Below are 138,176 nucleotides of genomic sequence, written 5' to 3'. Positions count from 1 at the left end.
TGAGGTCAGGAGTTCAAGACCATCCTGGCCAACATGGTGAAACCCCCATCTCTGCAAAAAGACAAAAATTAGGCCAGGCACGGTGGCTTACGCCTGTAATCCCAGCACTTTGGGAAGCCGAGGTGGGCGGATCACGAGGTTAGGAGATCGAGATGATCCTGGCTAACACAGTGAAACTCCATCTGTACTAAAAATACAAAAAATTAGCCGGGCGTGGTGGTGGGCGCCTGTAGTCCCAACTACTTGGGAGGCTGAGGCAGGAGAATGGCATGAACCCAGGAGGCAGAGCTTGCAGTGAGCTGAGATTGTACCAGTGCACTCCAGCCTGGGCGACAGGAGCAAGACTCCGTCTCAAAAAAACAAAACAAAACAAAACAAAATAAAAATTAGCCGAACATGATGGCAGGTGCCTGTAGTCCCAGCTACTCGGGAGGTTGAGGCAGGAGAATTGCTTGAACCTGGGAGAGGCAGAGGTTGCAGTGAGCCGAGATCGTGCCATTGTACTCCACCCTTGGTGACAGAGTGAGACTCCGTCTCAAAAACAAACAAACAAACAAACAAAAAAACCACAAAGATATCGATTATCTGCCTTCACCCCAGGACAATTAAGCTGGGTCTGGGGCTTAGTCATTTATTCATGAGCATTTAAAAAGTATTTCTCAGGTTATTTAAATGCGTATCTGGTGTTGAGGATGGCTAGTTTAGAACATATATTACCAATAAGCCTTTGACAAAGTGTTCAGAGCAGTGAGAAAGGTAAGATATAAAGCTTTTACCATCTTAAAGTCAACCAGCTTATTGGAGATGGGTTGATCAGGCACGTTTGGAAGACCCTGCTTGAGATAAATAAAATATAAGCAAAACAGTAGTAGATGTTGAAGCAGAGACAGCTAAAGGGACATTAGAGCTGCAATTTAGGGCCTTTCAGGGTTCCCCCAGATGACTAAAACTAACCAGAGGCCATGACAATCATCTTTTCTAAGACTATAGAAAGAATAGAAGCAGAAGGAAAGGGATAAAAAAACCATAACTATTTTTTAAACCTTTCCTAAACCTTTAGCATATTTTGTAGTCCTTACTATATCACCTGAACTAGTCTATTTTATAAAGTGGCCTGGATAACCTTTAAAGTCCTCTATGTGGGGCTCTGTCAGCATTTGCCAGTCGTAACTAATGGACTGAGATAGAAGACACTGAAGCTGTGTCTGTAGAAGAACATAAAACAATGACAAGAGACCAAAAGCAGGTCCATTTTGTACAGCTGCCTGGGGGTGTACATTTAGGAGGGCTGCAAAAGTTAGAAGACATACTTATTAAAAGTGGTGACTAGAAAATGTACCCCTAAGGAAAATCAGTATTTTTTTAAAGTATACCATTCAGTAATTTTTAGTATATTCACAAAAGTTGTGCAACCATCAGTGCTAATTCCAGAACATTTTCATCACCCCTAAAAGAAACTCTATTTTCTGTCTTTATGGATTTTCCTATTCTGGACATTTCATGTAAATGGAATTATACAATATGTAGCCTTTTGTGTCTAGCTTCTTTCACTTTGTATAATGTTTTCAAGGTTCAACCACGTTGTACCATGTATTAGTATTTCATTGTTTATTATCGCTGAATAATATTCTATTGATATACCACATTTTGTTTACCAATTCATCAGCTGATGGACATTTAAGGTCTTTCTACTTTTTTGGCCACTGTATATAATGTTGCTGTGTATATTTGTGTGCAGGTTTTTCTGTGGACATATGTTTTCATTTCTCTTGGGTATACAGCTAGGAGTGGAATTGTTGGATCATAGAGTAATTCTATGTTTAACTTAAAGTGCCAAACTATTTTCTACAGTAGCTTCCCCATTTTACATTCCCACGAGCAATGTATGAAGGTTCTTCTTTCTCTACCTCCTCAGCAACACTTGTTATTTTCCATCTTTTTGATTATAGCCATTCTAGTGGGTTTGAAGTAGTATCACATTGTGATTTTGATTTGCATTTACCCAATAACGAACAATGTCAAGCTTCTTTTCCTGTGATTGCTGACCATTTGTATATCTTCTTTGGAGAAATGTCTATTCAGGTCCTTTGCCCAACCATCACCTCTGCTGCAACCTTTATAGCAGGTTAAACTACCACCTCTGCAACAGCTATCTTGGGAATGCAAACCACAATCTCCGCAGCAGCTGGCCCAGAACAGTCAGATCTTCATCAACAACTGCCCTATATTTTTGCCCCAGCTTCCAACTTACATCTGACTGGAGAAAGCCAAATCTGCTCCCCAGACCAATCACATAACATATCCAACTCCTCGTTAGCCCACCAATAGCCTCCAACCGGGGCATACCTGAAGCTCTTTCCCACTCCCCTGCCTGCCTTTGAATCTCTGCCAACCACAAATGATGGTGGCTGACTTTCTTTCTGTAGCAAGCTCTGAATAAATAGCCTCTGTTTGTTCTCATTTGGGTGGTCTTCATTTATTTCCACAGTAAGGTTGCCAGATAAAGGATAGGAGACCCAGTTAAATTAGAATTTTAGATAAACAGCAAACAATTCTTTAACATAACTATAGTCTCATGTGGAATTGTAATCCCCATGTGTTGGAGGAGGGGCCTGGTGGGAGGCGATTGAATCACAGGAGCAGATTTCCCCCTTGCTATTCTTGTAACAGTGAGTGAGTTCTCACGAGATCTGATGGTTTAAAAGTGTGTTGCACTTCCTGCTTTGCTCTCTCTCTCTCTCTCCTGCCACCACATGAAGGAGATGCTTGCTTCCCCTTCACCTTCTGCCATGATTGTAAGTTTCCTGAGGCCTCCCACTCATGCTTCCTGTATAGCCTGCAGAACTGTGAGTCAATTAAACCTTTTTTTTTTTTTTGAGACGGAGTCTTGCTCTGTTGCCCAGGCTGGAGTGCAGTGGCGCAATCTCGGCTCGCTGCAACCTCTGCCTCCCAGGTTCAAGCGATTCTCCTGCCTCAGCCTCCTGGGTAGCTGGGTTTACAGTGAGAATGGACTTCATCATTGTGTGAACATCATGGAGTGTACTTATACAAACCTAGGTGGTATAGCCTACTACACACCTATAGGCTATATGGTATAGCCTATTGCTCCTAGGCTACAAACCTGTACAGTATGTTACTGTACTCAGTACTGTAGGCATTTGTCCCACAATGCTAAGTACTTGTGTATCTAAACATATCCAAACATAGACAAGGTAATGAGTTGTACTATGATGTCATTATGGCTATGACATCACTGGGCGATAGGAATTTCCATAATGATGTCACTAGGTTATAGGAATTTTTAGCTCTATTATCATCTTATGGGACTGCTGTCATATATGTGGTGCATTGTTGACTGAAATGTCCTTATAAGATGCATGACTGTATGTTTCAAATATTGCACAATTGTGATTTGCTATACCTGGAACTGTATGCATATATAAAAATGCCAGCTCACACAGAATTCTGAGAGGTATACTGCTTTCTTAACAAAAGGCAGCTGGATAGTTCTGATCAGTTGAGCTCTGTGGTTTAAGTGACAATTAAATGACATTTCTGTTTTGTCGTGTTGTGTTTCTGTACCAGGCCAGAGCTTATCTGCCAATCAATACATACTGTGATGTACCTTTATCAAGCTGGGGGACTTTCACATTATTGTCTCGGCTTTAGCTCCAATACAAGACATTTCATTTTAAAAGCCCTTTGCTCCCTGTGTGTTAATTAAAGTCATTTCAGTGGTCTCTGCTGCCAGTTTCCTCTGCTCTTCAATCTGAATAATGTTAATTCAGTCCCAGAGTCCCCTGGAGATTCATTCAAGCTTCATTCCTGATTTATTTCTGTCCTGACCAGATGGCTCCAGGTTCCTGTGACTGCATGGGCATCTTTTGGATTATTCTGTTTATCTTTCCCAGTGCCCAAGATAAGGGTAGAGTCTAATGGAGTGCATTTGTCAGCAGGATAAGCCATTCACCACCACTGTTGCTTGAACACCATAACCAAAGTTATTAGATTTAATATATGCTTTTGTAAACTCCATAGCAAGAGCTGGTGAGGGGTTGTTGATTTGTTTTTTGATCTTTTAGAAGATGCAGCCAATGGCGGGGCAGTAGCTGGCAGGATTGAGCAGAGAGGAAGGGGGACTCTACGGGGAGCTCTGAAGGCTCCTGAGTCCTTCTCTGCCTTTAAGGATGTGGAAAAGATAGACATGTCATGAAAAAGAGAGACAGAATACCTTTAATGAAGCTAATAAACATGCAAAAGAAGATGTGATATTTAAAGAAACAGTACATCAAAACTGACAAATGCAATCTTTCACTGTGAGATCGAATTCAATTCACCCAAAGGGCACACTTGACTTTTGTTAAAAAATACTTGCCTTAGATTTCAACACAGTGAAAGCTCTCATATAAGCCAAGGCTAAAGCTGAATATGCTCTGGTTAGTGGGTTTTGTAACCCTGAAAAACATGCAGGAAGCCACACAATACAGAGATTTGGCATTTGGACTTGCACACATGTGTGCATGCATGGACACACACCGGCACACATACAATCCAGTAATTATGAATTATCATCATTAGGGATTTCAGCCACCAAAAGTGTTTGCTGTTCAAAATGCCGTAAGGATGCACAATTCACACATATTTTCAGATTGTTGGTTCTGATTCCTGGATTAGTTCCTCTTATGGCCTACCCATGCATACAATGCATAATCCTGGTGGGCTCTAGAAGCAGGGGTTGCTAATTGCCCTTTATCCTGGAGAACTCAAATGAAGAATTTCTGGCTTTTGGTTCTAACTAGCCTACTATGTACCTTTTTTAGGCTGGCTGTAGGGAAAGCAAAGGTTAATAAAGCAGTATGCTTGCCTCAGAAGCCAATTAGAGGCTTTTGCCTACAAAAGCAATTATAATGCAATGCTGTCTGTGAAGAGTGCTATAAAAGGTAAAAACCTTGCAATTGAGTGGTGAGCAAATTAATCTGGGAAGTCTTTGCAGATTTAATCTAGACCTTGAAAACTGGAAACGGCAGTGGCAGGTTGATGTGTTCTGTGTGGGTTTGGAGGGTAAAGGTGGAGGGAATGAGCTGTAGTACATTCAGCATAAACAAAGGTAGAAGCCAGAAAGAGCAAGGAATCTGTGAAACTGGGAGTAAAGTGGTATTTTCTAACATGGTTGGAAGAGAGGATGTGAGAGAACAGAGACTAGAAAGACAATGCCAATAACAAATAACTGAAATAATAATATTATATATTGCCTGCTTTGTATTGGCACTGTGCTAAGTGCTTTTCACCCATTATCACATTTAAAGCACACAACTCTTGGAAGTAGGTATTGTTATTTCTATTTTATAGATGAGGAAACTGAGGAACAGATAATTTATATAACTCAAGATTTCAATCTGGGGCAGGGGTGAGGGTGTCCAATCTTTTGGCTTCCCTGGGCCACACTGGAAGAAGAAGAATTGTCTTGGGCCACACCTAAAATACACTAACACTAACGATAGCTGATGAGCTAGAAAAAAATTGAAAAAAAATCTCATAATGTTTTAAGAAAGTTTACGAATTTGTGTTGGGCCGAATTCAAAGCCATCCTGGGCCACAGGTGGCATGAGGGCCATAGGTTGAACAAGCTTGCTGTACGGTATTGCCTATAACATGTGCTGAAGAACTCTGTTGGGGCACCAGAAGGGAGTTGAGATGGAGGGTTCTGATTATCTGCTCCTCCTTACCTTCATGCACTCTTACATTAACTGTCCTCGCCCTCCTTTGTCCTTCTGCAGTTTATTCAAATTGTGAAGTCCCACCATAGCCATGTTCTTGATGTATTGCGCCATGCGTGTATTTTATATCATATCTTCCCCAGGGCGAGGAACTGAAAACACATATGATGGTTAATTGATTGATTTGGATTTCACTAAGCATTTCACTTAGGCACTTACCTACCTGTAATGCTTGTTGACTGCGCGATTGAACACCTTCCTCATTAACTCCATCTGGGCAGGCAAATTTTCTGCATATGTGCCAGATCCGGTGCTAGGCACTGTCATTCATGATTTCACTTAATTCTCTCTAGATGTGTACTGTGCGTTCCCATTTCACAAGATGAGTAAATTGAGGCTCATTGAGGTTAGGTGGCATGTATCAAGAATAACTCAAAGGCATATTGTTAGTTATTATCATGCTAACTTACTTGAATACAAAATACTAATGAAAGATTGATTTCATCTAACAAACAATTTATCTACAAGGAAGAAGACAGAGGTAAGAAGGAAAATCACAGGCATATTTGAAAATGGCGAACCCTGCTTTCCTCTTGCTGGGCGAACTGGTGACCAGCAAGGGGCCAAGTGGGCTGTTCTGCCCTTGGACAGCAGACTACGTCCTCAAAGAAAACAAATTTGGTTGTTTATAGGTTCCCCATAAGGCCTCGGAAGTTTAGCTCTGAGCAATGTGTGACAGGCTGTCTCTGTGTTTTGGCTGTCACTGTCTTTAGTTAACACCTCCATCTCAGCTATGTCATTTGGGCACCAGCTCCCTTCCAGAATTTCTCAACTACTGCCTCAGTCACTCAGCAACAAAGCTGGGCTGACTACGAAGGTTTCAGGTTCCTTTTGACTCTGATCATAGGTTAACTGTTGTTTTGAGATCCTGGCTGTGCAGCCACATTTAGGCAGTTGGAGTTAGACGGTGGAGGAGGGCAAAAAACCTAAGGTCAATCATAATAATAAATATCGAAACTCACTTCATGTCCAATGTTTTAATTTCCCAAAGCCCAACCAGGAGAGCAATTTGGGCTTTGTCCAACTTGCCAAAGGATTAGTTTGGCCAATATTAGATAAGCAAGTGGCTTTTTCATTCATTCATTGATTTATTGCCCCATTTCTCCTGAAGTATTTATCCAGACATAATAAAATGTGTCACCCATTGCCCTGACTTCACCTTGGCTTGTGAGCAAATAAAAATTCTAAGACTCTAGCTTGGCTGGTGAGCAAATAAAAATTCTATCTGATAGATTTACGCTTAAATGTTCTGCTTTTAATGCTTGAGCTATTTCATTTCCTATTTGAGCCAAAGTCTGATATAAATTGTGGATAACATGATCTATTTCAGGAACTCATGTTCAGAGTATAAATCCTTGCACAAATCAGTAAAATACAGCATCATGGATACCTCCTGGTAAGGTAACATGTCAAAATATTAATAAAATAAGATCACTGGGAGGTTCTGTTTTGAATGCTTGGAAAGGCTGAATGAATATACCGAAAGTGTACAGCATATTTTAATGCAGCAAGCATAGAAAATCCATTTTATTACACCCAAAGAAAGTCCCAGAAGTGCACATTGAGAAGGCATATATGTGTTGTTTATGGTAGGTACCACTTATTGTCTGAATTTAGTAGATCTGATTGTTGATGAAAACACTCTAGAGTTAAATAAATCATTTATATAATTTTTGTTTAGATTTGTGGTAAAATAATTGGACTATAGTTTGCATCATTAGTCTCATGCCTATCCTATTCTCGATATTTCCCCAGTTTCTTTGAAAGTTCTTGGAAATATCAGAAACAACAGTTAATTGTTAATGACCTAGTGTCAAGTTAAGGCATATAGATGCCTCAAGGTTAATATTTCTGAATTGAAGATAGAAGGGAATGACATGGTCAGTCTTAGGGTGAAATCTGGTACCATTTAGTCCTATAGGCATGGGTATAAGGGTCTTACTAGAACATCTGGGGCTGGATGAGAAATCCAGCAGCTGAAAAGATTGGCTGTTGTTGCAGTTGTTTGAGAAAGGCAAATTCACAGTTTCTGGAAAATGAAAGTGTTAAAAAAATGGAAAAAAAAAAGAGTAGGGTGACCATTTTAACAATCTAGTATCTTGAGATACCACAAAATAAAAACAATAAAGGAAAAAAGAGGAGTCAAATAATAAAATGAGGGTCTGTTGCCCTGATTCTGGATCTTAACTAGAAGGTCTTGGGAGAGGGCTGTCCACTTCAGGAAGTCTTTGCTTATGCAGTCCTTTTTGATGACTCTCAGAGTTAAGTCTCTAGTGGGACTGGATATATGTCTCAGTGGTAGGATACTTAACACACTGACACTGGCTTGCATGTACCCGTGGCTACACACCCTGCAGTTAAAATGTAGTGCTTGTAGTTAAAAGGACCTGAAATGGTCTTTTCTAGTCGTCTTCCTCTTCTTCTTCTTCTTCCTCTTCCTCTTCTTCTTCCTCTTCTTCTTCTTTCTTCTTCTTCTTCTTCCTCTTCCTCTTCTTCTCCTTCTCCTTCTCCTTCTTCTTTTTTTCAGAGACAGGGTCTCATTCTGTTGCACAGGGTGGAGTGCAGTGGTGTGATCATAGCTCACTACAGTCTTGAACTCCTGGGCTCTAGCAATCCTCTGCCTCAGCCTCCTGAGTAGCTGAGACTACAGTACCCACCATCATGCCCAGCTAATTTGTAAAGTTTTTTGCTATGTTGTCCAGGCTGATCTCAAACTCTTGGCCTCAAGTGATCCTCCCACCTTGGCCTGCCCGTCTAGTGCAACCAACTTTCATTGGTTTCTCTTCCAGCATCTCCAGTCTCCTGACTACAAATCATGTAAGGGTATAGCTGGTAATATTCTCTTTGAAAATGCAGCTTGAACCTGTTGGGCATATGATGTCGTTTTTGACAATATGTGACAAGTTTGAAGTGTTTACAAGGTAGAATCCGATAGAAGAGGAGTCATCACAGTCTCATGGGTCTTCCTGGAATTGTTTCAAGGGGAGAGCCTGTTAAGATTTTGAGATGAGATGACTATTGTCTATCGTTACAGCTGATGGTTAGAGTTTAGATCAGGGGAGATTAAACTCTTCTGAGTATTATGAGAGATCATTGGCCCATTCTATTTTGCAAAAACTTAGTGAGTGGATCAATGTGAGCAAGGAAGTTTTTGTTTTAATGGGAGTACTTTACACAGTTTCTTAAGTATTTCCACCTGTAAAGTGAAATTTTCTATCACTAGAGAGTAATATATGTACTCTCTCTATCACTAGAGAGTAATGCAGGTGGGAAAAAACAATATCTATCAATCTATTTTCTATCTATCTATCTATCTATCTATCTATCTATCTATCTATCATCTATCTATTTTTCACCTTTTAGCAAGGGAAAACTTTAATCCAAGTATAAACCTAACACACCATTATAACTGAATGAAATCCATTTGGAAATGTTCAAATGGTTTTTGAGGCAAAGGTTCTGAAGTTTGCCTTTTTCTGCAGCTTTTCCTGGGTCATGATAACAACAGAGAAGGCAAGATTTGGCCACCTGTCTTGAGGAAGATTTTTCTCAGCGAGATTTTTGAAAAATTTGAGCAATTCGTCATTGTGAATAATTTCACAGAGAAAGCACTAAAGGTCTGGAGATGGCCTCTGGTGACATTAAGCACTCATCCTGGCAATGCCAATGCCCATTATTGCACATGTGACAGTTTGGAGAAGGCCACTATTTCTTTTCTTCTGAGGTGGCAGATTATCATATTTGAATAAGTCATTCAGGATTCATTAAGTCAGATTGAGTAAGTGTCTTTAGAATACCTACTGTAGCAAGAACAGAAAGGACTGCTTGTTTTACATAATAGTCAGAAATTCCCTTTTGCTTTAAAAGTATTACCTTTAGAATGAGTTTCTCCTTTTCTAATCTATACTTCATTTGGATGTTATATTGCCTCTAATAAATTACTTTTTTTCCACTTTAGTTGGGGTGCCTGGTGAGATTAGAAAACTTCTTTGTTTCATAATGTACTAGAAAAACATGAGCAACTCCAAAGATACATCTCTTTGTATAGATGTGTACTCAAGTGTTTAGAGAGGTGACATGCTGGTGATGTAACTGTCATTCAGCTATTTGAGTGGAGTGAGCTATTGATAAAGAACAGCTATAATAGCAGAATAGTCAGAACTTATGGCATAGCCAGCACAAAATATGCTTTGCTTGTTCTCAAGATACAAGCCATCAACAAACATCATATCAGAGTTTTCTAGCCAGTGGTTCTCAGGGTTCTCAACCTTTAGCATGCGTCAGAATCACCTGGACGGCTTGTTGAACTACACAATGCTGGTTTCCACACCCAGAGTTTTGAATTCAGAAGATCTGGAGTGGGGCCCAACAATGTGGATCCCAGAAAAAGAGCCAGATGATGCTGAGGCTGCTGGTCTGGGGACCATAATTTGAGAGGCATTGCTGTAGAAGAGTATCAAGTGTCATGTTGAAGAATACTGAGAGTTTAAATAGCTGCTAGACATTCCTGACATTCAGTCATTCAAAAGAGGAAGTAGGATGTCAGCACTTAGATTAGAACAACATTTAACAGTTTTGGGTGAAGCAGAACATAACAGAACTTCATAGAAGGCAATGAGACTGGCTGACAACAATTGAGTGTTATTCTGAAGTAATAAGATTTCTACTCCTCAGGAATCTCTAGGGTGAGGGAGAGGCAAAGAAGATATCTGCTGGAGCTTCCACCAATCTAGCTGCTGCCCCATGGCATATAAACAGAGGGGACGAGCCTCGGCCCCACGGCCAAGGATGTAAGTGATGATCTTACGATAAGCTCCTGATTTTTGAGTAAGCTCATCAAAACGCAGTCTTGCCTTTCGTAGGAAGAGCTTAGCACAGTTGAGAATGCTCAAAATTGGGTTTGTTGCAAGGCTTGCTTAAGGGACAAAAAGCCCTGCTGTGATCTGAATCCCAAAGCAGGTTCTCTAGAATACTGGATTTGTAGGGGAGGAAAACTAATTTTCTCTCTACCCTTTGCTGACAAAAAGAGTCAAACTCTGTAAAATATTTGAAGAGATTTATTCTGAGCCAAATATGAGTGACCGTGACCTGTGACACAGCCCTCAGGAGGTCCGAGAACATGTGCCCAAGGTGATAGTGGTACAGTTTGGTTTTATATATTTTAGGAAGGCATGAGACATCAATCAAATACATTTAAGAAATACATTGGTTTGGTTCAGATAGGCGGGACAACTCAAAGCGTGGGGGGTGGGGGAGGGGAGGGGGAGGGGAGGGGGAAGGGAGGGGGGTAATGGGGTGGGTGGGGATTCCAGGCTATAGATAAATTTAAACATTTTCTGATTGACAGTTGGTTGAGTTTGTCTAAAGACCTGGGAACCTGGGATCAATAGAAAGGAAAAAATTTTATAGTGGCTGCCCTTAGAGACAATAGATGACAAATAATTCCTATTCAGATCTTTAAAAGGTGGTAGACTTTAGTTCATCTCTTTAGGATTGGGAAGGCCTGGAAGAAAAAGATCTAGCTATGTTAATAGAGATTCTTTACAGATGCAGATTTTCCCCCACAAAGGACGGCTATGCAAGGCCATTTCAAGATATGGCAGAGAAACATATTTTGGGGTAAAATATTTTGATTTTCTTCCTTGTCTTGTAATGTTACGCCAGAGTTAGGTTGGAAAGTAAGCCATGATATATAGGGTCAAATAAAACCCATCTGATGAGAATTTATGGTTTGTAGGGCATGATTGCCCAGGCCCCTTGGATAGGAATTTGGGCAAGATGAAAAAAAAAAATCAGAGCTTAGTCTTCACCTTCATAATTCTCAATTGGGATGGACCCCTGTAACAAAAGAGAGATGAACAAGAGAAAAACAAACAGAAGTTTATTCACATGTAAACCTCATGTATACATGAGAGATACACACAGAAATGAATAATCTCCAAGAGGTGGTTTAGAGTTTAATCTTAAATGCCATCTTCAATTAAAACAAAGAAAGAATGGTGTTGGGGAGGCCAGTTACCGGGAGATGACTAGGAAAAGCAAGGAAAACAAGTGCAAGGGTTGTTATACAGATTTAAGTCCATGCCTTCCCCATTCATAAGAATCTCTAGTGAGTTACGGAAATCATTTTCTTCCTGGTACTGAGAGACAGACACCCTTACAAATTGAGATTTCATTTATACATGTAAATTTCCCTTATAAAATAGTAACTTCTACTCTGTTTTCAGAGCTTTTCCTGTGTCTGCAGTTTCTCAAAATAATCAGCTCAAAATAATCATTATGCTAAAGAGGTATATTCTGTAGTACCTGACTATAAGATGTGTCTCCAGCAGCTGTTTTTTAAATGATGATCAGTGTTTTTTTCCAGTATTCTGATCATTAGACTCTAATGTAAGTGCCTTAGCAGGTACTGATATCACAATATTAACCAAACAATAATGAGGATGTATTCTCTGTCTTTCAGTATACCAAATATAATATACTTGTGAATGGAGGCATGTCATATATATGAATCCTTCACTTATGTGAAGTGCATCTTCCAACAATACATTATATTTTGCTCTACATTAGCAGAAGATATTATTCACAGTTCCAAGCCCTTTTCTATAGACATCCATTGCTTTTAAAGTAGCCAGCAATATAATCACTAATTTTATTTGGTTTACTTAAAAAAATCCTTTCCCTCAGCTACTCAACAGCTATTCCTTACTCTTCTGTCAACATACCTATTTCTAAGAGCCTACTTCATGTAATTGCTTCTAATTTGCTATAGGAGGAGACCAGACAAGCTTGTTAGTGAGTGTTGTGTAAGGGGAGGAATTCCAAAGTCTGAATGAGGGCTCAGGGCAATGAAATAGGTCAGCTTTAGAGCATTGGCTTTGTTAATGGCTGTTTTCTGCACTCCACTGCCTTTTTTGCATGATTCCTGCCTTCTGCCTCTGCCTTTGTGGAGGTGGCGGTCAGGCTGACACCTTAGAAGGATGTTACTGCAAACATAAATTCCACACAGAGTCTTATGCAAGATCCTTGTTTGGATATATGAAAGAAACACGTGACTTAATTCTTGGGAACTTGATCTAATTTTAGATAGTAAATCCTCATAAATGAACAAAGCAACAACATCACAGATTTATCACACATAAAGTGGTTAAGCACTAAAGGAATACATCATGAAGATTTTCTGGAAGAGATATGTATTAAATCAATTTTTCTTTGAAAAAGTGAGAGATATGCTTCGGTGAGAGTCAGAGAAGGCTGTAAAAAGATAATTTTCAGAAAAAGGTACAATCATGACTCTCATAAAGATAGAAAAATGAACTCATGTTAAATAATTTATTTTACTCCTGTCAAAGAGAACCAGAGCCTTGCAGACTGGCACTTTGACATGCCAAGAGGTCTTAGGGGCTGCTTCAGAATTAAGGTTCCTCTAACCTTGTCCTGTCTCCCTGTTACCAGAAAGGAGTCCCGATTCAGATCCCAAGAGAGGGTTCTTGGATCTTGCACACGAAATAATTTGAAGCAAATTCATAAAGTGAAAGCAAGTTTATTAAGAAAGTAAAGGAATAGGGCTGGGCACGGTGGCTCACGCCTGTAATCCCAGCACTTTGGGAGGCTGAGGCAGGTGGATCATGAGGTCAGGAGTTCAAGAGCACCCTGACCAAGGTGGTGAAACCCTGTCTCTTCCACTTAATAAGGAGATTGCATCATTGCACTCCAGCCTGGGCTACAAGAGTGAGACTCTGTCTCAAAAAAAAAAAAAAAAAAAAGACAGAAGGGAGGGAAGGAGAGGCAAAAATGAGATACTGGCTTAATGGGATCCTTTACCACTCAGCTATTGACTCGATTTTCCTCTCCACAGCCACCAACTCAGCTTTTAACGTATGAAACTTCTAGGGTAGTTTCAGACAGGGGAATGTTAAGGCTCAAAAGGAAATATCCCAAAGACTGGTGCTTTGACATGCTGAGAGGCCTTAGAAGCTGCCTTAGAATCAAGGTCCCTCCAACCTTGTCTTGTTCCCTCATCCTCAAGCACAAGAAGTAACTCTCTCTAGAATTTTTTTTTTTTTACTTAACCAAGAAAGGCTTCTTTGCAAAAGAAACACAATTGCCTTCTTCCCCTCCCTGAAATCTCATTATCTATCATGCAACCACATCTGGATGGACTTTTCCACAAAATAATGCCTGCCTCTTGGGCTTATTTAAATTTTGAATAAAATAATTTACAAGTTAATTTCTATTTATTCATTCTCCCTAATAATCATATGCTGCCCCTCAAAAGAATTCTCTACATTCCTTATCTGCTTTCTCCCTCTATGAAAAAGGGTATATAAGCTTCTGTACCCTGTTGGGTTATTGGGTAGTCCGTCTCCTGCAGTTCCTCTGTGCTAGGCTTGTTAAAATAAAATTTTGTATGTTTTTTGGCCTATTGATCTGCTTTTGTCAGTTTATTTTCAGCAAACCTTCAGAGGGCAAAGGGGAAGTTTTCCCTTGGCCCCTATAGAACTTTTGCAGTAGGACAAAAGAGACCTTGGCATAGAAGTGTGCTCAATTCCAAATACTGTACAGCAAAGACAGCTGGGGATTTATAGTCAGGGGAAGAATGAGAGGGAGCAGTGGATGAAAAATTACTAAGACGATACAGAAGGTAGAGGATTCTTCCTAAACTAACTGAGCAGGAGTCTGACTATAGCTGGGCTATGAAGACTCAGGAATAAGGGGGTTGAAAGTGGGAGATAGGGGGTGGCAAGGCTGGGAAGAGGGCTCAGAGGAGCCTGAGGGTAGAGTGTTTGTCAGTCCTATGATATGAGAAAACCAGCCAATGTTATAACCAGTTCAAAGGAAAAGTCAAAACAGCACTGATTTATGTGAAATGAAAGAATGCTGAAATGAATTGCAAATGTCCACAAAACTGGTTTTTCCACAAGAAAGAGGAAGTTAATGAAAACTACCTCTAGACAGAACAAAATTTACATATCTATCAGTTACCTACAGTGTACAAAGAGTTGCAAAATAGCTCAAAGAGAATGCATAGGGCAAGACTCTGATAACCCTGAAAGGCAGAGTTTTCCACTGAAAAACAAGTATTTCTCTTTAAGGCACCTCAGAAGAGGCTAAAGACTGGGAAGCTAGAGTAGAAATTTAGGAAGAGTAAGGAAGTCAGGAAAGATAAACCCATTGGACTGGACTTGCAATTAGATCAGCATGAGATAGTGATTTTTTTTTTTTTTATTTCAGGTTCAAAGAAAAGGTTTGATTTCAGAGTCTCTAAATGTTTCATGCATAGAGTTCCAGGGTGTGCATTGACAGGGTTCAGTACATGCTGCTCCAAAATATGTCACTTTGGCATATTGAATATTTTAAGCTGAAGGAATTTGAGAAATGGCAGGTGCAGGAATGACTCTCTGAACTTTTCTTGAAGCAGATCATAAGGCCTTTATGTGAGAGGTGTCCTCCCTATACCTGGAGGATAGGAGCATTTTTATCAAGGGACCCAGAGAACAATTTTAATGAACAGACTTACTAAGTCTGTTCATTAAAATACTTACAATACTCCTTATTGTCCTATCAACATTTTCCCATAACTCTCTACACTTCATCAAATGTAGCATAAAAACATTCAGGTTTAACTGTTTCTTCCAGTCCTCATTTTCTTATGAAGGCTCCAGTGTTACATAAAACTTATATCAAATACATTTGTATGGTTTTCTCTTGTCAATCTGTCTTTTGTTACAGAGACCCAGCCGAGAATCTGGAAGCATATTTGATCTAAATGGCTTTGGGGTTTATAAACAAAATTATGGGAAGCCATTGTTTCAGATTGAGCTCCTGCACTAGGCCCCAACAGAACAGACCAAACCAAAATGGAGTCACTTATGCTAAATGCCAGATTACCAAGTTGAAACTTTAAAGAAGTAGATAGATCCCCAAGCAGACCAGTTTTTTTTTTTAAGACAAAACAAAACAAAACAAAACAAAACAGGAGATTCCAGTCTACCCGAGTCAGCATACTAAGGAAGTCCCTTCTGTTTTAACCCTAAAAACCAAAATAACTTGAAGTAACCTAATGTTAATCAATAGTTTTTTTTTCTATTCTTTTGTTACCTTGTTCCTGCCTTACACTACTCTGCCATTGCCCAGTGGGAGCTCTCATTCTATTTGTAGAATAGAGACTTTCCAGAGTCGTGAATTGTGAATAAAAGCCAATTAGATCTATAACTAAATTTGTTGTAATTTCGTCCTTTAACAGATTCCTGTCACCTGATTCTAGCTCCTTCTAGTTCCTGCAGCTACAGACCTTTTCACTGAGCCAGGTACTCTCTGAAGTTGTTCCTTAAGAGGCTTTTTGAAAATATTGGAAAGCTTAGAACTGTAGGGGGAGATGGAGAGAGAAAGAAAGAGACAAGAGAAATTAGATACATTTTATCTTTCTGTAGTTAGCTTTTATTTTTAAAATGACCCTGTGCCCCTTATCAGTTTTCCCTCAGAACAGTTTTTCCTCCACATATTCTCTTTTCCTTCATCATTTTAATGGCTACAGTCTTGCTCTGGTGAGTCAAAGGGCTTCACAAACTGCCTGCTGGAGCAGAGAGACTAAGTCAGATAGGAGTGGCCCCAAGCGGGGATAATTAGGTGAGAGAAGGAATGGGGATACAGATAAGCATGACATGGGGCAGGGTGTGTGTGGCGGGGGAGATATAAAAGACAAGAACTAGAATGACTCATCACAACAAATGGTTTAGTCAGGAAATGGCACCAAAATTACACTCCTGCTAGAATGTGCCCATATTAATTTTGCTCAAAAGCTTCCTGAATGCAGCCAAGAATCTTTGCTACCCCTTTTATTAAAAAATAACTTTGTAATTAAAAAATAAATATTTTCTTCTATGGTAGAATTCCCAGGAGAACCTTCAGTTTTATAGGATTTGGGGGGAGATTTATGAAAAACCACTGGATCATTTTTAGTTAGGTGACATTTGTCCTTTCATTTTTTGTGAATAGTGTAGTAAAAGCAACATGAAACTAAGATACAAAGCCAGAAGGCTCAAATGCCACATGTGTGTCTTTGGTTCCATTTAGACCATAGTCACAGAGTGCCCTTGGAGTTTAGATGACGCCCTATAAATAGTGTGGTCAGCTACAGTTTGAGCTCAGACCTGACAAAGACTCATTCCTTGGCCAAACTTTAGACAGGCTCCTTTGAGTGTTTTTTGCCTACTAGGCCTTGGGTCTTGTCTACAGCCTGCCTAGGCTGTGTAGGGGAGGAAAACTAAACTTTTTCCTCTACACATCTTAGATTCATTGTCTGGGGCCCCATAACTTTGACCATCAAAAAACAGATTAACAAGAGAAAAACAAGCAGAAATTTGTTAAAATGTACATCTTGTATACACAGGGGAGCACGCAGCGATGAGTAACTCAAAGGGGTGTCTAGAAGTTAGGGACCATATGCCCAACTTAGTAGGAGAAAGGGAGGAGGGAGAAAGCGTGCTTATAGAAAAGCAAATAACTTTTTGGAAATATAAATGGACCCTTAGGAGAATAGATGGGAGATATGATAGTCTTGTGATGGTGTGTGTTTGAGTGTGGTGCTGACTTCTTACTTCTGAGAAGATTGAAGTTGCTTTTGGGCAGGGGATTTATGACAATTGAATTTTGTTGAGTTTTTTTTTTCTTTCTTTTTTTTTTTTGGAGACTCTGCTTTTAGGCATACAAGGGATTTCAGAAACTCAAATATCTTCAACTCAAAATAATTTGTGTGCCAAAGTGGAATGTTTTGAGGTGGCATATACTGATCCACTTCATCTAGTTGTAGCAAGAATGCTACTAAGTCAGTTTAGTGAGAATTCTCCCAACCTTGATACTGATCAACCTGGCCTGCCTTTAGCAAGATTCTTGTTCAATTGGTTTATCAAGAATTCTCCCTACCTTTGAGATCTCCTCTTAGTAATTTTCTACCCACTGACCCCCTCACTCTGCTCAGTGGCTATAACTCCCCAGCTATCTTTGCAGTATTTATAGTTCAGCCCAATCTCTCTCCCCTATTAAGATAGTGCTGACTCTATCACAATAGTCCTGAATAAAGTCTTCCTTACCATTTAGAAAAATGTCAGAATAATTTTTTCTTTAACAGAAAGGATGTTAACGACTATAAGTTACCTATTGCTTCAGCATCTTCCTTTTCATTAAAAAAAATCCTGGCGGGGCGCGGTGGCTCACGCCTGTAATCCCAGCACTTTGGGAAGCCGAGGTGGGCGGATCACGAGGTCAGGAGATCGAGACCATCCTGGCTAACACGGTGAAACCCCGTCTCTACTAAAAATACAGAAAATTAGCCGGGCGTGGTGGCGGGCACCTGTAGTCCCAGCTACTTGGGAGGCTGAGGCAGGGGAATGGCGTGAACCCGGGAGGCGGAGCTTGTAGTGAGCCGAGATCGCTCCACTGCACTCTAGCCTGGGCGACAGAGCAAGACTCCATCTCAAAAAAACAAAAATCCTTTTATTAAAAAAGCCTATTTTCATACAGTGTGGTTCAGGACATGCTACCCCAAAATATGGCACATTAGCATATTAAATATTTTAAGATAGAGGAATTTCAGAAATCCACAGAACCAGGAAGTTCACACTGACCTCCCCCACACTCCTGCTCTTCTCTCCTGAAGCAAGGCATAAAACCTAGCAAGGACTATCTTTAGTAAAACGGGGTTTCACCATGTTAGCCAGGTTGGTTTCGATCTCCTGACCTTGCAATCCACCCGCCTTGGCCTCCCAAAGTGCTGGGATTACAGGTGTAAGCCACCATGCCTGGCCAGTTCTTTTTTAAATGGTTGGTAAAATTCAGCAATGAAGCCATTGGATCCTGGCCTTTTCTTTGCTGGGAGACTTTTTATTACAGCTTTGATCTCATTACTTGCTATTGGTCTATTCAGGTTTTGCATTTCTTCATGGTTCAAGTTGAGTAGGTTGTGTGTATTTTTATCAATTTTTTCGAGGTTTTCCAATTTATTGGCATATAGTTGCTCATAGTAGCTTCTAATGATTAGAATTTCTGTGGTATCATTTGTAATGGCTCCCTTTTCATCTCTGATTTTGTTTATATGGGTCTTCTCTCTTTTTCTTAGTTGGTCTGATTAAAGTTTTGTTGATTTCATTTATCTTTTCAGAAAACCAGCTTTTAGTTTTGTTGATCTTTCATATTGTTCTTTTCATTTTAAGTTCATTTATTTCTGCTTGATCTTTCTCATTTCTTCTACTAATTTTGGATTGGTTTGCTACTGCTTTTCTAGTTCTTTAAGATATATCATTAGGTTGTTTGTTTGAAGATTTTCTACTTTTTCGATGTAGGTTCTTATTGTTAAAACTTTCCTCTTAGTACTGCTTTCACTGTATCCCATAAGTTTTGGTATGTTGTGTTTCTGTTTTCATTTGTTTCAAGAATTTTTTTCAATTTTCTTCTTAATTTCTTCACTGACCTGCTGGTTTTTTTGGGAGCATATCGTTTAACTTCCATGTGCTTATATAGTTTCAAAATTCTTCTTGTTATTGATTTCCAGTTTTAGCTCCTTTTTGTGTTATTTGCTTCTTTTGTCTTGCTGCTTTTAGGATCCTTTCTTTATTCTTGACCTTTGGGATTTTGATTATTAAATGCCTCGAAATAGTCTTCTTTGGGTTAAATTGGCTTGGTGTTTTATAATCTTCTTGTGCTTGAATATTGATATCTTTCTCTAGGTTTGGTAAGTGATCTGTTATTATCCCTTTGAATAAGCTTTCTACCCAAATCTCTCTCTCTCTACCTCCTTTTTAGGCCAATAATTCAGATTAGCCCTTTTGAGGCTATTTTCTAGATTTTCTAGGTGTGCTTCATTCTCTTTTATTCTTTTTTCTTTTGTCTTCTCTGTGTTTTTCTTTTATTTCCTTTCCTTTTTTTGGATGGAGTCTTCATTCTGTTGCCCAGGCTGGAGTGCAGTGGCACAATCTTGGTTCACTGCAACCTCCACCTCCTGGGTTCGTGTGATTCTCCTGCCTCAGCCTTTGGAGTAGCTGAAATTACAGGCGCCCTGCCACCACATCCAGCTAAATTTTTTTTGTATATTTAGTAGAGTTGGGATTTCACCATATTGGCCAGGCTGGTCTTGAGCCCCTGACCTCAAGTGATCTGCCTGCCTCGGCTTCCCAAAGTGCTGGGATTATAGGCATGAGCCACCGCGCCCAGCCTGACTGTGTATTTTCAATTAGCCTGTCTTCAAGCTCACTAATTCTTTCTGCTGCTTGATCAAGTCTGCTGTTAAGAGACTGAAGCATTCTTCAGTATGTTGATTGCGTTTTTTTCAGCTCCAGAATTTCTTCTTGATTCTTTTAAATTATTTCAATGTCTTTGTAAATTTATTAGATAGAATTCTGAATTCCTTCTGTTACCTTGAATTTCTTTGAGTTTCCTCAACACAGCTATTTTGAATTCTCTGTTTGAAAGGTCAGATATCTGTTTCTCCAGGATTGGTCCCTGATGCCTTATTTAGTTCACTTGGTGAGGTCATGTTTTCTTGGATAGCCTTGATACTTGTTGATGTTCGTCAGTATCTGGGAGTTGAAGAATTAGGTACTTATTGTAGTCTTTGCAGTCTGGGCTTCTTTATACCTGTCCTTCTTGGGAAGGTTTTTCAAGTATTTGAAGGGACTTGAATATTGTGGTCTAAGTCTCTGGTCACTGCAACCATAGCTGCATTTGTGGTCCCCTAAGCGCAGTAACGCTGTGGCTTTTGAAGACTCACAGAGGTACCATCTTGGTGCGCTTGAGTAAGATTTGGTAGAATTATTTGCATTACATGGCAGAGACTCTTGTTCTCTTCCCTTCCTTTCTCTCAAATAAATGGAGTCTCTCTGTCTGTGCTGAGCTGTCTGGAGCTGGGAGAGGGGTAACACAAGCATCTCTGTTGAGAGACAGGAATAGCTGGATTTCCTAGGCCGACTAAGAATCCCTAAGCCTAGCTGGGAAGGTGACTGCATCCACCTTTAAACATGGGGCTTGCAATGTAGCTCACATCCGACCAATCAGGTAGTAAAGAGAGCTCACTAAAATGTGAATTAGGCAAAAACAGGAGGTAAAGAAATAGCCAATCATCTATTGCCTGAGAGCACAGGAGGAGGGACAATGATCGGGATATAAACTCAGAGATTCAAGCTGGCAACGGCAACCCCCTTTGGGTCCCCTCCCATTTTATGGGAGCTCTGTTTTCACTTTATTAAATCTTGCAACTGCACACTCTTCTGGTCTGTCTTTGTTATGGCTCGAGCTGAGCTTTCGCTCGCTGTCCACCACTGTGTTTGCCGCCGTCGCAGACCCACCACTGACTTCCACCCCTCTGGATCTGGCAGGGTGTCCACTGCACTTCTGATCCAGTGAGGCAGCTCTCATTGCCACTCCCAATCGGGCTGGAGGCTCGCCATTGTTCCTGCGTGGGCTAAGTGCTCAGGGTTCGTCCTAACTGAGCTGAATGGAGCTATAACACTAACCGCATGGCCCAAGATTCCATTCCTTGGAATCTGTGAGGCCAAGAACCCCAGGTCAAAGAACAAGAGGCTTGTCGCCACCATCTTGGGAGCTCTAAGAACAAGGACCCCTCCCCCCTGGTAACACTGTGGCTACCACCACTGGGACAGCATTGGGTCAGACCCAAAGCCAGCACAGCACTGGGTCTTGTGCAAGGCCCATAGTGACCACTCCCTGGTTACCACCTATGTTCACCCTAGGCCCAAGGGCTCTACAATCAGCAGGTTGTGAATCCAGCCAAGCTTGTGTCCTTTCCTTCAGGGTGGTGAGTTCCCTCTAGCCTTGGGTGGGCCAGAAGATGCCATCTGGGAGCCAAGGACTGGAATTTGGAAACTTAAGAATATACTTAGTGCTCTATTCTACTGTGGCTGAGCTGGCACCCAAGATGCCAGACAAAAATAAATGGGACTTAATTAAACAAAAGCTTCTGCATAGCAAAAGAAATAATTAGCAGAGTAAACAGACAACCCACAGAGTGGGAGAAAATATTCACAAACTATGCATCCAACAAAGAATTAATACCCAGAATCTTTATGGGACTCAGATTGGCAAAATAATAATAATAATAATCCCATAAAAAAGTGGGCAAAGGAAATGAATAGAATATTCTCAAAAGAGGATATACAAACAGCCAACAAGCATATGAAAAAAAATGCTCAACATCACTAATTATCAGGGAAATGCAAATTAAAAACACAATGAGATACCACCTTATTGCTACAAGAATGGCCATAATTAAAAAGTCAAAAAATAATAGGTGCTGGTGTGGATGTGGAGAACACTGCTGGTGGGAATGTAAACTAGTACAACCAATGGGAAAACAGTATGGAGATTCCTTAAAGAACTAAAAATAGAACTAACATTTAATCCAGCAATCCCACCACTGGGTATCTACCCAAAGGAAAAGAAGTCATTATATGAAAAAGACACACACATGCATGTTTATAGAAGCACAATTCACAGTTGCAAAAATATGGAACCAACTTAAGTGCCCATCAACCAACAAGTAGATAAAGAAAATGTGGCATATAGAATCATACTCAGACATAAAAAGGAATGAAATAGTGTCTTTGGCAGCAACTTGAATGGAGGCCATTATTCTAAGTGAAGTAACTCAGGAATGGAAAATCAAATATCATATGTTCTTACTTATAAGTAGGAACTAAGCTATGAGGACACAAAGGCATAAGAATGATATAATGGACATTGGGGACTGGGTTGGGGGGCAGGTGGGGAGGGCATGAGGGATAAAAGACTACATGTTGTGCACAGTGTACACTGCTTGTGTGACAGGTGCATCAAAATCTCAGAACTCACCACTAAAGAACTTTTCCATGTAACCGAAAACCACCTGTACCCCCAAAACTTTTTTTAAAAACCCCAACAGAGCATTTCTGTGTTGGTCAGTTCTTGCATTGTTATAAAGAAATACCTGAGACTGGGTAATTTATAAAGAAAAGAGGTTTAATTGGCTTATGTTTCCACAGGCTGTAAAGAAAGCGTGATAGCTTCTGGGGAGTCTCAGGAAACGTATGATCATGGCAGAAGGCAAAAGAGAAGCAGGCACGTCTTACATGACTAGAGCAGGAGGATGAGACAGACAAGGGGGAGGTGCTACACACTTTTAAACAACCACCTCTCCTAAGAACTCACTAACTATCATAAGAACAGCAAGGGGAAAATCTGCCCCCATGATCCAATCCCCTCCCACCAGTCCCCTCCTCCAACATTGGGGATTACAATTCCACATGAGATTTGGGCAGGGGCACAGATCCAAATCATATCAATTTTCAACTGAAGCAAAAAGACTATCTTTCCTACCCTCTTCAGTGCCTCTTTCCATGATATGATGTTAAAACCAGGCACTGTGATCACTCATCTTATTTTTGGTTCTTATGAAGGTCCTTTTTTGTGTGTGGATAGTTGTTCAATTTGGTGTTCCTACAGGATGGACAATAATTGGAAGCTTCTACTCAGCCATCTTGCCCTACCTCCCCTCCTCAAGGGCTGTTTTTGAGCACCTGCTTGCCAGTCCTTGTATGAGGCATTGGGGTTAGAGTTGTGAATGAGACTAAAATGGTCCCTGTCCTTCATAGTCCTTACAGTCTAGACTCCAGACAAATAAAAGCCTGGGCCTCCGTTCAGGCCATCTCTATGGGCAGGTGCTGTGTGTTGAGATAAAAACATGAATGAAAGCTTTTCCTAGCCTTTTAGGAGCTTCCCCTGTAGGGAGGTGATAAAGAGTCTCTCTTCTTGACCAAACTCTACTCAGGCTACTTTGAACTTTCTTCTCATTGAGGCCCTGACTGTTAGGCTTCTGTGTTTGTCTCTGCATAGTCTAATTTTGTCCAGGATCATGGTAAGTAAATTTAGCCAGAATTACCCATTCTTGATATCCAATCATCCTTGCTATCTGATCGGGTTCCTCATTCTCCACCATCCCCCAGGCGATGTCTGATCCCCCTGGCCTGTCTTCAGCAAGAATCCTGTTAGGTCGGTTTAATCAGAATCTTCCCTTACCCTTGATATCTCCTTTTAGTAATTTTTCATTTACTGGCCCCCCACGCCACCCCTTGGGTACAAATTCTGACTTTTCCTTGTTGTATTCAGAGTTACATCCAACCCCTCTCCCCTACTGCAAAACTCCATTGTAGTGGTCCCCCTGGATAAAGTCTGTCTTACCATCTTTAACAAGTGTCATGAATAATTTTTTGTTTAACAGGAGGCAGACCCAGACTGACAGATGGTTTTATTATATTAGGATAACATATTAAAGAAATATATAAGAAACAGATATATATCTATATCTAGATACAGATATATATAATTTTTGGACCCAACTCATAAAGGAGGTGATGCTTAAGATTGATAAGTGGAAAAGTAAAAAAAGAATGGAAAGCATATTCTAAAGGGCAAGTCATAAAAATACTTGGAGGAAAGAAACAGCGGAGTGTGTGGGGAGAAATATAAAAACTCCAGGATAATCATTAAAATAAATCACACAGCAGGAATTGTCTGGAGATGGTACTGAGAAGCAGGGAATGCAAAGCCCTGGCAGTTCTTGTGTGCCAGGCTAAGGCTTTCACTTGTAGGCAATGAAGAGTTCTCATCACAGGAGTGACCAGGTTCCAGGTTAGCATGGTGGATGAGTTATTCTGGCTATACTGTTGTCGACAAAAAGAGTCAAACTCTGTAAAATATTTGAAGGGATTTATTCAGAGCCAAATATGAGTGACCATGGCCCATGACACAGCCCTCAGGAGGTCCTGAGAACATGTGCCCAAGGTGGTCGGGGTGCAGCTTGGTTTTATACATTTTAGGGAGGCATGAGACAGCAATCAAATACATTTAAGAAATACACTGGTTTGGTCCAGAAAGGCAGGACAACTCAAAGTGGAGGGGCTTCCAGGCTATGGGTAAATTTAAACATTTTCTGGTTGACAATTGATTGAGTTTGTCTAAAGACCTGGGATCTATAGAAAGGAAATGTTCAGGTTAAGATAAAAGATTGTGGAGACCAAGGTTCTTTTGAAGTCTTAATGAGGCTGCCCTTAGAGACAACAGATGACAAAATTTTCCTATTCAGATCTTTAAAAGGTGCTAAACTTTTAGTTAATCTCTTCAGGATTGGGAGGGCCTGGAAGAAAAAGAGCTAGCTATGTTAATAGAGATTCTTTACAGATGCAAATTTTCTGCCACAAAGGACAGCTTTGCAGGGCCATTTCAAGACATGGAAAAGAAACGTTTTGTGGTAAAATTTTGTATTTTCTTCCTTGTCTCATAATGTTATGCCAGAGTCAGGTTGGAAAGTAAGTCATGATATGTAGGGTTAAATAAAACCCATCTGATGAGAATTTATGGTTTGTAGGGCATGACTCCCCAGGGCCCTTAGATAGGTATTTGGGCAAGATAAAAAAATCAGAGCTTAGTCCTCACTGTGCAGGAGGAATTTAAAGGAAATGTGTTGGTTATCCTTTCTGTACTCCCCCAGACCAATTTTCTGCTCTTTCTTTGCCTTGCTCCCTGCCCAAAAGGCTAACCCCCTAACAGGCTGCATCATGTGGGCTTTCAGATTTCTGGTTGTCTACGGTTGTATAACAAACCACCTCAAACTTAATGACATAAAGCAACATAACTGAAACTGCCTTTGCAAAATTACGAATGAGACAATGAAAGAGATTTAACTTAACTGACTCCATCTAGCTTCTAACCTCCAAACCGTCCTTGTTCATTCCTAGGTGTAGGCAGGACTAACTTTGGGAGGAACTTGTTTATAGTTTATAGCTTAAACAAAGACAGTAACAGCCCTTTCCCAAAGCAGACCTCCTTCTTGCCTGGGGACTAGATTGCCTCTGTAGGACTAACATTAGCCACAAGATTATAAATTATGGTTTAGGAGTCATGCAGCTGGAGGCTACAAGATTCTGACCCTCCCTAAACTGCTCCTAAGATCAGTGCTGGAGATATTTTGTAGACCCTGCACTTGATGGATCAACTGGTGCCACCCAGATCAATAAACTGGCTCATCTGATCTTGTGGCCCGCACCCAGGAACTGACTGAGCACAAGAAGACAGCTTCAATTCCCTATGATTTCATCTCTGACCAATCAGCACTCCTGGCTCACTGGCTTCCCCCCACCCACCAAGTTGTCCTTAAAAACTCTGCTCCCTGAATGCTTGGAGAGACTGATTTGGGTAATAATAAAACTATGGTTTGCCACACAGCTGGCTCTGCATGAATTACTCTTTCTCTATTGCAATTCCCTTGTCTTGGTGAATCAGCTCTGTCTAGGCAGTGGGCTAGGTGAACCCCTTGGGCAGTTACATAACCATTTATTATTATGACCTCTCACAGATCTGGGGGTTGACTGGGCTTAGCTAGGCAGTTCTCCATTGAGAGTCTCTCATGAGGTTACAGTCAGACAGCAGCTGGGGCTGGCGTCATCCTGAAGGTATTCTCACTCACTTGTCTGGTGTTTAATGCTGGCTGTCAGCAGTCACCTGAAGGATACTAGAATATGCCACCCCAAAATATGCCTCTTTGGCACATGAATTATTTTGAGCTAAAGGCCATTGAGAGCTAACAGATGCAAGAAAATCTCTAGAAATGGCACAAGTTTTTCTTTTGTAAAGGCAATTTACATTTATAAGGGAAGTTTCTATTTGTGAAAGGTGCCTCCCTCTTCCATACCAGGAAGAGGAGGATTCTTAACCCTTATCAATGGAGAATGTAGACTTAAATCTACATTACTAACCTTACTGAACAATCCTTGTTTACTCTACTTTTCCTGGTCATCTTTCCATAACTTGCCTCCCTTGCCCAGAAGCCCCAAACCCCTTTTCCTTTGTTTTAGCCTAAGATGGTATATAAATCCAGGTTCTAACCACCAGTTTGGGTTACTCATTGCTGGGTAGTCCCATGTGTACATGTGCAATGCATATGTTAATAAAAACTTCTATTTGTTTTTCTCTTGTCAGTCTATTATTGACAAATGTAATTTATAGGGCCCCATCTGGAGAACCTAAGATGCATAGAGGAAAAGATTATTTTTCTCCCCTACAGACCTCTGCAGGGGCTTTTGGCCAGAATACTTACTTACACATGTCCTCTCCAAGTGGCTTAGGCTTCCTCATGGCTGTGTTCCAAAGGCAAGCATCCCAAAAGTGAGAGCCAGGCAGAAGCTGTATTGTCTTTTATGGATTAACCTCAAAATTCATGTAGCATTACTTCCACTACATTCTATTTGTTAGAGATGAGTCCTTAATTCTGGCCTATATTTAAGTGGGGGAGAATTAGACTGCACCCCTTGATGAAAGCAATGTAAAAGAATTTGAAGACACGTTTTAAAACCACTATTCCTCTAATTTCAGGTTGAATTTGGACAATGTGTGTGTGTGGTGAGGGGAAGGGTGGGGTGGGAGGAAGTGGGCCCCAGCAAATCAGAGTGTGGTTAGCAAGAAATTTTGTGGATATTTATCCATCCCTCCCTCCTTCTCCGCCTGGCTGTGGTTCCATCAGTGGCTGTAGTTCCTTATAGCCCACGGCTCCCATCTGGTGGCCCCTCTTCTACTGTTCCAGTTGTAATCCCTGGGTTCTACTAATACAACTTCCTCCCCTTGCCCCTCACATCTAGGGATGGTAATGGCTTCTTCATGTTGCTATTCCCCAAGTGTCTTATCATCGGTTTCTTTAACTCTGCCAAAACCTTTGGGAATGGCTCATTAATTCAGCTCTTTAAATTTGAACACATTAACCATCTTTTTTTATTGCCATGAAGCTGACTAAATCAAGGGACCAAAACAGAGGCAGAGAAACTAGTTGGGGGTGAGTTGTTGTTAAAGAAGACAGAATCTTTGCTAACCCAAACTCACTATGCCAAAGCGAAAGTTAAGCTTGGGAACTGAGTCACACAATACTGCCTTCTTCTCGCTCTGTCACCCAGGCTGGAGTGCAGTGATGCGACCTCGGCTCACTGAAACCTCTGCCTCCCAGGTTTAAGTGATTCTCCTGCCTCAGCCTCCCAAGTAGCTGGGACTACAGCTGGGACTACAGCTGGGACTACAGGTGCGTGCCACCATGCTTGGCTAATTTTTTTGTGTTCTTATTAGAGACAGGGTTTCACTATGATGGCCAGGATGATCTTGAACCCCTGACCTCAGGTGATCTTCCCACTTCAGCCTCCCACAGTGTTGAGATTACAGGCGTGAGCCACCGCACCCGGCCAATACTGCCTTCCTTTTGTTCCCAAACAGATAGCTGTAATTTTACAATCCTGTGTCATAGTGTAACTGCCCAGTGGGTTCACCTTGCCTGCTGCCTAGACAGAACCGATTTATCAAGAGAGGGGAATTGCAATAAAGAAAAAGTAATTCACACAGAGCTGGCTGTACAGGAGATTGGAGTTTTATTATTACTCGAATCAGTCTCCCCAAACATTTGGGGAGCAGAGGTGTTTTTTTTTTTTTTCTTTTGAGACGGGATCTCTATCACCCAGGCTGGAGCGCAGTGGCACAATCTCGGCTCACTTCAACCTCTGCCTCCTGGGTTCAAGGAATTCTCCTGCCTCAGCCTCCCAAGTAGCTGGGATTATAGGTGCCTGCCACCACGCCTGGCTAATTTTTGTATTTTTAGTAGAGATGGGGTTTCACCATGTTGGCCAGGCTGGTCTTGAACTCTTGACCTCAAGTAATCCACCCACCTCAGCCTCCCAAAGGGCTGGAATTGCAGGAGTGAGTCACCGTGCCCAGCCTGGGGAGCAGTTTTTTGTTTTTTGAGACAGAGTCTCGCTCTGTCACCCAGGCTGGAGTGCAGTGGCACGATCTTGGCTCACTGCAAGCTCCACCTCCCGGGTTCACGCCATTCTCCTGCCTCAGTCTCCCCAGTAGCTGAGACTACAGGCACCCGCCACCACGCCCAGCTAATTTTTTTTGTATTTTTAGTAGAGACGGGGTTTCACCGTGTTAGCCAGGATGGTCTCGATCTCCTGACCTCGTGATCCACCCGCCTCGGCCTCCCAAAGTGCTGGGATTACAGGCGTGAGCCACCGCACCCGGCCCCTTGGGAGCAGTTTTTAAGGAAAACTTGGTGGGTCGGGGGAAGCCAGTGAGCTAAGAGTACTGATTGGTCAGAGATGAAATCATATGGAGTCAGAACTGTCTTCTTGCACAGAGTCAGTTCCTAGTTGGGGGCCACAAGATCACATGAGCCTCTTTATCAATCTGGGTGGTGCCAGCTGATCCATCAAGTGCAGGGTCTCCAGCACTGATCTTAGGAGCAGTTTGGGAAAGGTCAGAATCTTGTAGCCTCCAGCTGCATGACTCCTAAACCATAACTTCCAATCTTGTCGCTAATTTGTTAGTCCTGCAAAGGCAGTCTAGTCCCCAGGCAAGAAGGAGGTTTCTTTTGGGAAAAGACTTTGTTTTAAACTATAAACTAAGTTCCTCCCAAAGTTAGTTCAGCGTATGCCCAGGAAGCAACAAGGAGAGCTTAAGGGTTAGAAGCAAGATGGAGTCGGTTAGGTTAGATCTCTTTCAGTGTCTCAGTCATAATTTTGCAAAGGTGGTTTCAATAGCTTCATCTATAAGGCAGGTTCCCACAGTGACAGAAGGCCACATATCCTCCCAAATGGCCTCCCTCACAAATTGCTCACAAGGAATTTCCTTGTGAGCTCTTAAATCTTTCAGGATACCTATCTCCCTTATAAACTAGCCCTTAAACTAAGTTGTGTTGTATTTCACCTTGACAATGTCAATTACCAGCTTATCTTAACAAGTACAGGACAAGGACAAGACCAGAAATCATCCCTCCACCTACCCTGAGACAAATGCGTAATTGACTTTTTCCTCTACTCCCTCTTTTTGCATGTCAAATGTAGATTTACTGAGTGCTAATCAGAGCCTCACAAGCATATAACTGTTTCCCTCGCTGCCTAACTTCCCTCTCTTTTCCTCCCTCTTGCTTGCTCTTTCCTCTTCAAATACTGAATTTCTCAAAACCCTCTTTGGAAAAGCACAGGTCACAGATGCTCCTGTGTCCTGTGTATTGCCCAGGCATACCCTCAAACTTTGGTTAAATAACACCTCTATTGATTGAGACACCTGTCTCAGTAAGTTTTTGGTTAATGTCTTAAAAGTATAAGAGAGAGATGATAAGGGCCTGAGAATAGTAGATGGATTCTAGATGGATTATTAAGAGAAAATTTGCAAAACTTTTTGGCAGATCATAGATTATGGGAGTAGGTACCATAGATCAAATCTACAAGAAGTCAATTTCAGGAGGAGCAGATAGAAGATTTGGACAGACCAGGCAGTTACCAGAGATCCAGTGGGGTACAGGTCAATCTTTTGTAGGTCACAGGGCAGAGCTAATGTCCCCAGGAGCTAGGAATGCCCACATGAGCACTGATCCTAAGACAGAAGTTGTTTAGCTCAGTCTTGTCTACTTGTTAGAGTTGAATGAATTCAACTAAATCACACAAAAATGCTCTGAATATTATAAAGCACTATACATGTATGAAAGTCAATGGGAGTTAGTGTTATAACTATAATAATTATACTTTTCGCTGGGTATTTGTATACCTAGATTAGTACATTTGATCATATGCAGAAGAGAATCTGAGCTCAATTGAAGAAGTGATAGAAATGGTATTTCCCCATGTTTTACAGTTGGGATGTGGTTTGTTTGTCCCCAGAAAATCTCATATTGAAATGTGATCCCTAGTGTGGCAGTGTTGGGAGGTGGGGCCTAGTGGGAGGTATTTGGGTCATGGGGGTGGATCCCTCATGAGTGGCTTGGTGCCATTTTCGAGGTAGTGAGTGAATTCTCATTCTTGTGAGACTGGATTGACTTTTGTGGAGAATGGGTTATTATAAAGCCGGAACACTTCTTGGGTTTGGTCACCCCTCTTCACATGTGCCCACTTCTCCTTCGACCTTCTCTGCCGTGTTTTGATGCAGCGGAAAAGCCCTCACCAGAAGTTAAGCAAATGCTGACACCACACTTCCTGTACAGCTTGCGGAACCATGAGCTAAGTAAAACCTCTTTCTTTATAAATTACCCAGCCTCAGGTATTTTGCTATAGTAACACAAAATGGATTAAGACATCATGACTCTTCTGGTTAAACTGGAGAGACTCTAATTAAGCTCCTCTCTTTCTCATAAATGCTCATTATTGTGCCTCTGTCTACACATTGTCACTACTTAGTGTTCTTTACCTTTAAAAAAGTTTACAATAACACAGATGATCCTCTACAGTCATGTTAGTGCCCTTGCAATTTCCAAATCTCATTCTATGGGGTGGATGCTGCCTCTAAATGATGGTGACTAAGCAACTTGACAGGGTGCTGTCAAAGGCAAACCACAACTGGACAGTAGTTAAAGTGACAAAAACAAATTTTATTCAGGACTATTGCAATAGGAGACCTCAGTATAGAACTGAGCTCAACTTTGAATACATTTATCAGTTCTAAGAGCCTTTTAGAGGAGTCTTACGGTTTTCTAGGTATATGATCATATAATTGATAGCAGTCACAGGCTGTTCAAAGCAGCCACTGCCATCACTCCAGCTGCAGTGGGGTGGTGGGGGTGGTGGCAGTGGGAGTGGCTGCGGGAGCAGCAGTGGTGGTGATGGGACCCCTGCGTCCCATGTCCTCTGTGCCCCATGTCCCCGAGGCAGCTGGCTACACTGCCCTTACCCTCACACAGCCAGGAGGGGCCCACTCCCAGGCCCAGAGCCTCCTCTGCTCTGGACCCTGGCCCCATGTCACTGCTCTTGCCCACCACCACTGTGGGGAGGGTGTAGCAGGGAGGCCGACAGTACCTGGAACCCACCCCTGGGAGCCCCTGGAACCCACCACCCTAGGGGCCACTGTGATGGTGCTCAGCCAAGCTGCCTGCCAGCCGCAGAACAGTGTGGTCGGACATGGAGGAGCGGCCAGAGAGGGGCCCACTGAGGACCTGGAGCACCTCCCCACCACAGCTGCAAGGAGGCATGGCCGGGGCTGCATGCTCCTTGGAGCTGGTGGGAGCCAGGGACAAGCAGGAACCCTGCTCTTTCTGAGTTGGCAGGGTGGGAACTCCCTGGTGCAGCTGCAGCTGCCCTGCCACGGCTGCGGATGCAGGCATCTATGCATTCTTAGGAGCCTGGGAAGACCCTCTGCCACACTGCAGGCTCAGAAGTGCCTGCTCCTGCTGCCTGGCTTCTCCCCACTGTCAGTGCCAGCTCCAATTCAGAGCAAAGTCAGGGCCAAGCCTGGGTGCTGTTGTAGCCCAGCTGGGTGTGTACACAGCCAGGGGCAGCACTGACATGCCAGCCCCCTGCTGCCTCTGCCCCTCCAAACTTTGGGTGCTGACAAGCATGGGAGGGAGGCTGAGGGGGTGCTGAGGACAGTCCAGTGCTGGTCTGCAGGTGTCCCTTGGCATGAACAGTCTGGGTGCCTGAACAGTGGCAGGAGGCAGACAGACTTTTGGGTGGAAGGGGTTGGGCCCTGGTGAAGCCCCACCTTCAATCCAGGGAAGTCCTGAAGCCTGGGGACCGGGCTGCCAGTCCCTCCGACTGGAGGGAGAACTTGTGGTGCTTTTCCCTGGGGCCACCCATGGCTGCCCATGGACCAATCAGCATGCACATCCTCCTCTCTGAGGCACACAAAAACCCTGGACTCAGCCATACTCAAGCAGAGGACAGAAGACAGAGAAATGATGGGGAGATGACAGGATGACCAGCTGCAAAGAGGAGCTACCCCCTCTGCTGAGAGCTGAGCACTTGTTGGGGCACCCTAGCTATGGAGAGGAACTGCTTACTATGGAGAAGAACTGCCCACTATGGGTCTTCTCTGAGCTGTTCTATTGCTCAATAAAGTGTCTCTTCGTCTTGCTCACCCTCCACTTGTCTGCATACCTCATTCTTCCTGGACACAGGACAAGAACTCAGGACCCAGCAAATGGCAGGGCTGAAAGAGCTGTAATACAAACAAGGCTGAAACACATCCCTTGCTCACCACATTGTGGGTGACAAGGAGGAGAGAAGAGAGGAGCGAAGGGGAGAAGACCTGTAGCCCTCTGGGGAACCCAGACTTTGGAGCTCCCTGAGTCAGGGCTGTGACTCTCCTTTGGGGCCCTGTGGTTCCCGGAGTCTCCAAGCATCTGAGTACCACTCCATTCCCCGGTGCCAGCTGTGGAAGCTGCTTGCAATGTGCCTTGTCCAGTTGCAGCCTCACAGTGAGCCAGTACCCATGCTGGCACCTAGAGCTGCCTGCCCTGCTGCAGCAGCTGACGTGCCTCACTGTGCACAGTGGCTGGACCCCACGATTGGCTCGCTGGCTCACATACCCCTCACCGCTCTGCTTCCGTCTTTTTGGAGGTGTGGGATCCAGGCCAGTAGCATGAGCTGAGCACAGCCTGCCAGGCTGAGTGGGGCCAGCAGGCCCAAGCAAAACTCATGCAAAGGTGCCACAAGCTACAGAGCTTTCTGGCCAGAAAAACAATACCCCCAAGGAGCCCATGACATTATCAGCAAACAGTGACAGTTTGACTTCCCCTTTACTGATTTGGATGCCCTTTATTTCATTCACTTGTCTGATTGCTCTGGCTAAGACTTCCAGTACTATATTGAAGAGGAATGATGAGAGTGGGCATCCTTGTCTTGTTCCAGTTCTCAGGGAACAACTTTCAACTTTTCTCTGTTTGGTATAATGTTGGCTGTGGGTTTGTCATAGATGGCTTTTATTACATTGAGGTATGTCCCTTGTATGACAGTTTTGGTGAGGGTTTTAATCATAAAGGGATGCTGGATTTTGTCAAATGCTTTTGCTGTATCTATTGAGATGATCATGTGATTTTTGTTTTTCATTCCATTTATGTGGTGTATCATATTTATTGACTTGTGTATGTTAAACCATCCCTGCATCCCTGGTATGAAACCCACTTGATCACTGTGGAGTATCTTTTTGATATGCTGTTGGATTTCTTTAGCTAGTATTTTGTTAAGGATTTTTGCATCTATGTTCATCAGAGATATTGGTCTGTAGTTTTCTTTTTTTTTTTGTCTTTCAAGTTATTTTTTCTTTCATTTCAGTTATTGTATTTTTTAACTCTCGAATTTCCTTTTGGTCCTTTTTTATAATTAATATTTATTGATGTTCTCTATTTGATAGGTCATTGTCATAAAACTTTAATTATTTAAACATGGTTTCCTTTTAATTATTTGAACAAATTTATAATAGCTCCTTTGAAATCTTTGTCTGCTAAGTTCTACACATATGCTCCCCACTTTTTTTTTTTTTTTTTTGAGGCATGGTCTTGCTCTGTTGCCTAGGCTGGAGTGCAGTGGCATGATTATGGCTCACTGCAGCCTCAACTTCCTGGGCTCAAGCAATCCTCTTGCCTCAGCCTTCAGAGTATCTGAGACTACAGGTGCATACCACCATGCCCAGTTAATTATTTTATTTTATTTTTGTAGAGATGAGGTCTTGCTTTGTTGTCCAGACTGGCCTCAAACTCCTGGGCTCAAGATATCCTTCCACCTCAGCCTTCCAAAGTGCTAGGATTATAGGCATGAGCTACTGCACCTGGTCAGCACATGGGCCCCTTGAAAGCAATTTCTGTTTTGTGTTTTCTTTTTTGAATGATACAAGAATCATTATCCCATTTCTTCCCAAGACTCATAACTTTTTGTTGAGCACTAGATATTTCAGATAATATAGCAACTCTGGATTCTTATTTATTCTGTACTCCCTCTGAGGCTTAGTGATATCACAGATTTGTGTTAGCTTATTTGTTTAATGTCTTGCCTAGATCAATTCTATGAAGTATATTTCCCTCTCAGTGTGCAGTCCCTGATAACACTACTCAGCTTGTTTTTTCTCCTTGGTTTTATTTTTTAAGGCTAATTTCCTAGGAGTTACCCCTGGGTCAGTTTGGCTTAGTGTTCAATCAATGATTATTCCAAGGTTGTGCTTATGCTCTGTTATGATCCGCATAAGTTTTTCCAAATTCATTTGTTGAAACTTAATTGCCAATGTGATAGTATTAAGAGGTAAGGCCTTTAGGAGGTGGTTAAATCATGAGTGCAGAGCCCTCATGAATGGGATTGGCAACCTTATATAAAAGGGCTGGAGGGAACTTGTGTTCATTCCTTCTGCCCTTCCCTCGCTTCCACCATGTGAGGACATGGAGTCATCCCTTCTGGAGGATGCAGCAACAAGGCACCATCTTGGAAGCAGAGAACATTCCTTGCCAGACACCGAATCTGCTGGTGCCTTGACCTTGGGCTTCCCAGCCACCAGAACTGCAGGAAATAAAATTTCTGTTCTTTATGAATCACCTATTCTCAGGCATTTTGTTTTGCTTTGTTTTGTCTTGTTTTGAGACAGAGTCTCGCTCTATTGCTCAGGCTGGAGTGCAGTGGCACCATCTAGGCTCACTGCAACCTCTGCCTCCAGGGTTCAAGCCATTCTCCAGCCTCAGCCTCCTGAGTACCCGGGATTACAGGCATGTGCCACCATGCTTAGCTAATTTTTGTATTTTTAGTAGAGACAGGGTTTCGTCATGTTGTCCAGGCTGGTCTTGAACTCCTGGCCTCAAGTGATGCACCTGCCTCAGCCTCCCAAAGTGCTGGGATTATACGCATGAGCCACCGTGCCCGGCCCAAGCATTTTGTTATAGCAGCACAAGTGGACTAAGATATGCTCCTTGAGCCAATAAGGGTTCAAGACTTAGCTGATGGATCTGAGTAGCTTTGGGGATGCCTTCAATTCTGCCACATGTTCTAGTAGGGACCAGTAGCTTTCAAATGCCTGCTTCAGTTGCTCATAGACTGGAGGGCTTATCCCTTAGGATCAGGGAGGCTGTGTATATATGCCAGGCTGCTTATATATGCCAGGCTGCACCTAAGTGCAGCCTGGCATATATACACAGCCTCCCTGATCCTAAGGGATAAATATGATTTTAACAGGGTACTTTTTCCCTGTCCATTCCACTGGTTCCCTTTGTGAGAATTCTGGCTGATTTGCTGTTTTGTCTGTTGGTATTGGTTTCGTGGAAATATTAGTCTTCTCTTAATTGCCTAACATGAAAGTTGTTCTTGTTTTTCACTACACCTTAAGGCATGGGTTCCTCCATACTCTGTTCCAAATAAAACCAGCCCCTTATTAGAGCTGTGGAGCTATGAGTCCTCCAGTCTTGCCCCTCCCCTTGGGCAGAACCTCTGTGCATTGCACTAGAGATAGGGCTGGGGCAGGGATGGTGGCCTACATCTCCCAAAATGATGCCTCTACTCTGCAAATTGGAGCTGAAAGGGACTGTAGCTCCTATCTTGTCTAGTTGCCCTTCCCTATATGGAACCTCTTTCCTATGAGTGGGATCTGGAGTGGTATTGCTACTGGGGTATTGCTACTGGGTATTGCTACTGGGGCCACAGAATTGCCTTGCCTGGGGTACAACCTCTACTCTGTGAATGGGAGCTGGGTGAGGGGAAGGGAGCCCCCATCTTCTTTGTAGTGGAATAGATCTTGTGTAACACAGAGCTGGTGGTAGGGGGTAGGGGGATGAGAGATGCTTGTGACCTTTCCCTCCACAGGTGAAGCTGTAGTCCCAAAACTGGGATCTGTGGGTGAAGGGAGCCCTCATCTTCTTGGCCACACTCTCCTGAGGTTACAGCTTCTGTAACATGGAGTTGGGAGGGTTGAGGGGGAGGGGTGAAAGCAGGTTCTAGTTCAGGTGCCATAGACTTGTGCTGTTCTTACCAAGATGTATTAGGTTTTCCTAAATAAATGCCTTTTGATTTTCTGTATGACCTTAGATTGACCTCCGAAAACTTTAAATGGCTGCGTTTAATACTTTTCACCAGTTAAATGACTGGTTTACTGCAGAGAGGTCCACCAAGCTCCTCACACTGTTTTAGAAGTCTCATTCTGTCTCACTATTCTTGATGAAAGTACCATGATCCATCAAAATGACTTAACAGAAAAAATGCAGCAAATGTAATGTTCAGAAAGCCCATTTTCTACAATTGTGTCCATGCCTCAGCTGTGCCTGCCAATGCAGGTCTGTGTTCCATTGGTGACTCATGCTCTCTTTCATCCTTGGAGGCTTGAAAGCCTTAGTTTAAGACCAGAGCAACCTAAGAGGAGTTGTCCTGAAACTGCCTATACGTGCACTCTTGCCTCTACAGCAACAGCCCCTTGCTTGCTCATGGATAAAACTGTCATAAGCTATAGTTACTGGTCGAGGACAAAACACCATGGCCACCTTAAAGGCTTTCACATAGGACAGAGCTGAATATTCTCCTCCAGGTTTCAAGGCTAGAAGGCTTTAGCTACTCACTGATGGTCCAGCCCAAAGCCTATAGGTTCCGGCTTCAACAAAAGTCTCAGTCTGCTATAGTTTGAATGCTTTTGTACCCTCCAAAACTCATGTGTTGGAAACTTTTTTTTTTTTTTTTTTTTTGTGAGACGGAGGCTTGCTCTGTCACCAGACCAGAGTGCAGTGGTGCAATCTTGGCTCACTGCAACCTCCACCTCCCAGGTTCAAGCGATTCTCCTGCCTCAGCCTCTCGAGTAGCTGGGACTACAGGCATGTGCCACCACACCCAGCTGATTTTTGTATTTTTAGTAGAGACAGGGTTTCACCATGTTGGCTAGGATGGTCTTGATCTCTTGACTTCGTGATCTGCCCACCTCTGCCTCCCAAAGTGCTGGGATAACAGGCATGAGCTACTGTGCCCGGGCATGTGTTGGAAACTTAATCCTCACTACAACAGTATTGAGATGTGAGACCTAACTGGCAGTGTTTAGGTCACGAGGGCACCATCCTCATGAATGGATTAATGCTGCTATAAAAACAGGAGCTTGCAGGAGCTGGTTTTCTCGCTCTTGCTCTTCTGCCGTGTGAGAAACAGCAATTCTCCCCACCGGAGGATGCAGCATTAAACATGCCATCTCAGAATCAGAGAGGCCAGGCCCTCACCAGACACCAGACTTCTCAGGCTCTAGAACTATGAGAAAATAAAATTTTGTTCTTTATAAATTATCCAGTCTCAGATATTTTGCTATAGCAGCACAAAATGGACTAAGTCACAGTTACTTTATGAATTTTTACTTCTCCAAATTCTGGTATTTAAAATTTTTATATTAATGTTCCCAGATGATATATAAAAACCATTGAGATCCTAAGCTACTTTTACTGAAATACAGCTCTTCCCCACCTCAATTGCTCTGTGATTTTTAAGGCAAGCAAACCCTGTCAGAGAGCTGGCCGGGGTTTCCCTCTGTCTTCTTTTAGGTATATTCCCATTAGTGTTATTGATACCATTTGCTTGATCCTGAGGCCACAGTGTTTATCATCCCTGCAATGAAACAAACAGATCTCAGGAAGGATGTTGAAAAGATTATGCATTTCTATGGGTTATAAAAAGCCTGTGAGCATTTCTATTCACAAGGGTCTCTCCCAGTAAATTCTGCAGTTAAAGACGCTTCTGACTGTATGAATTACATTTAAAAAATTGCTGGCCGGGCATGGTGGCTGATGCCTGTAATCCCAGCACTTTGAGAGGCTGAGGCAGGAGGATCACTTGAGTCCAGGAGTTTGAGACCAGCTCGGGTAACATGGTAAAGCCCTGTCTCTACTAAAAATACAAAAAATTAGCTGGATGTGGTGGCACATGCCTGTAGTCCCAGCTACTTGGGAGGCTGAGATGAGGGAATCACCTGAGCCTGGGAACTCAAGGCTGCAGTGAGCTGTGATTGTACCAGTACACTCCAGCCTGGGTGACAGGAGTGAGACCCTGTCTCAAAAAACAAAAAATATATAAAAAAATAAAAATTTGCTGGTGATTAGATGGGAAATAAAAGATTCATTAGAAATTTTTAATATTGCCCCTTGACTCTTGCTGAGAAATATTTGTCACAAGGCAGTTTTGTAATTGATAAAGTTAAAACGATTTTCAGAGGTAGTTTTAGGCCTTTATTTCTTTGTTGACTTTTCTAAACAGTGGTGCTGTGATCATGTTTTCACTTATTCCTTCCCCACAGGTGAGGGTCACAACCTCTTGTGCCCAGAGCATGCTGCCAGCACACATTACTACTGCTTCCCCTTATTCTGATGGAAATGATTCCTTCTTTGCCTGCAATGTTGGTATTGACTATTTTCATAACTTCTGTGTTGATTACTTTTGTGTCAACTAGACTGGGCTAAGGGGTTCTCAGATAGCTGGTAAAACATTATTTCTGGGTGCCATGGTTTAAATGTGTCCTCTCCAAAATTCAGGTGCTACCCATGTGATAGTATTAACAGGTGACTAGGTCATGAGAGTTCCTCCCTCATGAATGGGGTTAAGGTCCTCATAAAAGAGCTTCAAGCAGTGTTTGGTTACTTGCCCTCCCCCCTTCCACCATGTGAGGACACAGCGTCCCTCCCCTCCAGAGGATGCAACTCTCACTAGACAACCAAACCTACTGGCACCTTGATCTTGGATTTCTCAAACTTCAGAACTGTGAGTCAATAAATTTCTGAGCTTTCTAAATGATCCAGTCTGTGGTATTATGTTATAGCAGCAAAAACAGACTAAGACACTGGGTGTGTCTGTGAAGGTGTTTCTGGAAGAGATTTACATTTGAATTGCAGACTGAGTAAAGAAAAATGCCCTCCCCACTGTGGGCAGGCATCATCCAATCTATTAATGGCCTGAATAAAACACAAAGGTAGAGGAAGAGAGAATTTACTCTCTGCTTGAACTGGGACATCCATCTTCTCCTGTCCTCCTGCTTCTCAGGCCTTTGAGTTTAGATTGAATTACACCACCAACTTTTTTGAGCCTCCACCTTGAAGATGGCAGATCATGGGACTTCTTAGCCTCCATAGTTGCATGAGCCAATTTCTCACAATAAATCTCTTTCTATATATTTATATATATCTTATTGATTCTGTTTCTCTGCAGAATGCTGACTAATACATTTTCTCATTGGAGGTAAGGGAGAAATGGTAACTGAAGTTCTTGATTGAAATCCTCCAGATTGAAGCCTTATACTTCTACCCAAACAGCCGGCAGGCATAGAAGTATTTATTCCCTAGGCTGAACATCTTAGTGGTCACTATTGTTTTGGGAAGGCCTGAGGCAGGGTTTGCCGATTCTGCGTTCAGAACAGTAAGGCTTCTTAGAGGCAACTCGAGTTTATATTAGAACACTAAATATAGATGTTCAACCACATAGCAGAAGAGAACACTGCCATGAAATAATCAGCATTTTATAGCAGTATTTATTATTGTACAGATTCAGTATTGCCTGTTCACAAAGTCATTCTTAACCACCTACAATCTGGTAAGACTGCCAGGCATACAAGAGAAGCAGAGACAGAAGTGTTTAAAATCTGAAGTAGAGAAAAAATGGATACATATAAAACACATTATGATGAAAGACTATGTATAATTATTAAATTATGAAGTTTCCTTCAAATGCAACAATACTGTGTAATAAATGATTTCTCATGTACCAAAGTTGCTAGAGGGAGTGATAGTTCAGGGTAGCTCGTGGATTCCCAGAAGCTCATCTAAGAGTTCTTTGCCTGCCTGGGAGTCCATCCACCCCAGATTAAGAAACTTTAAATTAGCTAGTATCTAGGACCCTTTGTAGCTCCAAAATACTCGGAGCTTGGGCTCCTAGGCTTAGTATCAACTTCAGCTCCTTCCTATTTTTGCAAGCATGTTCTCCACTTGCCTGCCTCGTGGATCTCCTTCTTTTGTCAGGAAGACAATCAGTGTGTTCAGTTTCACCCCTCCCTTGCTCATATCATATTTCATCTGTTCAGTGGCTCAGAAAATACCTGTGGTGCAACCACGAAGCATGGGCTCCATGACACAGCAGGGAGGCTCCCAGACAAAGCCCCGCTCCTGTGGATTGACACTCCATCTCCTAACAGAAATGGCTTTTCCTTTACTTCTTGGCTTCTCACTTAGCTAGCTGAGTCAACCTAGCTGACCATCTTCCCTGCTTCTAAAATTCTGCATTTCCTCAGATGACGACTGAATGTTCAGCCTTCATTACGAGATGTTTCTGCAGTGGGTGAGCTTACCTGGACTCAGTCATTGCTTCTCTACAGCTTGATGCCTGTCCTTCAGTGAAGGGATCCTTTCACGCCTTTCACGTTTCTTTTTTTTTTTTTTTCTTTTCTTTTCTTTTTTTTTTTTTGAGACAGAGTCTCGCTCTATTATCCAGCCTGGAGTGCAGTGGCGTGATCTCAGCTCACTGTAACCTCTGCTTCCCGGGTTCAAGAGCTTCTCCTGCCTCAGCCTCCTGTGTAGCTGGGACTACAGGTGTGTGCCACCATGCCCAGCTAATTTTTGTTGTTTTAGTAGAGACAGGGTTTTGTCATGTTGGCCAAGCTGGTCTCAAACTCCTGGCTTCAAGCAATCCACCCACCTCGGCCTCCCAAAGTGCTGAGATTACAGGTGTGAGCCACCCTGCCCAGCCCTGTCACGTTTCTTTACCATCTCTAGGCACCTGTTAGATTTTGGTTTTGAAATTCTGTTTAACTGATCATCATATGTGTTATTCTGCCCTAAAACAGTGACTCCAGACAGAACCTTAAGAAAATACTTTGCATTTGTATGGCTCTTTAATAATTTGTGTTAAGATATTATTCTGAGACATTCTCACTATAGCCCCAGGATTTGATGAGCTAACTAGATATGGACATTATTTCCCATTTTACATAAGGGAGGGTTGATCCCACAATAGGTAATTTCAAGGATTTGTTCTGAGTCACAGATCACAGAAGTCACAAAGTAAGAACGGATCTGAGATTTACTGGGTCCTAGCCCTAGTGCCTAGTTCCTTCAACGGGACTCTAGGATTAGGAAACACCCTCCCATCAAAAGCAATCAACATCTCAGGTTAGAACAGAGTTTGGTGTGCTGGGAATTCTATCACTTCGGATGGAGTGAGAGACATTCAGACATTGTTGACTGGACTCTACAGGTGACTTGAAGACTTCCGTTTAATTTCAGTATCCTCCTCAAAATCAGTGGCTAGATGCACAAATAGGGATTCTCTTTAATCCTCAATTTATAATTGCTGACAGACATTCCAGCTCCACTGCCAAGTTGTGTGGATTCCCACTTTTGGGGCCAGCTTTCTTTGTGACTTCGAGGAAGTCACCAAATTGACTTTTTAGACCTAGACTTTCCTATGTGTAAAATGGGGGATAATTCCACTCTCTCTACTTAATGCTTTAATAAATCATAGCTTCTAATATAGATGTGCTGGAATAATACACATTGATCCAAAAGGTTAAAAGATCTCACTATATCCCCAGCTCTGACAAGGTCATTCCACCAAGGTGTGGAGTGATTTTTTTGCTCTATAGTCTTATGGAGGATTTCTGTCTCATCTGTAAATTTGGTGCATATCATTTATAGCCTTGTGCTGATCACAGCCTTGTTTCTCTTTCCTTATTGGATTATAATAATATATTTGCATAGTCCACTGTTTTCAAAGTAGCATCTTCCACATTGTTTCACAGAATTCCTAAAATAACTCTTGTGACTTAGGCAGGTCAGGTGTCCAAATTTCCATTTTTCTCCCCAACTTCTTCACCCCATCAGTACCAGCCCCCTCATGGAGCCTCACTTTACCACTTCCTTCAGGAAGTCTGCCCTGATTGGAGCCTGAGAGAGCACAACACTCTGCACAAAGGAAAGGCCTGAGAAACACTTGAATAAATACATGAATTTGTGAGCCCCCAGTAGCATCACTCTAACTTGGCAATGAAAAATAAAGGTTCTGACCTTTTTTGTTTTTCTGCTTTACCTGAGTGCAAAACGCTAAAATTTAGAAATGCGAGCAGAGCTGACATTTGGGGAATGGGCACCATAAAAACTCTTACTGTGTTATAACCTCATTATTATATCAGCATCATTTTTTTTTTACGCAAAAGGGAAATAATGCACAACTGAAAAGCTTTTTATTTTTATTTAAAGCATAGATGCTTTTAAGCAGCACTCACTACATTTTTTAAATGTGTTGAGAGGATGGAAAGTTTGGAGAGCTGGAGACTATTTTTCAGCTTTGATATGGATGGACTATGTGGTACTCTCTGAGATTTTCTATGTTTTTTTTTTTTCCCCAGGAGGTTAAAATGATACCTTTTTGTATAACGTGAAAGGTGTGTTTGAAGGAACTTGGGGAGCAAAGGTAATTATTCCGATGATTCAATCCAAAACCCATTCTGTCATGAAGGAGGAAAACAAAGTGTATAGTTGGACCTGAGCTGTCCAGATTGCCAGTTGACATAACTCACATTCACAGAATGCATTATTCCTTTGCTTGTTTTGCTGGAGTACCTTTCAGGTGCGCCTATTAGTCTGTTAAGACTGATAAGTAAATCAGTGTCTTATAACCAAAGAATAGCAGAGATCTGAGAAGCTCTGACTCCCTGGAGTTGCTGGGTTTATAAAGCATTTCCACCTTCCAAGGGCATGCCCTAAACTAGCACTCAAGAGGAAGGGAGAAGAAAAGGAGCACTTGTGTGCTAAACATTGTGTTGGGTGTTTTACAGGACTTCTTCCCTCTTTTAATTCTCACAACACCACTCTGAGATCAGAATTTACAGATGACAAGACTAAAGTTCTAATAGATTAAGGTGCCCACAAAGAGTGGGCCGACCTGAGATGAGAACCTCAGAAACTGCAAATTCCCGATGTCCTTGAGCCATCGACTACAATTCCACCTGCTTCTGGAGCATTCTAGGTGTGATTCAAGTTAGTGCATTATTAGTCAGATTCATTATTGAGCACCCACAAAGTGCAGGCATAATACCAGGAGCTGAAGACTGTAAGATGAATAAGGCAAGACCTCACCTGTTGAGGAATCGAGTATAGTACTAGGTGAGCCTGAAACACATCTTCATGACAGTGGCATTGCTGTGGGACTGCAAAGGAGGAGCTGATCAGTAGTTTCCTAGAAAAGTTCTTAAGGGCCACAGTAGGAGGGAGAAATCTGAAACCCTGGGGTCACCTGGACAAGAGTCTCTTCTCTTCTGCACTAGATCACATGGTTATATGGAGAACCTCACCAGAAAGACCCTGGCATTCGATCACAGGAAGACTGGGCCCAAATCCTAGCTGTGGTATTTATAATGTGTGCTGCATGGCACAGGTTACTTAACCTCTCTGAGTCTTGGGGCTTGCCTTTGTAAAAATATTAGGATAAAAATGCCAGCTTTATGGAATTGTTGTGAAGCAGAAATCTCAAGATGCTTTTTGTATTTTAGTCCTTGTCTATCTTCTTTCCAGTCTACAATATTGCTTCTTGCTGTGCACTAACCATTGTGAGGTTCTCTGTATAACTATGTAGCCTAGTGCAGAAGAGAAGAGACTCTGATCCAGGTGACCCTGGAGTTTTAGATGAAAATGTGCCAATTTGCATCTAAGGTCCTCCAGAGAGAGCACCCTCTGAGGACATAATCTATGGGAAAGCAGGCCAATAATACTCACTACTTCAGGTGAAAAGAGACCAGGCCCAGGAGGCAGACAGGCTGGGCACTATAAAATAAACTGGAGAAAGATCAGCACCAGGTTTTTGCCAGGATACTCAGGTGTAACACCTCAGTGACTTGGTGGAAAACAAATTGGGAATCACACTTGTCGACGATAATATTTGGGTGCCAATAAAGAGGGGCAGATGATTAATATTAACATGCTGGGGCTGAGAAGACAGACATAATATCTAACCTCCCCAGGAGGAAGACTGGCCTTGGAATGGGTTACATTCCCCAAAAGCCCCAGGCCGCTAATGAGATAGATTACTCAGCTGCAGCTAATGAGAAAGGGGCTAATGAGTCTGCAGATCACCTGTCTACTGGCCAGCCTTAGCCATAGGTCACCAAGCAGGGAGACTACTGCCCTTTTTAATAGAACCATTCATTTGAAATAATAGGCGTGATGTGGTGTTTGCTTCTTGGCTCCTTAATAGTGACACTGTTTCTTTATCCTGGCCAGGATGCCACAGGGAACAGTTCCGTAATTAACTGATTGGAAGGAGATGCCTCCTGGGAAGGCCACAGATGATTTGTGGGTGGGACAGGGAGACACGGACAGAATGGGGCCCATTGAGAATACAGATATTCTCTAGGCTCTGCAGTGTGAACCCTGGGTGAAGGGCACATCTTAGATTCCCAGATTTAGACAGATAGTGGGAGCAGGAGTGTATGAATATCTGAATTTTTGCCATGCAAACAACAGTCTGGCTTTATAAGTGACCTTGACCACAATCACGGTTTTGTTTGGGGGTCCCCAATACCACCCTCAGGTTCAATTATTTGCTAGAAGCACTCACAGAGCTAAGCAAAGCTATTGTACTCATGGTTATTGTTTATTACAGTGAAAGGATACAGATTAAAATCAGCAATGGAAAAAGGTGCATAGGGAAGAGCCCAGGAGAGACCAGGTACCAGTTTCCTGTTGTGGTCTCCCAATCAAATTTTATGAACAGCACTTAATTCTCCCAGCAATGATGTGTGAATATATATGGAGTATTGTTAACTGGTGAAGCTCACTTGAACCTTGGTGTCCAAGGTTTTTACTGGGAGTTGGTCATATAGGCATGGAATGTTCATGTGACTGATCTTACCTTAATCTCCAGCCCCTAGAGTTCAAACTGATACGCAAGCGATCCTCCAACCTCAGCCCCCCAAGTGGCTGAGAGTACAGGCACGTGCCACCATGCCCAGCTAATGAGTCACATGGCCCAAGGCAATAAGTCACACTGTTAGCATAAACTATCTCATCTGACCTCTCAGATGAACAAAGACACTTTCAATAGGCAGGATATTCCAAGGGTTTAGAAGTCCCAGGAGCCTGGGTCAAAGGATCAAATATTTCTCGGGAGCTTACAGAGTTTGCACAACTCAGACCTTCGGAGTTAATTCTTTACTGCATGATGGAAGAAACAGAAGAATGGGAGTCCCTCTCCTTTCTAGAGAACAGGATTGGTTTGGCATGTGGTTTGAAATTTTAAACATGTGTATGCCACTTTTCTATTGGACTGAAATCTCATTGGCATGCCATATTTGACAGGGCCTAAAGGTAGTGTTGTGAAGAGGCAAATGCATTGGAGTAGGAAGGAGAAATGTGAGTCACCTTGGAGCTCTATCTCAGCTGACTGTAGAACCACAGACAAGTCTCTCAGCCTCCTTGGTTCCAGTTTTATCCCATCATACACGACTGGCAACATTTAATCTACTTCCTATGAGCAACATCTACCCTTTTGGGGAGTATCAAATTAAATAATAAATATGAAATCAACTTGAAATTTGGTCACAATACACAAATGAGATATTAAAATAGCAGTTTGCTGTTCAATAGCTTTTACGGGAAGAAATACCACACGATGCCTGACTGAGAATATTGGCTGTGGGCAGTGGTAATTTTTAATTTGTCTTTTTAGGTGCAGTGTTATCACTATTCTTGAAATATTGATTTGAAAACCTCAAAGAAGATTAAAAATGCTGTTAAAATCCCTAAAGGTTGGAGACAGAGGGCCTATTAATGCTACCCATCATATTCATTGGTTATATGACAAGTCCCCTTATCTAGCAGGCACCTGCATCTGCACTGGTTCGAACAGTTCTCTTTTGAAATTGTTATAGCAAGTTGGCCAGCATTATTCTTCCACCTGAGAGGTCTGAAAGGGGCTGCTGCATGTGGCCATGCCTGTTGTGAACTGCACTATTCATATAGACTATGACATGAATCACACTCCTTAGAGCTGTGTAATGTGGAAACCCTCATTCTGGGAAAGATCAAAAAGAATATATGTAGAATTTTATAATGTTTAACCAAGCCTTGCTAAAATCAGATTTTTGTAGTTAAGGTCATTTTTGGATTCCCCTATGTCCAATGAGTGTGAAAAGCAGTTGACTACAAATCATTTGCTTGCTTTATTTATTTATTTATTTTGAGACAGGGTCTCACTTTGTCATTCAGGCTGGAGTGCAGTGGTGCGATCTCGGCTCCCTGCAGCATCAACCTCCTGGTCTCAAGTGATCCTCCGACCTCAGCCCCACAAGTAGCTGGGAGTACAGGCACGCACCATCATGCCCAGCTAATTTTTGCATTTTTATTAGAGACAGGGTTTCACCATGTTGCCCAGCCTGGTCTGGAACTCCTGTGCTCAAACGATCCACCCCACTTGGCCTCCCAAAGTGCTGGGATTACAGGTGTGAGCCACCGCGCCTGGCCCAAGTCATTTGCTTTCGATAAAAGTTACTGATCATCTTCCTGTGGAATTATTTTCTGTATCAGTAATAGCCTCTTTGACATAGATGGGTGGAAAGACTGTGATGCTTGATGTTTAGAACTTCAAACACAATGGCCTCAAATGAAAGATATGCTTAAGTAGGTGGCTGTTAGGCCTCAAATTGTACTGTCATGACTGGCCACCTATTTCTCCTTCCAGAATTTTTCTTCTGCAGGGTTGACCTAGAGTGAAAAAAGGACAATGCTTTCTGTTTTCAGATATGAATATGCCTTAGAGTATGTGGGAATGTTTCATTTTCGTAATCCCCTTAACTCCCCATTGCCACCTAGCTGATGATGACATTTTTTTTTTTTTTTTTTTTTTTTTTTTTTTGAGACGGAGTCTCGCTCTGTCGCCCAGGCTGGAGTGCAGTGGCGCGATCTCGGCTCACTGCAAGCTCCGCCTCCCGGGTTCACGCCATTCTCCTGCCTCAGCCTCTCCGAGTAGCTGGGACTACAGGCGCCCGCCACTACGCCCGGCTAATTTTTTGTATTTTTAGTAGAGACGGGGTTTCACCGTGGTCTCGATCTCCTGACCTCGTGATCCACCCGCCTCGGCCTCCCAAAGTGCTGGGATTACAAGCGTGAGCCACCGCGCCCGGCCTGATGATGACATTGAAAATATTATGCTACCAAATTGAAGGCTGACACTCATTGTGTCATTAAGTAAACTGCACTTATTTAACTGATTAGGCAAAATACAAATGTGTAAAAATGCTTTAATTTTTTTTCCTTGTTTATACCTGCTAGTAAAGATTCTTAAGGCTTTACTTCAGTGGAAAGCATTCCATAAGCTGGGCTCTTCCTTCATCCTAAATACCTACTATGTCAAAAGCCCTTTTCACTCCAAAGTTAGGAGGAGGTGGCGACTATCTGATCATTTTAATCTTGTCTATACAGTCTTCATTTTTAGTTAACTGCCATTGCTTTTATCTGTGCTTCATACATAGTTCTTGCCATGTTTTACTTTAGCTAGATTAAAGGTAAAGAGACCAACAAAAGTGGCAACTTTTATTTTTCTCCTTCGAGAATGCATCAATATATTCCACAAAATGGAAACCAACAATGAGCAAAAGTAGCTATATTTATATCAGATAAAATAGACTAAGTCAAAACTGTAAAGAGAGACAAATAAGGTCACTAAATAATAAAAACAGGATCAATTTAGCTAGAGAATGTAACAATTGTAAATATATATGCATCCAACACTGGAGCACCCAGACATACAAGGCAGTGATAACACTGCACCTAATATTGGGATAAAACCCAATACAGTAATGGTTGTGGACTTTAACACCTCACTCTCAGCAGTGGCTGAATCATCTAGACAGAAAATCACAAAGAAAGATCAGATTTAAATTGCACTACCGATCAAATGGAATTAATAGACATTTATAGAACATTTCATAAAACAATGACAGAATACACATTCTTCTTTTTTCTTTACCTTTTTGTCTTTTTTTAGTCAGAGTCTTGTTCTGTCTCCCAGGCTGGAGTGCAATGGCATGATCTCGGCTAACTGCAACCTCCACCTCCTGGTTCAAGCAATTCTCGTGCCTCAGCCTCCTGAGTAGCTGGGATTACAGGCACATGCCACCACACCTGGTTAATTTTTGTATTTTTAGTGGAGACAGGGTTTTGCCATGTTGGCCAGGCTGGTCTCAAACTCCTGACCTCAAGTGATCCACCTGCCTCAGCCTCCCAGAGTGTTGGGATTACAGGCGTGTGCCACCACACCCAGCCCACATTCTTCTCATCAGCACTTGGAACATTCTCCATGATAGACCATATGTGAGGCCACAAAACAAGCTTCAACATGTTAAAAAATCTAAATCATATCAAGTATTTTTTCTGACTACAATGTAATAAAACTATAAATCAATCAGAAGAAGAACTTTGGAAACTGTACAAATACAACGAAATTAAATAACATGTATATGAATGACCAATGGGTCATGGAAGAAATTTAAAAGAAAATTTAAAAAAGTATTGAAACAAATGAAAATAGAAACACAATATACCAAAACCTATAGGATATAGCTAAAATAGCACTAAGGGAAATTTATAGCAATAAACACCAACATCAAAAAAAGTAGAAGGTTAGAAGGAACAAGATTACATAAAAAAAGAAAAGAAAGCAGAAAAATTTCAAATAAACAACCTAACTATGTGCCTTAAGGAATTAGAAAAGCAAGAACAAACAAGACCCAAATTTGTAGAAAGAAAGAAAGAAAGATCAGAGCAGAAATAAATGAAATAGAGACTAAAAAAATACAAAAGATCAACAAATGAAAAGTTGGTCTTTTGAAAAGATAAACTAAATTGACAAACCATTAGCTAGACTAACAAAGGAAAAAGAAAGAAGAGCCAAATAAATAAAATCAGAAAAAAAAAGGAGACATTACAACTGCTACCACAGAAATACAAAGGATCATTAGAGACTATTATGAACAACTCTTTGCCAACAAATTGGAAAACGTAGAGGAAATGGATAAGTTCCTGGACACGTTCAACCTACCAAGATTAAACCAGGAAGAAATAGAAAATCTGAACAGACCAATAACAAATAGTGAAATTGAATCGGTAATAAAAAGTTTCCGAACAAAGAAAGGCGCAGGACTAGATGGCTTCACCTCTGAATTCCACCAAACTTTCAAAGAAGAATTAACACCAATTCTTCACAAACTATTCCAAAAAATCGAAGAGTAGGGAATTCTTCCAAACTTATTCTGAGGCTAGCATTACCCTGACACCAAAACCAGACAAAGACACAACAACAACAACAACAAAATAAAACTACAGGACAATATCCCTGATGAACATAGATGCAAAAATCCTTAACAGAATCTTAGCAAACTGAATCCAATAGCACATCAAAAAGATTATATATCATGATCATGTGGGATTTATTCCAGGGATGCCAGGATGGTTTAACATATGCAACTCTATAAACATGAACAGAATAAAGGACAAAAACCATATTAATACATGCAGGAAAAGCATCTGATAAGATTCAACATCCATTCATGATAAAAATTCTCAACAAATTAGGTACAGAAGGAATGTACCTAAACATTCAATAAATTAAGTACAGAAGGAATGTACCTAAACACAATACCCCACAGCCAACATTATACTGAATGTGGAAAAGTTGAAAGTTTTCTCTCTAAGAACTGGTACAGGACAAGAATGCCCACTTTTCCCACTCTTATTCAGCATAGCACTTTAGGAAGCCCTAGCCAGAACAATTATGCAAGAAAAAGAAATAAAAAGGCATCCAAAGTGTAAAGGAGGAAATAAAATTGTCCCTGTTAGCAGACAGTGTGATCTTATATATTGAAAAACTAAAGATTCCACCAAAAGACTCTTAGAACTGATGAATGAATTCAGTAAAGTTGCAGGATTAAAAAACCAACATACAAAAATCAGCAGCATTTCTGTACACCAATAACAAACTAGCTGAAAGAGAAATCAGGAAAGCAATTCCATTTACAATAGATACAAAAAAAATTGCCTAGGAATAACTTTAACCAAGGAGGTGAAGGATCTCTACAATGTAAACTGTAAAACACAGACAAAAAAAAAAAAAAAAGGAATCCAGCACCACTGGACATGAGGAACAAAAATAAATAAATAAATAAATAAATTAATTAATTAAACTGAAGAAGACACACACAAAAAAGGAAAAACATTCTATGTTCATAGATTGGAAGAATAAATATTGTTAAAATGACTATACTACTCAATGCCATCTACAGATTCAATGCAATCTCTATTAAAATACCAATGACATTCTTCAGAGAAATAGAAAGAGCAATCCTAAAATTTATATGGAACCACAAAGACCTCAGATAGCTAAAGCAAGCTTGGTCAAAAAGTACAAAGCTGGAGGCATCACACCACCTGACTTCAAAACATACTACAAGCCATAGTAACCAAAACAGCATGGTATTGGCATAAAAATGGACACACAGACCCATGGAACAGAGTAGGGAACCTAGAAAATCCATACATCTACAGTGAATTTATTTTTGACAAAGGTGCCAAGAACATACATTGGGGAAAGAACAGTCTCTTTGATAAATGGTGCTGGGAAAAGTGGATATCCATGTGCAAAGGAATGAAACTAGACCCCTATTTCTCACCATACACAAAATAAATTAGAGAATTAAATACGAGATCTGAAACTATAAAATTACTAGAAAAAAATAGAGGAAATGTTTCAGGATATTAGTTTGGACAAAGATTTTATGGTTAAGACCTCAAAAGCACAGGCAACAAAAGCAAAAATAGACAAATGGGATTATATCAAACCAAAAAGCTTCTGCACAGCAAAGGAAACCATGAACAGAGTTAAGAGACAACTTGAAAAATGGGAGAAAATATTTGCAACCTATTTATCTGATAAGGGATCAATATCCAGAATATATAAAGAACTCAAATAACAGCAAAACCCAAATAATCCAATTAAAAAATGGACAAAGGATCTGAATAGACATTCCTCAAAAGAAGACGAACAAATAGCCAACACATATGTGAAAAAAAGCTCAACCCCACTATTCATCAGGGAAATGCAAATTAAAATCACAATGAAATATCACTTTACCCCAGTTAGAATGGCTATTACAAAAAAGAGAAAAAAATAACAAATACTGGCGAGGATGTGGAGAAAAGGGAACCCTCATACACTGTGGGTGGGAATGTAAATTAGTACAATCTCTATGGAGAACAGCTTGGAGGTTCCTCAAAAAGCTAAAAATAGACCTACCATATGATCTAGCAATCCCACTACTGGGTATATATCCATAGGAAGTGAAATAAGTATGTTGAAGAGATATCTGCACTTCCATGTTCATTGTAGCACTATTCACAATAGCTAAGATATGGAATCAACTTAAGTGTCCATCAATGGATGAATGGATAAAGAAAATGTGGTATATATATTCAATAGAATATTATTCAGCCATAAAAAATAATGAAATCCTGTCATATGCAGCAACATGGATTAACCTGGAGGACATCATGTTAAGTAAAATAAGTCAGGCACAGAAAGATAAATACCACATGTTCTCACTCATATGTGGGAGCTAAAAAAGTTAGCTCATAGGAGTTGAATTGAGAGATTGAGAACAGAAGTAGAAGTAGAGAGTAGAATTGTGAGTATTAGAGGCTGGGAAGGGTAAGGGTAAGGGGATGTTGGGGAGAGGCTGGTTAATGGATACAAAATTATAGCTAGATAGGAGAAATAAGTTCTAGTGTTCTATAGCCCTGTAGGGTGACTACCGTAAAATACTGTATTTTTCCTTATAGCTAGAAGAGACAATTTTTGTTTGTTTGTTTTTGTTTGTTCTTTGTCTTTTTTGAGACGAAGTCTCACTCTGTCGCCCAGGCTGGAGTGCAGTGGTGCCATCTCAGCTCACTGCAACCTCCGCCTCCCAAGTTCCAGTGATTCTCCTGCCTCAGCCTCCCGAGTAGCTGGGACTAGGGGCATATGCCACCATTCCCAGCTAATTTTTGTATTTTTTAGTAGAGACGGGGTTTCACCATATTGGCCAGGCTGGTCTCGAACTCCTGACCTCGTGATCCACCCACCTCGGCCTCCCAAAGTGCTGGGATTACAGGAGTGAGCCACCACGCCCGGCAAAGAGATGATTTTGAATGTTACCACAAGAAGAAATAATAAAGGTTTGGGTGATGAATATGCTATTACCCTGATTTGATCGTTATGCATTGTATACATGTATCAAAATTTCATGTTGTACTGCACAAATATGTACAATTATTATGTGTCAATTAAAAATATATATTAAAAAATTTGAAAAAAAATTTCTGTCTCTAAGCCTGTGGTTGTAGTTGTGGTAAAAATTCACAAGCACAAATATGCTAGACAATAAAACATAGCCTAAAATGAAAAACATAAAGTTGTCAGAAAGGAATTTTTTAAAATGAAAATCTGCTTATATGCTGTTTAATAAAAAAGGATGCATTATTAAGAGAATAACATTTTCCCACATAATTAGCCTAAGAGGCAATGGGTTTGTTTGTGTTACTTGAAGAACTAGCAAGACCTTCAGAACACCTCAGTCATTCAGTTTAGTAAATAAGTTTGGTCACCTAACATTTTGTTTATTTTGTATATAGTATTTCAATTTTTAAAAATCATTGCTAATTCCTGGAAATCTGTTCTCCTCCTCATGCTTTTGCTGTTGTATTTGCAGTTACCCCCTCCCCTATTGCTGGATCTTCTCTTCTTCCTGTTCTATTCACCTTGCTAATTTCTAAAGTCCCAGAGCTTCTAATGCAGGTCAGGGAGCGCGACACAGGGAACCACTGAGGGTCAGGATCAGACCAATGAACATACAAAGTTCTTTAGAGGGGGCGTGTGGACAGCTATGCTGAACTCTCAGTCATCTGCGTCCACAGAACCTCTTTACACACACAAAGACAGGCAATTGCAGTATCTAAATGACCATATAAATTGCCACTTCTTTTCTTAAAGACACATCCTGAGACACTTATGAAATCAAAGTGGAACATATGGTTTTTTTCCCTTTAAAAGCACTGTTTGTCCTCTGTCCCTCTCTGCCAAGTCTCTTACATTCCCAACAACATTATCTAACAGTCTTTAAAGGACAAATGCTCACCTCCCCTCTCCACTCAGGGAACAGGAAGAGCCAGAGAAAAACAACTGATGGAGAAGATGCCCTAAGGTTGAATATTTCTTCCCTTGGGGGAGCTGAATGTCCAGAGAAAACAAGTTAAATTATCCTCCTTATCCTTGGGCTGTGACATGAAAGTGGACATTATGTACCAATACCCCCTTGCTTTGTTTCATAACCTCAAATCAAAATTAATCTGTTGTCACATTTGTTTATGGTGACTAACCAAAAGCCTGAATTATTCAAGCAAAGCAGTTTGGGACACAAGAACAGGAAGAACGACCTAGCAACCACAGATCATTCTTTTCCTCCTTTCAAAGGAGTAACATTTCCCATCCTCTATTTCTGGAAGCCCTAGTAAGGCCTTCCACTCTGCTGTCTGAAGTCAAGTTTGAGTGCCTAGAGAGAAGAGAATCCTTGTGTTGCAGGTCAGTTAATCTGGAGCAGGTCCTACACAGTCTCTCCTATGCATTTATTTAGCCAGGGAGCAGTTATTAAGCACTGATTTTGAGTCCAGACCTTACCATACATTGTTTTTTCATTCATACAGTTATTGGGAACTTGACTTTTGAATTGCTGGGAAGTCATTTATGAAAAGGTCATGGTCACTGCTTTTGAATAGCTTTTAGTCCTGTCATGGAGGAAACAAATCAACAGCTATATATGTGACACAGTTTGGTGAGCACTATAAGGGACCTGCATAGGGTGCTATAGGAGTATACAGAAGGAGTCTCAAGGGCAGCCATAGGCAATCAAGGAGGAGGAGAAGGTGGCATCTAAACTGAAACCGGGGGAACTGCATACAACAGGTAGGGGTTAGCCTGGTGAAGCTGGTGGGCAATGTCCTTCCTGGCAGGACAGCAGAGCAAAAGTTGGGAACTGTATTATGAGTGTAGAGAGCATTGGGAGGTGTCTTAGTCACCTTGGGCTGTTATAAGAGAATATCATAGTGTGGGTGGCTTTTAAACAACATAATTTTTTTCTTACAGCTCTGGAGACTGGAAATCTGAAATCAGGGTGTCAGCATGGTTTTGGTGAGGACCTTTTTCCGATTGCAGACTGCTGACTTCTTTTTGCATCCTTACACGGTGGAAAGGGCATGAGAGAGCTCTCTGGGGTCCCTTTTATAAGGACATTAATCCCATCCATGAAGGCACCATTCTCATCACCTAATCCCCTCCCAAAGGCCTTACCTCCTAATACCATCACATTCGGGTTTAGGATTTCAACATAGGAACTTGAGGGGATGCAAGCATGCAGTCCATTGCAGGAGGCAATGTGAAACCATTGAAGAGTTGTAGGGAAGAGCACAACCTGATCAGATTTGCATTTTAGAAAGCTGTCTCTAGCTACAAAAAGTTGACTATGAAAAGGCAAGCCTGGAGGCAGAGCAAGGTAGTTAGTGGTCTTCATGCTTCTTATAAAGGACGGTGGTGGCTGGCTGGAAGGTAATGGAGTTGATGAGGCAGAGAAATTAATGCCTTCAAAACATATTTAGAAGGAGGAGAAACAAGATCAGCTGGCTGATTAGATGAGGAGGGGCAGATGTGGGAAAGACAGAGGCCAATACAGAGCCTCTGCCTTCCAGGAGCTTACAGAATGCTTGAGAGAGCATAACCTGTAAACGTAAACCATGTACATTTCAGGCAGTTCAGTGTAGTGGTAAGAATTTGGGCTTTGAAATCAGCCAAACTTGCTTTGAATTCCTGTCATATCACCGATTAGCCACATGATATAGAAAGATTACTCGAATGCACTGCATCTCAGATTCCTTATTCCTTACAGGTGGTTATGTGTGTTCACATGTGAAAAGTATGTGGCACCCAAGAGATGTTCTAAAAATATTAGTAAGTCTTTCTATGGAATGATAATCATCATCATAATATACTTATTACTGTAACACTAGGAAAGTAGTAGTCATTATTATATAAAACCATGAAAAACATTTTTTGGGGGATCAAATGTATATTAAAAAGTTATTTTTTTTCTCTTAAAAGTTTCCGAGTATCAGAAAACTCCCTTTATTGTGCAGTTAGGAAACTAAATAGAAACATGTATTATTTTTCTGAATATCTGTGGGTAATAGGTTCCATACCTCCTTGGATCAACAGTTTATACCTGTTGATGAAAAGAGTCAAACTCTTTAAAATATTGTAAGAGATTTATTCTGAGCCAAATGTGAGTGTCCATGGCCCGTGACACAGCCCTCAGAAGGTCTTGAGAACATGTGCCCAAGGTGGTCAGGGTACAGCTTGCTTTTATGTATTTTAGGGAGGCATGAGACATCAATCAAATACATTTAAAAAATACATTGGTTTCATTCAGAAAGGCAGGACAACTCAAAATGGGGAAGGCTTCCAGGCTATAGGCAAATTTAAACATTTTCTGGTTGACAACTAGTTGAGTTTATCTGAAGACCTGGGATCAAAGGAAATGTTCAGGGTAAGGTAAAGGATTGTGGAGGCCAAGTTTTATTGTGCAGAGGAAGCTCTCAGATAGTAGACTTCAGAGAGAGCAAGTTGTAAAGTGTTTCTTATCGCACTTAAAAGGGTGCTTGGCTCTTAGTTGATTATCTCCTGGATCTGGAAAGGAAGGAAGGAAAACAAAGGGGGAAAGGGATTCTCTATAGAAGGCGGATTTTTCCTACAAGAGACTTTGCAGGGCAATTCCAAGGTATGGCAAGGAAATATATTTTGGGGTAAAACATTTTGATTTTTTCCCTTGTTATGTCAGAATCAGATTGAAAAGTAAGCCATGATATGCATGGTTAAATAAAACCCATCTGATGAGAGAATTTATGGCTTGTAGGGCATGACTCCCCAGATCCCTTAGAAAGGAATTTGGGCAAGATTAAAACAAAAACAAAAACAAAAACAGAGCTTAGTCCTCATGCCTATAACGGTCTGGAAGTTCTTCCATATATCTCACCACAATCCCTCTTGCTTTCTTTTAGCCTGTTTGCTTTTGCTCCATTCCCTTAGATTTCTTCTTGCTGTTCTAAGTGTAGTTACCTTCTTGTAGGGAATGGTTTATCAAATTATCTTGCAAGTTTTTGTGCTGGGACTTTATATTTCTCTGATTTCCTGGTTCTGTCTAAAGAATATATTAACTTATTGCTTAGAATTAGCACAGTTTTCTCTATACACCGTGCTCATTACTTTTCTATTTAGAGAAAATATTTATTCATTTAATTTCTTTTTCAAAAGGTTCCCTTCTGGTTTTATTTTGATGGCCTAACTTCAATTTGTCTCCCGGATCAAAATATGTGACTTGTGTTTGTTTTCATGTAAAACATTGCCCAAGCCAGCATCAAGGAGTTCCAGGGAAGCCGTTCTGGATCCTCGAAAGGTGGGAATGTTTATTCTCGCTTTGTGTTACAGATAGGAACCTGAGACAAACAGAGGTGCCTGATTGATCCAGAATCACCTGGCTGTCAGATACCCACACAGAATTGATCAGACAGAGGAAGCTGGCTGCTCCAGGCATACTTACTGCAATGGATGGAATGTTTGTGTCTCTCCAGAATTTATATGTTGAAACCCTAATCCCCAATGTGATGGTATTAGGAGGTGGGGCCTTTGGGTGGTAATTAGGTCATGACAATGGAGCCCTCATGATGGGATAAGTGCCTGTATAAAAAATTGATACGAAAATACAGTTAGATAGTAGGAATAAGATCTACTGATCTGGTAGCACAATAGGGCAACTATAGTTAACAGTAATTTATCGTATACTTCAAAATAATTAGAGAAGTGGATTTGGAATGTTCTCAACACAAATAAATGATAAATGTTTAAGGCGATGAATATCCCAATTACACTGATTTGATCATTACACATTATATACTTGTAACACATGTATTCCATAAATATGTACAACTATTATGTACCCATAAAAATTTTAAAATAGCACATTCTCAAAAAGAAAAAGAACAGACACAAGAGAGCTGGCTTCCTCTCTGCACCATATGAGGATAAAAGAAGATGACCATCTGCAAACCAGGAAGAGAGCCCTCACCAGTAACCAAATAAGTTGGCACTTAGATCTTGGTCTTCCAGAACTGAGAAATAAATGTTTGTTTTTTAAGCCACCCAGTCTCTGAAAATTTGTTACAGCTGCTGGAGCTAAGATAGTGGACTGCACAATTTTCTGTCTTTAGATGCCTTCAACCTCTTTCTCAGGGGGGTCTGCTAGCAGCCCTTGCTGTCTTCTATGTTTTCTCCTTCTGATCAAATCTGCCTCTGAAAAGGACCTGGTCTACTTTTGGTATGTATTTCAGAGAAGGTACTACTCCTCTCTGAGTTACATCCTTATGTGTATTTATAAAATGGAAGGGGCTGTTCCCTGTGAAGGAAAAACAGGCACTAACAAGCTGGTAAGGCAGCTTAGTCGGGGGAATGGTCTGGGCCCTCCCAAGAGCTCTCCAAATGCTGCCACGTTGCAGCCATATATTCTGACTCTGTCCCTACATCCTCATACACACAATGCATGAGGCTGTGTAGTCAGATAGACACAGTCTCCAAACCTGGGCCTGCCCAGAGATTGCTGGGAGACCTTGGGTGGGTTACTCTGAGCCACAGTAACCTCATCTGCAGTCTGGTGACAGCAATCCTTATTTTACAGGATTGGAAGAGAACAAGTGTGGAGTTTCCAGGCCAGCATAGTGTCCAGATTGCAGGGTCTTATAAATGCCTTTCCTCCCTGCTTCTAAGTCAAAACCTGTGAGCACGCCATGTTTTCACTGAAGTTTCTATTTGTAGTTCTAGTTCCTGGGGTATGAAGAAAAGAAAAGGAAAATGATTTGGGGATGGCTGCAATTTGTAACAAGTCAGTGTGCCACAAGACATCTTCGATATGCTGCCTGTAGTGGGTTGAATTGTGTCCCCCCAAAATATATGTCCAAGTTCTGGCCCCCAGTACCTATGAATGTCACTTTATGTGGACACAGGGTCTTTGCAGAGGTAATTAAGTTAAGATGAGGTTATTCTGGATTGACAGTGGGCCCTAAATCTAATGACTGGTGTCTGTATGAGAGAAAGGAGAGAGAAGATTGAGACACAGAGATACAGTAGAGGAGGCTGTGTGAAGATAGAGGCAGAGACTGGAGTTAGGTTACCAGAAACCAAGGAATGTCTGGGGCCACCGTAAGCTGAATAGGGCAAGGAGAGATTCTCTCCTAGAGATTTCAGACGGAGCATGGCCCTGCTGACACCTTAATTTTGGACATCTGGTCCCCAGAGCTATGATAAAATAAATTTTGGTTGTTTTAATCTACCAAGTTTGTGGTAATTTGTTAGGGTAGTCACAGGATACTAGTACGCTGCTTAAAAGGAGGACATTTATTCAGGCATCAACATATCCAGAGAAAACGGCATGCGTATTTGCTAGTATTTTCCCACCTGGTGTGTCCAGAGCATCAGGAGAGGCAGGAACCCTCCCAGCAGCCATCTGGTCTCTCTACCTGGCTCCAGGCAGAGCTGGCACCTGTACATGGATGATCCTATCCCATGCCCAGGTTGCATGTGATAGAGTTTCTGACTGTGATGTGTTACATGCGGGCATCTGTGCGCCTCCTCATATGCAGGTAGAATAAACACACTGCCCTTTAAATGTTCTCCAAGCAAGGTCTGGCCCAAAGCACAATGGCAGGTGTGGTCATTGTATTTCCGCAGGAGCATGAATTACCACTTAACACAGTGCTAAGAAATAGCTGATTATTTTCTTCTTTGACTAAAAGATTTCTTGAAATTGCTTTGATAAAATAAGATCAACACTAATTCCTTTCTTATGCATTGTGCCTATCAATTGAAATGGAAAAAAGAAAGCCACTGCCAACTTTCATTTGTTTAAATGCATAGATAGATACATGCAGATATTTATGATTTCTCCCTAGGATTCACAGATGCAAATGGAAAGGAAAAGTCGCAATGCTAAGTGTATGTATTTTGTGGGTAAGACAAATAAGAACAAAGCACTACTTGCTCAGATGGACAGCTCTGTGTCTCCGCCTACAGGGCTCTGGGTGTCTGTGCACCAGGGGGAACCTGAAGTGGCCACCTCTTCACAATCTCCGTTCCATAGACAGTTGCTTACCCCACCCCTTGTCACTGGAATAAAATCACTTGAAATATCTAACACTTAAAATTGCTAAAATGCACAGTGGACCTACGTTACAGCGATTTATGCCTATGAGGGCCTGCAGCCAAAATGAACAAGGAGAGAGCTGGGCTGCTGTCAGTGTTATTGTGGCTCATTGTCTATGCACCAATGGCAGTGCTACAGAGGCAGGTAGCATTTATGGCCTTCTGTTTGTTTGATGTCACTTTGGTACCTCAGCTCTGAGGTTTCCTTTGAGGGAGAGGGAGTGGAATGTATGGAAGTTTTGACAGAGAATTTAACCTCCTCTCCTTAGAGAGTTTAAGGGGCTATTCTCTAGAATGATCCCATCTGACATTTAGATAACACTGGATTCTGTTCATCTCTTGCAGAGGAACTTACCAGCAGGGCCTCTGTCCAAATGCAGAAAACATGAGCAGAATCCCCGGCTTGCTTTCTCCCACAGGACTCTGAGAAATACTCATCCTGTACATGCTCCCATTTGACTCCTTTTAATGGAACAAATTCACCACTGGAAATATGCAGGAAGTTGATTTCTTATGTATTTTGCCATCTTTAACCAGTCCCTGGATGGGTTTTCAAAATCTCATTGAAGAGAAATATTTGGATGAGATTGGGGAAGTGGAACTCAGGTTTCTCTTGGTATTTCTAATTGGGTAGAATCAAGGAAACCTAAATGGCCGTAATGTTTTACCTTTACCCCTTGCTATGGTTTGAATGTGTCCTCCTCAAAATTCATGTGTTGGAAACTTAATTCCCAATGCAGGAGTGTTGGGAGTTGGGACCTGATAAGAGGTGATTGGCTCTGCTCTCATGACTAGATTAATGTCATTATCATGAAAGCAGGTTAGTTATTATGACAGTGGGTTGTTATAAAGTGAGTTCAGCCCCTGGTGCCTCCCTCTACCTTGAGCACTGGTTTTCACCTCTGCCTTCTGCTGTGGGATAACAAAGCATGAAGGCCTTCACCAGATGCTAGCACCAGGCTCTTGGACTTCCCAGCCTCTGGAACCATAAGCAAAATAAACTTTTATTCTTTATAAATTACCTAGTCTGTGGTATTCTGTTATAGCAGCAGAAAACAGACTAAGACACTCATGAAATATATATAACAAACCAGCATATGTGCACATATGCACAAGTGCACATACGCACAAGTGCACTCATACTGGAGGATACAGTGAATGTTTGAGTTTTTATATCTTGTAGTTGTTCATGCAAGATGGTTTATGGAGTTGAAATTTGTCATCCATATAAGTAATGTACTAGTTGAAATTGGACAAAGTATGGAGAAGAGCCTTAAAAATCATTGAAAAAATGAGGTGAGCTTAAAAGAATTTAATATGTGTAGCTCAGGGAAGCTGCTGTTTAGGAGAAGTGAGAATGTGCCTCTGCTTCAGGACTGTAAGTCCCCAAAGAGTAATTTGCAGGCAGTAAGAAGGCACTACAGAGAAGGAAATGGGCAGAAAGGAATTGAAGTGTGTCTTAGTTTGCTCAGGCTTCCATAACAAAATATCGCAGACTAGGTGGCTTAAACAACGGACATTTATCCTGTCACGTTCTGGAGGCTGGAAGTCCAAGATCAAGGTGCTGGCTGATTTGGTTTCTGGTGAGGGCTCCATTCTTGGCTCACAGATGGCTGCTTTCTTGCTGTGTCCTCATATAGTCTCTTCTTTGTGAGCAAAGAAGAAAAAGAAAGAAAAAATAAAAAAGAAAGAAAAAAATAAGAAAAGGAAAAAGAAAGAGAGAAGAAGAGCAAGAAGAGCTCTTCTTTTAAATAATTAAAAAATAAATTAATTATTTATTAATTAAATAATTAAATACAGTTATTTAATTAAGGTTAAATAACTGTATGACTTCATTTAACCTTAATTACCTCCTTGTAAACCCTATCTCCAAATACAGTCACATTGGGGATTAGGGTTTCTTTCTTTTTTTTTCTTTTGAGACAGAATCTCGCTCTGTCGCCCAGGCTGGAGTGCAGTGGCACAATCTCGGCTCACTGCCAGCTCCGCCTCCTGGGTTCACGCCATTCTCCTGCCTCAGCTTCCCGAGTAGCTGGGACTACAGGCACCCGCCACCATGCCTGGCTAGTTTTTTGTATATTTTTTTTTTAGTAGAGACGGGGTCTCACCGTGTTAGCCAGGATGGTCTCGATCTCCTGACTTCGTGATCCGCCCCCCTCGGCCTCCCAAAGTGCTGGGATTACAGGCATGAGCCACCGTGCGCCTGGCTAGGGTTTCAACTTACGAATTTGGTGGAGAAACAATTAATTCCATAGTAGAATGGAAGCTATAGGCAGTAGAATGACCTCCCAGGGAAACAACGGGGCAGTGATGCTATTCCTGAGGAATTAAAAGTGCATTGGGCTGGGCCAGTTCCACAATATGCTGTAGGAAGAGCTTCCTTCCCTCCTGGCCCTTTGGAGATGTGAGGAAGGGACTGACAGACTAAAAGCTTTAGGTTGCTTGGGAGATATCGTCTGATAAAAACTTTAATCTGGTAACCTTCCTCTCTCTTTCTCTCTCTACCTCTCTCTCTCTCTCTGTCTGGCTCTCTTAATGGAATACAAGTGTATTCTTATTAGGAAGATAGACCTTGGTTAGGAAGGGAGGAAGAAAAAAAGGCAGCAGGATTGGGAGATCGCAACCACAATCTCCTTGGCAAAAGAAAGGGGAAATGAGAGGCAGTGCTTTCTCTTAGTCATGCGAGTAGTTACTGGCAATTTGTTCTGGCCAGCAGAACTTCTGATATCATGGCTATTGAATAACTTATCATCAAAGTTTAATGTGAAACCAGGTGACTGATAACTAAATCTAGAAACAGAAATAGAATCTTCATTTTTTCTGCCTGATGAAACTTTTTTCTATCAGTTGATTTAAAGGCCAAAGGCTATTCACCATACCACTGAGAATTATAAAACCTTTATGAAATACTCATCACAGTGTTGAATTGAATGTGTGATAGAGAGGAAAGCTGGGATAATTTCAATCCTTATCAGACCCATCTTAATGAGGTAAAGACTCCTGTGAAAGCTACCATACTCAACGCAGTGAGATCACAGCATAGCTGATTTTTTTTTTTTTTTTTTTTTTTTACCTCTTTCTAGGTTGAATGGAAATCAGGCAGTGGCCAAAGGGGATAGAAATAAATGTTCTTCTCTTACTGTGATTGTGTAGAACTGATGGGCTTTTCAAAATGGCACGTGGGTCAGTGTTTCTTGGAGCCTGGACTAGCATATCCTCCTGGCATCTTAAGAGAAACAATCTCCAGGCTTGGTAGAAGTCCTTGGCTTTCTTGCTTAGAAATGTCAGAGGCCAATGAATATTTACATCCCCATCTCAGCTTTACTCTGATTTGCTGATTTGATCCTTATCAAATTAGGCCAAAAGGAAAGCAGTTAGAAACTTGAACTTCCATTGTTAGATAAGTACCAATCTCTACATTAAGAGCTATACAGATACTTGTAAATTTCTCATTGGGACACAGAATTGGTACATATCTCCAGGTGATACTCTTCTCTCAGCATGTATATTCTTCTCTCATGTAGAAATCAGTTGCTTTGATGGTCAGAAAGAGACAAAGAGAAACAAATTCATCAGTCTGTATTATATCACAGTAGAACACAAGGCTAGAAAGTAGGTTCAACCCTGTTGGAACCTAGCCAGTCTGCTGCCCTCGCTGAGTTTCAGGGTCCCTGTCTGCATATCTGGAAAAGAAGTTCATCTTTCCTAAAGACCCATCCAATCTTTGATTCTATAATCATAAGTAGGGTGATAAGATGTTATTTCCTACTTAGAGGGCCACCTGGAGAGTACATTCTGCTTTAATTTTCTGTTTTGGTGATGGGGAATTTGAAGCCGTGTATGATTATGAAAGGCCCAGAGATGGAATCTCATCTCTGATTGAAGGCTTTGGTTCCTGGCTTCCTGCTGTATTATTTCAATGAAACCAAATCTTTTAGGGCATATGTCTGCACATATTGGCCTATTCAAAATGCCATTCTATCCTGGGTGAGGTGGCTCACACCTGTAATTCCAGCACTCTGGGAGGCCAAGGTAGGAGGATGGCTTGAGGCCAAGAGTTTGAGACCAGCCTGGACAGCATAGTGAGATCCAATCTCTACAAAAAATAGAAAAATTAGCTGGGCTTGGTGGCATGTGCCTGGAGTCCCAGCTACTTGGGAGGCTGAGGTGAGAGAATCCCTTGAGCCCAAGAGGTTGAGGCTGTAGTGAGCTATGATCGTACCACTGTGCTCCAGCCTGGGTGACAGAGCAAGACCCTGTTGCTTAAAAAAGAAAAAAGAAGCAAAATGCCTTTCCTAATGATTCCATTGACTGGGCAGAAACGTTACATTGTTAAAATATTTTGTGCCAGCTGCAGTGGCTCACGCCTGTAATCCCAACACTTTGGGAGGCTGAGGTGGGCAGCTCACCTGAGGTCAGGAGTTCGAGACCAGCCTGGCCAACATGATGAAACCCTGTCTCTACTAAAAATACAAAAAAGATAGCTGGGTGTGGTGGCGGGCGCCTGTAATCCCAGCCACTCGGGAGGCTGAAGCAGGAGTTTGAGACCAGCCTATGCAAAATGGCGAAACCCTGTCTCTACTAAAAATAAAAATTAGCCAGGCATGGTGGTGCATGCCTAGAGTCCTAGCTACTTGGGAGGCTGAAGCAGGAGAATCGCTTGAACCCAGGAGGTGGAGGTTGCAGTGAGCCAAGATTGCGCCACTGCACTCCAGCCTGGGCAACAAGAGCGAAACTCTGTCTCAAAAAAAAATTTTTTTTTGCACAGTCTTCTCCATGAGATTTATACCCCTAGAGAGCAGAGATAACAACAAGCCTATAAGGCAAGGTCTATTGTTTTATTTAGTGCCTGCCTATTACCAAAAGAGTTTGAAGCAGCTTATACTAAAAACATAAGAATAATAATCTTAAAAACCCAGAAAGAAAATTTGGGCAGAGAAGTCTCTGGGAAGCATCCCAAAACTAATGGCTACTGAAAATAAACCTCTCTGTCTTTCTCTTTCCTTTCTTTTTCTTTCTCCTCCCCTTCTTGATTTGTATTGTGTTTTCTCAATTAATTATTGTCTCTTTCCTATCCTTCTTTTTTTCCTATTTGGTTTCAGACAAATTGAGCCAGGTTTCTGAAACCTGAAGCCAAAAATATCTGTATTAGTCTGTTCCCACACTGCTATAAAGAACTACCTGAGACTGGGTAATTTATGAAGAAAAGAGGTTTAATGAACTCACAGTTCCACAGGCTGGACAGGAAGCATGGCTGGGAAGGCCTCAGGAAGCTTACAATCATGGCAGAAGTTGAAGGAGAAGCAAGCACCTTCTTCACATGGCAGAGCAGGAGGAACAGAGAGCGAAGGGGGAAGCACTACACGCTTTTAAACCATCAGATCTCATGAGAACTCACTCACCATCAAGAGAACAGCAAGGGGGAAATCCGCCCCTATGATCTAATCACCTCCCACCAGGTCCCTCCCCTAATATTGGGAATTACAATTCAACATGAGATTTGGGTGGGGACACACAGCCAAATCATATCAGCACCCTAATGGATACATCATTTGATTTTCATGGCATGACATTAGGTATGAACTGTTATCACCCCCATTTTACAGTTGAAGAAACTGAGGCACAGAGGGGTTGAAGATGAAGACTTGCCTAAAATCAGATGGTAAATGGTGGAGTGAGGATTTTGATGAAGATAGTCTGAATCCAGTAGCTACATCATTAATTATTATGATATATACTGCCAAGTATGAAGTCAGATTTTAAACCAGGTCTGTTTAACTCAAACCCCATTGATCTTGACTATTAAATTATGCTCCCTCTGATGAAAATGATGATGACCATGACAATGACAATAACAGTAATAATTATAGCTGACATTTATTGAGCTTTTGTAGTGTGTCAGCATTAGTCTAAATATTTTTAAAAAATCAACTCATTAAATTTTCACAAAAACCCTATGAGTCAGGTACTACTGTTATCCACATTTTAGAAATATTTATTTCTATTCATGTTCAGAAACTGAGGTACAGGTCATGTATTTTTTAAAAATTCTAGTTAAGACGTAATTCACATACCATAAAACTTACCTTGTTAATCATTTTAATTATTATTTAAGAAATAATACACACCGCCATAAAATTTACAACTGTATACTTTGTACAATTCAGTGATTTTTGTATGACCACTATGTTGCACAGCCATCACCTCTGTCTAATTTTAGAACATTTTCATCACCCCTAAAAGAAACTCTGTATCCATTAGCAGTCACCCTCCACTCCTTCCTCCCTGCAGCCCTTGGCAACCACTAATCTACTTTCTGTCTCTATGGATTTATCTGTTCTGGACATTTCATATAAATGAAATCATACAATATGTGACCTTTTGTGTCCAGCTTTTTTCACACAGAACAGAGAAAAACAGCTACCATTTATTGGTTGCCATGACTACTATGTCCTACGCACTGTTATTGAGAGCTTTGTGTGCCTTATCTTTAATCCTCCCAATAACCCTGTGGCAGAGTAGAACTATCATCTTCATTTTAATGAGGAGACCGAGGCACAGAGCTGTTCAGTAACTTGCATAAAGCACAGCAGTGCATACATGGCAGAGTTAAAACGCAAATCCAGGTCTGTCTGTATCCAAATCCCATACCCTTTACATTCCATCTTTCTGCCTTAGCATCACATGGATGTGGGCTAGTAATGTGGTGGCATTGCAGCCAGGGCAAAGGAGTTGAGTCAACCACGTGGTGCTGAGAAGCACAGCCCTAAGATCTCCTGGACTTGGTGTCTCTTAGTGGGGTGGGGGCTGGGGATGCCCTATCTCAAGCCTGTGCTCCTGACCCCAGCAAATTTGCCTGCTGAGGTCCTGCTTGCTTACTTCTTCCTGCAGCTTCTTGGCGGCCCCACCTGCAGTCTTTGGTTTTACTCAATTTGGATGTGTAGGTTACAGAGTTTGTATGGTAGAGTGTCTGTATTTCTTCATCTGGCTTTGGTTACACGTGGAAACATGACAAAGCAAGTCAAGCTTTCTATGAAGGGAAGGACAAAAATTCACTGAACTTATTCAAGCATTCCCCTGAAGTCTGCAGCTCAGGCACATTTCCATCTGGGGCCCACTGAATAGCACCAGCTCCCCTTCTCTGGATGGGCACCTGAGGATGACAGCTCATATTTGCTTTCACAAGAGGAGGTTTTGGGGTTGCCCAACGGTTTGGTGCACAGAGAGCCATTTATGCTGTTGACTTAAATTGATACTTTCTCCCAATGTTAAGCTCTTCGAGGTGTGGCCTGTGAGATCTGGGGGAATGAACTATTTTGCAAAGAAAGGATTGTGCCTGATTGATAAAGCTGACATTTGCACCATGTGGTGGTGATAATTATTCTTTGATGGCGCTGGAGGATTTTATGTAAAAGAAAATAAATATTTCAATGAGTTGACTCCTAGAATGTTAGATCTGGAAGTGATCCTCAAGACTGAGTATTCAGCCCTTCTTTTTAGAGACAAATAAATTTACCAAGTCTGAGGAAGGAGTGTGGCACAGAGCAGGAATGCACGTGGTATCCATGGGCATCAATGAGAGAACCCGCTAGGATCATGGTGCTCTGGTCATTTTACCCATTGAAGCCTTGGCTCCAGTGACCCCTGAATTTCAGTGACACACAAACATATCAGGATGCCTCACAGATGACAGCTGGTGCTTGTTGTATCATAAACTTTTGGCCCTCAGTGTTGCTTTGTCACTGGCTTTCCTGGGCAAAAATGTGCCCTCTGCAAGGTGGACCCTAGTCACTACCAAGAACACTGATGATGATGATGACACCATCTCAGAAAACCCAGACAGTGATGTAAAGCAGTGGGTCCCCAACCTTTTTGACACCGGGGATGGGTTTTGTGGAAGACATTTTTTCCATGTGTGGGGCAAGGATGGAGGATGGTTTGGGGATGAAACTGTTCCACCTCAGCTCATCAGGCATTAATCAAATTCTCATAATGAGCACACAACCTAGATTCCACACATGCACAGTTCACAATAGGGTTCGTGCTCCTATGAGAATCTAATGCCTCCACTGATCTGACAGGAGGCGGAGCTCAGGCAGTAATGCTCGCTTGCCCGCTGCTCACCTCCTGCTGTGCAGCCTGGTCCCTAACAGGCCAAGAAGTGGTACTGGTCTGGGACCCCGGGAGTTGGGGACCGCTGATGTAAAGGACTTATGTGTGCTCTGGTGATTTGTGAGGATGCCTTTAGGGCCAGACTGTCCCCAGCTGCTATCCCTCCTCAAAGTCACCTGGTTAATGTGCTCCCTTCTCCCTCTGAAGGAACTAGGGTAGCCTAATGGGGAGAGGAGAGAGTGAAGGCCCACAGAACAGGACCAAAGTACCCAGCACGACAATTAGCTGTCTCTACAGACCAGTCCAAGAGCTCTTTTATTTATATATTGTACAAAAGCAGATGTTTTACATTTTATTTAATAATTGTTTTAGAGACAGGGTTTCGCTGTGCCACTCAGGCTGGAGTACAGTGCTGTGATCATAGCTCACTGCAGCCACAGCTTCCCAAGTAGCTGGGACTACAGTCATGTGCCACCATGCCTGGATACTTTTTTAAATTAATTTTTTTTGTAGAGATGAGGTCTTGCTATGTTGCCCAGGCTGGTGTTGAACTTCTGGTCTTAAGTGATCCTCCACCTCAGCCTCCCAAAGTGCTGGGATTGCAGGTGTGAGACATTGCATCTGGCCCAAAAGCAGATGTTTATATTAATAGGTATGGACAATGAAGAATTAAGTAGTGATTTCCATGCTCTTTATAAGATGGCAGAGAAATGGATACTACTTTTCTAAAAATAGTGCCTGCCAAAAGAGTTTGTTTCAACAATTTGGAAAATGCAGGTCCAAACGGCTCATTCTTTCAGATTGCTGAACTGATTTGCTGTTATTGCGGCTAGAGGCCTCTAAGAGTCACTGTTGAGCTCTCAGAGGAATGTAGAAGCTGGCAGGAAAGAGAGGGTCTAGAAGGAAACCTTATCTTATATAACCAGAAAATATTTATCAAAAGTAACGCATTAATCTCGATACAATATTATTAACCAAACTATAAAAGTTATTCAGATTTCATCAGTTTTTCCAGGATCCATTCAGGATTCCACACGGTATTTGTCATCTTAGTCACATCATGTCTCCAGTCTGTGACAGCTCCTTGGTCTTTTCTTGTTTTCCATGACCTTGACATTTTAGTGGTCAGGTGTTTTGTGGGCAGTCCCTCAATTTGAGTTTGTATAATGTTCTGTCATGATTAGAACGAAATAGAAATTTCTCATGGTAAGACTGAAATAGGTTTAAGTTAGTGGAGCCCTCTTGGGGCTAAATTTAAGAAAGGGAGAAGTCAATTTTCTTTGCCCTGCTGCACCTCCTGCATCTTGCCCTCCATCCCCATCTCCAGTTCACTTCTCTCTGCCCTCAGTGGCCAAGCCTTAATAAACACTTATGCTTGCTCTGTGTCCAAACCAATGATAAGCACTTGGGGCACTGCAGATGGAAGGTGTCTGCCTCCATTCCTCTTTCTCTTCTTTCTTTCCCTTTCTTTCTTTCTTTCTTTCTTTCTTTCTTTCTTTCTTTCTTTCTTTCTTTCTTTCCTTCCTTCCTTTCTTTTTCTTTCTTTCTTTTTCTTCTTTTTCTTTCTCTCTCTCCTGTTTTTCTCTCTCCTTCCCTCTCTCTGTTTCTCTTTCCTTCTCTCTCTCTCTTTCTCTCTCCTCCTCTCTCTGTCTCTCTCCTCCTCTCTCTGTCTCTCTCTCTCTCTCTTTCTCTTTGTCTCAACAGGTGTCCTCAAACCCTAGGAATGAATTCCAATATCCTACACTGTGACCAGAAGGAGGCCCCACAGTACTCCTTCTGAAAGGGTTTGAGCAGAGGGCAGTCAGTCCTGCAGCTGTAATTCATCATTACATCACTCATTGTGTGAAAAACAATGAAGTCCTATTAGCAAAGTATTAAATCTGAAATGTTTGTACTGAATTCTGGAGAAACTTCCTGAGGTTACCTTCCCAACTGGGTGGTGTGATGTTTCATCTCAGTGGTTCTGATTTTTCTTACTTTTGGTGGAAGGGGGAATAGTAACTTAGTTTTCTGGAGTTTCCAGAGGGATGGGAAATATTATGAAATCAACAACATTGTAGCTCAGAACATGATCCTTTCAATTTACACCAATGGCTAAGATTTATTATCTTTTTCTGATAAAAGTTTGGGGCTTTTAATCACAGCTCCATCGAGCCTCAAGGCTGGAGGAAGATGTTGTTCACAGTCCTGTCATTTTACATATGAAATCGCTGAGGCCAGAGAGGGAAAAACAACCAATTACTCAATCAATGAAATCTATATTGCTTGTTTTCTGTGTGCTCAGCTCTGTACTGACTGGTAGAAGGATATATAGGTTTATAGGACATTGTCCCTATCTGTAAAAATCTTCAAGATCTAGCATGGGGGTGTTTACTATTCTGTTTAAGGTGAGCAAGAGCAAGACAGCAATTATGGCATTGATGCTAAGTATCATATGAATTCATAGATAAGTCCAACAAAAGCTTGAAAAGGCCTTAAAGAGGGGTAGAAATTGAGCTGAATCTGTCACAATTGACAGGATTTAGAGAGAGGAAAAAGCCAGACAGTGGAAGGCTCCAAAAGCCAAACAGAAAAGGTTGAAAGATTTGAAGCAAGAGTGCCATGAGAGGACCAGTGTGGGTTTTTTTTTTTTAAATTTTCTTGTTTGTTTGTTTGTTTTGAGATGGAGTCTTGCTCTGTCACCCAGGCTGGAGTGCAGTGGTGCGATCTTGGCTCACTGCAACCTCCGCCTCCTGGGTTGAAGTTATTCTCCTGCCTCAGCCCTCCTGAGTAGCTGGAATTACAGGCATGTGCCACCACGCCCAACTAATTTTTGTGTGTGTGTGTTTTTAGTAGAGATTGGGTTTCACCGTATTGGTCAGGCTGGTCTTGAACTCCTGACCTCATGATCCACCCGCCTCGGCCTCCCAAAGTGCTGGGATTATAGGCGTGAGCCACCGCACCCGGCCTCTTGTTTGTTTTTGAGACAGGCTATCACTCTGTCGCCTTGCTGGAGTGTAGTGGTGCGATCACAGCTCACTGCAATCTTGACCTCCCCAGGGCTCAGTCTCCCAAGTAGCTGGGACTGTAGGTGCATGCCACCATGCCCAGCTAATTTTTCCTATTTTTTGTAGCGACAGGGTCTCACTGTGTTGCTTAGGCTGGCCTCGAACTCCTGGGCTCAAGTGATTCCCCTGCCTCGGCCTGCCAAAATATTGGGATTATAGGCATGAACCACCATGCCCGGGTGAGGGGAGCAGTGTTTACAGAAACTTAATCTAACTGAGATGTGCAGTGGGATCAACTGTTTCGAGTGGGAGAGTCATTGCCAGGCAAGTGTGACATTTATTCTGTGCCTCTCAGAAGCAGCACCAAGCACTGTGGTCCACTAGTGAAACTAGAAATCAGGTAGGAAAGGAAAATTCTGCTATATCGAGGCAGCAGGAGAGACTTTTTGTAGTAAATGTATCCTTGAGTGTCCCTTAAATTTTAATAGAAAAAGTACATTGGTTAACATTTTTAAAGCGCTTATTAAGTGCTAGCCATTGCTATGTGCGCAATGGTTCACGTAATCTCTCTGATACAGACGAGGAAACTGAGGCTTGTCAAATAAGTCGCTCCCCTTAAATCATAAGGCCAGAAGATAGCAAAGTAAACTTTCCTAAATAGACCTGTCTGATTTCAGAGTCCCTATCTCCTGACACCCTACACATGGTGGCATTATTTCCTCTATGTTAGAGCTGGAGGAAATTCTAGTCCAAACTCTTGTTTTAATGAAGAGCAGGTCAAAGGCCAAACAATCAGAGTGGTGCACCTAATTCTTGATCATTTTGTTCTTCTTAAAAATGTTGGTGCCTCTGACATCAGGCATCTGGATGCTGGGGATAGAGTATCTGGTCCTGATGTCACAGAGTAACTTAGGGGAACAAACCCTCTCTAAAAGAGTTCGCGCTTTAGACTCTCTGACTAACATTGGGGTCCCCATATTATTCAGTGGCTCTTTCCCCTCCAGTTATGACTTGAGATCTGGTTCTGGAAAAGGCTGAAAGGGGGGCGTTCCTGCAGGAACCCAAGACTGCATACTCCATGCACCTGGAGCTGGGCAGTCATTGGTGGCGATGGGGGGAATAGATGTTATCCTACCTTCATATTTTGATTCCTGTGACTCTGAAGGCTTTTCTGTTTGGACAAATATATCATCTAACATGGCCACTGTGTGTCATTGGGCAAATTGCTTACCTTTTCTGAATGTCAGCCTTCTCCTTTGTAAAGTGAGAATAGTGATCATATCTACTTTTTTAGGGTTGTGGGTGTGAGAATGGAATGGCTTTGGTTAAGTGTACAAAGTAGACACTCAATGAATGTTAGTTCCCTGAAATACCTTGGTAGGAAAGGCAGTGGGTGGTAAAATGGCAAGATCACTTAATTTGGAATTAGACAACATTGATGATGCATTTAGGATCATCAAACTTGGGTGTGTGGTCTTGGGCAAAGCAGCTAAATTCTGGCTGTAGTCTCACCTGAAAAACAAAGAAGCTCATTCTAAATGGAGCACATGCTAATCATTAAGAAACTAAATGGTATGCAAAGCTATGGAGAAGGAGAAACAGATAAAAAAGGGAAAGGAGAAGGGAATTGTCAAGAAATCCACTTTGCTTTTGCACATCTCACATATTTGCCAAAAGCCTCTGCTTTCATGGAGACATGAGTCTAATAAAAACATAACTGTTGTCTCTAAGGTTAGTTACTGCAAAAAAAAAAAAAAACCCACACAAACATAAAACCTATAGCTGCAAACTACAGGTAGTTTTAGAGAGACTTAGCCATAACAGTAATGGTAATATTTACCATTTATTGAATGTATGCTATGACCAATAACTGAGCTGGATGCTTTACACACAATATATCCATTTTTCCTAGCAATCCTGCAAGATGAGAATTATTGAAAACAGTTTACAGGTGAGGACACCAAGTTTTCAGATATGTTAAGCTAATCTTCCAGGTATCCTGCAGATGAAAAGTGGTGGAGATGGGAATCCAACTCAGGTTTCTTGGGCTTCAAATGAGTTGCTGTTTCCCTTATGCCAAGATGTTTTTCATTTGTATCAAGTGCTAATCTTTAAAGTTGGTCTGATTAAGAGGCTCCCTTTATTTTCAGAAGCTGTAGCCAGATCATGAAGCCTTCCTGGTGTTCCTTCTTAGGGATGTTTTTCAGAAATACACAAAGAAGTCAGCCATGTTGCTTTCAGTGATAGCCTGTTTAGGGGCCACATAGTATCTTACCTTTGGGTTCCCTACCTTATTCACCACATATGACTCCAAACATAACTGAATGGTTTCTGAAATGAAAATTCACACTCAAAAGACATACCTTTGCTACAGTTGTAAATATTTGGAAAAATTATGCTTTGCAATTTGAAGGCAGTTTCAAAAAGAGGTGTTCCAGAAATGCCTTTAGTACTGGCAACACCATTGAGAACGTAAGATGACTGCTTTAGAAATGAACAAACCCATCTGGAAGTTGAAGTACTGACATGGAGACTAAAAACAACAAGATATAATTCCTCCCCATCTCCCATCCCAACCAAGGTATTCCATGTCTGTAAGATGAGTGGGCTGTAAATTTGTGTGTGTGTATTTGGGGTCCCCCAACATAACAGACCACAGGAGACTGGGAGAGAGATGTGGAGTTTCCCCTTAATCTTCTAGTACCTGAGTTCCTTGCCCTAAACCTAGATGATGGTTTTTAACTGCAGAGTCTTGATTTTTTGCCTTGTGAAATCTAGTTGAGAGCCTCTAGCTGCTGCTCTGGTTGATATGGAAATGGGAGGATGGGGAGATACAGCCCTAGCCACACAGAATCTCTCTAGCTGTGGGCAATAGGCCTGGCAGAACCTGAAGGGGGCCCAGAGCACTCTTGTAGGACACAGTTTAAAAACCACTCCTGAGGCCGGTCATGGTAGATCATGCCTGTAATCCCAGTACTTTGGGAGGCCAAGGCAGGAGGATTACTTGAGCTCAGGAGTTTGAGATCAGCCTGGCCAACATGGCGAGACCCCATCTCTAAAAAAAAAAAAAAAAAAATTAAAAATTAGCCAGGCTTGGTCGCATGTGCCTGTGGTCCCAGCTACTTGGGAGGCTGAGATGGGAGGATTGCTTGAGCCTGGGAGTTTGAGACTGCAGTGAGCTATGATCACACCACTATACCCCATCCTGGGTGACAGATGAAGACCCTGTCTCTAAAACAAAAACAAAACAAAATGATACAAATAAAAAACACTGCTGAGGTAATTCATGGGGTTTCTTGGTGATTTTTTTTTCCATGAAGGAATCCCGTATACCAGTTCCTATATTGTTGGACCTTAGTTTCCTCACCTAAAAAAGAAGAATCTCTCAAGTCTCCTCAAATTCTAATGATTTGGGATTCTAATGTGATCTAATAATAACCAGGACCAGGCAGTGAAAATGAGAAACCTTTGCTGACAGACCTTCCCATACAAGGCTTTAGCTCATTCCTAATGGGGGCTGAGGGGACAAGCTCTGTGGGGCTGAAATGCACCAACCCTCCTGCCAAGTCCCTTCCTCCCCATGGCTTGTAATGGTTAATGGACAGCTGACTCCATGATACACAGATCTTTCCAGCAAGTCTTCTGTCGTGTTTTTACTGCCTTGGAATTGTGGAATTGCTCAACTGATGCGCATGTGGCTCATTTCACTCATTCACAACAAAAACGCAACTCCTGCCAAGTCAACAGAATGCATTAAATACACCCAAATTATACAACACATCCAACAAGTATTTGCCAAGCACAGTTTAATGCTCAGGAGGTGGCTGATCCAAGAGAAGAAAAACCAAAGCTCTTTAAAGATAATATATAATACATCTTCATTAAAAGAGAAGATAAAAAATAGAAAAATGGGCTAAGGACACAGTTCACCAAGTACAAATAGTTATTGTTTAGTCTTAAAAAAATTATTCTTCCAGGACATCCAGCCAAGTACAAATAGTTATTATGTAGAAGTAGGGGTCTGCATTGTGACCTCTATCTTGTTATATGATCTGGAGCAAGTTACACAGTCTGGCGCCAGTTTCTTCTTTAAAATGTCCAGGTTTGGCTAGATGAGCCTTAAGGTCCGGGTTCTAAAGTTCTCTTGATCTCTTTTTTGTATTAAACACAGAAGAATAAAAAAAGATGCCTCTTAGAAAAAGTAACATCCGGCATAGGTCCTGCTCCTGAAGAAGGATGCAGAATCTGATTGAAAGGCAGGTTGGGGCTGCATCATGAATGGCCTTGAAGGACAATTAAAGATGTTTGGACATTATCTCATTGCCATAAGGAATCACTGAAAATTTTAGATCAGGGCAGTAGTGCTGAGAAAAGTTTGAGATAATATAAAAATAAATCCCTACGAAGAAAGGGTAATAGAATGAGGACAGTATGGAAGGAGTCAGAGAGGTCTTCTTGGCAGACTCTAAAAGATTTGAACTGTACCCCTTCTGTTTCCACAGATGCAATTGTTTTATTTTGTTTTTAATAATGTAGCATTGAATATCATCATTTACAAGTTTTTACTTTTTTTTGCTTCATTTTTCCTTCATATGATTTATAAGTTTTTAGTTGAAAAAGTAAAATACAGAGAAAGATAGAAAATTCAGTTCCCTCCTTCTCACATTTTTTTGGATAAATTATATATTTGACATTTTAAATGTCTTCTCAGAGAAGAGGAGCCATTCAGTATCAGCCTGCTGGCATTGCTGTCCTTAGGGAAGTAGGGACTCTGGAGACAGAATGCTCTAGCTCCTTTATGGAAATCAATTGATTGAAGGATAGAATAAAGTGCTCTTCTCAACACTGATTTAATATGAACACGTTTTATTGACAGCTTCTAAAACAAAGTCTGGCTCCAATCCTTACCAAACTATTCACCTTCTCTATGCCTCCGTTTTCTTATCTGTAAAGTGAGCTAATAAGAGTACCTACCTCATAGGGTTATGAGGATTAAATAATGTAATGTTTTTAAAGTAGGAGTTTTCATTATTTGATAAATGCTAAGGGGAAAACAGTTTCACTGTTTAGAAAAAAATAATAAATGCAACATTTAAGATTGCATTTCATACTTTATACCAAAATAAATTCCAGATGAATTAAAAATAAACATATTTGAAAAGATACTTAATATATAATACATCCTTATTTAAAAAGAAGATAAAGAACAGAAAAATGGGCTAAGGACACAGACAGTTAACCAAGTACAAATAGTTATTATGTAAAGTATGCAGCCCTTTAACTTAGGAGTTTCACTTCAAAGAAAATAGAGATGCGCAAGGATGTACTCATAAGGATTTCATTCTAAAATATGAACAGAATTACATTGTAGAATTATAGATGAGTTTTTAAAATTTCTGTTCTGTTTTTTATTTTTTAATTTTTATGGGTATATAATAGGTGTATATATTTATGGGGTACAAGAGATATTTTACACATAGGCATACAATGTGTAGAAAATTGGCTATCCATTCTCTCAAGCATTTGTCCTTTGTGTTGCAAACAATCCAGTTATACTCTTTTAGAAATTTTTAAATATACAATTAAATTATTTTGACTATAATCACCCTGTTGTGCTATCAAATACTAGGTCTTACTCTTTCTAACTAGTTGTTTTGGTACCCATTAACCATCCTCATTTTTCCCTCAGCCCCCCACTACCCTTCCCAGCCTCTGGTAACCATCTTCCTATTCTCTGTGCCCATGAGTTCAATTGTTTTGATTTTTAGATCCCACAAATAAGTGAGAACATGCGATGTTTGTCTTTCTGTGCCTGGCTTATTTCACTTAACATAATGACCTCCAGTTCCGTCCATGTTGTTGCAAATGACAGGATCTCATTCTTTTTCATGGCTAAATAGTACTCCACTGTGTATAAGTACTACATTTTCTTTTCTTTTTTAAATTAAATTAAATTAAATTTTAACTTTTGGGATACATGTGCAGGAAGTGCAGGTTTGTTACATTGGTAAACATGTGCCATGGTGGTTTGCTGCACCTATAAACCCATCACCTAGGTATTAAGTCCAGCATGCTTTAGCTATTTTTCTTGATGCTCTCCCTTTCTCCATCCCCCTACCGGCCCTAGTGTGTGTTGTTCCCCTCCCTGTGTCCATGCATTCTCGTTTTTCAGCTCCCACTTATGAGTGAGAACATGCAGCTTTTGGTTTTCTGTTCCTGTGTTAGTTTGCTGAGGAAAATGGCTTCCAGCTCCATCCATGTCCCTGCAAAGGACATGATCTCATTCCTTTTTATGGCTGCGTAGTATTCTATGGTGTATATGTACCACCATGGTACATTTTTTAAATCCAGTCTATCATTGATGGGCATTTGGGTTGATTCCATGTCTTTGCTATTGTGACTAGTGCTGCAGTGAACATATGTGTGCATGTATCTTTATAATATTGTAATATCATAAAGATTATAATAGTAGAATGATTTATATTCCTTTGGGTATGTACCCAGTAATGAAATTGCTGGGTCAAATGGTATTTCTGGTTCCAGGTCTTTGAGAAATCACCATGCTGTCTTTCACAATGGTTGAACTAATTTACATTCCCACCAACAGTGTAAAAGCATTCTTATTTCTCCACAGCCTCGCCAGTATCTGTGGTTTCTTGACTTTTTAATAATCGCCATTCTGACTGGTGTGAGATTGTATCTCATTGCGGTTTTGATTTGTATTTCTCTAATGATCAGTGATGTTGAGCTTTTTTTCATATGTTTGTTGGACACATAAGTGTCTTCTTTTGAGAAGTGGCTGTTCATGTCTTTTGCCCACTTTTTAATGGGGTTGTTTGTTTTTTTCTTATAAATTTGTTTAAGTTCCTTGTAGATTCTGGATATTAGACCTTTGTCAGATGGATAGATTGCAAAAATTTTCTTCCATTCTGTAGGCTGTCTGTTCACTTTGATGATAGTTTCTTTTCCCATGCAGAAGCTCTTTAGTTTAATTAGATCCCATTTGTCAATTTTTGCTTTTGTTGCAATTGCTTTTGATGTTTTTGTCATGAAATCTTTGCCTCTGTTTATGTCCTCAATAGTATTGCCTAGATTTTCTTCTAGGGTTTTTATAGTTTGGGGTAGTACTAGATTTTCTTTATCCATTCATCTGTTGATGGACATTTAAGTTGGTTCCAAATTTTGGCTACTGTGAACAGTGTTGCAACAAACATAGGAATGCTGATATCTTTTTGATATACTGATTTCCTTTCTTTTAGGTATATACCCAGCAGTGGGATTGCTGGATCATATGGTAGCTCTATTTTTAGTTTTTCCAGAAACATCTAAACTGTTCTCCATAGTGGTTGTACTAGTTTATAATCCCACCAACGGTGTGCATAGGTTCCCTTTTCTCCACGTCCTTGCCAGCATTTGTTATTGTCTGTCTTTTGGCTATAAGCCATTTTAACTGGGATGAGGTGATATTTCACTGTAGTTTTCATTTGCAGTTCTCTGATGACCAATGATGTTGGCACCTTTTCATACACCTGCTTGCCATTTGTGTCTTCTTTTGAGAAATGCCTATTCAAATCTTTTGGCATATTTTGATTGGATTAGTATATTTTTTCCTATAGACTTGTTTGAGCTCCTTATATATTCTGGTTATTAATCCCCTGTCAGATGGGTAGTTTGCAAATATTTTTTCCCATTCTGTGCGTTGTCTCTTCATTTTGTTGATTGTTTCCTTTGCTCTGCAGAAGCTTAACTTGATGTGATCCCATTTGTCTATTTTTGCTTTGGTTGCCTGTGCTTGTGGGGTATTACTCAAGAAATCTGTGCCCAGACCAATGTCCTGGAGATTTCCCGCAATGTTTTCTTGTAGTAGTTTTATAGTTTGAGGTCTTAGATTTAAATATTTAATCTATTTTGATTTGATTTTTGTATATGGCGAGAGACACGGGTCTAGTTTATTTTTCTGCCTATGGATATACAGTTTTCCCAGCACCATTTATTGAAGACTGTCTTTTCTCGGCACCTTTGTCAAAAATTAGTTAGTTGTAGGTGTGTGGATTTGTTTCTGTGTTCTGTATTCTGTTCCTTGGGCTATGCATCTATTTCTATGCCAGTACTATGGTGTTTTGGTTACTATAGCTCTGTAGTATAATTTGAAGTCAGGTAATATGATTCCTCCAGTTTTGTTCTTTTTGCTTAGGATAGCTTTGGCTATTCTGGGTCTTTTGTGGTTCTATATAAATTTTAGGGTTGTTTTTTCTATTTCTGTTAATAATGTCATTGGTATTTTGACAGAGATTGCATTAAATCTGTAGATTGCTTTGGGTCATGTGGACATTTTTACAATATTTATTCCTCCAATCCATGAACATGGAATATCTTTACATTTTGTGATGTCCTATTCAATTTCTTTCATCAGTGTTTTATAGTTTTCATTGTTGAGATCTTTCACTTCTTTGATTAAGTTAATTTCTCGATATTTAATTTTATTTATGGCTATGGTGAATGGGATTACTTTCTTCATGTCTTTTTCAGATTGTTCACTGTTGGCATACATAAGTGCTACTGATTTTTGTTACTTATTTACTAGTCATTTTGTGGTCTTCTCTTTCTTCTTTCTTTCCTATCTTTCTTTTAATGAAGTTGATTTTCTCTGATGATATGATTTAATTTCTTGCTTTTTTTGTATCTGTTGTATGTTTTCTTATTTGAGGTTACCATGAGGCTTGCAAATACTATGTTATAACCCATTATTTTAGGTGGATGACAACTTAACACTGATTGCATAAACAAAGAAACAAACATACAAAAAGAAAAGTAATAAAAACTCTACACTTAAGCTTTGTTCCCCTACTTTTTAAACTTTTTGTTGTTTCTCTTGTGTCTTACCGTCCTGTTGATGTCTTGAAAAGTTGTTGTAGTTATTATTTTTGATTGGTTCATTTAGTCTTTCTACTTACAGTAAGAGCAGTTTATGCCTTACGATTACAGAGTTATAATATTCTATGTTTTTCTGTATGTTTACTATTACCATTGAGTTTTGTACCTTCAGATGATTTCTTCTTGTTCAATTAACATTATTTTCTTTCAGATTAAAGAACTCCCTTTAGCATTTCTTGTAGGCACAGGTCTGGTGCTGATGAAATTCCTCAGCTTTTGTTTGTCTGGGAAGGTCTTTATTTTTCTTTCATACTTGATGGATATTTTTGCTGCATATACTAGTCTAGGGTAAAAGTTTTTTTTCCTTCAGCACTTTAAATATATTATGCCACTCTCTCCTGGCCTGTAAGGTTTCCACTGAAAAGTCTGCTGCCAGATGTATTGGAGCTCTATTGTATTTATTTGTTTCTTTTCTCCTGCTGCTTTTAGATCCCTTTTTTATCCTTGACCTTTGGGAGTTTGATTAGTAAATGCCTTGAGGTAGTCTTCTTTGGGTTAAATCTGCTTGGTGTTTTATAACCTTCTTGTACTTGAATGTTGATATCTTTCTCTAGGTTTGGGAAGTTCTCTGATATCCCTTTGAATATACTTTCTACCCCATCTCTTTCTCTATCTTCTCCTTAAGGACAGTAACTGTTAGATTTGCCCTCTTGAAGCTGTTTTCTAGATCTCTTAGGTGTGATTCATTCTTTTAATTCTTTTTTCTTTTGTCTCCTTTGACTGTGTATTTTGAAATAGACTATCTCCTATCTTCAAGCTCACTAATTCTTTCTTCTGCTTTATCAATTCTGCTGTTAAGAGACCCCGATGGATTCTTCAGTATATCAGTTGCATTTTTCAACTCTAGAATTTCTACTTGATTGTTTTTAATTATTTCAATCCCTTTGTTCAATTTATCTGATAGAATTCTGAATTCCTTCTGTGTTATCTTGAATTTCTTTGAGTTTCCGCAAAACAGCTATTTTGAATTCTCTGTCTGAAAGGTCACATATTTCTGTTCCTCCAGGATTGGTCCCTAGCACCTTATTTAGTTCACTTGGTGAGGTCATGTTTTCTTTTGTGGTCTTGATGCTTGTTGAAGTTTGTCAGTGTCTGGGCATTGAAGAGGTAGATATTTATTGTAGTCTTCACAATATGGGCTTATTTGTGCCCATCCTTCTTGGGAAGGCTTTCCACGTTTTCAAAGGGACTTGGACCCCAAGCCCAATAACACTGTGGGTTTGTCAGACTGATAGAGGTACCACTTTGGTGGTCATAGGTAAAATCCAGAATAATTCCGTGGATTACCAGGCAGAGTTACTTGTACTTTTTCCTTACTTTCTTCCAAACAAATGGAATCTCTCTTTTTGTGCTGAGCCACCTGGTACTGGGGGTATGGTGATGTAAGCACCCCTGTGGCCACCACTACTGGGACTGCACTGGGTCTGACCTGAAGCCAACACAGCACTGGGTCTTGCCCAAGGCTTGCTGTAACCACTACTTGGCTACCACCTATGTTTACTCAAGGCCCTAGGGCTCTATGATCAGCAGGTGGTGAAGCCAGCCAAGTTTTGTGTTCTTTCCTTCAGGGTTGTGAGCTGCCCCTGGCCCTGGGTGGGTCCAGATATGCTATCTGAGAGCCAAGGATTGGAGTCAATAATATTAGAAATTTACCTGATGTTCTCTTCTACTGTGGCTAAGCTGGCACTTAAACCACAATACGAAGTCCTTCCCACTCTTCCCTCCTCCTTCCACAGGCAGAGGAGCCTCTCCCTGTGGCTACCAACACCATAGCCCACAGGGATTTCTGCCAGGCCATGCTGATGTGCACCTAAAGCCCAAGGGCCAAGGGCTCTTCAGTCAGCTTGTGGTGAATTCTGGGAGGCCTGAGACTTACTTTCAGGGCAGTGGGCTCCCCTCTGGCCCAGGGCAAGATCTGGAAATGCTGTCCAAGAGCCTAGGCCTGGATTCTGGGACCCCAAGAGCCTGCTTGTTGCTCTACCCCAATGTGGCCGAGCTGCTATCTAAGAGGCAAGACGAAGTCCCCTTTACTTTTCCCTCTGCTTTTCTCAAGTAGAAGTCTTTCACTATAGCCACCACAACTTGAATATACTAGGTCACACTGGGAGCCAGCATGTCTCAGAGTCTCAGCCACGGTCCATTGTGTACTACCTGGGTATTGCTGCTGGTTATTCAGGGCCCAAAGGCTCTCTAGACAGCAGGTGATGAATCCTGCCAGAACTGGGTCCTTCTCTTCAAGGCAGCAAGTTCCCTTCTGGCCCAAGGTGGGTCTAGAAATGTTATCCAGAAGCTAAGGCCTAGAATGGGGGACTCACAACTCTGCCTGGTGCCCTCTCTTACTGTGGCAGAGCTGATATCCAAGAGGTAAGACAAAGTCCTCTTTACCCTTTGCTCTCCTCTCCTTAAGCCAAAGGAAGGAGTCATTTTTGTTGCTGTGAGCTGCACTTCCTGGGGTTGGAGGAGAGATGGCACAAGTACTCCTTTAGCTGCCCTGGCTGGTGTTTCTCTAGGTCACATGCCACCCTAGTCCACTGGCGCTAAACCCAGCCTAGCACTGGGAGTTGCCTAGGAGTTGCAGTCCTTGTATCCTAGAGTGCCTTTCAAGTCTACCTAGAACCCCAGAACACTTTGACCCACCGAAGTGAGGCTTGCCAAGAAACTAATGTCTTGACCGCTGAGATGGACCATTCCCCTCTGGCTAGGGCTGGCCCAAATGCTCCCTCCATTCATGGGTGCTGGCTGAGCCCAGCATGGCTTTGCTCTCCACTGTGACAGGGTGGCACTGAGTTCAATGTAAAGTCCCCCAGTTGCTGCACTCTCCCTCTCTCAAGTTCACAGATTCTCTCTTCACACAGCATGACTGCTGCTGGGGGATGGAAGAGAGGTGGTGTCAGAGACTCAGGACTGTCTGTCCTACACTCTTCAATGCCTCTTTCAGCAATATGAAGTTAAAGCCAGGTACTGTGATTGCTCACCTGACTTTTGGTTCTTGTGAAGGTAATTTTCTGTATGCAGATAGTTGTTAAATTTTGGTGTTCCTGTCGGGGGGAGAGATGAATGGTGGAGGCTTTTATTCTGCCATATTGTTCCACTCTCCTAGATTAGGTGTTTTTTTTTTTTTTTTTTTTTTTTTTTTTTTTTTTTTTTTTTTTTTTTAGGCAGAGTCTCACTCTCTCGCCCAGGCTGGAGTGCAGTGGCATGATCTCAGCTCACTGCAACCTCTGGCAACCTCTGCCTCCCGGATTCAAGTGATTCTCGTGCCTCAGCCTCCTGAGTAGCTGGGATTACAGGCGCCTGCCACCATGCCTGGCTAATTTTTGTATTTTTAGTAAACACTGGGTTTCATCATGTTGGCCAGGCTGGTCTCGCACTCCTGACCTCAAGTGATCTGATCACCTCAGCCTCCCAAGGTGCTGGGATTACAGGAGTGAGCCACCGTGCCTGGCCCTAGATGAGTTTTTAATTAGTCTTATTCCACCTCCTTCTCCTTCTTTTCCTACAAATAAGTACTACTTTCCTCCTCCTCCTCCTCCTCCTCCTCCTCCTCCTCCTCCTCCTTCTCCTCCTCCTCCTTCTTCTTCTCCTGGACAAAATGGTGAAAATAAAGTTTTCCTTCACTTTGTGAAATCTTGTTCTTTTTCCACTCTATCCAGTATGTCCCCACTTCCAGTCCAATTCTCCACATGGTTTCAGATATTCAGCTCCAACTCTTAAGCACATCTGGTTCGTAATCCAAGTCACAGATTCATCACCTGTCAGCCATTGTGGTATCTCCAAACTTTGCCAACTGCTCCCAGTACTCATTGTTATTGGCTAAAAGAAGGGGACATAGTTGTGTGAGGCAATCTCCATTTGTCCTTGAATAAGAACATGGTTTGTGCTGATGGAGGAAGGAGGGTCAATTGTTTTATCTTTGCATGGGAGAGATTACGCTCTGCATTATGATGAAGTGTTTCATATGTCCTAAGTAAAGTGGTGTGCTTTTAGAGGGACGTGGAATGGCCAACATCTGGCATTCCTGCCAGCAACCTCTGTGGCTATTCCCTTGGAGAACATGACAAGTCTGTTACAGCATTCTTTCCAGCTGATCCCTAATGCAACCCCAGAATCTTGACCCAGGAATCCTGGGCACAGTGCTTTATTCTAGCACCTCAAAGTATGATCTTAGCATCAGACAGGAGCTTATTAAAGATGCAAATTCTCAGGCCCCACTCAAAATTTACTGAATCTGAATTTGGCCTTACTTTCAGGAATTCTTGGTCTCTTTACAAACTGTGGCAGATAATTACCTAAATATAACCCAATCACCCACTCATTTCACTGAGTGGTTCGTGGTCAGTTTGCATTAAATCATCTGGGATATTTATTACAAAAGTTGATTCGTAGGTTCTTCCTGAGAACCTAGGATAATGCCAGGAATCTATATTTTTGACAAATGCCCTGGAGTATTATTCTTAAATGTAAACTGATGTGGTGAGATTCTAAGTAAACATGGCTGTTTCTCTGGAATGCAATACACTCATTCTAACACACAAGGTAGACAGGGTGGGGTGAGGCAGTGGTTTCCCTAGGTGTATGTTGAAAAAACTCTTGGGGCCGGGTGCGGTGACTCATGCCTGTAATCCCAGCACTTTGGGAGGCCAAGGTGGGCAGATCACTTAAGGTCAGGAGTTCCAGATCAGCCTGGCCAACATGGTGAAATCCTGTCTCTACTAAAAATACAAAAATTAGCCAGGCATGGTGGCATGCACCTGTAAACTCGGGAGGCAGGAGAATGGCCCAGGAGGCAGAGGTTGCAGTGAGCTGAGATGGTGCCACTGCACTCCAGCCTGGGTGACAGAGTGAGATTCTGCCTCAAAAAAAAAAAAAAAAAAAAAAAAAAGAAGAGAAAAGAAAAGAAAAAAAAGAAATAAAAGAAAAAGCTCTTGGTCTCTCTGAGGTCAGGCCAAGGCATAAATTATCTAGTGTATGAATGTGGAAAATACAGGCTGTGGAGTCATACACTATTTACTAGGTGAATGTAATTTTGTTAAGCCGTAACTATAACGTCATGATAATTATGCCTGGCCTGTCATAGGGAGGATTCTGGCAAGTTTCTGGTGCATAGTAGGAACTCAAGCTTTTTTGTCTATTGATGTGTACTACTATTTCCATTTATTCATCATTTTGAATATACAATAATAACAAAAATAATTAAATAATAGTTAATATTAATTGAGTGTTAATTATATGCCAGGCACTACATGAAGCATTTAATATACATTATCTCATTTATTCTTTACAAAAACTCTACCAGGGTGGTATTATTATTCTCTTCATTTGACAGAAAAAGGGAACTGAGACGTGGGGAGCAGCCAAATGCTCCTAAGGTCGCTAAGCCTAGACTCTTTCAAGCATATTTGGCACCATGCTAGCTTGGTGAAGGTTGAAATGATGTAAGAGACAAGGTCTTGGAAAGAATCTTTTTATAATCTTGAAGGCAAGCAAGCCTATGCAAACAAATAACCAAGATGAAGACATACCCAGAACTTCCAAGGGGTACACATGGAACATCACAGACTTTCAGAGGAAGAAGAGGCCACTTTCAAGTTCAATGGTCAGGGCAGATTTTATGAAGAAAGTGCTTCTTAAATGTAACATTGGAAGATATATATGGTCCTGGTAGAAAGGGATTGAATGAGTTACCACATGGAAAGTATAAAGCTCTTAAATAGAGGGCTGGACCTGGTGGCTCACGCCTGTAACCCCAGTACTTTGGGAGGCCGAGGCGGGCGGATCACGAAGTCAGTAGATCAAGACCATCCTAGCTAACATGGTGAAACCCCACATCTACTAAAAATACAAAAAAATTAGCTGGGCGCGGTGGCGGGCACCTGTAGTCCCAGCTACTCGGGAGGCTGAGGCAGGAGAATGGCGTGAACCTGGGAGGCGGAGCTTGCAGTGAGCCGAGATTGCGCCACTGCACTCCAGCCTGGGTGACAGTGCGAGACTATGTCAAAAAAAAAAAAAAAAAAAAAAAAAGCTCTTAAACAGAATCTGGCATAAAGGAAATGCTCAGTATTTTAATGTAGCTCTACTACTCTAGGTATTATAATGTATCTCTACTATTGCTATTACTATTACTATTACCATTTCCCCTTAGTGTGTGTGTGTGTGGTTTATGATGTTTATAACAGTTTTAATGGTTTATAACACTTTATAATGTGTATTGTGAAAGCCTCTACAGAAGCCACTTAGTGGATACAAACTCGTCAACCTCATCTCACCCAGAGTTCATTTGTCTCTCCATGAGGTCTTTCTGAGAGACTTCATCAAAGACTACATTCCAGATATGAACCCTCCCCTGACATGCCACTCTAGTCTCCATCCAAAATGACTGTGAAAATTGTGTGTGATATGTTTTTTTTGTGAACTCATCCACAACATCATGATGTTTAGGTGGCTACTTCCTTCACAGCCTCCCTTGGTGTTGGAGTGGGGGTCACATGGCTGCCATGGGTGCTTTGTGACGATCTCATTGCAGGGAATTTCTTCTGACTCTTGTAGCATCTGTTCCTCTGTTCATCTTGTCCTCAGATGTTTGAGTCCATCTCCCCTCAAGCCTTACTGAGATATCTCAAATAATCCAGGACACGTGGGCTTCAGAGCCTGCAAACCTCATTTTAGAGCCTGGAGTCCTCAACTGCTTGTTGTGTGACTGTCTTAGTCCATTTTTTTGTTGCTTATAACAGAATACCTGAAACTGGGTAATTTATAAAGAAAAGAAATTTATTTCTTACAGTTCTGGAGGCTAAGTTCAAGGTTGAGGGGGGCACATCTGGTGAAGATGGTCTTTCTGGTAGGGACTCTGTCAGAGTCCCCAGGTGATGCAGGGTATCACATGGCAATGGGGCTGAGTGTGCTAGTTCAGATCTCTCTTCTTCTTCTTCTTATAGGGCCGCCAGTCCCACTCCCATGGTAACCCATTACTCCATTAACCCATTAATCCATTCATGACAGCAGAGCCCTCATGACCCAATCACCTCTCAAAGGCCCCACCTCGTGACATTACCACATTGGGGATTAAACTTGGCGATGCGTTGTGACACGGTTTGTCTCTGTGTCCCCATCCAGATTTCATCTCGAATTATGATCCTCACGTGTGGAGGGAGGGAAGTGATTGGATCATGGAGGCAGTTTCCCCCGTGCTGTTCTTGTGATAATGAGAGAATTCTCATGAGATCTGATGGTTTTAAAAGTGGCAGTTTTTTTCCTGTGCTCTAACTTCTCCCTCCTGCTACCTTGGGAAGAAGGTGCCCTTCCATCATGATTGTAGGTTTCCTGAGGCCTCCCCAGCCATACAGTACTGTGAGTCAATTAAATATCTTTCCTTTGTAAATTACCCAGACTCAGGGAAGTTCTTTATAGTAGTGTGAAAATGGACTAATACACATGTAAAGCTCTAGCTCCCAGCCATCCTTCAACAGGAATTTTCTGAGTAGCTGTTTTGTGCCCGGGTGCTGCTCTAAGTGCTAGGGATACAACAGAGAACAAAACCAACAAAGTCCCTAACTTCATCAGAGTTGATCAGTAAATATATAGCACATCACAGTGTAGCAAGTGCTACACGGAAAAATAAGGCAGGATCAGGGGAAGGACTATTCTGGTTGTGGAGGGATTATATTTAGGGTGAGTGGGGAAGGCCTCACTACCAGGGGTCATTTGAGCAGACAGCAGAGAGAAATGATGATAGAGAATCACACTCTGACCTTAGGGTTTATATCCTGGATGCTTCCCCTGCCTGGGACACTCTATCCCCAGATAGCCACATGGCTGACTCCCTCATCTCTGGGTCTCTTGCTTCCATATCTTCTTCATGGTGAGGTCTTCTCTGACACCTTTGGAAAATAGTTGAGCATCACAATCAGTCTCTGCCTCCTCACCCCATTTAATTTCTCTCCATAGAACTTATCACCACCTGGCATATATTTATTATATGTTAATTTAATGCCTGTTTCTAGAACAGATTGGCAAACCACAGCCCACTGTCTGTTTTATTTTTATTTTTGTTTTTTCGAGACAGAGTCTCGCTCTGTCACCCAGGCTGGAGTGCAGTGGCATGATGTTGGCTCATTGCAACCTCTGCCTCCTGGGTTCAAGCGATTCTCGTGCCTTAGCCACCTGAGTAGCTGGGATTACAGGCACGTGCTGCCACGCCCAGCTAATTTTTGTATTTTTAGTAAGGACAGAGTTTCGTCATGTTGGCCAGGCTGGTCTCGAACTCCTGACCTCAAGTGATCTGCCCGCCTGGGCCTCCCAAAGTGCTGGGATTACAGGTGTGAGCCACCACTCCTGGCCCCACTGTCTGATTGTGTAAATAAAGTTTTATTAGAGTACAACCACACTCATCCCTTTGTGTATTGTGTATGGTGGCTTTCACACTACAACAGCAGAGTTGAGTAGCTGTGAAAGAGACAGTGTGGTCCTCATAGCTTAAACTATTTGCTATTTGGTCCTTCACAGAAAAAAATTTTGCAGACCCCTCTTCTACAATACAAGCCCTGTGGAAGCAGAAACTCTGTTTTGTTTATTGCTGTCTCCCCAGGTCCTAGTGCAGGGCTTGGCATGTAGTAGGTCCTCAATAAATATTGGTTTACTGAATGAGTGAATGAATGTAGGAGAAGAGTAATCAGAATAACCAGAAAACCAGGCCAGTCTTGAGTCTTGAATGCTGTGCTTAAAGGGCTTGGCTGTTCTTCCCTGGTGGTCAGGGAAGGGGGTGTCCAGTGAGGAGGAGGGTGAGGGAAGCTCTCTGGGTTCTGTCAGTGAAGAGGTTAAACAGCTGTTTCTACCATGAGATTACTATTATTCATGTTGCTATTATTCATACATTACTACTATACATGTCCAACGTGCATGTTGGAGACATCATGTGTAAGTATGGGCACGTGGGCACCATTTTTGAAAACCTGGTACTATTACCCAAAGTGGAATAGAGGTTGTTTAAGGGCAGGACCCCCAGGGTCACAACATGCAGTGGGTGATTCATGCTTCCCCCACGAAGTACCTGTGGAATCTGGAGAATTTAATGAACGTCCCTATACCTCAGTATCCTTGTCTTCAAAATGGGATATTAACAGATCTACCCTCATAGGGTTGTTTATGGATTTAAGGAGTTAGTTAATGTAAAGTGTTTGGATCAGTGACACTCAGTAAACTATTAATGAATATTAGTGATTCTCCACTATTAACAACTCTCCATGATGTCCCCTCATGTGTGTATAATGTCACATAGTAAAGAATTTAACCTTATTCAAAGAGAGGTCTGTCCTTTGCCCTCCGATTCCAGCTGGTAATCTGTAAGCCCTTGAGCTGTCATGCCTGATAGGAGTGCCTTTATTTGCTTAGGGGCCCTGGGCCAGCCAGATTGAAGCAATGTGATTTAGGGTAGGGGCTTTGAGCCACACCAATAATGTGATTTAGGATAGGGAACTTGGTCCAGCCAGATGGTAACTATGTGATGTATAGCAGGGACTCTGAGCCACACCAACAATGGTGTGTAGGATAGGGGCTTTGGGTCATGAAGCTTTACCTCCTGAGGGCTGGAAACTGAGATCAGCCATGTAGGCAGTAACAGTCCCTACATGATGGAGCCCCAATAAAGACTCTGGACACCAAGGCTTAGGTGAGCTTCCCTGGTTGGCAACACTCCACGCATATTAGTGCCAACAGAGTAATGTTGTTCTAACTCTGTGGGAAGAGGCCAACTGGAAGGTCTGTGTTTGCCCCCTGCCTGGACCCTGCCCTGTTTGTCTCTTCTCTTGGCTTATTTAAATTTTAACCTGTATCCATTCCTTGTGATGAACTATGTAACTATGTGTATAACCTCTTTCAGTGAGTTCTGCAAGTCGTTTTAGTATCGAAACTGAGGGTGGTTTTGAGAACCCCCTGCATTCACAATTGGTGTCAGTAGTAACGGTGGGTTTGTGTGGACTGTTCTCTCTAAATTTGCAGTTGGCTTTTTGCAAATGTGCAGAGTGTGGGCTTCCATGTATGCCTGGTCCATTCCTGGCCTGACCCCTCGAGAGGCAAACTGTCCCAACACATCCTCCTCAGGGGACCTGTACCCTCTTCAGTTTCCTCTGTCACTGAGGCTGATGAGGAGACAAGGCCACCACATCAGCATCCCAGGTATACCATTTTCTAGGGGCTACAGGACTGGGTGTTTCTGACCTAAATGGGAACCTGGGAGGGAAGAAGATGTGCATATCCCTTCTTTCTTCCCCAGACCTTTGTGGTGAATTCCCTGTCCTCACACTGCAGCCTCGCACTGGGGCAACAGAGATAGATAGATGGGGCCTAGTCTATCATTGATGGTCATTTGGGTTGGTTCCATGCCTTTGCTATTGTGAATAGTGCTGCAATAAAAATACGTGTGCATGTAACTTTATAATAGAATGATTTATATTACTTTGAGTATATACCCAGTAATGGGATTGCTGGGTCAAATGGCATTTCTGGTTCTAGATCCTTGAGGAATCACCACACCGTTTTCTACAATGGTTGAACTCATTTACGTTCCTATCAACAATGTAAAAGCATTCCTATTTCTCCACAGCCTCGCCAACAGCTGTTGTTTCTTGACTATTTATTTATTTATTTATTTATTTTTATTTTTTTGAGACAGAGTTTCGCTCTTGTTGCCCAGGCTGGAGTGCAGTGGCGTAATCTTGGCTCACTGCAACCTCTACCTCCTGGGTTCAAGTGATTCTCCTGCCTCAGCCTCCCGAGTAGCTGGGATTATGGGCACCCGCCACCACGCCTGGCTAATTTTTGTATTTTTAGTGGAGATGGGGTTTCCTCATGTTGACCAGGCTGGTTTCGAACTTCTGACCTCAGGTGATCCACTCACCTCGGCCTCCCAAAGTGCTGGGATTACAGGCGTGAGCCACTGCACCTGGCCGTTTCTCGACTTTTTAATAAATGCCATTCTGACTGGCATGAGATGGTATCTCATTGTGGTTTTGATTTGCATTTTTCTAATGATCAGTGATGTTGAGCGTTTTTTCATTTGTTTATTGGCCGCAAAAATGTCTTCTTTTGAGAAGTGTCTGTTCATATCCTTTGCCCACTTTTTGATGGGGTTGTTTTTTTCTTGTAAATTTGTTTAAGTTTCTTGTAAATTCTGGAGATTAGACCTTTGTAAGATGGGTAAATTGCAAAAATTTTCTCTCATTCTGTAGGTTGCCTGTTCGATCTGATGATAGTTTCTTTTTGCTGTGCAGAAGCTCTTTAGTTTAATTAGATCCCATTTGTCAATTTTAGCTTTTGTTGTAATTGCTTTTGGCAATTTCATCATAAAATATTTGCCCATGCCTATGTCCTGAATGGTATTAAAGAAAATGTGGTACCATGGAATACTATGCAGCCACTAAAAGGAATGAGGTCATGTCCTTTGCAGGGACATGGATGAAGCTGGAAGCCATCATCCTCAGCAGACTAACACAGGAACAGAAACAAACACCGCATGTTCTCACTTGTAAGTGGGAGTTGAACAATGAGAACACATAGCCACAGGGTGGGGAACAACACACACTGGGGCCTGTGGCGGTGGGAGAGGAGGGAGAGCATCAGGACAAATAGCTAATGCATGTGGGGCTTAAAACCTAGGTGACAGGTTGATAAGTGCAGCAAACCACCCCATGGCACACGTATACCTATGTAGCAAACCTGCATGTTCTGCACATGTATCCTGGAACTTAAAGTAAAAAAAAAAAAAAAAAGGGAAAAGACAGATGGGGCCTACTCCAAGGGGAATGAGGTTCCCCTCCCATGGGAAAGAAAAACATAGCGATGCATAGCAATGACAAGAGTCATAATATTACACATTAATAAAACATGTTGATCCTCTCATTCTTGTGCACACAGCTCTGTGCACACGTGGGTTTTTTTAGGACACATTCTTAGAACTGTCATTGCTGCATCAAGGGAGTCACTCATTCAACAAACACATAATGAGTGCCTGTTTTCTGCTAGGCACTGTTCTAGGAAGTTGGGAGATGTCATGGGCATGAGGTCCCTGAGTTCTTTGCTGTTTTTCTTCAGAACATAAGCTCTCTGAACTGCTCAAGTTTTTCCATCCAGAGTTTGTAGTGTATAAGACGTTATGGGGTCTGTGTCCTGTATGAGGTCTTTGAATTCTACGGCGGGGTCTGTATCCCAGGGAGTGAGGTCCCTGAGCTGTTTGGGGAATCTTTGTCCAGGATATGAATTATCTGGTACATTGGGAGATCTGTGTCTCAGGATGTGAGGTCTGACCTGTTTGTGGCTCTGTGTCCAGGGTGTGAAGGCTTTGAGCTTTATGGGAGTCTCTGTCTGCAATATGAGGTCTCTGAGCTCTTTGCGGGGGGAGGTGGGGGGGTTCTGTGTCTAGGATATGAGGTCTTTGAGTTGTTTGGGGATTTTATCTTCATCCAGTGGATGAGGTCTCTGAGATTTGGGGGGATACTTTTTCAGGGTGTGAGATTTTAAAACAGGTTGGGATTTTTTTTTTCTAGTGTGTAAGCTCTGAGTTCTTTGAGCGTCTGTATCCATGGATGTAATATTTCTGTACTGCTTGGGGGTCTGCATCCCAGGGTGTGAGATCTGTGTTCCCAGGGAGTTTGTATCACAGTGTCTCTGGGCTCGTGGTAGGTCTGTGTTCACATCATGAGGTGTCTGTATATTTAGGGGTCTGTATGCTGGATTTGAGGTCTCCCAGCTATTTGGTGTGATCTGTGCAGAATTTGAGGTCTCTGGGCTCTGGGGTTTCTGAACTCAGAGTGTGACTTCTCTGAGCTGTTTAGGGGTCTGTGCCAACGTGTAAGATCTATTAGCTATTTGGACTCTTTGTTTTATGAGGGTCCTGAACTGGTTGGCTGTTTTGCAGGGTGTGAGGTCTCTGGCTGTTTGGGAATTTGCATTCTTGATGTATATAGTTTTGGGTCTGTGTCTAAGATGTGTCTGTCTGCAGGTCTCTGAGCTGTTTCTGTGTCTGTTCTCAGGCTGTCAGGTCTCTGAGGTGTCTGGGGAGTCTGCATTCAGAACGTGATGTTTCTGCACACTTTGAGTACCTGTGCTTGAGAAAGTCAATCTCCTGAGCCATTTGGAAGTCTCTGTTTATGATATAAGATCTCTCAGTTGTGTGGCCATCTTTGTCCAGAGTATAAGATCTCTGAGCAATTTGGGGGTCCCTGTCCAAGGTGTGAATTGTCTCAGCAGTTTGAGGGTCCTCATATCAGAGTGTGAGGTCTCTAAGTTGATTGTTTCATATTTAATGTCTGTTTGTTGTGTGGGGGTTGGTGCTCAGGGGTGAGGTCTCTGAACTCTTTGGAGTTCTGTGTTCCAAGGTATGAGTCTGAAGTCTGTGTCAGGGCTATGAAGTCTCTAAACTTTTTGAGGGTCTGTATTTCAAGTTGTTTGAATCTGTGGTATTTGGGGTTTTGTATTCCAAGTGTGAGGTCTCTGAACTAATTAAGGGTATGGGTTCCAAGGTGTAAGTCCGAAGTACTTTCAGTCTGTGTTTAGGGTATAAGGCCGCTGAAATCTTTGAAGACATTTTTCCCAAGGTTTCAGTCTGTTGATTTGGGGTCCGAGTTCAGGATTTGGGGTTTTAAGTGCTTGAATGATCTGTGGCCTAAGGTCTGAGGTAAGTGTTCAGGGTGTGTGGTTTCTGAAATCTCTGAGTGTATTTCTTGGGGTTTGAATATGGGAAAGCTGGGTGTCTTTTTCAGAATGCGAAGTCTCTGAACTTATAGAGGGTTGCTGACAAGGTTTGGATTGGAGGTATTTGAGGGCCTGTTTTCAGGCTGTGTGGTCTCTGAGCTTTTAAAGGGTCTTTGTCCTAAGGTTTCAGTGTGAATTATTTGGGCCTCTGCCTAAGATGTGAAGTCCTTGAATTTTTAGAAGGTGTATGTCCCAAGGATAGACTCTGAGATGTTTGGACATGTGTCCAGTAGAGTTCTAAGTCTGGGTTAAGGTATTTGGGGCCTGAATTCAGAGTGTGAGATACATGATCTTTAAGGGTCTGTATTCCAAGTTTTGAGTTTGAAGCATTTGGAGGTTTATGTTCAGAGTGTCAGGTCTGAACTCATGGAAGGTCTGTGTTGCAAGGTTTCAGTTTAAGGCATTTTGGGATCTTTGATCAGGTTGTAAGTTCTCAAGAATCATTGAGAGTTTGCAATCCAAGGTTTGAGTCTGAGATATGTGGGTGTCTCTGTTCAGGATATAAAGTCTCTGAACTCTTTGAAGGTGTATGTCTCAATTTTTTTTTGTCTAAGTTTTTGGAGGACTGTGTTCACGGTGTGAGGTCTCTAAACTCTCTGAGGATCTGTGTCCCAATGTTGGAATCAGGTATTCGGGGGCCAATATCTAATGGTGTGATATCTCTGAAAACATTGAAGGTCTGTGTTTTAATGTTTAAGTCTGACATATTTGGAGGGTCATATTCAAGTGTGAGGTCTCTGGAACTTTAGGAAATTACCAAGATTTTATGAGTCAGTCATTTAGTAGCAGTGTACAGGGTATGAGGTATCCAAACTTTTGGAGTTTCTGTATCCAAATGCTTGGTTCTGAGGTATTTGGGGGTCTGTAGTCAGGGTGTGAGATCTCTGAACTTTTAGAGTGTCTATGTACCAAGCTTTTATTGTGAGCTATTTAGAGTCTGTATTCAGGGCAGGAAGTCTCTGAATTTTTGAGGTCTCTGAATTTTTAAAGTCTCTGTCCCAAGATTTGAGTCTGATATTTCTGGGGATCTGTGTTCAGGATTTGGGGTCTCTATTATTTGTTCCAATTTTTCAGCTCAAAGTGTCTGGGAGTCCATGCTTAAGGTGTGTTATGTTTGAAGGCATTAAATCTGAGGTGTATTCGTCCGTTTTCACACTGCTGATAAAGACATACCCGAGACTGGGAAGAAAAAGAAGTTTAATAGACTTACAGTTCCACATGGCTGTGGAGGCCTCACAATCATGGTGGAAGTCAAGGAGGAGCAAGTCACATCTTACATGAATGGCGGCAGGCAAAGAAGGAGAGCTTGTGCAGGGAAACTCCCATTTTTAAAACCATCAGATCTTGTGAGACTCACTCACCATCACAAGAACAGCAAGGGAAAGACCCGACCCTGTGATTCAACTATCTCCCACCGGGTTCCTCTCACAACATGTTGGAATTATAGGAGCTAAAAGATGAGATTTGGGTGGGGACACAGAACCAAACCATATCATGAGAGATCTGAGGTGAATGTTCAGGGTGTAAGGTCTCTGAATTTTAGAGGGTCTTTGTTCTAAAGCTTTAGTGTGAATTACTTAAGGTCTGAGTTGGAGTTTGAGCTGAGTGATTTTTTAAAGGGTGTCTGTCCCAAGTTTGGGTTGGTGGTATTTGTGGTCTTTGTTCAGGGTATGATGTCTCTGAACTCCTTGAGGGTCTATTTTTTCAAGGTTTGAGTCTGAGGACTTGGGGGTCAGTATTCTGGTCAAGAGGCCTCCCAAATTTATGAGGGTCTGATGTTTGAGTCTGAGGCACTGAGGATCCTCTGAACTATTGAAGATCTGTGTCCCAAAGGATGAGTTTGGAGTATTCAGGGGTCTGTGTTTGGTATGTTAGTTCTCTGAATTCTTGGAGGATTTTGATTTTAACGTTTGAGTCTGAGATATAAGAACGTGTGTGCAGAGTGGTGTGGTCTATGTACTCATTGAAGTCTGTCCCCCATGGCTTGAAACCAATGTGTTTTGGGGTCAATATTTAGGGTGTCAGGTCTCTGAATTTTTATTATGTCTGTGTCTTAATATTTGAGTCTGAGGTATTTGCAGGTTCGTATTCAGAGTGCAAGGACTCTGAATTCTTTGAGAGTGTGAGTTACAAGGTTTAAATCTGAGGTGTTGGGAGGTCAATGGTCAGACTGTTTTCTCATATCTTTGAGGGTTCATATTTGAATGTTTGGGTCTGACATATTTGGGGATCTATATTCAGGGTATACAGTTTCTGAACTATTGGAGATCTGTGTCCCAGGGTATCAGTCTATAGAATTTGAGGGTCTTTTCATAGTGTTAGGACTTGGAACGCTGAGGAATCTGGGTTTTGATGCCTGAGTCTGAGGTCTGGGATTCTGTATTCAGGGAGTGCGGTCCTTGAACTCTTTGAAGGTCTGTGTCCTGAACTTTCAACCTGAGCTATCTGGGGATCATTGCTCAGGGTGTGAGGCCTGTAGACTTTTAGAGTGTGACGGAGGCTTTGTGTGCTAATTTTTGGGTAGCTGTTCAGGGTGTGAGGTCTCTGAACTTTCTAGAGAGTCTATATCTTAATGTTTTAGTCTGAGGTGTTTGGAGGTCTGTGTTCAGGGCTTGCCATCTTTGAATGCCTTGGCAGTTTGTGTCCCAAGATTGAGTTGGAGGTGTTTCAGGGTCTGTGTTTAGGGTTTGAGGTCTCTGATCTCTTTGAAAGTCTGAGTCCCAAGGTATGTATCTGAGGGCCTCTGTTCCCATTTTTGTGTCTGAAGTATGTAGGGGTCCATGTTCAAAGTGTGTTGTATTTGAACTCATTGACTGTTGTGTCACAGGGTTTAAATCTGAGCATCAGTGTTCAGGGTGTGAGGTCTCTCAATTTTTAGAGGAGCTTTAACCCCAATTTTTAGGGTCAATTATTTGGGGGTCTAATTTTAGGGTGTGAAGTCCGTAATTTTTAAGGGTCTCTGTTTCAAGCTTCGGTCAGTGATTTTTGTGGTGTGTTTTCACGGTGTTTGACATTTGAATTATCTGAAGGTCTGTGTCTCAACACCTAAGACCAAGGTAAAGGGGAGTCTCTGTACTCGCATGAGGTCTGTTTACCCTTTGAGGGTCTGTTTCAAGGTTTGAGTCTGAATTATTTGGGTCTGTGTTCAGAGTTTGAGATCTGTGAACTTTTTAGAGGGCCAGTGTCTCAATATTTGAGTCTGAGGTATATGGGCCCATGTTCAGGTTGTGAGGTGTCTGAGCTCACTGGCGTTTTGTGTCCAAGATATGAGTCAGAGCTATTTGGTGACCTGTGTTCAGAGTTTGAGTTTTGAAAGTCTGTGTGCCAACGTATGAATCTGAGGAATTTCTGTGTCTGCTCATGAGTTCACTAAACTACTGAGGGTCTGTGTTTTAAGCTTTGACTCTGACATATTTGGGATGTGTACTTGGGTGTGAGGTCCTTGAACTTTTAGGTGTGATCAAGGCTTTTTGTATCAATTTTTTGGTCAATGTTTAAGGTGTAAGCCCTCTGACTTTTCTAGAGAGTCTGTATCTTAATGTCTTAGTCTGAGGTATTTGGAGGTCTGTGTTCAGGGTTTAAGGTCTCTGAACTCTTTGGTAGTTTGTGTCCCAAGAATTGAGTCTAAGGTATTTTGGGGGCCTTTGTTTAAGATTTGAGGTCCCTGATCTCTTTGAGAGTCTGAGTCTCAAGTTGTACCAATTGGTATCTGTTCCAATTTTTGTGTCTAAAATATTTGGGTGTTCATATTCAGGATGTGTTTTGTTTAAATTCATTGAGGTTCTGTGTTCCAGTGTTTGAGTCTGAAGTTTGTGGGGGTCAGTTTCAGAATGTTAAGGGTCTCTGAATTTTTATAGGTCTTTGTTCCAGAGTTTTAGCATAAATTATGTGTTGTCTGAATTCAGGGTGTGAAGTCTGTGTTTTTAAAAAGGTCTCTTTCCCACTTTTGGGTCAGTGATATTTGTGGTCTGTGCTTAGGGTGTGAGGTCTCTGCATGCATTGAGGGTTTGTGTTCCAAGGTTGAATCTAGGTACTTGGTGGCCGGGGCAGGGGAGTGTCTGTATTCAGTTTACGAGGCCTTTAAAATCTTTGAGGGGTTGTACTTTGACGTTTAAGTCTGATATATTTGGGGATTTTCATTCAGGGTATGAGGTTTCTTTATTATTGAGCCTTTGTGTCCCATGGTATATGTTTGTGCTGTTTAGGTCTGAGTTTTAGGTGTTTTGAGACCTGTATTCAGAGCATGAGGTCTCTGAACCCCAGTCCCAGGGTGCAAAGTTTCTAAGCTGTTTGGGATTCTCTAAACCAGTGTCGATGACATGTTCCTGTTTGTGGGTCTGGTTCCAGGGTGTGTGGACTGGGCACTGTTGTGGACTCTCTAAGGTATGAGTTCTTGGAGCTACTTTAGGATCTGTGTTTAAAGTGTGAGGATTCTGAACATTTTTTGGATCTTTTTTCAGAATGTTAGGTCTCTGAACTCTGGGGAATCTCAGTTAATGTTTGAGTCCGAAGTATCTGGGGATATGTGTTCAGAGTGTGAAGCTTCTGAACTCTTTGAAGGTGTGTCCCAAGGTATGAGTGTGATGTACTTGGGCTCTATGTTCAAAGTTTAATGTCTGTGAACTTTTGGAGGGTCTGCATCTCAATATGTGAGTAATTTTAATTTGTGGGTCTGTGCTCAGGGTGTGAGGTCTGTGAATTCTTTGAGGGTCTGAGTCCCGAATCTAAGGTATTTGTGTGTCTCTGTTCATGGGGTGAATCTTGAAGTCTTTGAGGGTCTGTATTCCAAGGTTTTGAGTTGGAAGTGTTTGGTTGTCTGTGTTGAAAGTGTGAGGTCTCTGAATTGTTTGAGCGCCTTTGTTTCAAGTTTTGAATATGAGTTTCCTGGTGGGGTCGGGGTGGTCTGTTTTCAGTCTGTGAAATTTCTAAGCTTTTTGGTGTCTGTGCTCCAAGGTCTGAGTTTTAGGTGTTTTGAGGCCTGTATTCAGGGCATGAGGTCTCTGAACTCAGCAAGGTGTGTGTTCCAAAGTTTGAGTTTGAAGTGTTTAGGGGACTGCATTCATGGTGTGAGTTCTCCGAACTCTTTGAGGGTCTGTAGTCTAAATGTTCAGTTTGAGGTATTTGGAGGTCTTTGGTCAGGGCATGAGATCTCCGAAGACTTTGAGGGTCTGTTTCCCACAGTTCGAGTCTATCGTTTTTAGGACCAGTATACAGAGTACGTCTTCTCTGAACTCGTTCAGAGTCTGTGTTCAGGGTGCGAAGTCTCTTAACTCACTGAGGGTCTATGTTCTAAAGCTGAGAATCTCTTAATTCTTCAAGAGCAGTGTTTTGGCCAGGCACGGTGGCTCATGCCTGCAATCCCAGCACTTTAGGGGGCCGAGGCGGGCAGATCATGAGGTCAGGAGTTCGAGACCAGCCTGGCCAACATAGTGAAACCTTGTCTCTACTAAAAATACAAAAAAAAAAAAAAATTAGCTGGGCGTGGTGACACCCACCTGTAGTCCCAGCTACTCGGGAGGCTGAGGCAGGAGAATCACTTGAACCCAGGAGGCAGAGGCTGCAGTGAGCCAAGATCACATCACTGCACTCCAGCCTGGGTGACAGAGTGAGACTCCGTCTCAAAAAAAAAAAAAAAAAAGCAGTGTTTCAAGATTTCAGTCTGAGTATTAGGGCCTATGTTCCCATGTTTGGTCCCTGATAACTGGGGTGAGAGGGGCGTGTGTCCTTGTTCCAGGGTGTAAGGATGCTGAACTGTTTAGGGCTTTGTGTTCAGGGTGTGAGGTCTGTGATTTGTGCAGAGGTCTCTGAGGTGTCTGTTAATTTGTGTTTAGTGTGAGAGGTTGCTGAGTTCTTTTGGTGTCTTCGTGAAGAGAGTGAAGTCTTTATACTGTTTGGTCAGTTACAGGGTGTGAAGTTTCTGAGCTCTTTGGGGCTCTCTAAACCAGTGCTGATGAAGTGTTCCTGTTTGTGGGTCTGGTTCCAGGGTGTGTGAACTGGGCACTGTTGTGGACTCCCTAAGGTATGAGTTCCTGGAGCTATTTTAGGATCTGTGTTTAAAGTGTGAGGTCTCTGAATATTTTTTTGAATCTGTGTTCTGGGCTTTGAAGTTTTTAAACTCTTTGGAACACTGTGTTTCACAGTGAGAGGTCTCTTAGATTTTGGGATTCTTTGGCCAGGTTATGAGGTATTTGTTCTGCTTATGGGTCTGTGTTCAGTTTATGAGGTCTTTGGCTAATTGTGTGTCTGTGTGCCAGGTAGAAGACCATTTAGCTTTGGAGTTCATTGTTCAGAGAATGAACTATCGGGACTTTTGATGGTCTCTGGACAGAATGGGGGTCTGTGCCCAGGGTGTAAAGTCCATGATCTCTTTTGGTGTGTGTGTCCCAGAAGGTGAGGTTTTAAGCTGTTTTTGAGGTTTTTGAGGGGGGTTCTCTGACGACGACTTTGACAAAGTGGTCCAAGGTGTGAAGTTTCTAAGTTAATTGTGGGTCTGTTTCCCAGTGTTCAAGGTCTTTCACCTGTAAGGGGATCTGTGTTCAGGTTCAGAGGTCTGTAAATCTGTTTTTAGGTCTTTGCACTGGATATTAGATCTCTGAACTGTTTGTTTCTTTCCTAGTGTGAGATCTTTCAGCTTTTTGGAGGCTTGTGTTCAGGCTGTGATATCCGTAAGCTCTGTGGGGATCTGTGTCTCAAATTTTGAGGTGTCTGAGGTCTTCTGGCTCTGGATTCTTGGTGTGAGGTCTCAGAACACCCCTTGTCCCAAAGTGTAAGGATGCTGAACTGTTTGGGAGTTTGTGTGCGGGTTGTGATGTCTCTGAATTCTTTAGTTGTCCGAATCTATGGTCTGACTGTGGGTGAGGTCTTGAGCTCCTTGGGGGCCTTTCTCTCAGGGCGTGAGTTTTTTGTGCCTTATACAACTCTGTGGTCTAGGATGTAAGATCTACTTACTGTTTGGTGGTCTTGTTCCTATGGTATGAGTTCTGTGGCTTCTAGAAGGTCTGTGTTCAGGGTGTGGATTCCTTGAGCTCTTTGCAGGGATTGTGTAGACTCTACACTGTAGAGGGTTTGGGAATCAAAGCTATAAGGGTATATTGTCAGCTTTCGAAGTGTTTGATGGTCTATTTTCCAGTACTTGTTTTCTATGGCTCTTTGAGGAAGGGTTCTGTGCCCCAGAATGTGAGGTATCTGAACTTTCGGTGAGTCTGTTTAGCATGTGAGTCTTGTGAGACTTTTGGAGGTCTGTTCCAAGGGCTTGAGGTTTTTGAGTTCTTTGGTGTTCTGTTTACAGGATATGAGCTCTCTGAGATGTTCACATGTCTGTCAAGAGTGTGGGTTGTCTGAGTTGCTTGGAAGAAGTGGTCCAAGGTGTGGGCTCTCTAAGGTCTTTGGGGCTCTGTGTCCAGGGTTTTAAGTCTCTGACCTAGTTAAGGGTCTTTGCCTAGGCTTGGAGGTCACTCAACTCTTTGGACATCCATTCCCAAGGCAGTGAAGTCTATGGATATTCAGGGGTCTAAATCCTCAGTGTAAAGTGGCTTAACTCTAAGGGTGTGTTTTTCCCTGATGTGAGGTCTCTGATCTAGCTGAGTATGTGCAACCCAGGGTGTGTTAACGAGCTGTTGGAGGATCTGTGCCAGAGTGTGAAGACTCTCTGCTGTTCGGAACTGTCTGTTCTGGGTGTGAAGTCTATGAGCTGTGTAGGGGTCTGTGTCCTTCTAGGATTTGGGCTCTGTGTTACTCGTAGATCTGTATCCATAGTGTGAGGCCTATGGGGGTCTCTTTCCACAGTGTGAAGTCTCTCCGCTGCTTCAGGTTTTTTGTCCCGGGATGTCAGGTCTATGAACTCTTTGGGGTCTGAATCTAGTCCTTTGGCTTCAGCTCCTCCAGCGGTTCATCTCTAGAGTGCATAAAGGTGGGCAGGGAGTAGGCAGGGGTGGGGATGAAGAGTGAGGGATGGAACAGGCCTCTCCCAGGAGCGGTGATGGAACAGCCCACTTTGAGAAGTTCCAATGAGTAGGGGCCACCCATTTCAAGAAAAATTATTGTGTGTGTTGGGTTTGGTGCTTGGGAAGACATACAAGGGCCACTTCACCTTGGCAGTGGATCTACGACAGCCCTTGATGGACACAAAGGTTATTCTGTCTTGAGTGTCTTAGGTCTCCATCTCCTCCTCCAAGCTGCTTCTACCCAGCCTCCTGAAAACACCTGTTTTTGGTTTGCTGTGGCCATATGCTCAGTGTCCTCTAGTGCTATTTCTTTTTACCATCCCTCCTTTCTGTATCTAGGCTATGGGATTGTGCCCAGGGTCAGGCAATCAGCTTTGGTATGAGGAAGGCAGGATGGAGGAACTTTGTGGTACCTAATTGATCTATGAATTTCCAGTGAGCAGATCCTATCCCACCTTCAGGACAAGGTGTTATGTTTCGTCCTTTGATAACTTGGCCAGAAACACTGTTATCACCTGCTGTGTGATTCCATCACAAGTTACTTGAAGTCACTGAGTCCACAAATGCAATGAAAAGAAAACGTGAAGGTGATGATGACCGTGACTCCATGTGAAGAGGATGATGAGGGCTTAATGCAAGTCACAGATGGTGCTAGCTCCTATTCTGAGGTATAGAAAGGGAGTATTCAGGATCTTACAAAGGATAAGGTTTTTGATGCAGTGTGTTCTCTGTACCCTTCCACTCCCCTACTCCTCTGGGTTACTCTCTGTATTACCTTTTATTTTACTTGGTTGTAAGTTGTCTGAGAGCTTTTTTTTTTTTTTTTTTTTTTTTTATACTTTAGGTTTTAGGGTACATGTGCACAATGTGCAGGTTTGTTACATATGTATCCATGTGCCATGTTGATTTCCTGCACCCATTAACTCATCATTTAGCATTAGGTATATCTCCTAATGCTGTCCCTCCCCCCTCCCCCCCCCCACAACAGTCCCCGGAATGTGATGTTCCCCTTCCTGTGTCCATGAGTTCTCACTGTTCAATTCCCACCTATGAGTGAGAACATGCGGTGTTTGGTTTTTTGTCCTTGCGATAGTTTACTGAGAATGATGTTTTCCAGTTTCATCCATGTCCCTACAAAGGACATGAACTCATCATTTTTTATGGCTGCATAGTATTCCATGGTGTATATGTGCCACATTTTCTTAATCCAGTCTATCGTTGTTGGACATTTGGGTTGGTTCCAAGTCTTTGCTATTGTGAATAGTGCCGCAATAAAGTCTGAGAGCTTTTTAGGGTCCCCCACTATACTTTGTCATCTTTGGAGTCAGTGCCAATATCTTAACCTTGTTCCACCAGTGCAAAGTCCCTGTATGGAAGTGTTTATGTTAAATTGGAGGTGAGGGCTGGATGCATTTGTAAAACCCGGGTTAAATATGACTATTTTAATGTCCTTTTAAAGTGAAATGATTACAATTGACAAATCGAATTTGTCAAAGTTCTGGCAAAAAACTTGGTTCAAACTTCCATTTCTAAAAACAATTAACTTGGGGAGATCTGGTTTACTATTGCAGCAGAAGTCCATTATAGCCCATCTCTCTGGTTGACTACAACTCAAAACTCTGGACAAAATACAAAAGCAATTACTTGAGGATTCTGAAAAGTAAGCTAAAACAGTTGGATTGTGGAGGTAAGGCAAAATTTACAGAAGCTATTGGGATTAGATTACTGGATGTCTTTATTTTTTTTTCACGATGTTGACCCCAGTCCAGGTAGTGCAGGTGGCTAATACTCTGAGAGAAACATTATCCTTTGGCCAGAGGAAACAGGAATAGGGATCCATATGAATCCTGCACAAGTCTTAGCCTAGTCCCTGAGCTATGCGTGTGTAGAACAGACCAAGACCAGTGTAGCAAAGACTGAGGGAACTGAGCTGTGATTTGAACTGCCCTCTCTAGTTTAAGACTAACATCTGAACTATACATGTACAGAACAGACACAAACCAAAGTAGCAAAAGCTTAGAGAGTTGAACTGAGATTAGAACCACCACTCATATGGGAAGAGATAGAAGTTCAGTTATGACTCTAACTGGGTTGATTTCCTGCTAAAACTAAAATATCAACATTCTTCAAAGGACCCAGAATCTACAGAAGAACATACTATATATAATGTCCAAGGCACAAATTAAAATTTGCTTGACTATAGTGACCATTTTACTATGAAAAAGCACATCAAAACATCATATTGCATACTATACATATATAAAATAAAATAGTAACAATAATAAAAAACAAAAAATTACAAAATTACTTGGAAAAAAATACAGCAAAATGCTTCCAGTTCTCAAGGGAAAAGACTAATGCCATCCCCAAGATGATCTAGTTGTTGGAAATTTCAGACAAAGACTTGAAAGTAGCTATTTTAACTGTGTTCCATGAAGTAAAGGAAAATATACTTGAATTTAATGAAAGCATAGGAATTCTCAACAGAGAAATAGAAATTTTAATGAAGAATTACATGAAAATGTTAGCACTGAAAAATAAAATATCTCAAAAATTTCACTGTATGGGTTAAAATAGAATAATGGAACCCAGGCATGGTGGCTCACACCTGTAATCCCAGCACTTTGGGAGGCCAAGGCAGGTGGATCATGAGGTCAGGAACTCAAGACCAGCCTGGCCAACATGGTGAAACCCCCTCTCTACCAAAGATACAAAAAATTAGCTGGGTGTGGTGGCATGTGCCTGTAATCCCAGCTACCTGGAAGGCTGAGGCAGGAGAATCGCTTGAACCTGGGAGGTGGAGGTTGCAGTGAGCTGAGATTACGCCATTGCACTCCAGCCTGGTGACAGGGCAAGACTTTGTCAAAAATAAAATAAAATAAAAATAAAAGAAGAAGAAGAATGGAGAAAATAGAGGAAAGAGTCAATGAACTTGAACCTAGATCAATAGAAATTATATAATTTTTAGATCAGAGACATTAGTTTTTAAATGGACAGATCCTCAGAAACCAATAGGACAATATCAAAAATTTTCACATTAGTGTAATTGGAGTTCCAGAAGGAGAGAAAACAGAGATAGTAATATAAAAGACATTTAAAGATATGATGGCTGAAAATTCCCCAAATTTGGTAAAAGACCACCACACACTCAGACACATCATAATCAAAGTGCTGAAAAGCAAAGATGAAGAAAACCTGTCTTGAAAGTAGCCAGAGAAAATGGCACATTACATAGAAAGGTACAATTCAAATGGCTGCAGATTTCTTATCAGAAATCATGAAAGCCAGAAGATAGTGGAATGCCATCTTTGAAGTCCTGAAAGAAAAGAATGGTCAACCCAGAGATCTATTTCAAGTGAAAATATTATTCAGGAATGAAGGTAAAATAAAGACATACTGAGATGAAAGAAACAACAGTCCTGGTATATTAAGAAATACTAAAGGAAATTATTCAAGCTGAAGGGAAATGATATAAGAAGGAAATGAAGATAGTTGGTAATGATGGAAGAGCAACAGAAATAGTAAATAACTAGGTAAATATAATTTTCCCTCTGAAGTTTTCTAAAATACGTATGTTTGTTTAAACAAAAAATTATAATATTGTCTGATGAAGGTTTTCATAGATGTAGATGTAATATATCTGACCACTGTAACATACAGGTCACTGGGAGTGGAATAAAGGGAATTATATGTTTGCAATGTTCCTACATTTCACATGAAGTGGTAGGCTTCTGCTTCTGGCCAAGATGGAGTAATAGGAGCCAGAATCACCTTTCCCCAGACTAGCAGAACTACATGCATAAATAGGTAGTCTCCAATTTCAGTTAGAGGTTTCAGTACCTCTTTCAATAATTGATAGAACAAGCAGACAGAAAATCAGTGAGCATATAGAAGATTTGAAGAAGACTCTTAATCAAGTTGACCTATTGGTATTTATAGAACACATCACACAACAAATGCAGAATGCATTCTCATTTCAAGTGCCTATGGAACATGCACCAAGATATTCTGAGCTATATAATAGATTTCAATAAGTTTAAAAGGATTCAAGTCATGCAAAATCTATTTTCTGACTCCAGTGAAATTAGAGATCAATAACATAAAGATCTCTAGAAAATCTCCAAACGTTTTGAAACTAAATAACTCCATGTAACCCATGGATCAAAGGGAAATTAAAAAGTATTTGAGCTAAATGGAAATAGAAGTACTGTATATCAAGATTTGTGGGATGCCACTAAAGGCATACTTGGAGGAATATTTATTACATCAAACTCCCGTATTAGAAAAGAAGAAATTCATAGCTAAGAAAGTTGTAGACTATAGTTAATAACAATACATTGTATATTTGAAAATTTCTAAGAGAGTAGATTTTAAATATTCTCATCACAAAGATAGATAAGTATGTGAGGTAATATATGTATTAATTATCTTGATTTAGCTATTCCATAATGTATACAGTTATCAAAACATTATGTTGTATACCATAAATATATAAATGTTATTTGTCAATTAAGAAATGGAAAAGAAAACAAACAAAAAAAGGAAAAAAGAAGAAAGTTTGCAAAGCAATGACCTTAGCTTTCATCTTAACAAACTAGAAAAATAATAGCAAATTAAACTCAAAGCAAGTACATCAAGTGGTATGATATAAATTCAAACTAGACACTGTGAAAGGTTAGATGTGTATATTATAATTCTAATAATGAGACAAAAAAGACAACAGATAAATTAAAATGAAGACTAAATATATTCAAATAATTCAAAAGAAGGCAGAAAATGGGGAAAAAGAACAGATAAATAAGCAAATAAAAGCCAGAAGGAATAAACAGAACAAGTCCCTTCCCAATAACCTCAGAGCCAAAATACAACCCTGCCAACTATTACATTAAATGTTAATAGTATAAACAATTCAATTAAAATGCAGAGATACATAGAGTAAATAAAAAGCCAGGCCCTACTAAATACTACACATAAAAGACATACTTTAAATATAAAGAGACAGAGAGTTTCAAAAGTAAATGGATAGAAAAGTTATACTATACACAGGAAAAAATATGAGAAGACTGGAGTGGGTTTTATAAATCAGACAAAATAGACCTAAAGACAGTATTATCACAAATGAAAGGGAAATGTCATAATCATAAAGATGACAGTTCCTTGGAAATATGTAACAATTATAAATGATATATACCTAATGATAGAGTCTCAATGCACATAAAGTAAAAATAGACAGAAGTGTAATAGGAGATTTTAACAACCCTTCTTACTTGATAGAATAACGAGACCAAAAAAATTGTAGAAGACACAGAAGGTTTGAAGATCACTATCAAGCACCTTGACCTAATTGACATCGATAGAATACTTCATGCAACAATTACAGAATATAAAGTCTTTTCAAGAGCACATGATACATTTCACCACAATAGATCAGAGGCTGAACCTTAAAATATACCTCAATATTCATCAGAGTGAACAGGCAACCTACAGAATGGGAGAAAATTTTTGCAACCTACTCATCTGACAAAGGGCTAATATCCAGAATCTACAATGAACTCAAACAAATTTACAAGAAAAAAACAACCCCATCAAAAAGTGGGCGAAGGACATGAACAGACACTTCTCAAAAGAAGACATTTATGCAGCCAAAAAACACATGAAAAAATGCTCATCATCACTGGCCATCAGAGAAATGCAAATCAAAACCACAATGAGATACCATCTCACACCAGTTAGAATGGCCATCATTAAAAAGTCAGGAAACAACAGGTGCTGGAGAGGATGTGGAGAAGCAGGAACACTTTTACACTGTTGGTGGGACTGGAAACTAGTTCAACCATTGTGGAAGTCAGTGTGGCGATTCCTCAGGGATCTAGAACTAGAAATACTGTTTGACCCAGCCATCCCAATACTGGGTATATACCCAAAGGGCTATAAATCATGCTGCTATAAAGACACATGCACAGGCATGTTTACTGCGGCACTATTCACAATAGCAAAGACTTGGAACCAACCCAAATGTCCAACAACGATAGACTGGATTAAGAAAATGTGGCACATATACACCATGGAATACTATGCAGCCATAAAAAATGATGAGTTCGTGTCCTTTGTAGGGACATGGATGAAACTGGAAAACATCATTCTCAGTAAACTATCGCAAGGACAAAAAACCAAACACTGCATGTTCTCACTCATAGGTGGGAATTGAACAATGAGAACTCATGGACACAGGAAGGGGAACATCACACTCTGGGGACTGTTGTGGGTTGGGGGGAAGGGGGAGGGACAGCATTAGGAGATATACCTAATGTTAAATGACGAGTTAATGGGTGCAGCAAACCAACACGGCACATGGATACATATGTAACAAACCTGCACATTGTGCACATGTACCCTAAAACCTAAAGTATAATAATAAATATATATATACCTCAATAAATTTTAAAGGGTCAAGGTCATACAGAGTACATTCTATGGTTATTAGATTAGAAATCAATTATAATATGATATATTGGAAATCTCCAAATATCTGAAAATTAAACAACATACTTTTAAATGATTCATGGGTCAAAAATGAAATCACAAGGGAAATTAGAAAATATTTTGAGCTGAATGATAGAGTAGAACAGATCAAAATTCAGGGGATTGAACTACAGAGATGCTTAGAGGGAAATTTATAGCTTTAAATGATAATATTAGAAAAGAAGTACATAAAATCAATTATCTGAGGTTTCCCCTTAAGAAGCTAAACAAAAAAGTACAAAGTTAACCCTTGGTAACAAGAAGGAAGGAAAAATAATGATAATAATAGGACTCAACATTATAGGAAACAGATAATAGAGAAAATTAACAAATCCAAAGCAGATCTTTGAAAAGATCAACAAACATGACAAACCTCTAAATAAACTAAAGAAGAAAACTAAAGAGAGGAAACAAATCACTAATATTAGGAACATACATGAGATTTTCACCGGGGACCCTGCAGACATTCAAAGGATAATAAAAAAATAGTAAACAACTTTCAGCCAACAAATTTGACAACATAGATACGTCAAGTGGGGAAAGAAGTCAAAGTTTGATTCAGACTAAATTTCTGTATGGTCACCTCCTCGGGAAGCTCTTGAATGGCCCATCAGTTATTCTGAGTTGGGTCTAGATGACTGTGCCTTTATACCCCTATGTTGATCAGTCATTAAATGGGAGCTACCCAGGGAAGGAGTGTGATCTTTAGTGAGGCATCTGCCTACAGTTGAGACAGTCCTTGAAGGGGCTGACAGCTGTCTGATAATAGCACACCCAGCAACTGAGGTAATAAGCCCTTCATTGGAGGGGGATCTGGGTAGTTAATTAATGTACACCACGGGTCCTTATAGGAACACTTGAAAGCAGTTCAACACTGTCAGTGTTGAAAGGCATGATGTCTTATTAAAGTAATGGGTCCGGGCACGGTAGCTCACGCCTGTAATCCTAACACTTTGAGAGGTGGAGGTGGGCGGATTGCCTGAGCTCAGGAGTTCGAGACCAGCCTGGGCAACACGGTGAAACCCTGTCTCTACTAAAATATAAAAAATTAGTCAGGCATGGTGGCATGCGCATGTAGTTCCAGCTACTCGGGAGGCTGAGGCAGGAGAATTGCTTGAACCTGGGAGGCAGAGGTTGCAGTGAGCTGAGGATCATGCCACTGCACTCCAGCCTGAGAGACAGAGCGAGACTCCGTCTCCAAAAAATAATAAACAAATAAATTTAATTAAATTAATTAATTAATTAAATAATGGATAAAAACATAATGGCAGTAATATCTATCACCCACTGTGGGTCAGGCATTGTGGTAGGGAACAGAGATACTGAGTGAAGAGGAGATAGTCTTTGCCCTCAGTAGGAAGAGGCACAACAGATAGTGTGAAACTAAATCTCACAAAAAAATTCATGTTATAATAATGCCATAGGAGTGAAGATGGGTGAATAAGAGGTAAGCGTGGTGAGTGGACTGGATTTCCAGAAAGGTTTTAGGTAACATTTTAGCATCTACAAGACTAAGGGAGTTTTGTACAGGATGTGGCATTTGAGGTGTTCTTTAAACATAGTCCTGATTTTTAATGCGCTTGGAATTGGAATATTATTTGATTTAGAAAAATATGATGTACACAAGAGTTCTTCCCCTAAAACAACTGCTGATGGAGGACATACCTGTATTACTATAAACAATATATTTTTCTGAGAAATACTTTTCCTGTCAATTATATGCTGCATTTTAAAAACAACCATTATGCTATCTTCAGGACAAACATTTCTTTTCCCTCTGAAAATATAATGGAATCTATAGCAAGCAAAAGCAAGATTTATTTAGGGCATTTAAATTTACAGACATCATTTTGGAAATGATGATTTTTATGATTTTTAAAAATCCCCTCTACCACTCGGCTATTCATTTATAGGACCTATCAATAGGAAATGGTACTTCATTCAGTCACCTCAGATTTAAATCTTGGAATACAGAACCCCAAATAATTCAAAGACCTCATACCCTGAACACGACCCCAAAACCTCACACTTAACCTTGGAATAAAGGCACTTAAAGATTTCAAAGACATCACACTTTAAACACAAAGCAACAAATAGCAAAGTCTACCTTAAAACATAGACACTCAATGAGTTCGGAGGCCTCATACTCTGACATGAACTCCCCAAATATCTCAGATTAAAAATCTGGGACACAGACACTCAAATATACCTCACACACTAAACTTAAGACTCCAAAGATCTTAGACCCAAACTTGGAACAAAGATCATGAAAGAGTTGAGACACTCAAGTACCTCGTACCCAAATCTTAGAACACAGAATCTCAAAGACTTTAGAGACCACACAACCTGAATACAAACCCCAAACACCTCAGACTCAAATCTTGGGGCATAAACCTTTTAAATGTTCAGAGATTTCACCCTGAACAGAGTCTTAAAATGCCTTATATGCAAACCTTGGAAAGCGCTCTAAATGAGTTCAGAAACCTCATTCCCTACAAACAGACCCGTGATTACCTCAGAATCAGGAAATCGTTGGAAAACAGAGCCCCCAAAGAGTTAAGAGACCTCACACCAACACAGACCCCCCAAAACCTCAGAATCAAATCTTTTTACATAGCTTCTGAGAGAGTTCAGAGACTTTATGCACTGAAAACACATCATCAAATATCTCAGACTCACACCTTGTGACAGACCTTCAAAGAGTTCAGATTCCACAAACCATTAACTCAGACCCTGAGTTACACAGAATTAAAACCTGGGGACATCACAAAGATGTTCAAAGAATTCAGAGACCTCACACCTTGAACAGACACCTAAATATCTCAGAGTCAAACCTTGAGATTCAGATCCCCACAGATTTCAGAGACCTTCTAACCTGAATGTAGACCCCTGAATACCTCAGACAAAAATTTTGGAACACAGACTCTCAAAGATTTCAGAGGCCTAATATCCTGAAAGCAGACTCAACAAATACCTCAGACTCAAACCTGGGATACAGACCCACTAAAATTTCAGAGATTAACACCCTGAACACCATCCCTGAATATCTCAGACTCAAATCTTTAAAAGGGCTCTAAATAAGTTCATAAACCTCGCTTTATGAACACAGACCACTAATTACCTCAGACTCAAACCTTGAAGCACAATGCCAAAGAGTCCAGGGGCCTTACACCATGAACATAGACCCCCAAAATCTCAGCTCCAAAGCTTAGGATACATACCCTCAAAGAATTCAGAGAGCTCCCAACCTGAACACAGGTAACAAATATCTGAGATTCAGATCTTAGAAAACAGACACTCAAAAATTTTCTGGGACCTTAAACACAGATGCCCTAAACATTACATATGGAAGTCTTCAACACAGACCCTCAAAAAGTCAGAGACCACAAATTCCGGCCAGAGTACTCCAAATACTTAAGCCTTTAAACTTGGTACACAGACCCTCAAAAGTTCAGAGACAACACATCCTGGACTCAGATCCCCAAAGCCTCAGATTCAAACCATGTGGATATGTATCCATAAAGAATTCAGGGGCTTCACATTCTGAGCACAGACCACCTATACCGGAGATCAAAAACTTGAAAAACAGACCCTCAAGGGATTTTCAGAGACTTCATCTTTGAACACAGACTGCCCAACACCTGAGACTCAAATCTTGAAACACAGACCCTCAGAAAGCTCAGAGAACTCACATCCTAACCAGAGTATGCCAAATACTTAAGTCTCAAAATTTGGCGGACACCTCACACACCTTGAACACAGACTCCCAAACACCTAAGGCTAAAATGTAAAAAAAAAAAAAAAAAAAAAAAAAAAAAAACCACCCAGACTTGCAAAGATTTCAAGGCCCTCCCATCCTGAATATGAACCCCCAAATAGCTAATACTCAAACTTTAGGGCATAGAACATTTAAAAGTTCAGAGACTTCACACCTTAAACTCAGATTCTAATACCTCAGGTTCAAATCTTGGAAGAGGCCTATATGAGTTCAGAAACCTTACTCTCTGAAAACTCCCCAAATAGCTCAGAATTAAACCTTGTGATACAGACCTTTAAAGAATTAAGACACTTTATACCCTGAAAATAAGTCACCTCAGACTCAAATCTTGGGAGAGAACCTCAAAGATTTGAGAAGTCATACCCTGAAAAGAGATCCCCAGGTACCACTCTGTGAACACAGTCCTGCAAATATCTCAGATTTGAATTCTGGAACACAGGCCCTCAAAGAAGTCAGTGCCTTCACATCCTAAATATAAATCCCAAATACCACAAACTCAAATCTTGGAACACAGAATCTCCAAGAGTACTGAGTCTCTGAGATCTCACACCTTGAAGAGAGACATTAGAACCTCAGAACAAAACTTAGGACAAAAACCTTAAAGGAGTTTGGACCCAAACACCTCAGATTCAAACCTTGTAACAAAGACCCTCAATGACTTCAGAGACCAAAATCCTACAGAAAGGCCCACAATACAGAAACTTGGAATTTTATGTCACAGGCTCCCAAAATCCAAAGACTTCACACTCTAAACACAGAAGAACAAATACCTCAGACTCAATCCTATGAAAAAAATACTGTCAAAAAGATCTCACACTTTGAATGGAGATCCCAAAATGATTCAGATTTAAACACTGGAACACAATTAGTTCAGAGACCTTTCATTCCCTGCTCAGAGGAATGAAACACTTCTGATTCTCAAGTTGGAACAGAAGTCTTCAAAGATTTAATGATTTACACCCAGAACATAAATACCCAAATACCACCGAATATAGGAAAAACAAACTTTTTTCTCCTATTATACTCTCACAACACTCAATACTTCACTTCTGATACCAGATACATGGGAATTTTTGCACACATCAATACTCCAGTAGACTCCAGCTGGATATCCTACAATTTAACTCAATTCTGACACTATCTACCTGGAGTTAGAATCAGATCCCATAGGTTAAGGGCTCAGTCCCACAAGACTGCCCTCCATTTCAGGACCCAATTGCAAGTCCAGGCCTTCAGTAGTTCTGACTGATATAAATTGGTTCCCACGACCCCCTCCTTGGGTTCAATCATTTGCTAGAATGGCTGACAAAATCCAGAGAAATGCTTTCTTACATTTACTGGTTTATTATAAAGGATATTACAAAGTATAGAGATGGAGAGATGAAGAGATGTATAGGGCAATGTAAGTGGGAAGGGGCATGGAGCTTCCATGCCCTCTCCTGGTACACCAACCTTTAGGCACCTGCATGAGTTCAACAACCCTGAAGCTCTCTAAACCCTGCCCTTTTGTGTTTTTATGGAGGCTTCATCAGTTAAATCACCCAATCTTTTAAAAAAACTTTTCATTGGAATTTCATTTGGAAAATATTTATCTTTGTACAGATTTACACTTATGTTCCTTTTTTTTTTTTTTTTTGAGACGGAATCTCACTCTGTTGTCCAGGCTGGAGTGCAGTGGCCTGATCTCGGTTCACTGCAGTCTCCGCCTCTTGGGTTCAAGCGATTCTCCTGCATTAGCCTCCCGAGTAGCTGGAATTACAGGTGGCTACCACCACACCCAGCTAATTTTTGTATATTTAGTAAAGACGGGGTCTCACCATGTTGGCCAGGCTGGTCTTGAACTCCTGACCTCAAGTGATCTGCCTAACTCCACCTTCCAAAATGCTGGGATTACAGGCATGAGCCACTGCACCCAGCCAGATTTACACTCATTTTCCTTCGATTACAACCCAAATCATTTCTTTTCACCTTTTATTTTAGGTTCAGGGGTACATGCACAGGTTTGTCATATAGGTAAATTGCATGTCATGGGGGTTTGGTGTACAGATTATTTTACCAGCCGAGTAATAAGCATAGTACTCAATAAGTGGTTTTTTGATCCTCACCCTCCTCCCCTCCTCCACCCTCAAGTAGGCCTGGGTGTCTGTTGTTCTCTTCTTTGTGTCCATATGTATACCCAGTGTTTGGCTTCCACTTATAAGTGAGAACATGCAGTATTTGGTTTTCTGTTCCTGTGTTAATTAACTTAGAATAAAGTCTTCCCACTCCATCCATGTTGCTGCAAAGGACATGATCTTATTCTTTTCAATGGCTGTGTAGTATTCCATGGTGTATATGCACCACATTTTCTTTATCCAGTCTACCACTGATAGACATTTAGGTTGATTCCATGTCTTTGTTATTGTGACTACTGCTGCAGTGAACATACATGTGCATGTGTCTTTATAGCTGAATGATTTATATTCCTTTGGGTATATGCCCCAAAATGGGATTGCTGGGTCAAATGGTAATTCTGCTTTGAGTTGAGAAATCGCCAAGCTGCTTTCTACAATGGCTGAACTAATTTACATATCCAGCACCAGTGTATAAGCATTCCCTTTTTTCTGCAACCTCACCAACAGCTGTTATTTTTGACTTCCTAATAATTAATTAATTACTATAATTAATAATTAATTAATATAATCAATATATTATATTAATTAATATAATTATATTAAGATAAAGAATTATATTATATAATTATATTAAGATAAATAATTATACTATATAATTATATTAAGAAAAATTATTTATATAATTATATTAAGATAAATAATTATATTAAGATAAATAATTATATTATACAATTATATTAGGATAAATAATTATATTATATAATTATATTAGGAGAAATAATTATATTATATAATTACATTAGGATAAATAATTATATTATATAATTACATTAGGATAAATAATTATATTATATAATTATATTAGGAGAAATAATTATATTATATAGTTATAGTAAGATAAATAATTATATTATATCGTTATATTAAGATAAATAATTATATTATATAGTTATATTAGGATAAATAATTATATTATGTAATTAATATAATATATTAATAGACTTAATATAATATAATAAGTATAATTAATAATTAATTAATCTCACACCCATTCTGATTGGTGTGAGATGGTATCTCATTGTGGTTTTGATTTGCATTTCTCTAATGATGAGTTGATGTTGAACATTTTTTCATATGCTTGTTGGACAGGATCTCTCAACTTTTAGCCCTTCTTCCCTCCAAGGTCAGTGGTGGGGCTGAAAGTTCCAACCCTCTAATCATTGCCCCTGGCAACCAGCCCCCATCCTGAGGCTATCTAGGAGCCCATAGCCACCAATCAATCCATTAGCATGCAAAAGACACTTACCACGTTGGAGATCCCAGTGGTTTTGGGAGGGGTAGAAAACAAATATATACTTCTTACTATGTGACAAACACACATAAATCTTGGAACACTGACTCTCTAAAGTTCAGAGACCTCACACAATGAATTTAGACAACAACAACAACAACAACAAAAATCCCAGAAGCAAACTTAGGAAACAAATCCTCAAAGACGTCAGATACCTTCAACCTTGAAAAGAGACTCCTAACACCTCACACTCCAAACTTGGAACACATGCCATAAGAGTGTTCTGCCTCATCACAACCTGAACACCTAAATATTGAATGACAACATCACAACCTGAGTATTGAATACTAGTGATTCAATATTTGGAACCTAGACCCTCACCTAATGAATTCATAGACCTCAACCCAGTACACTAGCTTACAGACAAGTGAGACTCAAACCTCATGACACAAAACCTGAAAGATTTCAGATATCACATATCCTGAAGGAGACTCCAAACATCTCAACAGCGACCTTGGACCACAGACCTTCAATGAGTTCAGAGAATTTATGCCTTTTAAAAATAACCCATATATGTCATATAAACATAAAAACACAGACCCTAAAATATTTGTGAGTGCTTACACTCAGAAAACAGATATAAAATGCCTTAGTCTCAAGTCTTGGAACACAGACCCTCAAAGATGTCACAGAACTAAAACTCTAAACACAGACGTGCAAATACCTCAAATTCATTATATAGGACATAGACCCTCAGAGACCTCAGAGATCTCACACTCCAAATGCAGATGTGCATATAACTCAAACTCAATTATATAGTATATAATTATATACAAATATGAAAATAAATATTTATTATTTAATATAATTATATAATTTAATATATATCAAATATTTAATATATTATATTAGTTTAATATATTATATATTAAATAAATATGTGTGTGTGTGTGTATATATATATATATATATATATATATATATATATATAACCTTCAAATAACCAGATACCTCATACCCTAATTATATACTACCAAATGCCTAAGAGCCTGTGGGGGAGTAGCAACATAACCCCCAACAGGTTCTTAGTTGGAATGGACCCCTGTTACAAAAGACAGATTAACAAGAGAAAAAACAAACAGAAGGTTTTTTAACACGTATATTTCATATATACATGGGGAACACCCAGAGAATTAGTAGTTCTTAAAGAGATGGCTTTGAATTACAGCTTATATAGCCTTATTAACAAAGAACAGTAACTTTTTAGATAAGTCACAAGACAAAGGAAAAGGATTTTGAGTATCTATAGGCAGCAAGTTGGGGAAAGACAAACAAATGGCAGATAAAGGTGAGTTAGCAAAACTTGCCAATATAAATTCCTCTGGAACCATCTCCAGGCTGATGAAAGTCTAAAGCTGTCTTTAGTTGTTAACCTTCACTCTTCCTGGTTATAGGGAGGGGAGCAGGATACCTTTGTTATTGTAAATTATGTCCAGTTTTTAGGCAAATGGAGGGCAGAAAGCTCTCCTGTGCCCATTTTCTCTTAATTGTGTTCAGCTCAACAATCCTTCTTATTTGGGGGAGGCATATTCTCATCTCCCACAATCCTGACCCATCAACCTCAAAGAGTCAGAACCCTCACACCCTGCATAAAGACCCCCAGAAGCTCAGATTCAGAATTTGTACCAAAGATCCTCAGTGATTTCAGAGCCCTCACACCCTAAACAAAGATCCCTAAATACATCAACTAAAACTTCAGGACACAGACCCTCAAAGGGTTCAGAGACGATCACATCCTAAACATAGAGTCCCAAACACCTCAGACTCAAACTCTGGGACATGGAGGCTCAAAAAAAAAATCAAGAACCTCACTCCCTGGAGTTAAATTAATGCAGGAGAAAACAGGTCACAAAGGCTCAGAGTTCAAAGACTTTGTATCTTGAACATTTGCCCTAAATACCGTAGGAAAAAAACTTGAAAAATAGGCCCTCAACGAGTTCAGAGACCTCTCATTCCAAACTCCAATCCTGAAATGCCTCAAACTCAAACAATGAAAGATAAACCCTCAATGATAATCATAGCCTTCAAACAGTGAATGCGGAACCCCCAAATCCCTCAGATTCAGTCTTGGAATGCAGATAGAGAAAACATGAAAGCACAGATACTAAGAGTTCTGAGTACTTACAATCTAAATACTGATCCCAAATGCCTGAGCTTCAAACTTCAAACACAGACCTTCAAAGAGAACTCACACCCTGAACAACTATCTGCAAATACATCAATCTCTACCCTTAGTACACAGACCGTCATAGAGTTCAAAGGCCTTACATTTTAAACCCGGACTCCAGTACCTCGGACTCAATCTTATTTTTAAAAAGTACTTCAACAAGTCAGGCCTCATATGCTGAACTCGGACTCCCAAATGTCTCAGGATTAGTACTTGGAAAACAGATCCCCTAAAATTATAGATATTTCACAGCCTGAACACTGGCCCAATACTGTATCTTTGACTGAAACTTTGGAACACAGACACTATAAGATTTCAGAGACTTCACACCCTCAACACAAATCTCCTAATACCACAAACTCCACACTTGGAAAAAAAAACCCCTCAAAGTGTTCGAGACTTCACACTCTGGTTGCTGACTTCCAAACAATTTAGACTAAAAGCTTGAAGTACAGACACTTAATGATTTCAGAGACCTAACATACAATCCAGATCCCTTGTTATGTCAGAAAGAGACCTGGGAATGCACATCATCAAAGCACTTTAGAACCTCCAACCCAGAACTCACACCCTCATAGAACACAAGCAAATCTTGGTACTAATACCCTTAAAGCATTGAGAGACCTCACACTCAGATCACAGACTCCAAAATATTTCAGGCTGAAACAATGGAGCACAGACAGTTAATAAGTTTGGACACCAGGCTGGGCATGGTGGCTCATCCCAGCACTTTAGGAGGCCAAGGGTAGGAGGATCGCTGGAGCCCAGGAGTTCAAGACCAGACCAGCCAACATAGTGAGATCCTGTCTCTACAGAAAAAAAAAAAAAAAAATAGCTGGGCATGGTGGTGCATGCCTGTAGTCCCAGCTACTCTGGGAGCTGAGGAGGGAGGATTGCTTGAGCCTGAGAGTCTGAGGCTACAGTGAGCCATGATCATGCCACTGCACTCCAGCCTGGCCAAGAGAGCAAGACCCTGTCTCAAAAAACAAAACAAAACAAACCAAAACAAACAAACAAACAAACTTTGGACACCTCTCACTCCCTGATCACAGACCCCTCAGAACTCCTGATTCAAACCTTGGAACACAGACCCTCAAATAATTTAGAGAGCTTATGCTCTGAACATAGACTCAGAAACTATTCAGATACCTCACACCCTGAACACTGATCCCCACATACCTCGGATTCAAACCTAGGGATGCAGGCTTCAAAAAATTCAGAGAGCATGCACATATAACACAGACCTCCAAACACCTCATACTCAAACTTGAGAGACTAAAAATTTCAGACTCCTCTCCCTGAACCCAGACTTCCAAATATCTCAGATTTAAACCTTTATCTACCAGAGACCCCCAAGTACCTTATATTCATACCTTACAACACAGACCCTTAAAGCTTTCAGAGACCTTTCTCTGCAAACACAGACCCCCAGATACCTCAGATTCAAACCTTTAAATACAGATTCTCGAAGAGATCACAGACATCACACCCTGAACAGAAATGTCTAAACAACTTAGACAAAAAACTTGGAACCTGGATCTTAAAAGATTTCAAGGACCTAATTATTTGAATGCAGAGCAAAAATATGTCCAAAACTTGGGAACAAAGCCTAAAATTTCAAAGACTTTGCATGTTGATCACAGACCCCCAGTTACCTCCAATTCAAACCTTACAATGCAAATACTGAAAAATTTCAGAGACCTTTCACTCTGAACACAGAACCACCAGTTACCTTAGACTTTTGTACTGACCCTGAAATATTTCAGAGAACATAAGTACACACACCTAAGTATCTCAGACTCAAAATGTGGAATATACTCCCTAATAGATATCAGCGACCTCACACCCTAAGCGTGGATTTCCAAACACCTCAAGTAAAAAACTTGGAACAAAAACCTTGAAATAATCCACAGACCTCACTTTTTGAACACAGACAGACCCCAAATATTATACATGAGACCCAAATGGGGACTTAGACCCACCAAAAGTTCAAAGACCCTATGTCCTGAATCCAGGCTTCCTAATCCCTAAGACTAAAATCTTGGAACAGAAACTGAAAATTTCAAAGCCTTTCGAACTCTGAATATGGATCCCTAGATAACTCAGGCTGAATCTTTGGGAAACAGATCCTCTAAAAGTACAGAGACCGCGCACCGTGAATTCAGACCTCCAAATATGTGAAACAAACATTTGGAAACAGACCCCCATAGATAGCAGAGACATCTCACCCTGAACAGAGACCCCCAAATACCTCAGACTCAAACATTAAAACAAAGATACCTGGCCGAGCACTGTGGCTCATGCCTGTAATCCCAGCACTCTGGGAGGCCGAGGCAGGTGGATCACGAGGTCAGGAGATTGAGACCATCCTGGCTAACATGGTGAAACCCCGTCTCTACTAAAAATACAAAAAGTTAGCCGGGCATGGTGGCGGGCGCCTGTAGTCCCAGCTACTCGGGAGACTGAGGCAGGAGAATGCCGTGAACCCGGGAGGCAGAGGTTGCAGTGAGCCGAGATCGTGTCACTGCACTCCAGCCTGGGCAACAGTGTGAGACATCGTCTCAAAACAAACAAACAAACAAAAAACAAAAAAGATACCAAAAGATTTGAGAGGCCTCACATCCTGAACATAGACCCACGACGACTGTAGATTAAAATCTTACAATACCAGTCCTCAAAGACTTCAGAGACCTCACACTTGTGAACACAGATCACCAAATACTATAGCTCAGAGTCCAAACCTTGAGTCACAGACCTTAAAGAGTTCAGAGAACTCACACCCTGAACATAGACCTCCAAACTATTCAGAATCGAACCTCAGAACACAGACTCTCAAGATTTCAGAGACCTGACATCCTAAACACAGATAAAGTATTCAGAGGCCTCATACTCTCAACACTCATCCTGCATAACTCAGATTCAAACCTAGGGACTCACAAATGGTAAATATTTGGGTAAATATAATAGATGATTCTTCTCCTGAATTCTTTAAAATATGTTTCATGCTTAAAAGTAAAATGAATAACATTGTCTGATGGGGTTTTCAGTGTGTGCAGATGTAATACATAAGACAACTAGAGCTTCAACAAGGGATGGTTAAGAGGCCTACAAGGTGACAAGGTTTCTACATTCCAATTAAAATGACAAAACATTGAATCTAAGTAGAATGTGGAGAGTTAAGTATGTATCTCCCTCTCTATAAGGGATATAGGAGAAATGCACCAGGGCAGAGTTTGGCAGCAGTCATTCCTAGAGCAACTATCAAAAAAACTACAGTTGGCCCTGCATATTTGCAGGTTCTGCATTCTCGAATTCTACCAACTGAGGATAAAAAATATTCAGAAAAAAATTAAAAATGATACAAATAATACAAATAAAAACAATACAGTATGACAACTAGTTACATAGCATTTACATTGTATCAGGTATTACAAGTAAGCCAGAGATGATTTAAAGTATACAGGAGAATGTGTGTAGGTTGTATGCAAATACTATGCCATTTTATATCAGGGATTTGAGCATCTATGGATTTTGGTATCTACAAGGGTCCTGGAACCAATCCTCCACGGACACTGAGGGACGACTGTGCATGCAAGGATATAGTAAAAACTGCAACAGATATATTAAAATGTAATACTGAAAGTTTTAAATAACCCAAAACAAGGGAGGAAAGGTAAAACAGAGGAATGAAAAACTGACAAAACAAACAGAAAATGAATTATAAAATGGTAGGTCTAAATACAACTATATCAATAATAAATTTAAATGATCTAAACACACCAATTAAAAGAAATTGTCAAAATGAATTAAAAAACATGACCTAACTATATGCTGTCTGCAAATACAATGATATAGGTAGGATAAAATAAAAAGATGGCTGTTTTCAGTGTAGAGATACAGATGGCTAGAAAGGGCATCACTTCCATCCTCACAAGAAAAATGCTGGGCAACTTCAAATTAAATACTTTTCTTGAAATCATCAAGGAAATGAGTTTTCCAGGAAAACAACTAACCTGAAATCTAGAAAGACAAACACCTATAGGGAGACACAGCACCTGAGCATTTGATTGTCTGAGACAGATGCCTCTGAATGCCATATATGTCAGCAAGAAAATTAAGGTAGAAACTTCTAAATAACTTGCTAAGGGCTGAGTGTGGGCTAGTGTGAGAGTGTGAGGTCCTGGGGACTGCAGACATGGTAGTTTTGCACTTGCTTGCAGGCTTTCCCTCTAGCAACTCCAGGAGGCACTGACAGGGAAGGTTGAGAGAATCCTGAGAAGACTAAGGAAGGGTGACAGAAGTCATTGTTGAAACTCCACTCTGCCCGGTCTTCTCAATGCCCCACATAAAACAAAAGCCTTAATTCACGGGCTGAAGGAAACCTATTGCCTGAGATCACTGGTGCAACCCCACAGCAGTTGGGAGAAAATATGGAAGTCACCGTTGAAACTCTGCCCAGACCCACCTTCCTTAGTTTCTATAGTGTGATCAGGGCCTGCAGCTTAAGCCTTTCTTTCTGTAAGGGAGATGGGAGAAATGCACCAACGTGGAGTTTGGCAGCAGCTGCTGTTCTTGCCAGCACCATGGGGGAACTTTCTCTGGATTCTCTGTGTGAGCCTAGTGGTAGTCCTAGGGGAGAAGCCTACGAGAGGGTAACCTCACATGAGTAAGTCTTTTGGGAGCTTCACATTCTCATGCTAGCTCACACTAGGTTTCCAGGACTTCATCAAAATTTATTGTTTAATCTACACACTGGTTCCTGCCCCCTTGTAAGCGTAAGGCACAGAGTCCTGTGTCTCCCTGCAGGTGCCTGTCTCTCTCCAGATTTTGGTATAGCATTTACCCTATGACCTTGGTCCTCTGATGAGTCAAAGAAAAGTTGGCCAGGTGTGGTGGCTCACAGCTGTAATTCCAGCACTTCGGGAGGCCGAGGCGGGTGGATCACTTGAGGTTGGGAGTTCGAGACCAGCCTGGCCAACATGGTGAAACCATGTCTCTACTTAAAAAAAAAAAAAAAATTAGCCAGGCGTGGCGGTGGGTGCCTGTAATCTCAGTTACTCAGGAGGTGGAGGTTGCAGTGAGCCAAGATTGCACCACTGCACCCTAGCCTGGATGACATCTCAAAAAAATAAAAATGGAAAAAAGAAAAGTAATTAATTTACAGTTTAACCAGCTTTTTTCTTGGATGGGATAGGAGCAAAATTTTTTCATTGCTCCATCTCTGAACTTTTGGGTCATATGGTGTGTATATATTTAAGTTTATAGAAAATTGCCAAACTGTCTTTCAGAGTGGCTGTACAATTTTGCACTCATGTTATTAAGAGAGATCTAGTAGTTCTACATCCTTACCCATACTTGATATTGTCAGTAACTTTTCTTTCAGTGAGTCAAGTAAGTGAGTAATGGTATCTTTTGTGGTTTTAATTTTCATTTCCCAAATGGCCAGTGATGTTGTGCATCTTTTCGTGTGCTAATTTTCAATCTGTATATTCTCTTTGGTTTAGTGACCATGACATTTGCCAACTTACAAATTGGGTCGCGTGTTTTCTTGTTATTGAGTTTAGAGAGTTCTTTAAATTTTATGAATATAAGGCTTTAGTCAGATAGATGATTTACAAACATCTCCCAGTCTATAGTTGTCTTTTTTTTAAAGTTAGTATTTTATTGTTTTAAGGACATTGAAGAGGGCTCATGGAAATTTAAACATAGGTAGAATTTTATCATACACATATGTCCTCAAATTATAGCCTAATCCTCCCTACTCTTGCATAATCAGAAGCCAATTACCTTAGCTTTGACATTTTAAAGATACCTTGAACAACGAATCAAGTGATTTGAAGTTCTAAGGTCAAAATGCTGGGCAGCAAAAGGCTTGACCTTGTAAAGAAAAGATTGTATCAATTCAAATTAATGATCTTCTGTGATAGGAAAACCTTAGTGATCAAGAGAAACTAATACATTTTTATTCTTCAGGCCTAAGTTTGGCTTCTATTTCTATCTTATAATCTTATTAATGATTAAGTTGGATGGTTTAGGAATCATACTCCAAGGAACCCAGGGGTTCTATAGAGCAGGGGTCCCCAGCCCCCAGGCCATAAACCAGTACAGTCCTGTGGCCTGTTAGGAACCGGGCTGGACAGCAGGAGGTGAGTGGTGGGCAAGCCAGCATTACCACCTGAGCTCCACCTCCTGTCACATCACTGGTGGCATTAGATTCTCATAGGAGAGCAAACCCTATTGTGAACTATTCATGCAAGGGATCTAGGTTGTGTGCACTCCTTATAAGAATATAGCTAACGCATGATGATCTGAGGTGGAACAGTTTCATCTCGAAACCATCTCTCCCTACTCCCCAGTCTGTGGAGAAATTATCTTTCATGAAACTGGTCCCTGGTGCCAAAAAGGTTGAGGACTGGTGCTGTAGAGGATTCCCAGAGGCTGCCTAAGAAATTGGGAGTGCAGGAATAGAGATGATGAACCTCTGACCTCTCCTCTCTGGCTTCAAGTGCAGTAGCTCTAATTGTTTTATTATCAGGTTTGGCTACATTTTTTTGTTTAATACCCATTTTTATTTTGAAATGATTTGTAGAACAGTTGTAAAGATAATACAGAAACTTCTCATATACTTTTCACTCAGATTCACCTAATGTTAACATCTAATATAACCACAGTACGTTTGTCAAAACTAAGAGGTTAACATTGGTAATATACTACTAACTAAATGATAAACTTTATTCGGATTTCATTAATTTTTCCACTAATATCCTTTTAATGTTCCAAGATACCACACTGCATTTAGAGAAGCTTTTCTTTTAATTCTATTAACAGTGTTAAGAGCACAATGCAAAAGTATCAAATTTTTATGAAGGCTGATTTATCAATTTTTTTCTTTCATGAATTGTGCTTTTGGTGTCATGTCTAAGAATTCGTTGATAAACTAACAGCCTCTTTTTATAAAACTTTCTTGAAAACTTTCATAGTTTTACATTTTACATTTAGATATATGACCCATTTTGTGTTAATTTTTATATATGGTGTGAGGTTTAATAGTGGTTAATTTTTGTTGCATATGACCATCCAATTTTCCTCATACCATTTACTGAAGATACTATCCTTTATCTGTAGAACTGCTTTGGCACCTTTGTCAAAAACCAACTGGCCATACTTGTGTAGGCCAATCTCTGGACCCTATTCTTTTTCATTGATTTATGTGCCTTGATTACTGTCACTTTATAATAATTTTAAAAATCAGATTGTTCAGTGTCCAGATCTTAGTTTCTAAATACCATTTCTTAATACAAGGAAGCCAAAATCCTGGAGAAATGGCTGATTCTAGAGCAGGTGAACTTGTCTTATCATGCAGTGCCAGGAAGTAAACAAAAGCTAAAAAAAAAAAAAAACAAAAAAAGATGACTGTGATATCAAAAGTGTGTAGGAACCAATCTGAAAGAAGTCTCAATGTCTAAGCTAGAAAAATCTGAGTCACAAAACACATGGCAACTGTATTGGAATGGAACTCAAAAAATAAAAAGGAATCCATGAGTCCATACTGATATAAATGAGCAATTTAATAAGTAAATAAATGGAGAAGGGACAGATCTTTCTTATGGAATAATTCCAAAAAATAAATGTAGAAGGAATGAATGAAATAGAAAATCACTATTAGAACAGCACAGTAATAATTGCTCTGGTAAGGTCCATGGATTAATACTAAAATTAGACGCCTAAACCTTAAGGATAAAAAGGTTATTTGCATTGCCTCAAAGTATTTCCCCTCAAATACGCATTAGTTACTGTAGAGATTTTAACATATATCCACAATTTTTTTTATATTCTTCCCCCCAGGAGGTGGAGCTTAACTCTCCTCCCCTTGGGTGTGAGCTAGACTTAGTGATACACTTCTAAAGAATAGAATAAGAAAAGGGGAAAATAGTAATTTTATAGTGGAGAAACTTGACATACATCATCTTAATCAAGTGATGAAGGTTAACGTCACCAGTAAGAATTCATGTTTACATCACATACCCTCTGATATGATGTGATGACAATGGTACTTTACCTCAACAGTATTCTTCCCCAAAATCATTATCCTAGTCCAATCATGGGACTCTATTAAACTCAAATTGAGGGGCAGTCTAAAAATTACCTGCAAGCACTCTTCAAAACCAGTTAATGAGATTCCTCCAACTTTCTTGCTTTTCTTCAAAATTGCGTTAGCCATTGTAATTCATTTGCTTTTCCTTATAAATTTTCGAATCAGTCTGCCTTATATGTACAAGAAGTCCTTCTAGGATTTTGATTAGTATTGTGTTAAATCTATATATCAATTTGTCTTTACTATGTTGGGTTTTCAAATCATGAACACAGCATGTATTTCCACTTATTTAGGTCCTCTTTGACTTTTATGATCAGTGTTTTATAGTTTTCAGCACACAGATCCTGTACATATTTTGTGAGATTTATATCTAGGCACATCAATGTTTTGACTGTAAATGTTTTCTTAATTTCAGTTTCAAATTGTATGTTGTTTTTATTTGTTTGCTTTTTTTATTATTATACTTTAAGTTTTAGGGTACATGTGCACAACGTGCAAGTTAGTTACATATGTATACATGTGCCATGTTGGTGTGCTGCACCCAGTAACTCGTCATTTAATATTAGGTATATCTCCAAAGGCTATCCCTCCCCCCTCCCCGCACCCCACAACAGGCCCCGGTGTGTGATGTTCCCCTTCCTGTGTCCATGTGTTCTCATTGTTCAATTCCCACCTATGAGTGAGAACATGCGGTGTTTGGTTTTTTGTCCTTGCGATAGTTTGCTGAGAATGATGGTTTCCAGCTTCATCCATATCCCTACAAAGGACATGAACTCATCATTTTTTACAGCTGCATAGTATTCCATGGTGTATATGTGCCACATTTTACAGAGGCTCACTTTGTCGCCCAGGCTGGAGTGCAGTGTGGCATGATCTCAGCTCATTGCAACCTCCGCTTCCTGGGTTCAAGCAATTCTCTTGCCTCAGCCTCCCAAGAAGCTAGAACTACAGGTGTGCACCACCATACCTGGCTGATTTTTGTATTTTTAATGGAGATGGGGGTTTCATCAGGTTGGCCAGGCTGGTCTTGGACTCCTGGCCTCGAGTGATTTGCCGGCCTCAGCCGCCTAAAGTGCTGGGATTGCAGGCCTGAGCCACCATGCCTAGCCCCAATTGTATGTTGTTAATGTATAGAAATCAAATCGATTTTTGTGTGATGACCTTGTATATTGCTGCATTGCTTAAGTTACTTGTTGGTTCTAAGAAGGTTTTTTTCTTCTTTTTTTTTTGTAGATTTCTTGGGATTTCCTATGCAGGCAATTATGTTGTCTGCAAATAGGGTAATTTTTACTTCTTCTTTTCCAATCTGAATGCCTTATATTTCTTTTTTCTGGCCTTATTATGCTGGCTAAGACTCCCAGCATGATGTTGAACAGATGTGGTTAGAATAGAAATCTTTGTCTTGTTTCTGATCTTTGGAGGAAAGCATTCAGTCTTTCACCATCAAATACAATGTTAGCTGTCGGTTTTTTGCAGATCTCTTTACAAATTGAGAAAATTTCCTTCTAGTTCTACTTCACCGAGAGTTTTTATCATGAATGGATGCTGTATTTTGTCAAATGCTTCTTCTGAATCAATTGATATTATCATATGATTTTTCTTCTTTAGACTGTTAATATCAAATATTAAATTGACTGATTATTGAATATTGAATTCGCATTGCATTCCTGGAATAAACTTCCTATGGTTGTGCTGTATTATTCTTATTGCTAGATTCAATTTGCTATTTTGTTGAGGATTCTTACATTTATGTTAGTGACAATCCTAAGAACCCCAAATATTTATGCATCTAATAACAGAGTCACAAAATACATGATGAGAAATACACAAATCTACGATTACAGTCTGAAATTATAATATCTCTTTCTCAATAATTGATAGAACATGTTGGCAGAAAATCAGCAAGGATACAATAGACAATAATCTGAAAGACAAAACCACCAAGTCTCACTCAGGAAGAAATAGATAACCTGAATAACCCTTTATCTGAATAACCCTTTAAAGAAGTTGAAATTGTAGCTTAAAAATGTTCCCACAAAGAAAACTCCAAGCCTAGATGGCATCACTGAAGTATTCTACCAAATATTTAAGGAAGAAATAATACCAATTCTATGCAAAATCTTCCGAAATATTGAGGAAGAAAGAATACTTTCCTACCCATTCTATGAGGCCAGAATTTCTTAATTCCAAAATTAGACAAAGATATGAATAGATAAGGAAAATATAAATCAACATTCATCATAAATATACACGCAAAAATTCTAAACAATATTTTAACAAATTAAATCCAGCAATACATTAAAAGAATAATACATCATGACTGAACGGAATTTATTTCAGGAATGCAGGCTGGTTTAATACTTGAAAATGAATCAATAAAATTCACCATATTAACAGCTAAAAAAGAAAAAATATATAATTATTTTAATAGATGCAGAATGTTGAAAACTTTTGCCCTATGATCAGGAACAAGACAGAGATTTCCACTTTCCCCACTTGTATTCAACATTGTAATGGAGGTTCTAGGTAGTGTAGTCATGGAACGAAAGTAAGTAAAATGCATGCAGATTAGGAATAAAGCAAAATCGTCTATTCACAAATAACACAATTGTTTACATAGAAAACATGATAGAATCTAATTACAACAATGAAAAGCTACTAAAACCAACAAGTGAGTTTAGCAAAATTGCAGGATACAAGCTCAATATAAAGAATAAGTTGTATTTCTGTCTACTAGCAACAAACAATAAAATGGAAATAAAAACAATACCATTTACAATATCATAAAACATGAAAAACATAAGGGATAAACCTGACAAAATAGATGAAAAATCTGTACATTGAAAACTACAAAATATTTCTGAGAGAAATTAAGACTTGCATAATTGAAAAAACACAAAAAAAGAAAAAAAAAGACCTACATATATGAAGAGATATATCTTGTTCACGGGTCTGAAGACTCAATATTGTTAACATATGTAACAAACCTGCACGTTGTGCACATGTACCCTAAAACTTAAAGTATAATAATAATAAAATTAAAAAAAAATGTCAATTCTCCCCAAATTGATCTATAAATTTGGTGCATTCTCAATCAAAATTACTGAAGATTTTTTGGGGGGTAGAAATTGACAAGCTGATTCCATAATCTGTATGGAAATGCAAAGGACCAAGATTAGTCAAAGTAGGATTTCAAGAGTTACTACAAAATTATGTCACAGTAGTGTGACATTGGCATAAAGATAAACAAATAGATTAGCACAGCACAGAGAGTCCAAAAATAAACTCACACCTATACAAACAACTGATTTTTGGCAAAGGTATACAGGTAGAGACTTAATAACCAGCAAAGGCCAGCATGACCAACGTACCCTCACTAATTACCTGTAAAGGGATACATGCATAAGAGGAGTCTTGCCCAAGAGAAAGAGGTCCAAAGCCAGATGAGCTTTCTAGCACAAGTGAGAGGCCTGCACACCATCAGTGAAGACTGAAGTGACAAGCACAACTATGAAATGGGGCTCAATTGGCACAGAAAGGTGAACCTGGTGGTTTCTGTATAAGGAGACTGGGAAACAAGGGCTTCTCCTTCTGATGGTGGAGCTGTCAAGGACCGAACCTTCCTCTCCACTTGCTTCAGGTGAACTACTAGGAAATGCTGATGCTAAATAATAGCTATCTGAATAGATATGAGCATGTGTGCAGCAACTGAATGGGCATGAGTAGTATTTGAAGGAGTTCACAGGTAGTTGGAGTAACAGTTTAAAATAACATACTTTGTCAATCCATGTCAAAATTTCCAGGAACTCTCCTTTGCAATCATGAAAATTGCCTTTATGTTTACCAGTCAGTGTTTAGAAAAATCATCTCACAAAATATTTATATTCATAATATTTCTATTCGTGCACTTATTGTGGCATACAGTAGGTCAAAGGACACCAGAGAAAAGATCCTCCTCTGACCCACAGCCTCAGTCTCCAGCTCCAGTGGCCTCTGCAGTTTGCAAGCATGCTTCCAAGATTTAGGACATGATGTTTCTTCTGCCAGTCCTGCATTCTGCACATGTGGGCACCTACACCACATCACCTCTCATGGATGGTGCTCATGGGGTTGCTAAGCTTCTCCTTGAGCTGAGGGATTCAAAGGAACTACTGGATCCATGGGGTAGCACAAGGTGAGGAAGCATACATGTTTATGTTTATGATTCAGGCTTAAACCAGAATCGGAAAGATACAGATTTAATTCCAGGCATACCTTGCCAGAGGGTGTGACATTAGACAAGTTGTACATACTCTCAAGCCCCTATTTCTTCATGTAGGAATTTTTTTTTTCATGAAGAAATGTTTAAGGAAGTGGACAGAAAATGATCCATGAGGATGTTTGCTGCAGCATGAATGATCATCTAAAATGATAAATATATGGAAACACATGCACTAAAATGACAAACAGAAGATAGGTTTTTAATGAATGCTGGAACTCCAGAGTTGTTTCTTAACTCTCCTCTTTCTGATTTTGTGGATTGTTTATGAGCATGAATTACTTGAATAACAGTGTTCAAACGTATTATTTATCAAAAGTGCAAATTCAGATAGTAGTGTGGTGTTTTCTCCCATCAAATAGCAGAAAACAGTAGGATTAGTCAATTTTTAGTGATTGGATTATTTGTAAGGAGGAGATATCACCTGTGACATAAAATGAATACAATGAAAGTGACATCTATAATCATCACAATGATACAAACAAGGGCTTGGGATCACCTACATCCTTGATCAGAGTGCTTGCTTTGCACTAATGGTGCCTGAGGATGAGGTTCTCTGGGAAGGCTCATGGTGCTGGGCAAATCGGGATTTCTTTTTCAGTTCAGATCTAAGCTCTCACACAGAAAGGACCTTACCTGTCCTCTCACTCCTTCACAGCATCCTAGAGAAACTTGATCCTATGCAGAGAATACAGCAGCTGCCAACCGACAGGCACCAAGGTCAGGGAGGCAGCAGGCTGCAGATAGCCTTTCCAAGTGATAATAGGAAACACCTAAGAGCTAATGAAAGTACTTTACCTGAGGAGAAACAGGAGGCTGAGACTAGAGCCCACAGTTTATGCTGATTGCAGAGTGTGAGATCTCAGTCTCTCAATAAATCTTTATTTAATCTACATAAAGATCTGAGTAGTAGGAGCAGCTCCTGCTTAGATATAAAAAGTGGTTATCCCTGATTGGTGATATCAGGAAGAATTATATATTCTTCACACTTGGCTCTGTATTGACACTACATCTTATCTGTAGGAGAGAGGGAGAGAAGGAGAGGGAGATCTGGCAATTCTACTTCTGCCATGGGGGATCTTACTAACTCTCAAAGAATGTGCGCTTCTTTCAGGGTAACCTGCAGAGTCTGAGAACGGTCCAGGTCCAGGCATGCAAGGACAGAAAGTATATTTTTCCCCTGGGGGTTTAGCGGAGGCGGGAGGGGGTGGACAGGGATGTGCAGGGCAAGCTCCTTTCTGTCCTGCAGGCACCCATCTAACTTTTGCCCAAAGCAGTAACAGTGGGCTTCTGTCCCCCATCCCCAACCCCCCACACCTTCTCTGACAGCAGAGGATCAGACCACCTAGGTGATGGTGAAGCTCTTTGACATGCACCAGGTGCAGGAGACCTATAACCTCTAGCACTGCATTTTATCTGCTGGGTTCCCCTTGGAGAACCATATATCTTTGGAGCCCCAGAACATGCTGGTTGCACAAGAACAAAGCACACTTACTGTCTGAGAGGAAGGCTGGTGGTGTGGTAGCACTATTGAACCTCTCTTTTCTTTTGAGATCATATTGTACATACACAGTGCTACATAACTGGATGTTTCAAGTTAATAACTTAAAATGAACAGCACCACTATTACAGGAAATATTATTCAGCACTGGTTTTGGTAGTCACCCATATTTCATTTTCAAGTGTGCCATAATTTACTTATATAGCAAGTCCATGACCATGCTATTATAAATTAAGCTGTTTTGGAAGTCCCATTTATCCGAATTTTTGTTCACATGGTTAAAGAAAAAAAAACATTCAGTGGTAGTTGTTAAAGCACAGTAAGGAAAACCTTATTTAGGACCGTGGTGATGGGTATAGGGACCATTGTAATGGGTTCTTGTAGTGGGGGAGGAGATTGGGCTCAATACTGAGTACAGCACAGGCCAGTGGGAATGTATAGCGAAGGAGCTGTATGGCGGTCCATGGGTGGAAAATTACTAAGAGGAAACATCAGGGGTAAGGGGGATTCTGGCTAAACCCACCCAGCAGGATTCTTGCTGAAGACAGGCCAAGGGGAATCAGACATCACCTGGGGGATGGTGGAAGATGAAGAACCCCATGCGGTAGCAAGTATGATCAGATATTGAGGATGGAGGGTTCATGCCACATTGACTTAGCAGGGCTCTTTGCTAAAACTGGGTTTTACAAGGAAATGCACAGATGGGCCTAGGAGGAGAAGTTTCAGAAGCCTGACTTAAAAGTTTGGCCAAGCAAGGAATATTTGTCAACATTCAAGACAGTTTCCTTAACATTAAAGTCCTAGAAGTAGAAATGCTGGGTCACAGGATTTTTTATTTTTTGAGACAGGGTCTTGCTCTGTCGCCCAAGCTGGAGTGCAGTGGTGTGATCTTGGCTCACTGCAACCTCAACCTCCTGGGCTCAAGCTATCCTCCCACCTCAGCCTCTCAAGTAGCTGGGACTACAGGTGTGCACCACCATGCCCAGCTAATTTTTGTATTTTTTGTAAACACGGGGTTTTGCCATGTTGCCCAGGATGGTCTCGAACTCCTGGGCTCAAGCAATCCACCCACCTCAGCATCCCAAAGTGCTAGGATTACAGGCATGAGCTGCCGCACCTGCCCTGGATTTTTGTGCAAATGTTTAGGCTTATTTATGTATGTGGGTTTATCATCCTTTTTCTTTACATTTTTTTCTGGATTCCTATCATGCTTAAAATGGCTTTCCACTCTCTGAGAACCTAAGCTTTCACACATCTCTGGGAAGACTGAATACCCTCTTGAGGGCCACTGAGGTAGCAGCACTGAGAAAAAAATAAAGGGTAAATTTGCAGGTGAAATGCAGAGCTGGGAACATTCCTAGATCCAGAAGGACAGAACATTTTGCAGGAGGGGCCAGAAGCCAGAAACAAGCCCTTCCCCGCACCGAGCAGGCCCTTCCTCCAGGTGGCACAGAGCCTCTAGGAGGCGGGAGAGGGCTGGAAAGACAACCCACGTGACACACCCCCGAGGTTTGGGATTGGCTAGTGGGGTTGACACTGCTGAGGTCTAAACAAGGAGGCAGAAGTGGGTAGGTGCCACTTCTCTTCCCTTCTTCATTCTTCACCAGGCTCTCTGCTGACTCCAGTCAAGTGTAAGTGAGAACAGGTGTGAATGAGTGGGCCAGCGGGCTTCTGGTGGGTCGGGCACTGTGGTCCCTGGCCTCAGAGAAGGAAGGGCCTCGAGGTCATCATCCTTCTCCTAGCAGGCAGCTATGCAGCGGGTCAGGGACAGGGGAGGAAGGAGGGCCATGAAGGGGAGGAGGGTCAGCCAAGATGGTGTGAGTTTTGGAGCGGGACACTATCTGAGTCCTGGAGGCATATGAAACTGCCCATAAAGGACGGATGCCGGGGTCCTCAGTGGGGGCCAGGGAAAGGGTGGGACGGCCCGCACTTGACAGCGCCTGCCTCAGTGCTCATGTTCACTGGGGGTCTTCCCATCAGCCCCTTCACCCACGAGGTAAACTGCCGCGGAACTGTGAGGGTGCTGTTTGCATTCCAATTGTCGGGACTCTTTCACCTGAGACTGAGACTCAGTGGGTGGGTCCACCGATCATACCTCCTGGGAGTTTAAATGTGAGGAGGAGCTGGTGGGCTTCAGGCGGGTCGGGCAGCACAGTCCGTGGCCTCGGAGGAGGAAGGGCCTCACAGGCGGTGGCGCCGCCATGACCTTGTATTTGTGGCAGGGCTGGGGCGAGGGAGGAAGTTGGGCCACGGAGGGGAGAGGGATCAGATGGAGCAAAACTTGGGGTACTTTTTGAGGTATCTTTGAGTCCCAGAGGAGCCTGAAACTGCCGACAGAGGACAGGTTTCGGAGTTCTCAGTGGGGACCTGGGGAGGAGGGGACTTGGGGTGGCTGTATATTAAAAAATCTCTTCATAATGGAGTTCAGTTATGAAATTAAGTCTTTTTAGGAAAGACCCCATGTTTTGATCTAGGACTTGAAGATCACTTCTCTGCCAAGTTGGCTGTGGAAGAAACAAAGCAGTTTGCAGATAGATTTATTTGATGTGATTGGAAACCACGCGTAGTTATTATTAACTCAGGACCTATTATGGAAATCTCACAAAATTAAAAAAAATTACAATCAGCAGATGGCCATGGAAAGAGTCGAGTATAATTACTCCTTTTTATTGCAGTCTTCAGTTCACGATCTTCTAGTTGCAGCGATGAGTGCACGAGTGAGATCAAGATCCAGAGGAAGAGGAGATGGTCAGGAAGCTCCCGATGTGGTTGCATTCGTGGCTGTGAGTACATTTCAGTATCTTATTTCCATTGGCAGAAATGTATTTTTCTGAAAGAAAATCGAAAACATTGTTGAACCAATATAGATCTGTTATATAAAGGACTTCCCTGCTGAAAATAATTGCAAACTAAATCACATTAATGAGACATTGAGCAAGGAGACTTATTTTCTGATATTGTCTGCATATGTATGTTTTTAAGAGTCTGGAAATAGCCCTTATGACTTTCCTATCATGCTTATTAATAAATAATACAGCCCAGAGAAGATGAAAATGGGTTCATGGGTTCCAGAATTATCGGTCCTTGCAGGTAATAACTCCTTAAAGTATTTTCTATATAGGAAGAATAACTTTTCTTAAGAGTACTTACAGAGAAGATAGGAAAAACCTCTTCAGATTTATTTGTGACTAGCTACCTTCACATAGTATGTATATTTGTGACTTCTATTGCCATGGTATTAATAACAATATTCTATTTGCATCTACTCTCCCCCACGTCTCAAAAGCCCGGTGAATCTCAGCAAGAGGAACCACCAACTGATAATCAGGATATCGAACCTGGACAAGAGAGAGAAAGAACACCTCCGATTGAAGGTGAGAAGGGCATGGAGGAGCATTTTGTATTTCATGTATGATTTTATACTAGTAACAGGAATAAATAAACCATCCCCTAAAAATTGGCTGGAAACCTGTAAGGTAATCCTTGGTAAGGGAATAGTGTAGTTTTCAGCTGCCATAGTCCTTGTGATAAATTTTCTCTTCGGCATTTTACTTATCTTATATCTTAAGAGTTCTTTGGCATACTTGGAAAATACAATCCTTGCCAAGACTCTATATTAGCAAACAAAAGGAAACTACATTAAATTTAGACGAAATTATAAACCGTTTCATGAGTTAAACTTGGTTTTATTGGGATATTATTTTTCTGGGCATAAGTCATTGCATTAAAAGTTTGAGCAAACCTAGATATATTATGGTTAGCTCTTACATAGCAATTTTTAGAAAATGTCATAATTCAGAAAAATAAAAATGTGAAATCCTTTTAGTTGCCATTAAAAGTCTTCAATACTTTTGTCTTTCTGAACCATAATCTATTTGTCATATATTTATTTTTTTAACTTTTTACTTAGAAAGGATTTAAAATGTAAGGAAAAGTTATCTAAGTACAGTGAACTCCTGTATATTCTTCAACTTGATTCACTGATTGCTATAACATTTTGCCACTTATCTCCCTGTTTTTACCATATTAATATATTATTGCTGAACCACTTGGGAGTAAGTTTCAAATATCACAACTATTTACTCTGTAAGTAATTCAGTATGTATCTGCTAAAAATATGGATAATCTCTTAAATAACCTCCGAACAATGATCAAATTCAGGAAAATTAGCATTGACAAAACGTCTAATATATAGTCCATTGCAGTTTTGTTAATTGGCCTAGGAATGTCCTTTATAGGATTTTTTTCCTGATCCAGGATCTAATCCAAGACTACTCATTGCATTTAGTTGTCATATCTCTCTGGTCTTCTTTAATCTGGAAGTGTTCCTCAGTCTTTCTTTGCCTATCATGACATTGACAACTAGAATCCAAAGCAGTCGTTTTGTAAAATGTTCTTTAATTTGGGTTTGTCTTATGTTAACATTTTTACAGACTTTTTTTTCATTCATTTACTAGGGCTTACTAGGTGCCGGGTAATGTACTAAGTGCTGAGGATATAAATGAGATAATGATTTCTGCCTTGAGCTCACAATCTAATCAGGGAAATTCATGTAAACAAATAACTGCTCTAATGAGTGATTTACAGTAACAGAAGTATATGTAGATCGTGAAAGTGACAACTAAGTTGTCTTAAACAGTCGTAGGAAAAGAAAACTTCATAGTAGAGATAATATTCTTCCCCATTTTCTAGCAGAAAATTCCAATGCCCATTGCACTCACGCATCACATTTGTTAGAATACAAGCCTACAGAGATTTATTTAATAACGCTAATTTATAGTTTACTGCTTACTTGTATCAATAACTTTTTTATTTATATAAGAACGTAAAGTGGAAGGTGATTGCCAGGAAATGGATCTGGAAAAGACTGGGAATGAGCGTGGAGATGGCTCTGATGTAAAAGAGAAGACTCCACCTAATCCGGAGCGTGCTAAGACTAAAGAAGCAGGTACGTTATTCATTTGGAATGGAAGTCATGGGGTTACTCTTTTTCTGTAATATACTTTAATAACAAGTCTCGCATACAAATATTATTTGAAAGGTAGTTCAGACACCAAATACTTGATTCAAAGACAGTGTCAGGGGAAAAAATGAATTAGGTCAAAGCCATGTTGTTGAATTATAAAATATGAAAGTATTATTACTTTGGAGGAGAAATCTTCCAAAACACAAGGCAAGTGATCAAATACTTTTAAAAGTATATACATTACTTAACATACCCCAGGAGCAATTGGGTATCTAAATGACACATAGTGTTGCTTTAAGAAAAAAATTTGCCAGAATTGTTTATCACAAATCGCTTTTAGGCACTAACAAGTAAGATAGATCTGTATGTTTTGAATTTTCCAAGTTGGTTTGTTGTTTTTTGAAAAAAATTGTGAGCTAGACTGAGAAACAGTAGCAGTTTCCCTCACATTTTAATGTCATCTATATGGTAGTGGCTTAAATAAACCAATAAGACCATGTATATTTTTTAACGGGCATATCTGGCCTCCAACCATGTAATTTTTATCATCTAAATCAGAACACTTTTGAGAGGGAAAAGGAATGCTACGAATACAACATCAGGTTAACAGGTGCCAATGAGACAAATGGCCACTCTGGTATAAAGAATCCACATAAAGATTTAACTAAATCAATGAATTATTTTTGCACTTTTGCACAAAGGGACAAACCAAATGAAATGGCATTCTTTGACCTCTCTTTAGTTAGCTAAACAATTCCTTAGCTAATATATAATTAGCAGAGTGTTTTTAGTCAATACATTTGAGTGACAGTGTGTTTGCTTGCTTGTTTTTTGCTTCTTGGAGTTTTTGTTTGATTAAAAAATCAAAACAAAACAAAACTGAAATCAGTGGCTGTTTTTGCCCTCTACTTAAAATTATCTTTAAATGGGCTCATAGCATTTAATCTGTTCTGGCTTGAGAAGTCTTTGTTTCCTCGTACCACTAGAGTGAGGCATTTTAAAAATTAGTACACATATGCCTGAAAATGTACATTAGCATAGAAGTCTATGCAGTGGTTAGGGTTCTGGTTTTAATTTCATCTTAAAAAAACAAAACTAGTGTTCTTTGTGTGGTTTTAGTGTCATCTCAGTAAAGTTCTGCTAAGTAATGAACTCAACTGTTTATATTTTAGGAGATGGGCAGCCATAAGTTAAAAAGAAGACAAGCTGAAGCTACACACATGGCTGATATCACATTGAAAATGTGACTGAAAGTTTGAAAATTCTCTCAATAAAGTTTGAGTTTTCTCTGAAGAAGTCGTGTGTGTCTTTTGTAAAATTTATTCCTAGGAAATTGACACTATTGTAAATCGTATCTTTAAAAAATCCTTGTGTTCTGTTTAGAGCTGGTATATATTTTTGTATACTGATTTTGTGTTGGGCAACATTGCTAAACTTGCTTATTCTGTTGGTTTATCCCTACATCCTTTTGGATTTTCTCCATACACAATCATACCACATGTAAATCATGTAAATAATGATAATTCTGTTTTTTCCTTTTGAGGCTTTTTACTTTCATTTCTTGTCCTTATGACACTGGCCAGACCCCTCCAGTACAATGTTGATTAGAAGTGATGATGATGTGAATTCTTGTCATATTCCTGATGTCAAGAGGGAAACTTTCAACATTTCACTATGATAGGTTTTAAAAATATATGTAGATTCCTTCTATAGGTTGAGTATACCTAATACGAAGTCCTCCAAAATCTGAAACTGTTTGAGTGCCTCCGTGATGCTCAAAGGAAGTGCTCATGTCAG

General features: G+C 40.9%; 1 protein-coding gene across 3 annotated transcripts; it reads left to right on the top strand.

The window, feature by feature from the left end:
- The first annotated feature begins 57,888 nt into the window (after window positions 1-57,888).
- Window positions 57,889-137,678, top strand: PAGE4 (PAGE family member 4). 3 transcript variants are annotated; one of them, XM_030806791.1, is made up of 5 exons: window positions 57,889-58,031; window positions 134,089-134,196; window positions 134,700-134,787; window positions 136,236-136,361; window positions 137,552-137,678. In XM_030806791.1, exons 2-5 carry the CDS (start codon window positions 134,119-134,121, stop codon window positions 137,566-137,568), a joined length of 309 nt encoding a protein of 102 aa, XP_030662651.1. In that variant the 5' UTR covers window positions 57,889-58,031; window positions 134,089-134,118; the 3' UTR covers window positions 137,569-137,678. The 3 variants fall into 3 exon arrangements, with proteins under 3 accessions (XP_030662651.1, XP_003276904.1, XP_003276903.1); XM_003276856.3 differs by lacking the exon at window positions 57,889-58,031 and adding an exon at window positions 132,945-132,981; XM_003276855.3 differs by lacking the exon at window positions 57,889-58,031 and adding an exon at window positions 132,988-133,044.
- Window positions 137,679-138,176: the final 498 nt, after the last annotated feature.

The sequence above is a fragment of the Nomascus leucogenys genome, chromosome X (assembly GCF_006542625.1).
Source record: "Nomascus leucogenys isolate Asia chromosome X, Asia_NLE_v1, whole genome shotgun sequence".
Classification (NCBI taxonomy): domain Eukaryota; kingdom Metazoa; phylum Chordata; class Mammalia; order Primates; family Hylobatidae; genus Nomascus; species Nomascus leucogenys.
The sequence above is the reverse complement of the archived record's forward strand: the minus strand, read 5'-3'. Positions and strand labels throughout refer to the sequence as shown.

What these genes read in the sequence shown, in the direction of transcription:
- PAGE4 (XM_030806791.1), top strand. Translation starts at nt 134,119, where the DNA reads ATGAGTGCACGAGTGAGATCAAGATCCAGAGGAAGAGGAGATGGTCAG. An exon ending in ATGTGGTTGCATTCGTGGCT is followed by an intron (nt 134,197 to 134,699) that starts GTGAGTACATTT and finishes ACGTCTCAAAAG; the next exon opens with CCCGGTGAATCTCAGCAAGA. An exon ending in AAGAACACCTCCGATTGAAG is followed by an intron (nt 134,788 to 136,235) that starts GTGAGAAGGGCA and finishes TATTTATATAAG; the next exon opens with AACGTAAAGTGGAAGGTGAT.